This window comes from Oenanthe melanoleuca, chromosome 2 (genome assembly GCF_029582105.1).
Source record: "Oenanthe melanoleuca isolate GR-GAL-2019-014 chromosome 2, OMel1.0, whole genome shotgun sequence".
NCBI lineage: Eukaryota > Metazoa > Chordata > Aves > Passeriformes > Muscicapidae > Oenanthe > Oenanthe melanoleuca.
The window spans coordinates 84,853,304-84,997,482 of record NC_079335.1 but is presented as its reverse complement, the minus strand read 5'-3'; the positions used below and the strand labels follow the sequence as shown (position 1 = coordinate 84,997,482).

General features: G+C 38.8%; 2 protein-coding genes across 2 annotated transcripts in view; both read left to right on the top strand.

Moving 5' to 3' along the window:
• Positions 1 to 8,601, top strand: part of LOC130248801 (orofacial cleft 1 candidate gene 1 protein homolog) — a 26,544-nt gene extending 17,943 nt beyond the window's left edge. The window contains exons 4-7 of the mRNA XM_056482821.1: positions 180 to 266; positions 3,393 to 3,476; positions 7,858 to 8,027; positions 8,527 to 8,601. Of these exons, the coding sequence (XP_056338796.1) occupies positions 180 to 266; positions 3,393 to 3,476; positions 7,858 to 8,027; positions 8,527 to 8,601 (416 nt within the window). The remainder of the gene's footprint in view (positions 1 to 179; positions 267 to 3,392; positions 3,477 to 7,857; positions 8,028 to 8,526) is intronic.
• Positions 8,602 to 26,640: 18,039 nt separating this feature from the next.
• On the top strand, positions 26,641 to 101,965 carry LOC130248800 (uncharacterized). The gene is made up of 12 exons (XM_056482819.1): positions 26,641 to 26,922; positions 39,232 to 39,495; positions 39,796 to 39,934; positions 44,229 to 44,390; positions 51,664 to 51,746; positions 55,526 to 55,665; positions 85,883 to 86,101; positions 87,861 to 88,113; positions 91,522 to 91,685; positions 96,799 to 96,958; positions 100,276 to 100,392; positions 101,795 to 101,965. The coding sequence occupies exons 1-12, from the start codon at positions 26,641 to 26,643 to the stop codon at positions 101,963 to 101,965; spliced, it is 2,154 nt and encodes a 717-aa protein (XP_056338794.1).
• The last annotated feature ends 42,214 nt before the right edge of the window (positions 101,966 to 144,179 follow it).

The following is a 144,179-nucleotide window of genomic DNA, read 5'->3' as shown; positions in this document are numbered from 1 at the left end:
TCTGACCTTTCACAAGATGATAATTGCAGTACCAGTAGGCTTAGAGGACTTGTTAAAAAAATTAAGCTTGTAAAGTAGCAAAAAATGCCCCTTTGCTTGCTGGTGTCGATTTCAAAATTAACATTTTAGTTCATGTGCTTCTAATAATCGCTGACCCTTACTTCATGTGCTTTCCACAGGAAATGAATACAGCAGAAATTACTTTGACCCATTGATGGGTGAGGAAATAAACCCAAGGCAGTGTGGGATGGAGGTCAGTGAGGAAGGTGAGGCAGAATTAAGTATGTAATTTTGGTGTCAGAATATTCTTTTCCATTCATGAAAATGAGGTGTCAGAGATCACATATGCAGTTCTATTTAAATATTGAGGTTTACAATTTAAATTCTAAGCCTTAACTGCTTTGAACAGGATAGGCAGCATACATAGACTTTGATCAAGGACAGTGAGTTAATGGGCAGGTAAAAATGAGGCTGTTCTCTATTCACTCTGCTACTGTAGCAAAATGAAGCACATTTGGACAGCATTGTCTACACCATATTCTGTTTAATTAATGAAGTTAGTCCAGGATTGAGTGCAAAGCTGTAGCTTTTTCACAATCCTGCTCCCGAAGTCCGTCTTAGACGGCAATCTTATTATGGAGTTGAATGTGTGTTTGCCTAACAGGAAGAAACCACAAAGTGTGTAAAAGTGCATGAGGAGACTTTTTAAAATTTATTTATTTATTTATTTAGCCAGTTTAGCTGGAGATATTTAACTTTGCTCTCTGTGGGCGATAGCAACCAGTGGGAGGGTGTGACTCCGCAGAGCTGGAAGAACAGAAGTTATGCATAGGTATGAGGGAGATTAACCAGGAGGTATTGTCTGGCAGAGGAAATTCTCCTTTGCTGTCATGGCTTTTAGATAAAAAAGGGTGGGAACGGGCCTGCCTGAATTTGCATGGGCTTAAGTAAGAGCATCATCATGGTAATGAAGTGCTTAGCTATGCACTGAGTGCTTTGGCCCGGCTCCTGCTGTTGAGCACCAACAAGCTGGTAGCACGCAAGGGCCAGCTCTCCTGAGTGAGTTATCTTGCTAGCCCTTTGCTTTTCTAAAACCTCTGCTTGTACTGCAGAGACTCCCTAGATGCACAGCTACAGCCAAATCTAAAAAAAGTTATCTGCTCACTTCTGAAAGTCATGAGAAACTTTGTGCACATACGGAGGTTTTAAACTTTTGAGACAAAAACTTGTGTGACTGAAAAAAACAGGCTCTGTTGCTTATAACTAACTTGAATTTCTGTGTTCTGGTGAAAAAAAAAATCAAGGTTGATCAAGGTCGAATTACATCTAATCCCAATAATTTCCTCATTCATTGTATAGGATAGCAGTGTAATAACTTGGAAGTCAACTTCTGGCTCAGAGTTTTTAAAGGAAATATTTTTTTCCTGTTGGTCCTGCCTTGGTTCATCTTATGAAAAGGCTTTATGAGTCATAATCTGCTTCATAACCAGAGAATGAAAAGCAGATTAGATTTATGTATCTGTGCATGTATGCCTGAAATCATGTACGGACAGAGTGGTGACATAAGGGATATAGGGACATACAGTTCTCATTGGGAGGAAATGTTCTCTTGACTGTGTTGAAGAGGCTGAGTGATGTACTTAACCATAAATGCTGATTTTGTATTGTGTGGTAAAATATATTTATTTATTTTAGAATTTGGAACAGGCTCTTAGTCCAGGGTTTGGAGTGGAGAGGTGGTTTTAGTCCATTGAATATCATGCTAAGCCTGAGATCCGTGTGTAAAGAGCTGTCTTTTGCTGCACCTCCTTTATCTCCCTGGCAAAAAATATTACTCAAAGTTTGGGATTATGCTTATTGAAAGTCAGATAGCTACTGCTTCTTTTCTTTGTCTGCCTTCTTTTTCCTTGAAGAAGTGGTAAATTAGTGGAAGTACATTTGTATGTAGTGGTTGGATTTTAAAAAAAATGGTCAGAACTAAAGCTTGGTCCTGCATGGTCATCCCCTGTTTGGAAACCATTCTGGCTTACCTCTTCTTTCCAGCTAGCAGCTTGTCATGAGCAAGAGTCAAAACCAGAAAAACATGAGGAAATCAGGGCACACTTTGAAGTTACACTCTTTTTAGAACTTTAGAAAGCCAGGATCAATGCCCAAAGAGAATATCTGGAGAAAAGCAAATCTTCAGCCACTAACTATTATTTAATAATTTATTCTGTCAAATAGGAAGATATTGGCAATTATCTTTTCTATATTTGATGAATTAGATTTGTTCTGGAAATTTGTATGAGTTCATAATGCCCTGAGAGCAAGCAGCATCCCACAATGGATTTGCTTGCCCCCCTTGCCAAGGGAACACTTCAATGTTGTAAGCTAAAAGAAATGCAAAAGATTCTACACTTTCAGAAGAGGTTTGCAGATGTCACTACCTTTTTTTGAAAGATCGGTGTAACTGAAAAACTTGACTCTGAAATTTCATGGTAAAAATAATTTATTCTTTGAGATTCTATTGAGAACTTAAAATGACCCACCCAAGCTTGCATGCAGTTGTATTTAATCCACCTGCCTTGTATGCATTTCTTTGGTCTTCTATCTGCCTGTATTCACTAACAACTTAGAGAAGTCAGGGTCTGAGAGAAAATGTCCTAGTTCTCATTTCTCCCTTGAATATAGAACCTTTAAATATTTTTCTTTCTTTTAAGTTTCATGGAAAAAGGTAAGTGTGCATATCCTTTGCTGCTTTTTAAAATCTGCAGTTATTACTGAGAATTTGAATGACTAACCAGTCACAAATTCAAAATTTATAGAGTGTTGTAATGACTATTCATACTAATGTGTTAGTATTATGGATAGCAAGGCAAAATTTCTAATGAAGATCTAAAATCACGTTAGAATAAATTGGGTATTTTGGTTTTTATTAAGAGTCAAATAGAATTTTGGCAATTTGAATACAAACAGTCATTTCAGCTACTCTATTAGCAGAATTTATAAACCAGTTTCATTACAGATCAACATATAATATTGCCCATTTAAAAATATATTTATAAATATAAATATATATATTTATTATATATGAATATATAAAAATATATAAAATATAAATATATATATAATATATAAACATATATATTATATAAAGATAAATATATTTAAAATATATGACTATATTTTTTATTTTTAATTGTCTTGCATCAAGTGACTGTATTTTTATTCTAAGCTATGAAACTAGCACTGTAAAAACTATCTTTAAGTGTCAAAGGTCTTCCTAACTTTTGCATTTTTATATCTTATACTTTATAACTTTACTTTTAATTTAAAATAGTATTTAAATTTAATTTAAAATAGTATTTCCTGAAATACTACTGGAAGAAACTATAGTTGTTTGCTTCTTTAAGATCCTGTGAAATTTGATGAGCAAATCCTGTACTCTAAACTGATGAAGCTTCTAGATGAAGAAAACAAGATGCTGGACTTCCAAGGTAAATAACAAAGCCAATTGCATAAAGAAAAATAAAACTCTTTTGAGTCTGCATGTGGGGAGGAGAGAGGGTAATCCATCCCCTTGAACTCAGAAGTCAAAGGGATGATGATTTTAATGCAATTCTGTAAGGTCTTTTTCTCCAAATGTTTTTGTTTTGTGTCATGTTTATGTGGTTTTAACTGTAACTTTAGTGGCGTGCTTTCTCTCTAGATTGCTTCACTGCATGTTGAATTCCACACTTAGGAAAGAAGACTGGGAATATCATTGCTTATTTGCTCAAATATAGAAGTAAAAATCCTTGTTTAAGCTGGTAAATGAGTGGGCAATTTGCTTGATGCACAGGTCATCTGGCACTGAGGTTATCTGTGCAAAGGTTTGCACTAACAGAAGAGTAAGAAAGTGTTTTCCATGGCTCTGTTAGAAAATACAAATTGATGTTCCACCTACAGTAAAAACAAAGGAGTTTTTGAGAAGAATTTCTTCACCTCAAGTGAACAGCCCTACTTTGGTTTCACTTGTTTTTACGGGCATTACTTCAAACGTGGTGGATTCAGGAGACCTTGGCCATCACAGCCTCCACACGAGGCCCATGTCTGCTGCTCTCCAGCTCATCCCAGGAGAAGTGGCATTTGTACAAACCCAGCTCAGGACTGCCCCTGTATTTTTTACCTATCCACCCTCTCCCTTTTCAGCAGCTGTCTTCTGTGTGAAATTATTTTGTGTCCTTTGTATGTGTGAGGCTTCCTGCTGTATTTCAGCAATGCATGGGCTCACTCTGTCAGAGACAGGGCAGGTGGTTGCCTGTGGCACTGGAGCTCCAGGAGCTGCAGCTTGTTTTATGACTATTTCATTTATAAGCAACTTTGCTCTAGAAGAAGCGTTTTCATTTGCCTAGGGTTGCAGAATCTCTTGAACTGGCACTTGTCTTATCAGTAACATCTTTGAAACCCATTTTATCTCATTTTAAATGCAAAGGGGAGAAAAAGTGCAACCATCGCAACTAAATTCATGGAGATAGTTTAAGCAGAAACCTTTAACACGTTGCTAGCAAGATTTCTGTTGTTCTATGTCAATTTTGGGGCAACCAAATTCATCAGCATGTGTGTCTCACGCTGCATGTGCACATCAGAGCCCCCAGTGTAGGCTTGAGGGCAGAAATGGACACACTGCAGGCCACTCAAGACTCTCAAGCTGTGCCTTGGTGCTTTTCTTTCTGAAAAGTCCCATGATGGGTATCAGGGCTGGTCCTGTGGGTGAGGCTGCACACCGTTCCAGCTGAATTCATTACTTTTCTTTGCTTGGGTTGAGCAAATCCAGCAAAGAGGGATTTTCCTGGGGAGGTGAAGCTTGTGCTGTTTCCACCTCTGTGAATATATCAGGGTGTATGTATTTCTGCCTGTGTTTTTCCCTCTCAGTATTTGAACTAGTTGGTCACTTCCAACCTATTTTTTTTTTAACAGGGAACAAATCTCACAGGTATGACTTCCCTACCAGCTTTATGGAAGTGGGCAGTTGAGCAGAGCAGACAAGCATTATTAATGTCTCCACCGAGGGAAAAGCTAATATGGGAGTTTGACCCTTATTAGCATCAGAAAAACCATAGAAAACTAGGATTCATTTGGTTCCACTCTTACAGAACTGCTTCGTTTCTTCATTTGGCCACTGAGCTGAAAAATCACGTAGTCATACAGTCCTAATTAATAGATGATCCCCAAAGGAAAGGAAAGAACATGGCTCAGAATTTATATAATTGTATATTTAAAGCATTTTGTCACTGAGTTACCTGTTGGCCACTCTTATATTATGTTATTTCATATTATAAGGCAACTTAAAAGGCAACATTGGTTGTTTGTTTTTAAAGATATAGACTACATATTTTTGCCTTTCATTTTGTCAATATAAGATTGTGATCCATGAACATTTTAGATGATTATATGTGATTGCCTAAGAAGTAATTTCTATTATATTGTTCTTTGGCAAGAACCAAAAAATTGAAGTGCCAAGTTTTGCAGAAGTTTAGTTGTCTGAAACTGGTGCATGAGCCTTCAGCACTGAACTCTTTTAGATACAATTTGCAAATGGTTTTCTAGACCAGGTCACCAAAATTATTTTTCCTTTTGGAGTTTATTGCAGCTTTTTGCATCAAACCCATTCTGAGGTGTAATATGCTGCTGAATATATCCTTTAAATTGTCATCTCAGTGTATAAACTGCTGCTATCTGATGGATAAATACAGAAGTAAATGAAGTCACAAGCTAATACCATAGAGATTGTTTTAATTACAGCCCAGCAGTAGCAAATACAGCCTGTGCTGAAGTGATTTAAGCTACAAGGAAAGCATGACTCACAGGGTTAGGTACATCCAAAGCAATGAAAACTTCTGAAGCTCATGCTAACAACTTCAAGCAGCAAGTTTTTAATTAGTTTATCAGTCCACTAATGAATTTTCAGCCATTTTATCCTCTGTGTGCAAAGTAGTAGAATTTTTAGCAGAGAGGATTTGGTTGCTTTTCTTTTGGTCAAGTGTTGCTCTGGGGCACCACCTCAATCCTCCGACCTGTGGGTCAGCTCAAGCAAGGAACAACCTGACGCTGACCAAGTTTGAGAAGTTTTTTTCCAAAGCCACAGCAGAAGGAATAGATCAGTTTAACTTATCCTGTTCTCTCCTTGTTTCCAATTCAGGCAAATGAATGTTTAAATGAGCATATGTATCTTTTAATCAAATACTTTTAAAATCTAAATTGTAATTTATTGTTTTATTTTTCAGAGTTGCTTCCCTTGAAAAAGCTTTTGAAAATGCTCTCTCTTCTTTTGCTCTTTTTTGACAAAACTTGTGCTAATGAGTCCAATATCTTCCACCAAAATTGAGTTCACTCAATACTATTCCTCATAAAAATAAGAAACACAAAATATAAAAGTATATGTTGATGAACTGCTTCATGCTTATCTTTCTGAACCAAATGGTTTTATTCCCTTTTTGACTATTGCTCTACCCTGAGACAGGAATCTGCTGACGTCCCAGGATGTAAGCCTGCAGTGCTCCTGTGGAAGCAGTAAAGCAGCTGATTTATACCAGCTGAGCATATGGCCCATTGTGTACAGCACAGCATCAAGGGGAGCAAGCAATGCTCCATCTTCTGCTTTTGGCAATGTTTCTTTTTCCTGTGCTTCCTGGGTTTTCTCTCTCCTAGCCAAACCCTGATGTTACAGTAAATTTAAATGTAAATATTGTTTTGGTTTTGCAGTTAATAGTTGTAGGTCAAATCACTTTTCATTAGGTTTGTAAAGTGCTACATGAAGAGATGTGTACCCTAAGGTAATGGTTTGAGTTGTTTATATCTACTGTACATTTCCCCCAACATGATTTTGAATTGTATCCTGTTGTAATTAAATGGAAAACCCACCCTGCTTCCTGTGTGTTGGTGGCACCGAGGTGATTTAAGTACTCGGGAGGCTCAACAATTAAAGTCATTAAACAATGAGCAGTGAGCAAAACTGGAAATGTTAATAGCCTTAGTTTTATCTTTCCTTTTCTGGTCTTCATTAGAGAATGAAAGACTTCAAAGGAGAGTGAGGGAAAAAACCTCTCTTTTAACTGCTTTCATGTCGTAGGATGGACAAAGAGAAGCAAATAACTAGATATGGCAATTTCTTTAAGAGATAGGCACAGAGAACTATAAAAGCTTACACACAGAAATATGAAGCAAAACAGATAGATGTGGGCAATCTGATATCTGTTTTTTTTAGTGATCTTAAAGGGGAGACATGAGAAAAAATAGTTGTCATTCTTTATGATCCAAACTAGTATTAGTATTGTAGCAGATATCAATGAGCAGATTTTTTTTTTTAAACATAGAATGATCAATTAAATTGAAAAAATATGAACTTTAGTTTAAGGCTGACTTTATGAGTGAGATTTATTTTTATTTATGTGGTGCATGTACCCTTTGGTTCTGCATATGTCGCTGCAGTGAAATCAGGGGAATCCTGTGGGTGAGAGCAGACCTTGATGCAATTAATTAGGCAGGAGATGCACACATACACCTAGGGGATGGAATCCAATCATTTGGGGTGAGTTGAAAGGAAGATGAAATCCTTGATGTGACTTCTCCTAAAACTCCCATTTAATTGCAGTTATTGCTCCTCTTCTCAGGAAGGAATGGCAAAGATGTTCCAAATCCCAGTCCCTTTAACAGGCGAGCGAAGTGCCAGTGGAAATGTAGATCATGCCTTTTAAAAGTACTTTCCTTGCACTTGGCACCTGTCAGTTGTGTTACTGATGCTGTTCCATAATTAAAGTGTTGGTGGGCCATATTAACTGAGAAGGTGGAAAGCAGTGGATGAACTGGGAGCTAATCTGCCACTTTTGTTTCAAGCAGCCCGTGTCGCCAGCGAAGATTTTCCGGACGCTGTAATGCCTGTCAGCTCCAGTAAGGCATGTGACCTTCACAGGGAGCTTGAGGATGAAGAGATTCCTTCATATATCCAGCAGTTTGAGAGAGATGTTCAGGATGACATAATTCTGCTTGGCAGCTTTTCACTGGAACAGGTCAGAGTTAAGAACTATAAGACAGTTTTATCACTTGCTTCATAACATGATGCTGGCTTGTTAACCTTGTACACCCCAATTCTATTTCTCTGCCTGGCAATACTTACACTGAGAGAGGAAATGATAACCATTGTCGTTGGCATGCTTTATGTGACTGGCACTTTGCTAAGCTAACAGCAGGACCTTTATCTCTGTCTCCATTTCAATGTGAATAAAAATAGATTGCCTTCATGGCTTCTTTCCTAAATAGTGGAGGATCTCTGACTGCTATGTAGTAATATTGCAATTGAGTTTCAATCAAGAGACTAAGTCTAGGACATCTCTCTCTGCCACATTTAACAGAGGCTTATTCATCAGTGAGCAAGTTCAGATTGGAGCCCAGGGAGGATTTATGTAGCAATGTTCATTGTACAGAGGATAAAATTATTTCCCCATTATAAATCTGTTATGTTTGTCAGGGTGGCAAAGCTTTCTAAGGTTTTCTTTTTGTCATTTGTAGCATAAAGAGACATTCTGGTTCATGTTGACAAAGGCACAAGTTTGCAGGGCTGAAATGATACTTGTGGACACCTAATGACCATTTGTCCCTTTGAAAAATCTCATACTAAGACTAGAGGACAGGAAGAGAGATTAATTGATGAATCTATCATTTTTAATTAGCAACATGAGAACAGCGCACTGGCTCTGATGGGCTTAAAATAGGTTATCCAGTGACTGATGGTGATCTAAGCTTTCTTGTATTTTCAGGGGAAGTTTTTAGATTTTTTTTTTTCCCACTGCAGGACTAAACCATATCATTGCCTTCTGCATAATGGTGAGGGGCACAATTCTCTGCCTTACTGCTTTTCTCTAAATCCTGTAGCTGTATTTCATTCCTTGTGACTTTTTTTATAGCTGTATGCATCACACATGGGAGGTGGTATGGGTAATACTGTTCAGAGAATGTGAAATGGAAGGGAACTGTGAGGGAAAAGGACTCAGATGGTACTAAAACTTCATCTGACTCAAGGAGCTGATGGAGAATGAACCTGGGAATAGGTGAACAGAAAGTGCTACACCTTTCTAAAAAGTTATAATGTATTGAGTGTTTGTACTTTAACTATGTTTTGGCTACTCAGATGCCCCCAAAGCTTCATGAGGCTCTGTGGCACCTGAAGGAGCACAATAGATGTGTGAAAACTTTGTTTACCCTCCCTCTAAACATGGCCACATGGCTGATCACCTTACTTGGAATCTTTTTGGAGGTTCAGCAGAGTTTGTTTCCTTGACAGAAGCAATATATCTGGTCACCCTAAAAATACATTCTGCTTTTTAAGCTACAACTACATATGTGAATTTACATATAATACAATACAATAGTGCTTTTCTTCCTTATATTAGTCCAAAAGAAAGGAAATCCTTATTTAATGTGATTTATTGAGCTGGTCTACCCTGAGTTTTCAGAGAGAGACTCATTCTTTACTTTGCAACAGAGGTCTTGAGTGCCTGTGTTTTCTGTCCATTCCTCTCACACATCTCTAACTTCAATTTTTCATGCCCTGCTAAGGAATTTAGTCCCACTGACATGGTATTAGCTGTCACATCTGCATTCTGCAATACAGAGAAGAAGAGGAGCCCTTTAAAATCTTTATTGGCTTCTAGATCAGTGATCTGTACATCCATCCCTTCCTTGAAAACCTACAGAAATGGTGTACTCAGTCCCTTTGAACAGAAAATAGAAGAGCTGACACCATGTCATTGTATTGGGTTTGTGTGGACAGGTTTTGGTAGTGGTGGGGATGGCCACAGGGGTGGCTTCTGTGAGAAGCTGCCAGAAACTTTCCCCATGTCCAGCAGAGCCAATCTCTGGTGGCTTCAAGATGGACCAAACACTGGCCAAGGCTGGGCCAATTAGAAAGGGTGGTAACACCCCTGTGCTAACATATTTAAATAGGGAAAAAAAAAAAAAAAAAAAAAAAAAGAAAAAGGTATTTCGCAGTTGTAATTGTGGCCAAAGAAAAACAGAGTGAGACTATGTGAGAGGAACAGCCCTGCAGACTCCAGCCAAGATCAGTGGAGAAGGAAGGGAAGGAGGGGCTCCTGATGGAAGAACAGACCATGGTGAAGCAGCTGTGTCCCCATGGAGGACCATGGGGATGCAGAGATCCACTGCAGCCCATGGGATCCATGGGGATGCAGAGATCCACCCACAGCCCATGGGGATCCAGGGGGATGCAGAGATCCACCCACAGCCCATGGGATCCAGGGGGATGCAGAGATCCACCCACAGCCCCTGGGGATCCAGGGGGATGCAGAGATCCACCCACAGCCCATGGGGATCTAGGGGGATGCAGAGATCCACCCACAGCCCATGGGGATCCATGTCCAAGCTTGTCCTGGAAGGACTGCCTTGTGTGAAAGAGTGATGCTGGTGCAGTTTGTGGAGAACTGTTGCTGTGGGATGGACTCATGCTGAAGAAGTTCATGGAGAATTGTCTCCCATGGGAGGGACCCCAAGCTGGAGCAGGGGAAAGACTCCTCTCCCTGAGCAGTGGCAGGAACAACCTGTAGTGGTCTGACAGTAACCCCCATTCCCAGTCTCCCTGGGCTGATGTAGGGGAGAGATAGAGCTGAGAAGGAGGGAGGGCTTGAATGAATATTTCTCATTATCCTGCCCTGATTTTGCTAGTAATAAATTCGATCAACATTTCTAATTCTAGCCAGTTTTGCCAGTGATGGTCCTTAGTGAGCAATCTCTCCCAGCCCTTACCTCAACCCATGCACCCTTCATTACATTTTCCCTCCCCTGTCCTCCTGCAAAGGGGAGGGACAGAAGGCCAATACAGTCATATTGTCCTTCAAAGACCTCTAGCAATAATGTGAGCATGCTAATTCTTGTTTAATTGATCTTCTTATTCTCTGATGGACATCTTTACTCTTTGGTCCATGGGTATAACCCTGAAGCATTGCACTGTTGATGCTTTTCCACAACAGCTACAGGTTCATTGCTAGACTGCTGCCATGGTCCTCAGAATCTGTTGCTGCTGACTTTGGGATGCTTCTAGCTTGAATGTATGTTTATTGGTTTGTAAAAGTCTTTAATTTTGTGCATGCCATTTACTTCTTATTCAGTAGAAAAAAACCTTTCCTTTTCTCTGCAGGTTAAGTGAGTAGCAGATGTACTTTAGCCAGCATAATTTATGATTAGTTAATTTATTCTGCCATAATGACATAAAGTGAGCCTGAAACAAGCTTCTATCAATTTTGCCATTAGAGGTAGCATAATATTTTCAAATGTCTACAAAACTGAATAATTAACCCTTGGGCTGAGTAAAGGAGTCTAACAGACCTCTCTCTCACATTCCTTTGTTTTGACTAAATGGAAAAAAAAATATGGGAACCCAAGGGTTAAAAATACCAGGTGAGAGTTTACAGTATGTGAGCCTGGTTTTATAAGTGAGGTTCAGAAACACACTTGGGTTGCTGCTGTTTCTTTTTAGGCTGCCAAAAATTCTCTCCAATGAGGCACCTGATTTACACTGGAGCTTTGCTGGAGGCATTGGCATGAAAAGGATAGCTATGTATCATCTATCTCTCCCTTATTTGTTGTTTTTCTTTGCTTTGTAGGATCACAAAAAATGGGTGGCTTTTGTTTAAACAGCAGCTTAGCATGTTAGATGACCATGATTCAAAGCTTTTGAAAGGGCAGATGCATTTCTCAAAATAATATTTTTTTGGAAGCAGGGTTTATGTTAGATTTTAGCTCTGGATCTTTAAGCTGCATTGTTTCTTACTGCATGTCCTGCTTTGTAAATGTGAAAATGGAGAGCTGAGGCTGGCAAGAAATGCATAAGGGGAGATCTGGTAGGTTCTTGTAAAGAAAGCATTAAGCAGATGTCCATGTTCTGTTAACAAATACATTAAAGAATATTAAATTTAGAAAGCAGTGCTGTTTTGTGTGACCTGCCATGTAGACATAAGGATTTCAAAGGCCCCAATGACATTTGCTTTCAATAAAGAAAAATAAACTCTGTTGCAAGTAAATCAAAACTTGGGACTGTATTGTGGTACGAACTGAGGAGGTACAACCAAGGCTGGATATTCAGAGCACCACAGAAAACTATTTGTCATGAGACAATGCAGGGACACATGCTTATGGTTGGAACTTGATCTTACAGGGCAGAGAAATATGCAAGGAAATACCTGAAATAATGCTGACTTCTAGTGTTTTCTTAAAGGTGGGGTGCTCTCAAAACATAACAGACTGCTGAAGATGGAGCAAACAGTGGTGACTGGAGTGAGACTGCACTTGATGGGCTTTTGGCAATGTAATCTTGCTATGGACTAATTTAAATTCCATGGAAAAATGCAAACTAGAATTTTTAGCTGTTTCTGAACTTAGAATGAATGAACTTAGAACAAAATGGCTACTCAGTTTTACGTAGTTTTTCTCAGAAAAGAATTAATAATGGGGTGACTGAAAGGATCAGTACTGCCCCACAAGCCAAGAACATCTTTCCTGTTTCACCTTCCTCTTTCAACTTAGTTAGTACTCCTTACCAGGGGTAATTTGTTCACAGCCTCTATCTCTCTGTACCCGTTTCAGCTGCTACATTTACCCCTCTGTGCAGGGCATAGCACTTGCAGGACTTGATCATCTTCAGTATATAATCCGTTTTCATCCATGACCTCAATGTGAATTAGTCAAGATCCTCTGAATGTAAAGTGCAAGTTTTGCTCTTCAGTATGAGCAGCTGAGTTATAGTAGTAAGAAATGAGCTATTTGTTGCAGGTGGATAGTAATAAAATGTTGTCTTTCATCAAAAGATTTACCTTTTGGTTAAACAAAGGTTAATGCCTCAGGGTATTAGATCTAATACTCTTACAGGGTCATTATCATCACTGCTCTGACTCCTTGCCAAGTCACAGAGATCAATTTATATGATGATGGAGAGATCAGTTTTCCTTTCATTAATAGTGGATAGAACATGGGTGAAATTTGGTGCTATGTAAGATGGTAAATTTACTCTCCAATCATGAATTTAACCAGTGGGATCAGACCTCAGTGATATAAAATACCAATGCACATTTGCTTGCATGTTCTACCCTGTTGGATAACACTGTCATAGAGTCATATCACAGAATGGTTTGGGTTGGAAGGGACCTGAAAGCTGTTTATATCCTGATGGTACCTGCAGACCTCCCCTCATCAAAGCTTTAGCCTGCTAAGCTTTGTGCAGTCTGTTCTGAGTATAACCCTGGTGGGAATATACACCCCTAAGAGCAATGCAGGGTTGGATGTGACTTTTCCTCAGCAGAAACTTACTTTTTGACGTTTACCAAGAATTTAAATGAGGATCATGTGCAAATCAGTTGGGGTGGGGATTTTTTTCCTTTTTTCCTTTTTTCCTTTTTTTCCTTTTCCCCTTTTTTCCTTTTTTCCCTTTTCCTTTTCCTTTTCCTTTTCCTTTTCCTTTTCCTTTTCCTTTTCCTTTTCCTTTTCCTTTTCCTTTTCCTTTTCCTTTTCCTTTTCCTTTTCCTTTTCCTTTTCCTTTTCCTTTTCCTTTTCCTTTTCCTTTTCCTTTTCCTTTTCCTTTTCCTTTTCCTTCCTGAGAATTACAGGTCAAGAGTACAAAAGCTGACAATGTTTAATTTTCACTGTCTTAAAAGTGGGTGACTTCATTTTACTACCTATATGCTACACTTATTATTTGACTGTCAAAGCATTTCTACAGTCAGTTAGTATAATGGTTTCTATTTCATTTGCATTATATAGTAGGAATTATGGCTATCTTCTTTAGCACATAATTTTCTTTTGAAATCCATCATTAGGCTGAGCTCATTGAATTCATTATAATTCTGCCAGGTAGCCTGCTCTTGGACTTGTGAAAAAAAAAAAAAAAAAAAAAAAATCACAGAAACCTATGTTTGAGGGCAAAAAGCAAAAGGTGAACTTCCCAATGTTTGTGATATTTGGCTTCTGTCCCTTGGGCTTCTGATTTCCTGCTTAGTGAGAGGTCTGTGGCCCTCAGATGTGTGTCAGCACCCCCTGGGCAGACCCAGAGTCTGATGCAGAAGCCACATATGTAGCTAGGGGACTTCTCCAATCTGTAGGTTGGCAATCTGAGATTTCTAAATATCTTTATTCTATTAGGCTTTCTCCTGTGTCCTCAGTTGGAAGCCTGGGAAGCTTCCAAATTTTTAAGGGTCCTACCTTATTACTTCTGGGCACTCAAATAGATTTTTTTGGTTTTGTTTTTTTAAAGGAGCAGGGGGGATTGAAGAGGGAGCATGGAAATTAACATAAACATGAGCAGAATTGTGGAGATGTTCTATATGTTTGTATCTAGTCTGTCGCTGTGCTGTCACAATACCCCCAGCAGCTATAAACAGCTATAGCTGTTCTTTTAAATTGTGACACTTTTTGGATTTTTTTTGTCCAGGGATTATGAAAGTTTCATTTAAGTAAATATTTAAATGGAAGTAATGAAAATCTTCTGTATTTCCTATGTTTTACACTAAAAATGAATTCACTCAGTTTTTACTGTGTTCTTTCACACTTTAAGATCAGAAGGGCAATTAAAGAACTGAAGTAATTCTTGATATTCTATTGAACTGGAACAATGATTCCTGCAGCTGCTGTAAATGATGATACTGCATTTGCTGCTGCTTAAGGTAATCTGACTGGTCAGCTCTCTGGCTCATTATCCTACTATAAACTCCAGTAAGGAAGTCCATTTCTATGGTTCAATAAACAGAGGCAATTGGCAAGATCCTTCAAAGAGAATTAGTGATTTCCAAGTCTTGATGAAGTTTAAGAGACTTCATCAAGTACTGACCACCTGTTAAAAAGCAGAACTCAGATGAGGATTGTAAGGAAAGCATCAGCATTACAATGAATAGAGGCACAAACCTGAAAAAAATAAGTAAAATAAAACCAAGTTTTTAATTGCTCATATATTCTCCAGAATGAATTTTTCCCCAGGGTTGTTTTATTTGTATTTTTAATGCATTTTGAGCCAAACTGTAGTCACAGGTCTAAATCACTAATTCTACCTTTGGTTAGCTTTTATGACAGGAGTACTCTTTAGCAGCATTAATAGACTACACAAATTTTGAGCTGCAGATAAAGGAATTGCTTTATATGCTGGAAAGTTGTGCTTCTGCAGTCTTGCAGTAGAGCTGAATTTGTTGTGCAGAACCTGTGCTCTATGGCACATCTGACCTTTACTTCATAGAGCAGATTAATTCAAGTGGAGAAGAGCCAGACCTCTGGAATCTGTCTAGTCCAACCTCCTGCTCTTGAGGTATATTGGGTTTCTCATGTGTAACCTGACTTTTTGAGGGCTTTGGAGTTCACATCAGTTTATTATTGGAGAATACAATCAGATAGTCTGTAAGTTGAGAGATGTTAAAATACTGTGAAACAGAGTCCAGTTGCATTACATGCCTGCTTATTTATTTAGTACAAAGCTGAAAAATCATCACTGTTGTTCATCCTTCTGGCAAACTGTTAGCACAGTTGGTTTCTCTCATTACTGTGCCAGACCCTTAGACAAGATGCAGTTTTCAGGACTAGGTGGTTATGAGGAGAATATATAATAAAGTCAATGTGTACACTCAAAGACATGTCAGCACAATATGATGTTGTTATACAGTTGCTCATATCAGCTTTCAAATCAGAGAAGGATCTCAGCTGATTATGTGAAATAATTTCCTTTCCTTTCAGCAGAGACTTGGAGCAGGATGTGGGCTTGCAGGAAGAGGTCTGTTCTTGGCAGAGAAAAATTATTAGGCATGGCAACTGATCATTGCCACTGTTATGTTTAGGACAATCATACAGTAAACTTCACTTAAAGTGTGTTTTCCATCACTGTAATTTTCATATACTATTTGTAAGTGAACGTCTCTCTTAATTACAAAGTGTTCAAATGTGTCTGCACACTTGAAACAGAAGATGATGGGGAAGGGAGTACAAATGGAAATTGTTGGATAAAGGAAAAGTCTATACTTTTTGATTACAATTACAATGGAGGCAGATTTGTGAGGCTTTACTGACAGTCAGAAAAAAGAAAGGAAACTAAGAAAGATGGAATAGATTGTAACCTCTGACCTGAACATAATTTTTTTGGGCAGCTGTAACAAGCAAATTTGTTGCCATGACTCAAGTTTTCCCTATCTACAAAACAGACCTAAAATTAGATACCTGCTTTGTGGAAGAGTAAGAGGATTAAAGGAGTAAAGTTTCATGAGGGACTTTGAAAAGGCTTTACAAATAATAAAAACATTCTGTGCTGAAATTGACAAACATTTTTAAATTGAAGAAGAATGAGGGAAAACCACAAAAAAATTTTTCAGTGTTTCCGATTGGTATTTCCTTTCAGTTTCCCCTCAGTTGTGTCCTGATTTGCTGTCAGTATCCAGAAAGTAGAAAAAGTTTGTAAAATGGTGAAGTTCATTACATGGCTTATGAACACTTTTTCATTGTTAATGTAAACTATTCATTTTAGATCTATAAATAGGCAGAGTTCACTTTGGTTTTCACTGACATCACTCATGCTGCATGGCTTTATAAAAGAGGGAATGTATTCCCTAATAAAATTTGGTTAGTGTTTTCCATCATATCTTAATAGCATATTCTGCTGTTTCTTACTGTTTAGGCTAAAAGTGTCTGCATCTTCTTAGTAGCTGGTGATTTTTGGGCTAATCTGGAGACATCTGAACTTGTGGAACTTTGGTAGGCTAAGGTGTTTCTGCCTAAAGTCTCTTAATCAGAGGCAAAAAAACTTTTCAGCATCACATATTTTCAGTGCTCAGCTGTGGTAGTCAGATGTTCTCATAAAGGGCCTTGCATTCATTTACAGCACTCTAGATTTTGATGAGGATACCAAAGGTTTATGATCTTGAAGTTACATCTTCTCAAGCGTGAAGTAGGAAGCATCTGAAGGGGTGCAGGTGATCTCTCTGTGAGCAGCAAGACAGAAATGAGAAGAATGAATTCTCTGTTTTGAGTCTGGAGGAGCAAAATCTTTGTTTTGCAGAGGTTGGGTGGCTCTGCAGCAGTCGTTCCTCCAGAGTTTTCTCAATGCATCTTATGCAAAGTTATTCAAGTTCTTTCAATTTTTTAGTCCTCTCATCTTGGATCAAAATCCTGAATGAAAACATCTCTAAGTTTTGAGGAAATTAAGGTCCTTTTTTTCACACCTACTTTACAGCTGGATCTAGTTTCTATATCTTTCAAAGTTAGTGTCTTCGATATATATTCTTATAAAAGCATTCACCTTGATAACAGAATACTACTTTCCTCTGTTGACTGGTACCTCAGTCTTCACTGTATTGTTAGAGAAAATTTAGTGCTTTACAGATTTATCAAAATAATCAGCCTATAATGTTGTCACTAAATGTATCTGTATCACTCTGTGTAATAAAGCTGTAGCATGACTAAAGTAAATCTCACTTTGTGTTCTGCAGTATCAGTTTTAAAAAAGAGTTCGAGTTCTGTCACAAAATACTCCATTATCTAAGTTTTTAATTTGATTTCTGTGAACAGTAAATTAATTTTCTATTTGAAAGGGAAGTCAGGGAAGATTTGCTTTGTTGCGTTTTCTCTTTCTCTTTGAAAAAGTCTAGGAGTTTTTTGTCAGAGTGCACCATCAATAATACTTCCACATGTCCAGGGTTTGGCATAACTTTACTTTCTGGTTTGTGGCTATCTCCTTGAAAAATTCACCAAAATTCCAGCAGGTAGTACAATTTTCAGAGCAGGTTTTATCCAGCTCCTTTAGTCTTTGCTTCCAATGAAGGGCACTCATTTAACTCACCTCTCCATGCCTCCCTTCCCTCTCTGCAGTTAACATGGAGCAGATAAACCTCTCAGAATTTCAATTTTCCTGGAAAGAATATTAACTTTTCACTTTTCTTGTAATGCTTTTTTTTTCATCTCAAATGTTTCTTCGTTTTTTTAACTTGTTTTGTGGTGTATAGTGCATTAGATATTGAAGTCACTGGGAATGAATCTCCACACAGCAGCCAGACTGTAAAGCAGGAGAACTAGGTGGCACCAGTGGGACCAGAAATCTGAGGTTTGTTTCTAGTCCTGCTGACATTTTGCTTGGTGAGCTTTCCCTTCTCCCATTCATAAAAATAGCGTGGGCAGGATTTCCATCACTGAAAAACATTTTAGGATGCAGAGATGGAAACACTAAGTAAAATATTTTTTGGACATCTGTTTAAACCTAAAAAAAGATAGCACTACCTGCACGGTGATGTGCCAACATGATGTTTCAAGGCATGGAATGAAGGGGAAGCACAAAGTGGGATTGCTGTGGGCAGTGGGAGGCTGCTGGAGACCCCACAGGCTGTGTCTCCATGCTGCCTCTGCTGCACCCTGACCTGGTGAGGAAGATGTGCAGGAAGGTGCACCTACACAGCATGGGATATGATTTTCACCCAGGCCAGTGCTTCTCTGTTTTATTTTGCAATGGGGAGAGCACCTCAGCAGAAGTCTGTAATACCACTGCTAGGACTGACCAAAAAGGGTGTGTGTGTACAAGTCTTCCCTAAATGGTCCATTTTTGATGAACAATAAAATCCAAGTTGATTTTGCTTCAAAGCTTTGCTGAATTTTGTGGGCTTGCTTTCAAGAGGAAAGGATATGTTCAGGTGAGGTTTTATTTAATTTTTTAAATTTTTTGGATAGTTCTATATGGCCACATCCTGCCATTTGTGAAGTAGTTTGACTGAAAATAACCAGTCAGCACAGATTAGCAGCGTTGAGTCAGGTTCTTGTCTTTGTAGAAACAATGTGCACCATTGTGTGTGCCTAGGCTGAGCCCAGACTGAAAGACCTTTTCAAGCCCTGGTCTTGAGGACAGGCTCTGAAATCAGTAGATGGGCCACTTGTGTAATTAGACCTCATTAGATGGAGAAACCAAGAAGGATGTATGAAGGAGCTGGCTCACAGCTACAGCAGAGCCTGGTATGGACAAAGTGGTGTTGTGATTGAGCCCTTCTGCCCCCACACAACTCCCTGCTTTTCCCAGCACCTCCCAGACCAGCAGTTAGCAGATTTTAGCCTCTCATTTTCTGTTGGGGCCTGCAATAATGTCTAAACAGCCTTGAAGCTAAACCACATTTCATGCCTCCTGGTTGGGAACGCCCGTTGTCAACAATGGGTCGCTTCACAGTCTAGACAATGCTGGGGTCGTGATGAGAAACAAGAGCCTTGCTATGCCATGGTACATGCCATTGAGAAAAAGCACTTGCTTTATTCCAGTTAAGCTCTGATTCAAGGGACATTGCAGAAATGACTATTCCACATAAAAAATATATATATATATATGTGGGCTGTTCTGTTTTTGAAAACTTGCACATTTTTTTCCTCTATTAAATTGCTTCCTGGTGATGGAAATGTCTGGGATTTTTTTTTTCTTTCTACTGCATCTACTTTCCTTTAGCTTGCACACCCCTGAGGTAATTAGTGTAGGTTAAAATTTACATAACTGACTTTGGGGTTTTGCAAATAGGAAAGATGGAAATTTATTCAAGGTGGTGAATAATTCATTTTAAAGCAAGTTTCCTGTTTTTTTAATCATGTGGAAGATGTATTACAGACTCATAGAGATTTTCTGAATAGGACCTTAAGCGCTGAATTTTTGATATATTTTTTTTTCTTAGTATAGGTAAAGAAATATTAACCATGACTCATTGCACTTTTCCTGTTCAATAAGATTTGAATAAACTTAACAAATTTATTAGGTAGATGATAGAGCTTTTTAAAAATTATCATGACACACTGTGACAAATATTTTACTAGGCTCCAGAAGAAATAGTTTTAAATCATATTCCCATTGCCACTTCAGAGGCAGAGATGGAAAACAGTGCAGTTCATACAGAGAAGCCTGATTCATATTTTCTTTTGAATATTCATTATTTAATTAAGATTAGGAAGATAAACAAGGAGATTGGACAGCTGTGGGAGTCTGGTAATAAAATTATATTTTTTTAAAGAAAAGTGGTTTTTTTACTTCTGGCTCAGTGTAAACCTTGAGTGGTAATGTCTGAATGTTGTTACAATGTTATGGCTACTTGATATTTTACATGAAGTGAGTTTACTATTTCATCTTATTTCTTAATCAAAGTGGTCACCTCAAAAATAGCTTTCACAGACATCACCAAGAGCTGCATCCAGGAGAAAAGATTTGAACCAAACACTGCTCTGACTTTGTGAGTTTAGCTTTGACTGCCTCTGCCCAAAACTTGAACCCTCTTGCCACGCTCCCTGGTGCTGCAGCCCTCTGGGCTGTGGGCAGTGTCACAGGGTGGCTCTGACAGCCCTATGCAGGCTGAGCAGAACCCAGAGCAGAGCAGAGCCAGCTCCCAGCCCTTCCTGGGGAAGTGGTGTGGTGGTGATTTACCAGCCTGGAGAGAGAAAATCTCTGCCAGTAGGGGCGGGAGAGAAACACATCCTGCTCGAGAGAGTCCTAGTAAATTATAACCTAAAGCTGTCCAGGAGCAGGAGGGCTTGGTTCTCACCAGGGGAGGGGCAGTGGTGAAGGAAGCATTGCCCATGACTTAGTAGTGATATGGAAAACTGGAAGGTCTCCTTTTGAGCTAGCTCAGTCATGCCACCTTTGTAATCGTTTATGTGTGATGCTTGACCTGGAGGATTTATTGCATCCATCTGAGGATAGCTGCTGGGACTGCCAACAAATCACACCATTCCTTAAGGCAACCATGTTGTCTCTGCTTTAATTTTATAGGGTTAAAAAAGTTACATTAAAAGCTACATGCACAGGCTTTTGTTGTTTTTGTCTGTTTTTACGCTCTGACAACTTTCATTTTGGAATGTAGGATGTAGGATGTTTAGTCTTCAACAAGCTTCCTTGAAAACAGCTAGAAATTTGTCAAAAAATTAAGAGATTTGGAAGAAAGGAAAGACTTTAACAGCCAGATATGGAGCCCTGATGGGAAATTTTTCTCCATTGACTGTTGCATTGTCTCCCTACCAAATGAATTTTTGCCTTTGAGGCTTGATGAGAGTAGAAGTGGAGCATAGTTTCACACTGTTTAGATGACAGTATAGGATACATAGTAGAATGCTTTCTTCTGTATTGGTAGTGTTGTATTCACATTTTATGTTGGTCTCAGGGACACCAGTAGAAGATCCAGACATGTGAAATGCCCTTGAATGCTCAGCAAGATCTCTGAACAGTGCAGGTCAGGAGGAAGAATTTTGTTTTCATGAGTGTACAGCCCTCAGCAGTTATTATTATGAGTTTTTGCACAGAGAACACAGCCTAATAGATGCTGATGCTAGCTTCTAGATGGAAAGACTTTTTCAGCTTGCTGTGCAAGAGAAAAATAACTTCAAGCCCTCCAGCTTCATGCTGGAGAGCTGCAGAACTGTTGGGGGAGAGGGTTGCTCGTGTGGGTTAACCTCCCACACTCTGTAACCTCCAAAAATTCCAGTCCTTCTCACCAAGCATTTAAAAACATTTGTGGTGAGACAAGAAAGACATCATGATTTGGAGCAGATTTAGAGCAAGGCTTTAAGATGTGAGTTCTCTGGTCTATGCCTAGCTGCTTTGTGTGCTGTTTTGTTGTGGGTGTGCAAACACACTTGCACACACACAAATGTACATATGCTTACATATGACTGTGTGGTTAGGTCTTGTAATAATGAAGACTGTAGGACACTACCATGTACAATATACATTGTACAAAAAAAAAAAAGCTTTTAAAACAAGATGAAAGCTCTTTTTCTCTTGGAAATAATGCAGTAAACATGGGAAAACACAAAAAAAAAGTTATGGAAAAAAAATAAAAGAAAGTAATAGTGGCTAAAGTTCCTCATTGCTTCTGAAAAGATTCAACCAGAAGACCTAAGGCAAACCTTTGGAAAATTACACATTTATGGCTTTTATTTCCATGTTCTTTCTGTACATTTGAAAATGAATTTGAATTCTGATTTTTCTTTTTCTTCTTGGCATGTGGGACTCAAAGCACAGGGGAACTTCTCACCACAAGAAACAAAAGTGGAGAGCCAGGATTCATGAATTCTTTCAAAGGTATGTCAGAAATGGGCTACTTTGTAATTCCATCCAGTGTACTTTCCTTCTAAAGATCTTTCAGTTCTTTACAGATATTAATGAATGGAACTTCTCCCAAACAAGGGACCTCAGACCTAGAAAAATTAAGCCTTTGCATTTGAAAGAGGTCTCTGTTTTGGATTACCTCTGTTTTCAGACACCCAGCTTGGACTATAGATTTAAGTGTTATACACAGTGCACTTCAAAAGGTGACCAAATGACTTCTCCCAGCATCCTTCATCCTTGCCTCTGAATTAGTCTTAGAGACTGAAGGAAATATGTATTGGGGCAAAGTTTTTGTGATCAATGACCTTCAGATAAATACATGCATCAAATTACCTGTAGAGAAATGAACAGACAAAATAAATAGCCCTCATGAATAGAGCAAAGGAAGCCATGTTCTGCTGTGACAGCTGATGAGCATTCTGCTGAGCATAAAAGAGGCCTAACTTCACTGAATAAATTATTGTCTTCTATCTAGTACCCAGTGAAAGGAGAAAAAATGTGCAGCTACGAAAGAGATCAAATGTGGTTATTTAAATGTTTGATGTTCAGTAATGAAAACTGTTTACCTTCATAATTGTGTATTAGCAGCTAATAAAGGCAATAGATACAGTAGTTTAAAAGTAATAACATCAACAACAAAGTGTATTTAATTTTAAATTGAATTGCAAGCAAATGGGCGTCCTAATGAACCCCTGTGTCAATGCAACTCTAACCAAATTAAGTGAAATAATTTCCATCATGAGAAGCTAAGTAAGTACAAAGTTCCAAACAACTTATCTCCTTGAGAAGAATGCTTTAACTTCTCAGATGTTTTGGATCTATGAATTAGAGCCATTCAAGAATCATCTTTTGTTATACTTCTGTTTAAAACAGCTGGACCCAAGTTGATGTGATTAAAGCTCAGGGATAAAACCTCATAGGTGATTGACCCTGTTCTTCATGTGTTCACTTCTTAGCACTTGAATCTTGTCCTTATTTCTCATCAGTCCTGGCTTGGGCAAAATTTCCATGTACTTCATTTCCATTAGCATCCACACAGACCTTCCAACTGATTCAGTTATTGCTTAGGAATTTATGTGATACAATTCTACTGTAGAGGAATCTGGAAAACAGTTTTGCAATGAGGCAGTGGTAATTTTACTGGTGCAAATGTGTACATATTCAAAAGAAGAAATAGGCAAGGTCTGAATAGAAACTCCACCTTCTGAGAGCCACCATGTTTTTGTCTGTGACTGACCCTCCTAAAGCCCATTGTGGAAGCAAGGGCTGACGTGTTTCGAAGCCAGCAGAGCATCTACAGATGTTTTTACTTAGGGCTGATAATATTTAGATGCTGATGGCACTTAGGAACAGAGGAATTACTCATGGTTCTGTGTCTGTTGAAAGATGGGATGGGATTGCCAAAGCATGCAGCTTTATAGTGCTCATTGTAAATGACTTAGTTTTGCATTTGCTCCTGCTGTGTTCCAGGAATGAAGTTTTCTCCATAGGGTACTGTGCCTTTTGTGCACCCTGTGCAGAAGGGCAGCATTGTGTTGTCCAGTGTTGGGCTATTCTTGCACTATTTGCTGGTATTCTGTATTTCTATAGTGACCTTTCTCCAAAAACAAAACCCAACAACTTTGAGTTGATGTAATTAACCCCCAAATCACTTAAATACAAAAGAAGTTAACTTGTGAATAACAAGGAAGTTTCTGTGGTTCACATATACCTGAAAATGTGTGTATGTGTATGTATATAATTTATATATATAGCTCTTCTCCTATATATATTCTGAAGATTTATAAATTATGTCAGATTTACGTGTAAGATTTACATATAAAATTACAAGAATTTTTTTGGGAAAAAACAACAAAAAGTAAGATTTTTGTTTTTTTAAACAGAATTAATTTTTTTAGTGGTTTAGAGCAACCTAGGCCCCAAAGAATCATTGTTTTCCAAAAACCTGTCAAAATTTATTAGAGCTGTCAGTCAGTTCTCAAAGTGACAGAGGCAATGGCTTCCTACTGAAATATTCTTAACCTAGATCCTAAGCCCCAATGCCAGACAGAGCTGATTACAGACAGGCAGTGGAAGCTGGGGTTCCTTATGTCAACCTGTGGCACAGACTGACAAATACTGGTCTTGTTTTTTTTTTTTTTAATGCTGCATTTTGAAGTGTAGCTATTTCTCTTCTTTGGCACACTCTTGTTTCTCCTGGGTGCCCTGCAAGTCTTATGATATGTTCAAGGAAAACATGAATCTGTGTATTTCCAACAGCGAGTGCTTTCTGTATATGCACTGTAGTTCATTTCTTTTCCATTCTTCTTCCCATTCTAACCTCTGCAGGGTGGGAAGTCAGATACTGAAAACAGAGGAGGGTGGAATGGAAGAAGAAAAGGTGGCCAGCTTTGGTAACCTTGCAGATGTGAATACTGGATTAAATGGAACAGCAGGACCTTGTGGGAAGGTGAGATTCACCATGAGTGCTCTTTTCCCTGATATGAACTGCTAAATCATGAGATCAATTGCATTTTTGTTTTGTTTTTTGTTTTTTTTTTTCTCTTTTCATAGTTTAAGAGGATAGAATTTAACAGGTTTCAAAATATGCTTTCCAGCACAAGTTACCATATGCTTAAAGAGAATGTCTGAAGCTATTAATGATGAATCATTTGGGCATGGCAAGAGTTCTTCAAAACAGTTTGTCAGCGCTGGCCAAGCAGAGTCTTTCAGCAGGAGATGAGACAGCTATGCCACCATGCAAATGAGACAGGCTTGAAATATGATGAATCTTCTATCTCCTTTTCCTACTCGACTGACACTCGCTTTGAGGAAGGTTGTAAATGCAAGAGAGATTGTGGTATAATTCCTCAGACTGGCGTTTCTGCCCCCCAGTCACTATTCGATTATCTTCCAAATTGCTGTGTTTCAGAGAGATAAAGATTTTTTATGGCTTGCTGACTTGAAACAACCAGAAGAGCCAGAAAAGAGATGGCTAACCGGCCATGCATAGTAATTCCATTGGTAAATGACAAAATCTTTGTTTGTATGACATTTCCAAAGTTACTACAGAAGATGAATCTAAAATACAAAATGTCACATTTGGCATGCAAAACTATCACAATATATTTCAGTATAAAATTCATAGAGGCGTTTAATTTAGAATGTGTTTAATAACGAAGGCTGCCTGCATCAGTAATCCTGCCTTGAGGTTTAAAAAGATTGTCTTATTTATTCATATAATGTTAATTTTTTTATATATGATTCAGAAACCAAAAATATTAAGGTTAAATCTTCATTGTTAATTAAGATTTTCTAATTAAGCTGAAAATAATTGTCATTCAGATTAGTTGTTAAGTACGGTTTGTGTTGAGAAACAAAAGAAGTTTAACAAATTCAGCTGTTTATTTAACTGCTTAATTTAATTCCAGAAGCTTTCTATCTATATGGAAATATGCTATCTCTTCCAAAATAAATCCAAGACAGGATTAAAGAAGAGATTATTAGCTACTGTAGGCTTAAACAGTGAGGCCACTAAACCTAGTAGTCAAGGTAGCCATGTGATTCCTAAGTGTGGCATGGGCTCTGATATCCAGTTGCATTAAAAGAAGACCTAGCACTCATCTTTTCTCAAAATGAAAGAAATTGATTTTTTGGGGAAAAGAGAAACAATACTGCTGATTTTAAGCACTACACAGTTAGTTGTGGCAGAAAGAATTTTGTCCATTCAAATCAACACTGGCCTAACTGGGACTCCCTGTTGTGTGCCTGACCCTGAACATTGCATTTGGGCAGCACCAAAATATCTTCTGGTGCAGTGGGACAGACCCTATGCCATTATTCAGGCAAAGCTGGGTAAAGATTATGCCACTGTGGCTGTTCCCCTCCACAAACCTACACACTGGGAAGCTGAGCATACAAGGGAAGCACCAGAAAAGCATTTCTGGTATGCAGCATCTATTCCATGCTAAATATTCTGTAACTCAGACAACATCTTGTCAACAGCAAGTGGCAGATGTTTCCTTTTGTCTGGACTTGGAATAAAGGTGCCTTTAGGGAGTTGTTATTAAACTCTACACGTGTTGCACTTTGATTACTATTTTTAAGAGAATCTGATTATGATAATCAGAAGGTGAAAGGATAGTCTGCATGTTACACAGCACTAATAGCTTTGGCAAGGCTAACAATTAGTATAAAAACATGGCCTGCCCTGTCTTTCTCTCTGTGCCTGCAGCCTGCTCAGCACATCATGCATTGTGCCTGTCCTGAGAAGCATGCTGCATTTTTGAAGGTATTGTTTTCCAGTTAATTCTGCCTCATTATTGTAGGGTAGTGTCTTCTGGTGTCATACTTCACCAGCTCCACCTTCCCCCCAAGGATGCCAAACATTTTATTAGTAGTATTTGTATTGTTTTTTCTTTTATCTGTCATCTCCATGACTTTTGACCTCCCTAATTGCAGATCCTTGGTAAGCAGTGGGTAATTGCAGGTTGAACAAGAAGCGTGTTGTCTGCTTTTCAGTAGTTATTTTCTGGAAGAAATTTGTCCTTGCTAATTGTATGGTTAAAGCCAGCCCAGCCCAGATCAGTAACTCCGAGCCTTCTCCCCAGGTTGACTGTTCCAGGATGCTGCAGCCACTAGAAATTCACCTCAGATGCCTGAGGGGAGTCAAAGATAAGGTCCCCAAAGGCCTCTATACTCTCAAAGTTTCTGTCCTCAGCCGCTTAGGAGGTGCCTTGGTGGAGCTGGAGGAGCAGCCTCAGGCCAGGACGACGCGGGCTGTTAGTCACGGTGGAAACTTCTACAACACTGAAATCTGCTTTGGACAAAGCATCCAGACAGTAAGCAACACTTCATAAATATGCTGGCTTTGCTTTGAAAGTTAAAACACATCCGCCCTTTCTGCTTTAGGCTTATATATTTAATGCATTCCGTCATGTTAATAATTTATTTAATAATTTAAGGTGCAATTTAGGAAGGTGCAATTTTTTTCCCCCTAGGTTAACCCTCATCACTCACTTTAAAGGTGCCAAACATATGCTACATCATATAGTGTTGTCAGCTAATTTTGAATTTTACTTTTATTCTCTCTTATCTATGCAGCTTGTCAGCTATGTAATTTGATTTCTGTAAAGTAGCTTTAGAATAATAAATGAACGAGTGGGTGTATATAAACACATGAATGCCCAAATCCTTCTGAGAGTTTTTAGCTCCATTGACCCCCATTTGCCAAAAAAGCAGCGTTTGGATTATTTTGGAAGGAGCCCAAACACTTGAGGCTCTATTCTGTCTTCTGCAACTGAGGCACACATATTTTCCTGCCTAAGCATGCTGTGCATGGCAGGATTGTTGTGTGTCAGTTGCTCACTGTTGTAGCTAATGCCTAGTGCTGGTTGGAACACTGGTCTCAGATAAACTCTCTGGCACGTGAAAGCTTCTTTACAGTTTGAAAAACAATCTTCCTCTAACTCAGTGTGGGTGGTGTTTTAATATTTTTTTTTTTTTTTTTCTTTTGGTGCTTGCTATGAGGCATTGGTAGAATGAGGAGTCTTTTCCGTTTTCAGTCAATTATTTTGGGATGTGACCTGAATGGTAGAGTTCCTCCTCCACCTGTTCTGTTGTGTAGATACAAAACAGACAGACAGCCCCTATCTTAAAGAGCTTTTAGGCAAAGGAACTTTTATGTGTGGCACTGATACCTTCAGTTACTTGCAGATAGACAATTTCAGATGTTAGGTTTGTTATACATAAAGTGCTGCTAAGTCACATTTTCTGCTTTTTAATTGTTTATCACCTGTAATGGATAAACGAACAGTGTCTGTAAATACAACTGTCAGTTCAGAAGGAATTGCATGTATAGAGAGGGAAACTGAGAATGGACTTTGACATGATATTAGAACCAATCCATGCATCTGTCAGAAAAATCACTGAGGTGTGATTCCTTCCTAGGCAGGGTGCACCCATTGGGTTACTTGTCTTGAAGTATTGTCTTGAAAGGAGAAGACTGGGCACTAGGACTGAATGTCTGGCATGTCCTGCTTCTTACTTTCAGCATCACATTTCTCCTAGGTCTTTGCAGATTTTGCACTTTCAAATGAGCTTCAAAGCTCTCTTGGAGCTTCACAGGGGATATTTAATTAGCATCTTCACCAAACTTCATTTTTAGTCTAGTGAACTGGGGTGCAGGAATTGGGCAAATTCCCTTAAAATGCAGGAGAAGCTGGATTCATTGACTTTCTGGTAATTCCCTATCTTCATTACTCAGTGATGTACAGCAAAAGCTTAATGCCATAATTTTAGAGAACCCTCTCCACCAGGGAGAGGAGACATAGGGTATGTTGTACCCTGGATGATTCTACCTTTCTGTTCTTCCACCTTGCTAGTGGTGCACAACCTTAAGGTATGTTTGAAAAGAAACCCTTAGGGTGTGTGCTGAGAGATGAGGCAAATTTTAGGCTTCATGTGGGTAGCACCTACCACAAGACTTAGGGTAAGTAGTGAGGTCTTAGTGAGCATTTGGGTTTGAGCAGGATCTTACACACAGCACTGCTGCCTTGGGATATATTAAATGGCATGAGAAATAGAAGTGCTCACAAATGAAGAATATGCTTTTGTTTCCACTGGCCAGAATAATAATAGGAGCTAAGTGTAAACATGGTGAAAATGAAGACATGCATGCTTGATATTGAAGGAAAGCCTAATTTTAACTAATATATTAGAGAAATTGTTCCAGAACACTACATCCTTCCAAAAATAATAACCCTGTCATGTCGGCAAAGTTGGTGTCAGCGTGGGTTACCTGCTGCGTGCAGAAAGTGCTGGTCATGTAAGTTAGATCTGCCTCAGGGCTAGTCTGACTTGCACACCCGACCTTTCAAAAATGTTTTTTGTTCATTAATCAATGTTCTTTGCTCCAGCTTGCCAGCTTCCCCTCTTTCTGCTCCTTCATTGTCCTCCTTTTTAGTTTGTCAACCTACCTCCCCCGGTAACCTCTGACTACATACTAGACAGAGGCTCCTAATAGCTCCAGTTGAATTTTATTTATCCTTCAGTAAGGCCAGACAGTCACACAAGTCATTTATCTTCCCTAAATTATGCTGAAAGAAACATGTATGAATGTTTTGGATGTGGTAAAACACGACTGCTGTTTCAAATGACTTTTTACAGTTTTGCGAATAACAACGAACTGCATGATCTGAAGGAGAGGTGTTTTGGACTCAGCATTTCTAGGATATTTTCATGCTTTTAGTTTATGCAAGTGGGCTTTAGGCTTTGATAGATTAAGTCTGTATGGTTTAGGCAAAATGAGAGCTATTCTGAACTTTCACCTACATTCTAAATCTAGCTCAATGTGAATTTGAGATTAAAAATTGCAGTATATGTTAAGTAGTGGTGAAGAAGCTTTGTTTCTAAAATTCAGATGTATTTTTGTGCTGCCAGGTTTTTCTCAGGTCTAGAATGAAAGTTGAGTGAGGGAAAGGGGATGAGAAGCTTACTGTGCATAGAGTAAGGCGGTTATGCAACTAGGTTACCTTGGCAGCACCTGTACAGATGTGACTGCATCATCTTTACACTAGAACAAGGATTATACAAGTATAACTTCCTTATTGCAGTCTCATGGTTGCTAAGATCCTACTATAGATAAGACCTAGGCAGTCAGTAATTCTTTTTTATCATGGTGTATTTAAAGCAGTGCTTTACTCCACAGGATTATGTCCCAGTTTTAGCAAGTCCAGATTACATTTTTCACCTTAATGGTGACTTGAAGAGCACAAATGAGTTGCAGTATGCAAAGTTTAATTTCTCACAGAAAAACAAAGTGCTTGGCTTGTTTTTTTAATTTAATTTTTTTTTTTTTTTTTTATCCCCCTAGCCATCTTTTCTTAAATTCTGTAGACATTAAAATAATTGTGTGGAACAATTACAACAATAAGAACAAATCTTCACTTTTCAGTATGAAAATATTAATTGTTTTCAATGGAATAAAAGTTGGAGTGTAGTTAAAAATGCTTCTATTTTTTAAAAATCTATTTTTAGCTATAATTTCAATTATCAGGACCAAAATATTTTGTTGAAAATTGCAGATTTTGCCTACAGGGTTGGAACCTTTAAGGAACATGTTCCTATTTCAAGTATTTGAGATTTCTGAAACACTTTTCTACAAAAAGGTATTGCCTGTTAAGAGGAGTTTCTATTCAGAATGGGAAGTTCAGATAGGAAATTTTCAGCTGTTTTGGAGGGCCCTTCCATAATCCAATGACGCTGCCTGCAAGTGACATTTAAAAAAAACATTCATTACACTGTCCAGTCACCTGGGAAGTCAGTCTAGCACTGCTGAACAGAAACAGGGGCAATTGCATCCCTCTCCTGAGCTCCCCAATCTGGTTTTTAACCCTGGTCTTGCTGCATCCATTTGTCATCAATCCTTATTCTGTGAGAGCCTTTCAAAACTGGCACTTGGGCAAAAGAGGTGTGAGCTCCACAGGTGTGTAAGCTCTGGTGCTGCACATTTTCTCCAGCACACCTGGAACTTGGGATAATACTGAATCTGTTCATATGCATGAAAAGATACCATTGCTGGCAGAACAGTTCACAGAACTGAGGATTTTTAAAGACTATATCAACTGGTTAATATTTATGTATCAGCATGGTGAGGTACTTGCAATATTATAACAGTAGCTGGGTACCATTTTGTTTTACTTGAGGGAAATTCAATATGAATAAAACAGCAACTTTTCAAACATGACATTTAATCCACTCATGTAAATCATACCAGGAGATCTATTATTCATTATTAAAAGGGCACCATATTTTTATTATACTGAAAATGAAACACAAATGCTGTGAAAAATTTAGTGCCTTTTCCTGAAGTTTCAGGACACTTATCATGCAGTCATCTAGCAGGAGCTGACACTCATTTTAAAATATAGCTACAAAATTAATAAATTTGAACTCTTTTGCTTGGAAAAAGAGGATGTTCTATTTCACTGAATGAGGGATATATTATTTATTTAAACCTTCCTAAATACTTCAGATGGCAAAGTACTTTGATACTGTTCACATTTGGAGTTAGATATGTAACAAATAAAGTTCATATCTTTGTTGGTATTAGTCATTTCCAGCATTTTCTTCCCTGAAGTGCATTTTGAAAACTACATATATCAGAAACTGATTAACATGACCTAAGGTATTAATTCTTAAAATATGATGAAACAAACAGTTTCAAGGACATTATTTTCTGTGCGTCAGCAGCTGTCTAAGGGCTGTGATGCTTTTAATAATTACAAAACAAAGTATCATTAGGAAAAGTAGACCACAAACTTCTCTCTCCCCCCTCCTCCTCCCCTCCTGCTTTATTTTATTCTTGAGTGAAATTCTGGCATAAGTGAAGAACATGTAGCTCTAGGATACTTTATAGGACATAATATAAGAATTTGATACAATATGAAAAAAAGATAGTGCTTGGCAGTGCCAGAGGACTTTCAAAATGAGAGCCACTTAAATTTTCTCTGGATGCAATTATTTGTAGTTGGGATGAAAAGGTGCTACGTGAACCTTTTGGTAAATTCAAGAACTTAGCTTATACAGATGCTGGTATTTATTTGAAGACTGCAGTTCTAATGCTTTTTTTTCACAGAGAAGGGATCTCATACTTTTTACTGCTTTTATTTTGTTTATCTGAGTTTGTTTGGGGGTCTGGTCTTTGACATTTGCTAGATATCTCTGCAACAACTCTTCAAAATGCACATTTTCAGAGCAATTCTTACGAAGCTATTGCATATTAGACTTGGTTGTGTCTACTTTATTTAGCACTGTGCAATTTATTTATGTATCTAAAATGTTGCTTTTCATCCCAAGTTTTCTTTTTGATGATTAATTTGAGTTACTTTTCCATGTCTGGTCATTGTGCTCCAGTGGAGGTTGTTCTTGGAAACACCTGCTGGAATGCAGTATGTATGCAGGATCGCCTTAAAGCAATGCATGCTGCCCAAAAAACGTCAGAAATGTGACCTATGTTACAATGCATCATATCTGACTAGAGGAAAATATGTAGCCTGCTTTGGTAAATCTAGCAGACATATGTTAAACATCAAAAGTGTCTGGGGACAGCATTTTATTTTGGACCACTCCATGGTTTATTCCCTATTTAATTGGGAATTATATCTGTAAGTGAGCTTGACGTGAGACATGGGATACAATAGTTGTAAAAAAGTCATATATTATCTGGGGCAAACCAGCAGGAAGGCAGAACCCAACCTCTGCCTATCCTTTAGCTCCAAGTGAATCCCAAACAACAGAGAGCATCAAGAACAACAAAATGCCAGCCCCAACAAAAAATTCTGTGATTGGAAAAAAAGACATCTCTATGACTTACCAGAGCTGACTGTCTGTGAAAAGGGGTCTAAAAAAGGGGTCTAAACTGTGTTTTGGTCAAGATTTGCAAGCCATGGGAGCCAGCAAAACGCCCTCAGAAAATGCTTTCAATTTTGCCTTAACATACCTGGTTTTAAAGCATTTTGCATTTTAAATAATTATCTGTGAGCTCAGGATGAGCAGAGTAGTTGCAAAACTGTACTACAGAAATGGGAAGCGTGCTTTATGCAACCAAAGAACAAAAAGGTGTTCTTGCTTAATCATGCAGAGCACACAGGGAAAAAAGATTTTCTTCTCAGAGTTTGGTCTTCCTCTGTTGGGAAAGATGAAACAGGAAAATCTTACAAATATGAATGCTCAGATTCTGGGAATATAGAAACCATGAACGAAATTGAAATGAAAGCCACATTTGAGATGCCAAGCCTTAGTTACTGAGTAACTATGAGACAATAGGATGGCCCCTGAAGGTGATCCCCTCTTGGTAGAACAATGCCCTCTGCCAGAGAGCAAGCCCAAAGGTCCAAAGAGCAGCTTTTAGAGTTTAAAGTGTAAGACACTGTGGTAATATAAGGATTCCTATAGGCTCTATGTAAATGCTATAGAATTTGTATCTTGTATTACATTGGTTAGCGGAAATTAGAATATTCATCATGGAAGAAGATTTATTGTATTATAAACTGGAAATCACTTTCTTTTCTCTTCTCCTTACTCTCTCTCTTTACTCTCTCTTCTTGCCTTTGCTCTCTCTCCCTCTCTCCCTCCCTCTTACCTCTCTCTTACTCTCTTTACTCTCTCTTTTTACCCCTCTCTTACCTCCCTCCTATGAACCCACCACCCTTTTATCCCATTGCTCTTTCTCTTTCCCCTATTATCTCTGTCCCTCTCTGGCAGCTCTTAGCAGGGCAACTCTAACTTTTAGCGTATACAGACTGAATGAGTTCTGTCCCTGGCGACCATCTATCCCAACACAAAGACTCCTGCATTCCTCTCCTCGTGTGGAAGGAGAGCAGAGCCTAACTGAGTCTGGAGTATCCAGGAAATGCTGAAGGAGCATGAACTCTGGATTGTCACTGCTTCCCTTGCAGAGTGAGTGTTGCTGCATCCCTGGCTGGGCTGAAGCCTGTGGTTGAACAGGCTGCTGTCTGAGGTGTGATGAGGAATCCAGGACAGCATCAGGGAAGGGACACGAGATGGAGCAGCTGCTGGACCAAGAAAGAGAGGAGAGCTGCCTGCTGTGCTCTGGAGCCCGGGGCAGGCAGAGCAGCTCTGCTGCGTGACTCAGCCCTGCGTGCCGAACGAGCCACGGCTCCATCAGGCTCCATGAGACTCCTCGGCTCCAAGTGGTTTCTGGGGCGTCCTCCTGACACAAAAGAAATAAACTCCGCTGTATCGTGTCTGTAGTCCGTGTTATCCTGGGAAACTCGTGCTCTGAGCGTGCTGAAATCAGTCTCAGGGATAAATAAGTGAAGTGGCAGAGTCAGGAGAATGAGCTGGGGTTCCTGCTTTCCTCTCTCAAAGGCGGCTTCTCCCTCACAAGATGAGGTCAGAATCCACCCAGGCCAGTATATCACCAGAAGTGCTCGGGGAGGCAGGAGCTGGATGTACCATACATTACTACTCCCTGCTGGTCCAAGAGCAGAAGAGAATTAGCAGCAGATGTGCCAGGACAATTAGCAACAGATGCAGAGGCTAAAGCTCACAGAATGCAAACATTCCTCTATATTAGGGAAGATAAAAGGCCGGATTCTGGTCCTCTGGTGTAAGGTACTTGTGCATGAGATGCTGCTGGAGTTAAATGGGCTGAGTTGTCAGTCCTGGAGGAGAGGCAGGCAGTGGGGAATGGTCAGTGCTCTGGTAGCATGGGAGAGGGCAGGTGTTTGTGTTGGGGCACTCAGTGTGGCTCTGGGAAGATGCTGGGGTGATTTGGCACAGCATGCCAGGAGGAATCCTGCTCTCTGCCACCACTGAAAGCAGTGAATGAATTGCCTGCTTACAAATACTGCTGTCCTGTGCTCTTGGCAGATCATGAGCCTGAGTACTGCTCTCAGGGAAGCCAGGTGCCAGGAGAGGTGGTGGTGCTGCTCAAAGGCTTAAGGAGATCTGCAAGCTGCAGGGAGGGGAGTCAGGGAGTCATTTCACCTGTGCCAGGCCCTATTCTCTTAGAGAACAGGGAACAAAAAAATTTGTGGGGAATTGATTGATATGTCACTGTATGGTCGTCCTCTGATTTGTGTGTTATTTTGTATTCAGATACCTGTTTGAAGACAGGCAGTGATGGAAAGCTGGGGAAATAAGTTTTCAGCTATTCCAAAACATTCTGGTGATAGATAGGGACTTTTGGAAAAACTCTAATAACATGATATTTTATTTTTACTTCAGTCTATGTTTCTATTTCCTCCCCTCTGGCCTTGTATAAATTTCAGAGTTACACAAACATTTCCTAAGAATGCCCTTCTCTCTGCCTGTATGCTGGCCTTGCACAAAAACAGGGAGAGTTTGAAATCTGGTTGTGAAAGCTCCCCTGTAATTGGGCAATAACAGCCTCATCTCCAGCTCTATTCATTTGACATAGTAAAATAATTTTTATTTGTTTGTGATGGGAACTGTTTCCTATTTAAAAGATTTTCTACCTGTGTTTTACACCAGTGACATTCACGTGCTGTAGTTTTCATAATCAGAAATGATGGTCTGTTAGTTTATATGGCATTTTTCAGGATTCTTCTCTATAATAAGTAAATATTGAATTGCCTTTGCGTATTTTAATTCACCTTAATCTGTTTGAGTTGTATTGGTCAAATTATTGTGTGATTTTAATTAAGTAGTTTGACTTCTGTCCACTTTTTTTCCTAAATTTAAAACATTTGAAGGTGCAGAGGAAAGAGGAAAAAGTTTATTTCTTCTCTGACAAGGTTAAATCCCAAGAGTAAGTCAGACAAAAACCCCCAAAAGCTCACACTGGATATGTTTATTGAAATATTCAAATAGAATTCATTCTTTCTATTGAGTGAAACTGTGGTGGCATATGGGGAAGTAAGATATATTACAATAAAACTGATATAAAACAGTTGAATTCAGAAATAGTGGCAGGAGATAATTTTAGTTCATTATGATTTAATTCAATTAAATGCAACACTGTTAACTGCAGACTAAGAAGTATTACTTGTGCCTGTGCAGGCACACACAAGCATTATTTATTCTCTGCCACATCTTTCTTTGCAGAAGAAATTACACCAGTAAAAGGGAGGGTGCTTGATGCTTTCATAGCACTGTAAAAGTCTCTATACCTCACAGACTCAGTGGAAATTTGACCTGAGCAAGGAGGAACATTGAGGTAAGGTCTTGGAGAGCAGACCTCTCAAAACCCAAGAAGCTGTCTTCAGGTACTATATGCTTTTTGAACAACAGTGTTGGTGCAGGCTTGTGCATTAATTTACCAGACAGTGCCTCAAATGAGGTTGGCACCAGCAGGGAAAAGTAACTGCTGGTTTTATTTTTTTCCTTCAGAAACAAAACAATCCATCAGAACAAACTGCTCAGTTTGAACAGCCTGTGCCCTGCCTATCCCAGGCAGTGCTCTGAGTCTCCTGAAAGGGAGCAATAAGTGATCCCCATCCTCCTCCTCTGCTTACCTGAGCTCTTCCCTGCTCTGTGCCTGAGCAGCTCAGACCCACAGAGGCACACAGGTCTGTGGATTTCCATCTGAGCTATCTGACTAAATGCCTTTGTGCATCCATGCCTAAGGGCTATGCTGCCCCAAATCCCAACTCATGCTCGAGCCTAGGAGGAGGCTAATGAAGGGCAGGTGGCAGAGATCCGAGCTCTCTCCTCTCTCCCAGAGTTCCTGTGACAGTGAGCTGTGACAGAGAGTCTGTTTGTTGTGGCAATGGGAAAGGTTTAGCATGGACCCAAAGGCACCTTCCTGAATGCTTGGGATGATGGTATAGAGTTACAGGCAGAGGCTGGGCTGGGATTTTTGTATGGATTCAACAGAAAGAAATTTCTTATTTGTCAGGTGTGTTTTATTTGACTGTGTAAGCTGAGATGTCCTACCTGGGTCAGGCACCTAGTATTCATGCTTAAGGGCTCCCAACAGTCTTTACAACCTCAGATCTTGTAGCAGATGGGTGTATTATAAAGTCCTTGCTTATATTTTGTGTATTATAAAGTTTTTGCTTATATTTTGTGATTAGGTGTTTTCATCATGGTGTGGTTTAAACACCCAGCTCCTGTAAGTGTTATCAAAAGGATGCTTCCAGTCCCAAAGAGTCAGTCTGCAGTCTAGGTCCAGGATAAAATCTTACAGCAAATGAAGAATAACTGTGAACTAGAAACAAAGAAGTAAAATTCTAATTGTGACAGTGATTACCCTTACACCAGCTGCTTGACCACTGTTGATTTATATGTAAGCTAGCAGAAGAGCATATACTGTTGAATTATTCTTAAGAAAAGAGTGAGCCTGAAAGCAAGAGAGAAACTGAAAAGGGTGCTGTGGTACAGTGGTGATTTCATCTGCAAATGCTTTGGGATTGTTCGATACTGCAGGTAACTGTCTTTGATCACAGCCTTGTAACCATCACCTTTAATTTGTAGCACAGGGGTTACTATCTAGCACCCAGCTAGCCAAATGAAATGTATGGCTTGATTAAGGATCTCTTTTGTCAGTAATTTGTGCCTAATGTTTTTAGCTTTCCCACGGGCTGTTACAGAAAATGGTAAATCTGGTTTAAATGAAACCTGATACTGTTAATGGTTTAATAGCAGCTGCCACAGGGTTATGGCATTTTTCAACAGATGCTTCTGTTTCATTTTAAGCCTATACTAAGTCTTAGAATATATTTACATAATTAATATAAAGTACATGTACATAATAATGATAATATTTATAATTTTAAAATATTTCCTTAAATGACTTTGCTATTATCTAATCAAGATACAAAACTTGAAAAAGGAAGGCATATTATTAAAAGTAATAATTTATATCCACCTCTTCAGAATAAGTTGTAGAATGCAGCACAACTGTGAGCACTTGTCATCTCCTAACCTGGCAGTTATTGGTGTAGGCAAATCCTTTGCTGCCTCAGAAAAAGAGACAAAAAAGCTTGGCTGCACCTGAGTTCTGCTTGTTCTCTTACCTACTGTTCAGTAAAAGAAGTGGTGCTTGTATTCAAGTATACACATCAAGAAAGAGCTGTGTTGAGGTCGGTACCTACACGCAGAAGTATTTGAAGCACTAAAGAGTTGTAGATGATTATTGCCTGCACAATGTTGTTTGATTGAGGAAATCCCTGCTAATTTAAGAAGACTTTGGAATTTTAGGCTGTTTATAGGGTGATTGGTTTGAATGGATTTCTTCTATTTGGAGGTCTTATTCTTGACTTCCAAGAAGTGCTGAGTATCCTACAGGATATTCAGAGTGAGAGGATGCTCCTGAGTATTGTAGCCTTGTGGAAGTCTGTTCACAGTGAGGAGAGGAGAAAAGGCTCTTCTTTGACTTGGCTGGAAGGCAAGGTAGAGTGGAGCAGGCAAGTGTACCAGGGCATTTGCTGCTATGAACTGTGAGGACTGAAATGGGAGCAATGAAACATGAAAAACATGCAAATAACAGAAAATGGTCTCTATTAAAGAAGCATCCAGGACTGTTTATTTAAGAGATTAGGCAGTCAGAGTTCTCTCAGGAGAATGTGTAGGAGCAATGGTGAAGCAGATGTTTCACTGTGTGAGGGGTGTGGCTGGTGTATTTGCTTCCCTTGTCCCCAGGGTGACCACCCCTCATAGCTGCTAGCCTGGGTATGATGGTAGTCACTTTCTGTGTTCTTGCCTTTGTGTGGATTTTGTTCTGTTTGTCCTTCTGAATGTATTAGAATTGTTCAACAGGACCTGGGTGAATGCCCTCCTTAATTAAAGAAAACAGTTAAAAATGTGGCATAGGACCAGATTTCCTTTTCTTTGTGTTTACCTTTCTTTCTTCTGTACCCACCAAAACCTTACAGAGGGATTTACATAAGTTCATTACTTCAGGGTGTTTCTTCACCACTGGATTTCAAGTCTTTGCCATGGGAACACAATGGCTTCAGGCCCCAAGGCATTGGTAACCTTCTTCCACACCTCCAAGCTGCTCAGAAGAACATCTATACCTATCTTATGGAAAGTGTAAACTGTGTCTGCCAGTTCTCTCTGAGAACCTTTTACCTCAAAATCCTTTTACACCCTGCACTGAAGTTCACATACTTTTCACTAAGTGCTTTAATTTAAAGGAAGAAGGCTGTTAAGAACCAACATAATTCCCACAACTGGGTGGAGAAGAGTTTGTGACTCAGTGAGGAGCAAGTTTGCAAGTGTTCTTATTGGATGTTTGGATGAACTTTTCAAAGTGGCAGCAAGATGAATCCAATGGTGAATCTCAGCAAGCCCTCACAGGGACACCTCAGATTTCCAAGCTGGTTTGTTACTCTGTCTTAAAGATTTCTAGTGGCAATGTTTTTCTACCACTGGTAAAAAAAGACAGAAAATGAATGCTTTCTGAAAGAAGAAAAGGGAAAAAAAAAAAAAAAAGAAGAAGAAATAATAAAATAACCATACAAGAAAAAGCACAGCATTCTTTGTAGGAGTGGAAAATTGTTCAAATATGTGATTTTTGGGAAGAGTTGCTAATTGGTTTAGCGTGCAAAATTGGACCAAAGGTATGAAGTTTCTAGAGCTTTATATGATAAAAGAAAGTCAGTTCCCTTGTGATGTTTTTATAACAAATAAATAAATCTTTTTTCCTCCTTTGCTAGGTTCTACCACATAGAAAAGCTGTGAAACCAGGCATGGTACTCCTCTTTGAACTCTTCCTTCTTCGTGGCACCTATACCTGGATTGATCAAGAAGTGGGATGGGGAGCTTTTCCCTTATGTGATAACAATTTTAATGTTTTGGAGGGAAAATTTAAATGTCCCTTCCTTAGAGGCCATTATGACTCCAAAATTGACCGATTCAAAAAAATTGAAAATTTTATTTCTCAGGACTTGGATCATTGGTTATGCAATCTCTACTTCCAGGTTTGTATTTTTAAAAACTGTTTAATTTTCTCTATATTTTTCTTTTTGATTCTGAAATTAGATTGTGGCTCATCTCCTATTTACTGGAATGTCTGCTTCAATCACTAAGCATGGGAAAGACATTCATGGGAAAATTATATGGGAAAAAACTATAATAAATGTAGTACAGAAGAGCAAGAACTTCCTAAAATTCTTATAGCAACATCTCGAGCTGCTAGGCTTCACAAACAGTGTACAACAAACATGTTTTGGCTCTGTGGAATTCCTAACTGCCTTTTTTTTTTTTTTTCCTCTTCATAGGTAATTAAACTACCACAGGATTCAGATAAGCCAAATAAGTGTGGTGTGCATGTTCATCTGCCACCTGAACTTCCCATGTATTCAAGCACTGCAGAAAAGAATGGTGTCTCAGAAAAGGTTGTACAGTCTGGACCACAAGGTGATGGATTCAAACTTTGATGTTTGCATTCAGGTTTTCACTGGATCAACCCATAGTTTCATTTCCATGTTGGCTAGTCATTATTGTTCTTGTCAAGCTAGATTTTCTTCATTTGGATGTGCATCCAACATTCCATAGCGGGAATACTTTTTATAAACCTGGTTTAACTTTGTTTTCAGGTGTGAGCAGTTCAAACCAGCCTCACTGCTGAGGATGGAATGGCCATGCTTGGGTGTGCTTAAGGCTGAATAATGCTTGGAATGTCACAGCAATAACAGTTCAGCTGTTTATGGCACCAAGCTCACAGGAAGAGAAAAGAAAAAAATGCTTTTTTGTGTACTTCTGGAAGAACTTTAGCACCTCCCTGGGCAGCAACAAGGACTTTAGATTTGGCAGGGAGATAGTTCTGGCATCAGAAGCATGCCTTATGCTACTCCTCTGAAATTCTGTTAAGATTCAATCAAGTGATAACCCATAGGAAGGGCAATTATCATTTGCTTGTGTAGAGCAGACTCTACAGAAGCTTTCTTAAAATCTCTGAGTGTTCCTTTTAGACTGATCCTCCCCGGCCTCTGTGAACGTTCTGATGTAGCTGCACTGAAGACATAACTGACCACATTGCAATGGACTCACAAATTGCTCCTTCACTGGTAGAAATCCAGTAATGAGAAGAATGGCAGGGCACTACTGTAATTCTTTTCTTTTTTCAGCATGTGGGGTCAGACTGACATGAAAAAAAATTCATTTTTGCTATATAGATATTTCTATATTACCTCTTGTTTAATGGACTGAAGCCAATCCATAGACTGTAGTGTATGTGTGAATATTATGTTCAGATCTGAAACAGAGAATTAGTTCTTCAGGACACAGGTTCCTTGGGCATTTGAGAATGGCAGTGGTGATGCACTGTAGGTGGCACAGGGGGAGAAAGGAGAGGCTATGGAAAGGAAAGGAAGAGAACACATAAACAATAATCATTTAGCATGGTAAATGGGCAGGTCAAGTTGGAAGCATAACTTGAAAAGAGTCCAGGAGGAGTATTTTTCAGACAGTTAGTGGTGATTTAAGAGATAAAGAAAATGAGGTTTGCCCTGAGATGCTTTTAGGCTAAGCAGCAACTACACTGTAATCAAAAGGCTTTTATATAACCACCCTGATAAGAGAAGCATGGAGGTGTAAACATGCACTATACTGAGGATTAAGGTCTTTTTTGTTGTCATATATCTTCTACATATCTGCCAAGTTGCTTTGAGATGCAGCAAACCATGAATAGCAGATCCAAAAGGTAGAACTCTTACCAGCAGTGAAGAATTATGGACAAACTCCTATTGGATCAAACCTGTTTGGTCCTACCATCAATCTTCACATGCATTTGGAAATGCACATAGAGGGTGCAGCTAAATAGGTCATGCTTTCTGGAAACACTTGGAAAAGTGCTCAGTTTGAAAATTCAAGAAAGACATGCTTTTAAGAACTGAAAAAGAGCAGTAGTGTATGTCCTATTTTGCATATAGACCTCTGAAATTTGCCAATAAGGCAAGCATGGAAGATCTGTAATTTTCCTGCCCAACAGATTTGCACAAACAAAATTTGTGGGAGTAATTTTTATATTGCTAGTATTCATTTATTTTTCTTGGAGCGTTCTTTAAAGATATTATTAGCTGCCAATATCCCCCATGGGTTTGTTTTTTAATGTATCTATGCAGTGCTACAGTATGCTGTTTCTGCTGGTGATATGTTGCTAAGAGATTTAATAATGGGTAAACAAACACAACATGTGGTAATCCATTTCAAATTAAAAGTTTATTAAATGCTAGCTTGATGACTTTCTGGCTATTTACAATTAAAGGAACAAACCTTAGAGAACTGGAGATCACGTGTTGAAAATCACAACTTCAATGTTTCCCACAGAAAAATGTGTTTATGATCTGTGGCAAGCTGTCACACATTGATATGCCCTATAAATGCAGTATTATATCTGTTAAACCACCAAAAACTGGGGTGGGGAGGGGAAAGCTCTTTTAGAGTGACATTAGGGTTGAGACACAAACCAGAGAGAATGAAGACGGGTGCTCTGTAACTCACTCTACTGCAGTAGTCTAAATAGTGAGTGATCTTATATATCAATACCATATGTGGTGCTGCAACATATAAGCAAAATAAAGCAGGTTAGGAGATGGTGTTTTAGCCTTCACTTCAAGTTTGTCTTGGTTTTAGAAGTTTAAAACCTTCATATTATTTCCATTAACTCCAGGCTACATTATTCTTTTAAGCCACAGCTCCATGTAGGTAAAGCTCTTCCCTGCTGCACAGGCTCTCTGGTCTAGAGCACAGTGCAGGGAAATGCAACATAATGCCTCTCATTCTACCTCCTTTGCAGATCACAGATGCACATTATCAGATCTGGCTTAGTCCAAACTATATTTTCTCTCCATGTTCTGCCACCACCATCCTTTCCTTTTTTTTAGGAAAATATTCTGCTCTTGATTTGTTGCCCCTTACAGGATCAACAGTTCCTGTCAGAGAATAAATGAAAATTTCAGAATAGAATTCATTATCTACTGTTGTGTGAAAGGTGGTAACAGCTCTAGTAAAAGAGATTAGGTAAGAAAGTTTGATGCAACTGCCAGGAATGTTGCCTTGGTAGGCTTGGATCTAAGTAACAAGGGCTTCTAAAATTCATGAAAACTTCACAACTGTGAGTCTCCATATTAACACTGAATAGACAAATCCATCAAGAAAACATTCTCACAGTGAAATCCAGCAAGACCACTTTGACTTTAGCATCCACAGGAAGAGGGGATTCACATGTGCAAAATGTCAGCATAGCAGTATTTTTTGGAATTGGCAGCCCTTTCATCCTCAGAAAAGTGGATGGACAGCACTCATATATTAGTTCTACAGCTCAAACACTTTTGGGTCAGACACAGGCTCATTTGGAAAGTGTTGCTCCTTCATCCAAATGCTTGCTTTTGCAGCTGTGCTGTTGATCAATTGGACACCAATTGTGTCCATCTGAACTTGAGATCAGATAAAACGGGCAAGTGGAAAGTTAGGTATGGTTTTATCCACTGTAGTTTTTAGAACCAAAGGAAAACCTTTCTCATTCCAGTTGATTTGTTCATACCAATTAAAGATTGGCCATTTTGAAGTCCTGAAGTTATGGTCAGCACTGTCCCAGCAAATATAGATGTGCACTCAAGACCTAAAAAGGGTCCCTATAAAGTAGAAGGTGGAACAGTCCCTGGGGATTAGGATACTGAAGCAGGAATTTTTAATTTTTTAGTGCTAACTTTTGACTATTTTTGGTGAACCTAAAGAGTCATGACCGATGGTGCAAATTTTTTTAAGCAGTAATTATCCCAGGCTTTGGAGTGTGAAATCAAGAAAGGAGTTCTATTTAGCCTGACCATGCTGGGGGAGAGGTGTTATCAGGCAAGACTTTGAGGGACAGTATTTAAAGGTAGCCAGGTTTGTTTGGTACCAGCAGCAGGATGATCTTGCTCTAATAGTGTCTGACACTGGCACAGTGTCACATTAGCATGAATGTTCTGCTCCCAACATCTGGGCTGGCAGAAATCTTTGTTGCTATTGCTTGGATGTGTAGATTTGTCACATAGAAAGACTTCTACAACCTCAGCAGTTTTTCGACTAAACACCTACATACAGATTTTCTGGCGCTAAAATTTTCTTTCCAGAAAGTCTGCTTGTCCCTTATACCCCACTACTCTACTATTGGAGAAAAAAAAAAAAAAAAAAAAAGCAGCTGTTTGAGAATGGTTTTAAGGACACTCTTTTCTTTACAATGAACAAATATCTCATTTTTTCCTTGCACTGTATTTTTCCTTTCACCTCAAGGTTTGCTGTCTAACAGCAGTGCATGTGGCTCCTATGCATCGTGTGCCCTATGCATCAACCAGAAGAAAAGTTAGAACCACTGAAATGTCTTTAGTTCTCAGACTATGACCTTATAACAGAAATAAGTATTATATAGAGAGATCATTTTCAAGGTACAGTTTTTCTGGTCACTGTACAATTTAGAGTATATTTTGATCTGTCTTCCTTCTGTCTGTCTGCCTGGGCTTCAGCAGTCCTTGAAACTCGCCAGGGTTGTAAAGCTTTAACCAGTTGTGCAAGTCTTTAATTGTAAATTGGTTTTGACAGGACTGCTAGGACAAAGGCCTGGCCCATCCCATGGTGATGCTCGCCGACAGCCCCTTACTGCTTCTGCAGCAAGGAAACATGTGGAAGGAATTGTTCTTCTACATTTCACAGCTTGTCATTTCCTCTGCAGGGCAACCTCTGACCTCCCTGAAAGATCCTGACACCCAAAAGGGAAGTATTCCCACTGTTGTAAAGGAAGTGGGAAAGCAGTTTAATGCCGCGAAAGGAGGAGAAGCGTGTGCGTCAGAAGGAGCTGTGAGGAAAAGAGAAGAGCTTAAAATGCTTCCAGCAGGTTAGGACTTTTATTGCATTGCTTAATTTACTGAAAGTTTGCAAGTAGATCTGCCTGGCATGTGTGTAAATACCCCCATTTGCCTTCCCCCTTCACCCTGTGATATCATTTCATCATTATTTCACTGGGCAAAGGAAGTGATGGAAGAGTTTAAATCAATTGTTGGGGATCAAAAGCAGCTTAGGCAAAAAGGTACAGAAGCAGTGGACTCCCCTGCCTAAAATATATTTGTAGGCCAAATGTGTTAGTAATTACAAGGTGTGTGTGCAGTGCACTGACAACATTAGATTACGGCTGGTGTTTCCGTGACATTTTTACATCCTTTCATTTTATTTGGTCATTTATATCCATGGATCACAACATGTTGCTCTTAGGTGCTTGGGAAGTACTTTTTCTTCCTGCAGCACATTAATAGCAATATCCTTTGTTAATTGTGCTGAGCTAAATTACATAAAAGTGCCTGTCTGTATTTACTTCAGCTAACTTTTTTTTTCTGGGGCATGGGATTTCTTCTGAAAGCAAAGACTTGCAAGTTGCTATGGTGGCATTTTTTTTTCTTGATTTTGTTTATTTGTTTTTATTGGTTGTTTTGAGGATTTTTTTTTTGTTAGTTTGCTTTTGTTTTGTTTTTAAGTCCCAGGTAAATAGTATTTGTCTGAGAATTGAGTAATGCAACCCCTAGGTCCTCTGCTAAGCACAAAGACCACCATGACTTACCATGGGGCAGGGATTTGAAGGTACCAAGGATATATCCATATCTATTCCCCCTTCATGGACCAGGCTAGTGTGTAGAGATGAAAGTGCAAATGGGAATAAATTAATCACACCTTTTGAAGGGAGAGGGTGACTTTCCTTCTGTACCAGGAAGCTGTAATAGGTCATGGTTAGACACTTAACTATTAGGTAATATTAGGTAAGAGAGAGCTGTCTGAGGTCTGACAGCTGCCTCTTATCTGTGTAAACAGCAGCTTGTTGTCTTCTTCAAGTCTATGGGCTCCCTGAAGTGATGCAGTAGAATTTTGGATGAATGTCAGTTTGAAGCCAATGCCAACTTCCCTTTTGCAGCAACCCGTGGAATGTCATTCAAAAATAATTTCTTTGGAGCCCTCTTTCTCTGTTGACTAGGAAGGTTAGAACTATGCATCTTCTACTATAGGTGCATGTGCTGAATATCTTGTGTGAAGAGGGCACAAATAGAGGTAGGAGTAGTATAGCATTGCCAAGTCAGGATTGTAAATGCTGAATATTGATATTGACTATCTCAGACACGTGAGCAGTAGAACACAGAGCTGGTGTCAGTTTTTGTTTAAAGGGTGTCTGCGACAAAATGTTAAAAAAACAGAAAAAAGTAATAAAAATATTTCAGTCTTTCAAGTATTCTCATTACATGTCCTGATAAGATCAACATCTAACATGTCTTTTCTGGATGTTGGTTCTTCTAAGAATATGAAGAGCCCTAGTTTAGAAAATTTTTTCAACTTCTACATTAGTAGAATCTACTTTGAAATTTATTTTGTTCGTTTGTCCAACATTAGTTGTGCAAAGCAGCTTAAAATACTCAAAATAGTAAAAACATTAGTAACCTATATGAACAAAAGGGTTTTAAAAAATGTTTTGTGGTGTTTGACATTTGTTTTTGTCTGCTTTATTTTTATCTCTCTGATTTCTCTTCCTTGCCAACATTTGGATCTTTCCACCTTTAGAATGTCTCTCAAAACCCAATATTAAGTTGTGCAGGTAGACAGGTATTCCTTCTCCCCTCTTCCCATCACTAATGTTTATCTAGATCTAAAACTAGCACAGAATTTTTATTCAAAATATTTATGTGGAGTCTGGCAGAGACCCAGTGGCAAACACAGCATTTTAGAACCCACATTTTCAGTTCAAGACATCCTCTTAAAAATACCCTGAAGTGATGCAGCTACAGAAGTGGCCTGATTTGGAGAGGTACTGAATTACCACAACATTTATCAAAGCAAGGTTCAAGCAGCAATATTTTGCATCATCATCATATCTGACCAGGTATATTTAAGAGATAATACAGTAATAAAAAAAAAATCTGAGTTTATCTGAACTATAAGCAGATCTCCAAAATATCCATGGACTTTGAATTATGTGAAAAAAAGTTTTTGCTTATTCATGAAACACCAGAAATTTTCCTTGATGAGCTCAGTTTCTTATTCTGCATCTATTGCATATTGTTTTAATGAAAAACTTGTTTCAAAAGTCACATCACTAAAGCATAGACTTTCTGTGATGGAACACTGTCAGTAATGTCACCACTAAACTCCTTATCTGCACTCAGAAAGATGGAGAGAAAAAAAGCTTCATTTTGAAATCCCCAGATACTTTCTGCAGGATGGCATATAAACTGGGATTTATACTGTACCTGATGTTTAATTTGAAGCTTCAACAGTGCCTGAATTTTTTCTCCATCAATTCTCATCCCAGCAGGGACCTTATCCCGAGCCTTTGTCTCATATGAAGCCTAATTTCTTTTTTCAAGGCCCCCAATTATGCACATACCACAGGTAAAACCCCTGGAAACACATGAAATATTTCTCATAAATATTGTTAGTCAAACTGTTACAAGCAACTGGCATTCTGCTCTTTTTGGGTTTGACAGAACCTCTGTGATTTCTTCAGCTCTCTACTCTATCACCTTTCTAGGGCATACCCAGGACAAAGTTTTTACCTCCTATTTTCAGATCTTCTACCTCAGAAGGAATCTTTTGCTTGATGTCTGTCTTCTAAAACAAACTGAGTATTGAAAATATTTTCAATATTGTTCATATTTAAGTTTCCAAATTCAACACCCTTCCTGCATTTGTGGAGAAATGTTGGGAAGTGAATTGTGTCCTTTTGTGCCATCAAAAGACATTTCTGCCAGAGTAAAGCTCCAGAGTAACATCTAAGAAAAGATGGCATCAGGCTAACCAAGGGGCTTATTACAGTAGCAGCAGATAACACTCAGAACTGTATCCAGAATTTATTAAGATGTTCCTTCCATATCAAAATACCAAACACAAAACCAGCTTCATTCTAATTTTATCATTGCCTTTGGAGAAGAAGCTTTACATTCGTTAAATTTTGTTATATAAGTGAGAAATAGTTTTGCTGAGACAATTGTATTTATGCTCACAAGCATTTTAGAAACAATTTTATGAAAACCAGTGAATCTTCATTGTAATATTTCTTCTTACACTGCAATGATGCTCTTTCCCTACTGAGGTGCTGTTTGCTTCCACATAAAATTTGTATGCAGATGCAAAAATAATTTCCTAAATAAAAAAAACCCAAAAAATCTGTTCTCATTGGTAATTCCTCATAGGTGCTACTTTAAAGGAAGCAAAGTGGTATTTTAAAATGAAGATTGCTTACACCTCTTTCATAAATACAGGTAGGGCCCCAGAGGCAGAGCCTCATATGGCTGAACCTTCTTTCTCTGCTTGTCTTTTCCTTCTCTGAGCAGGGCTGCATAAATTTGATTGAATTGATTTTTCCAGTTAGGATCAAATTCAGATCCTGCTTATGGTTCTGAAATCCACAAATCCAAACTCTCCAATTTTCCAGCTCTTGCTGTGCTATTTGATTTCCCATAGACAAGTGCATTCCTAGGAAGGAGGTCTAAATAGGATCTTCATCTTGGATTGCACCACTCTAAAAGTCTTTCTTTCTGACTTGAAGAGAGGTTGCAGCTCTCAGAAGGGATTGCACCTTCCTTCTCTTCTTTGGCCCCATATAAATCAGAAGTAGTTCCCATTAAACTTGTATAAGTTAATTTCCTAGCTATGCTATTTCTTTTTGTCCCTGTTTAAAAAAAATATTTTAGACTTCCCATGCCCCCCATATATAAATGATAAATAAATATTTATTATTTCACAGTATCAGCCCTGTGTGTGTTTAGAGTGAAGCTGAGCAAGGGGATGTACTTTAGATGTGCCTATCAGGTATGTATGGTCCATCAGTTACTAGGACCAGACTAAAAAGCTGGTCTGACATGAAATATTCAACACACAGTGGGGTCCCCACTGTTCAGTGGTGTCACCCCAAACCTTGGTTTCATTCTACAGGTTCACTCCTGTTGCACCACAATACTTTTTACAGAAGACATAACCAAAGATGATAACTTCCAGACTGAATACAGAGGGTAAAACATGATTAAGTTTTATTCTGCAAGGGGTGGGAAGCAGTAAGACACCCTATAAAGGGTGATTTTAAAGATCATGCTATTATGCTCTGCTATTGCCTTGAGAAGGCTGATATGGAGAAGGGTAACAGAGTAGGAGTAATGTTTTTTTTCCAACCTCTTTCCATGGTATTTTGAAAGCTAAGGTCCAGGCAGAGCTCAGGGATTTTATATGGATAACCCTTTCTTTGAATCCCTTATCAGGCATGATCTGTGTGGCATCTATTGGCTGGGACTTAATATGACCCAGAAATGACTGCTCTCAGCATTGTCAAGGTCTGCAAATGACCTTCATACCATCGTGATTTTCCAAATCCAGACATGAGTATCGTCATGCCCATTCCACAATGGTGGGAAAGAATGCCACCCTGTTTTTCCTATTTGTCTTGCACTAACGTAGACATTTAAATTATTCTGCTGGACTTATTAATAGCTGATCACAGACTCATGACTTTGGATTAAGAATCTTATTGTCTTTTCCATGCTCTGGTGTAATCATATTTTCCTGCTTTTATGGATATGTTTCTTGACTTCCAAATAAACCTATTAACAGGGAATTTACATCTGCCACTGTGTCTTTGTCACAGCTATGATACCTGTCTTTGATCATTCTTTCTTGGTGCTGTTTTCTCCTCCTCAAATTGTTCATTTTTATCATGAATGATATTATGTTCCCCTGTCAGGGAACAAAATGTATTTTGAGTCAATTTACTAAAATAGTCACTGCTAAGTGTTATATCTGGACAAAGTTGACACCTTTGACATTTTCTAAAATGGGAAAAATAACTGTATTTAAGGTATGATTTATGGGTACTCTACGTCAAAGGAATTTCTATGCTATTACAGTTTCTGATGCAGCAGTCACAACTCCTTCAATGAACAAATTGCTGATAGTACAGCTAATTAATGCTTTATTAGTTTTCTGTGGTCAATTATAAAAAGTTATAAAAAAGTAAAATGCAATTTAATAATAAAGAGCTGTGTGGTTCTTGTTTCTCTCTCAGAACTGGTTTGTTTTTTGCATGTGAAAGAAACAATTTCTACACAGCTCAGTTTTATAAGACACATTCCCTCCCCCACACCCACTAAGTAGGAGCAACTCCTATGATTAAAAAGTAGACTGGAGTCTTTAAATGTCTTTCTGATTGCTGGCCTCTATTAAAAACTTCTTAAAATAATAGATAGGTTTAATTCCTCAAGCCAAAGAAAAATTGTATCATCTTAAGTATTTTCCATATTTATTATATTGATGAGATTTGGCTACTGAGAAAAAAAAAAGGAAGTAAAAATCTCTTGTATTGCAAGTTTTAAATGTACCAGGCTAAGGTTTACTTAATTAGAACCTCCAGGCAATAAAGGAGCCCTTTTTTAAATTCTGTGAATCTTAATATGCTAAATAATGCAAAGCTTCAGCTCTTCAAGCATGAGACACACATCTGGCAGCTTAACATTTAAATTACAGAAAAAAAACACTTCAGTAGTAATTTTCATGAAGAAAAGAATGGGAAATGTATTACAAGTAAATTTAATTTCTTTTTAGATTTTTCATCCTGTCTAATTGCAGGCATTTCCCATCTCCTCTTTTATTTATTTATTTTCATACAGATTTTTTCTGTACTTTTTATTGATCTTTAATTTGAGCAGCTTCTTACTGTTGCAGCCATTGAAGAATTACATTGTGTTTTTACTTAGCAAAAATTGTTCGGAGAAATCTATGAAGAATTAAAGTAATGAGCTCACTAGTATAGAAAGAAAAGAGCATTCAGAGCCTTACAAATAAAATATAAAAAGAGCATGCCATGATTAAATAACAGACTTGAGTTCCTTCTCCCTCCCATTTCTTAAATGTAGAATATTATTGTTTTCTTTATTATTTTTATTGTCCTTTTTTTTTTTCTTGCCAAGATAATTACTGCTTTATTCATTTGACTCCAAAAACATTGTTAAAGTATTCATCATTTCAGCTGCTTGAAACCCCATTTTTATGTACTGGGGAAAAAAAAAAAAAAAAAAAGAAGACAAAAAATTAAACAAAGAAAACCACAGGAACCCTCTTTACAAAGGTATACTTATATTTTAATGTGCATTTATGGGTCCATACATGTATCCCTTATACAAAATACGTAGAGACAGTTTGAACAAGTTATACTGCATGTGTGCACACGTGACATAGCCAGCAGCTGTATTTTTATGCTGTCTTGCTGTTTTCTGTAGACCTCCTTTTTCACCCTAGATGATGTAAATATCTGTAAATTCCTCATTCACTATGAGTGTACATGTGTGTATATATATGTAGAAAGTAAGAAATGTTTTCAGAGGTGTGTACACAGACACAGGGATTAAAACTGTGGCATTGCATGTGCATGTACTGTGTCTCAACCACTGTAACACCTAAGAGCAGATCCTTCCTGTACTGTGATTTTAAATACACTTGACTTTTACTGTGTGGAACTTAAAAAGAAAAAAAAATGGAAATACTTGTTAAGTATGTTTTTGGCTTGTTCTCCATGTGCCATACATTGAAATGTGTAATACAGACCTTTGTTTTTGCCACACCACTGCTAACTACAATGTGGGAGTACATTTTTGTTCATTCACAGGTCAGGAGCTTGAGGGACACGTGATTTCTTGTGTTTTCTAAGAAAAGTTTATTCAAGTATTTCTGTGCCTTATTCTTGATCCACAAATATGCCCATACAAGAAAATTAATCTCCTTCTGTCTCCTCAAGAGCACTTCCTGGGGCATTTAAAATACCCTCCCACGTCATTCTTCTTGTGTCTATTATTTCTTTATTTCTACTTTTCTCCCCATTTTTCATCTATGCAATTGTTATTTCCAACACCATCAGCATCTGAAGTCTTCTCTGCATTATCATACACTTTCAGAATGAAGGAGAGAAATAACCACCTATTTATAACTCAGATGGAGGGAGAAAAATTATCAGCCTCAAGTCAGACATCATCTTGTTGGGAGAGGGACCAAAGCCCAGCTGCTTGCTTTCCAGAGATTTACCTTGTGCACAAATCTAAAAATAATTTATGTTGTGGGGTTTTTTTTTTGTTGTTTGTTTTTTCCCCTTACAGAGGATTACCAAGATTGCCATGGCAATGCAGACAAGCACTGTGGCTCGTTTTGTCTGAAGGAAGTCCAAGGAGGACATCACAAGGTACTGGGCTTGATATGAGCATCACCATCTCCCTTAAAGCTCACAGAGAAGCTCCTGGAGCTCCTACATATGCCATTTGAGAATGATTTGTGGTCTTGCTTGCTCTGGTTGTTGTGTTTCTTTAATCTATCCCTGTGAATTTTTTTATAGTCACCATAAGGCTTCACAAGTCCAGGTGTATTGCTGTCTCCTGTACAGCTAATGTCTCCAGCAATGAAACTTCAAAGGAGGAGTAGGAAAGACCACCAAGCAATCAAACAACAGAAGATTGATCAAGCTGCAGGATATTATTTCAGTACTATGTAAACACAAGATAGGTTTTGTATGCATCCATAAGCTTCAAGGTCTCATGTACCTTTGCAGGAGACCCTCAGAAAATTTAAGAATATATATTTGTAGTATCTTTGCCAAGGACATCATTAACTGGTGGACAAATATGGTGTCCTCAGTGCAAGTTACCATGGAATTTTATCTGCAACATGATAACACTTTCAGGGTGAGATGCTATTGAAACTTTCAGATTTAATGTAAATCCTGAGAACTAAGACACAAAGAAGACTTTGTATTCCTGAAAATTGCTTCTCCCTGCACTGTATTATTTAATTAGGTATTTTCCAATGATAGTTGCAGTTTTTTCTCAGTAAGCATTGCCCCATTTCTATCCTGAAATCAGTATGGCTGCAGTGAATGAACTGCAAACATGAACATTCAAATTAATCGTTCTGGTAATTTGTCTCACCCTGTTCTAGACAAACTCTGAAACATTTTTAATGCTTTTAATTTCCCATAGGAAAAAGTCACCACAGTACTCAGAGTACCCAAAAACTTGTGTAGTGTAGCACAAATACTCCATGGCTGGGGGTCATAGTTGCAACTTTGAGCTTCAGTAGAGTGGTGATCTACATTTCTGAGCAGAACCACATTGACCAATTGGATATTCCCTTGCTTTTCAATGTCTGAGCTTCCAAGTGATTTATTTCTTCAGGAGGATAAGGATAACTTGAAGAGAACAGGGTTTCATATAAATTTAGCTGCAGACTGAGGTGTGCATGTGTGTTTAGCCTTACATCTAGAGGAGGGACAATTTAAGGACCTGTGGAGTGGGTGTAATGGGCAAAGCAGCCCAGCCCAACCCATGGGAGTGGCAGAGTGAAATTCATTTCCTACAATCCCATAATAGCACCGTGCCTTTGAACAAAATGCCATGGTCTTATAGGAACCTCAGTTGTGGGTGGCTCCCAAAGCCACATTAAAGTGACCTGGTTTCAGTGAGGTGTGTAAACCCAGGGGTAATTCAGCCCTGTCTGGTCCCTTTGGTCTCACTGGAATGACTCACAAGCTTACAGTTATTGACATGTTTGAATAGATTCCTGAGATGAGCCTCTTACCAGAATCCTTCTGCACAAAAGAAAAGTGAGCATGGGAAATCTCCTTTCAGAAGTTCTGAGAGCCCCTCATTTTTAATGGGATTGAGTGAATCCTAATGTTCAGAAAGAACCTTGTTTTAGCATGTTCAAGATTTAGGTATGTGGCCTGATTTATATGATTTGGGCCTAATTGTATCTCTGGATAGTATCTTCTAAAACAATTTTACCTAACAATTTTATATAGGAAACAATGACAAACTAATGTAAAGAACAGACTTAAGGAAAAAGACACAAGTTCATGTAGTGGTTTATTCTCCTCCACAGTCCCTTTTCTTTTTGTAAACAGATATTTTATCTTATTTTGTTTATTTTACTTTATATTATTTTATATTATTTTATTTTAATAACAAAATGAATGAGAAAGGTCTTTCAATATGACCTGAACTTTTTGGGGAATATAGATTTCTCTGCCTTGCCCTCCCTGCCCCCAAATTCATCTATGCTGGAGAGTAGCAATGAGTCATGGGCATTTCCAACAAGTCAGCTTTTGTCACAATGGGTGTGCAAACCACTGCATGTATTAAGATATTGAATGGCAGCAATAAAAGAGAGAATGCTCACAGGCAGTGATTTCTGAGAGAAGTAAAACATTTGCTGTGGTTATAATGCCAACCTCATGCAGATGACTGAGTTTCTGCCTTTTGTGCCTCAGACAAGAGCAAACACAGTCTCAGAGAAATTAACTCATGATACTCTTTAACACCTTTGGGATTTGTGTCTTAAATAATGCCTTTGCATCTACTTTGCACAGTAATAGTTTAATGGAGACAATGTCAGTACAAGCAAGGTACCTTGCACACCCTACCCATTCTGAAACCTTGACTTTAGGGGAATAAAGTTGGGCAGTCCTGTGACTAAAATTCAAAATGTGCATGAGATCTATGTAATCCAAGATTCAGAATACAAATTCACCTTTTAAAGTAAAATGGTTTGCAGAGTAAAAAAAAAAACAAACAAAAAACCAAAAACCAACCAAAAAAACCCCAAACAAACAAAAAACTGTGTAGCTTTCATAATTAGCAAAGTGTAAAGTGACATGGCTGCAACAATGCATCCATCTCCTTGTCGTGTCTGGACTTGTTCAGTAAATGTTAGCAAACCCTTTGCTGAGTTTGGTGCTGTGCCTGGGAAGGTATTAATAGATATTGTCATGGAAGCCACCTGCAGTTGTTTTTTTGGTAAATAATGACCTCATCATGTCTCTTGGTGGAAGTGATGTTTGGCTCTGCATCCAGGGGCAAAAATGCCAAACATCCAGGGAATCTGGCAGTCAATTCAGAGGTGATGCCAGTGCTGAATCAGACCCTGTGCATGCATGTTATTCCAGGGATGAGCACAGATGAGGATCCTCTACTTTGTAGCTCAAGGAGTAGTTTAAATGAACACAAGCTGGCACCAGCACTGAAAGATGTGATACTGTCCCTCTCCTTTGTGCTGGCAACTGGGACAGGGTGGCCTGGATCAGAATGGGTCCAGCTGAGAGCTAACCCAGATTGAAAAGGAATTCCCAGATCATTTCCCCTCCACATGGCTTACCATGGGCTTGTCCAGATTTTTGCACTGACAGTGTGGTATGCAACACTGGAAAAAAGCAAGTGGGTGGAGGAAGAGTGGCTGTCTGCTGGTGTCACCATGAGCTTGCACCTCCTTGAGAGGGTTTGTCACAGCCTTACAGGAACATAAATCAATTCACAAAAAAATATTCCGTGTGCAGCTCCAGGCCCCAAGATTTTAAAAGGTTGAAAAGGTCCTTAGATGTGTCCAGAGGAGGTGGAAATAAGGGGCTTTTCAACCTTCTAAAATTGTCAGGAGTGGCTGAGGCTTTGTCTAGCTTGGAGAAAAGCAGGCTCAGGGGAATCTTGTTGTTCCCTGGGGAGGGAAAGTGGAAAGGGAAGTGCTGAGGTGTTCTCTTTGTATCCAGTGATAGGACAGGTGTGAATGTTTCAAAGATGCACCAGGGGAGGCTCAGAGTGGACAGCAGGAAGCAATTCTTTACTGAGAGGGTGGCCAAAAGCCTGGAGCAGGCTTCCTAGGGAGGTGGTTGATGCCCCCAGCCTGTCAGTGTTTATTTGAACAGTGCCATTAACAGCATGCTTTAACTTTTGGTCACCCTGAACTTTTGGTCACCCTGAACTGGGCCACAGGTACTTGTTGTAGGTCCCTTCCAACTGAAATAGGCTAGTCTGTTCAAAGTGTTTTGAATACATATCCAAGGCAGCTTTGCCACTGCTGTTTCTCATGTTTGTTATAGAATGAAAACAGAGCTAGAATTCAAAGCAGAGAGAGTGGCACCTCTTCTTTGTCCAGCTAATTACCTTAGTATTCTAACTTGTTTCTTATTTTCATTTAAAGGTCAGCTGGAATAACCCACCTGACCAATGTTATGAAGAAAAATCAGGTCCCAAGAACAATGCAAGCCAAGAAGAAGGGAAAACATCTGCAGAGAGCAATTTTTATTTGGAAGACTTGGAGAAATATACCTTTTCTGTGTGGTAAGTGATCTCAGAATCAAACAGTTTCACAACTGGAAAATTTGCCTTGCTATATGTGTATTATAGAGGCATCTACCTTTAGATAAAAGTTATTTGGCTAAAAAAACCCCCCAGAATGCAAAAAATACAAAACCCATTGGATTTGCTTGGACTTCTTAGTATTGTTTATGAATGACGTTGAATTTAAAAAATTGGAAGCGCTTTTTGTCTGAGAATGCAATTTTGACATTGCTGCATTGTTTTGAGAAGCTGTGTCAGGGGAAAGGCAAAAAGATTTCCATAATAATCTTTTCAGCATTTTAGGAGCAATACACTATGTTTTTTGGATGTTACTTTAAATATTATTACTCTTCTCTGTTATAAAATTCACATATGGGGAATGACTTAAAATGAATAGATAAAGTGAAATTGAACAGGCTACATCAAATTGAAATCTTTTCATTTACTTATAATTATATTTCCTGGAATTTCATCTTTTAGGTAATTGCCAAAGTTGGACAGTCATTTGTAATTAGTAAAAAACAATGAAAACCCAATCCTTTACTAAATAAAATGATCTGATAATCTTTTGTGTAGCTCCCTACTGTGCTTTGAATATTCAAAACCCAGCTGTAATGTACATTTCTGGAAGCCATGATCTTCTCCAAATCAGCCCCCAGAGTTTCAAATAAAGCATCTAGAAAACAATCATAATAGGGTGTATATCTGTGAAAAATTATTTTTAAATTACTTCCCTATCAAAACACGAGACAGGATTATCTCACAGGCAAGCCAAGCAGCTTTTGACATCTCTAGTGCTGTCTATGCCCTGCTCTCATTTGCCTTGGTACCTTTAAAATTGGCAGGAAGTCAGGTAAAGACCTTACAGACACCAAGTGCATTTTCACTGTGAACTGCCCTGGAGGTGATTAACCCTGAGTACTGGAGAAGGCAGAAATCAGCTGGAAGAATAGCACACATTCTTATAATTAAGCTTTCATAATTCTACTGGATTAATTATGGTTATTTTGAACAATTAAGGACTCCCCCATCCTGGCCATAATATAAGAATAGATTTTAGAGTAGCAGTGCTCATCCAAATATCCTTGCCAGCTCCCACTGTTTCATTTCACCTACCTCAATTTTCAAATTAAATTAACCAAATTATCATCAATTATCTGTCTCAAGGTGCTTGCTTTTCTGTAGTGGTGAACTTCACTTTCTCTCTTCCGTGCCTTGCAGAGTTTACAGTGATAGAATTAATATTTAATTGTATATGCCCCATTCCTGGAAGCCTTCAAGGCCAGGTTGGATGGAGCCCTGGATCACCTGGTCTGGTGGAAAATGTCCCTGCCCATGGCAGAGGGTTTGGAACCAGATGGTTTTTGGGGTCCCTCCTAACCCAAACCATTCTGTGGTCTGTCTACCTTTAAATTCAGCAGCCTTCATCCTTTATTCTTTTCAAAATTAAAAGTTAAAAGTGTTGGGAAAGGGGCTCCACCCTTATCAGCCTGGCCCCAGGCTTTGAACTCCATTGGTCAATTAAGGTATTACACATAGCATGCCATGTAAAGAATGTATAATACTACAATATAATAATGTAAATAATCAATTTTTAAAATATAGGGTTAATTCAGGTAATTTACTTGGGAATCTGATATCTTGTGAGTTGTTAATTCCATTTGTTACTGTACCAGCATGATGTTTCAATTTTTACTCACTGCTGTCTGTCTCCTCCTTTCCTTCTCTCCTACTTTCTCCATCAAAGGCCATCAACTCCTCTTAGTCTGTTTCCAGACCTTCCTCTCTACTACAATTGCTACCTTTTAAAAAATGCAATGCAAGATAATTAGCTACTACAAAAATTTTTAATAGCACTGTAGATCTGGGGGCAGCTTAGATCTCCACAAACTTCAGAGTTTTAGATGCTCCAAGATGCAATCTGAGCAATTTCCTTGATCTTTTATTGCAGCTGGTAAATCATTTATTGGGCTAGGTTATTTTACAAAATCCTCTTTAAAAACAAAATCCCATAAAATGTATTTATCATAAAGTACTGCACAACCAACAGTCTTCAAAGTTGTGCATTATTAATTAAAAGCTAGTGTTGTACAGTGACAAGTTAAAAGTATCCATTGTCTCATTCTCTTTCTTCCCCCCCACTCCCTGCCTCTCCCCATGACTTTTTTCTCTCTTCTTTTCATTCTCTCATATTCTCTTCTCTTTTAAGGCTTGCCAAAGGGGAGATTGGCGAGTACAAACAAGATATTCTTTTGCGATCACAAATATTTTTCTGATAATTGTGATTTTTTTTTTTGCTTCCATTGCTGTAGCATGTTTGTCCTTTTCCATTCATATTAATCTGACAGTGGTGTCTCACATCCGTAGGCCATAGTCAAACCTCCTTACAGTGGGCATTATGCACACATGCAATAAAAAGATCATTTTGGCTGCAGGAGCCCACAGGCTTCAGCTTGGATCTCGCAGCCTGCATGAGTGCCTTTCCCACTGTGCCTTGGGTCAGAGAGATGAGGGTGAGAGGGGTGAGTGCAGAAGGTGAGGTGAGAGTGAAAATTGTAAATTTGGTCTCCTATTGCAGGGCCATCCCTGCTGCTGAGGTGGTCAGCTGCAGTCAGAGCCTGGTAGGTGCTCACTGGCTGCTTTGCTGACCTTCCTGGAGAGCCCACCCCAGGAGCCTTGCCTTGCACCTCAGCATGGCTGAACCTCCCTTCTCTGAGATTTGTGTTCCTGGAGCCAAAAGCCTGTGTAATCTGCAGCAGAATATCAATATTATTAGTGACTATTGTCGGAACAATGGGGGTGAGAGCTGAGAGAAAAGGAAGAAAATTTGGAGGAATTTTTACCTTACAGCCCAGAACCTGCTGTCAGAAGCTCTCTAGCTCTCTTCTTCTGTTGTCTGAAACAAGCAAAATTTGAGGAAAAATGTTCTTCGTGACTATTTGTCACTATAAAGCCAGATTTCCTGAACATGTATAAAAAACCAGATGTGAGCAATAATTTCAACACTTTAGTGCTTTAACATTGCTTTTTATGCATAGTTCAAGAGGAGATGTGAAAAAGTCCCCAATTTCAAAAGCCTTCATTTGTCTTAATACAAAAAAAAAAAAAAAAAAAAAAAAAAGATAATGACATATACATTTTTTGTGACTTTAGGAATCTTCAGACTTGAGTTTAAATATAACAACTAACAGTTTCAATTGCCAACAACATGTCATCAAGCACAGCTCTCAAGGGTTAATATTGCACACTAATATAAAAGTAACGATGATCCTTTGTCTCCATGCAATTAGCTTTTTAACAACGTGCCTGTAGCTCCTACCCAGGCTAAATGCTGCTTTGAAATATTTTCTCCTCAACTCCAAATGTGTTAAGCTGACTCTGGCCAGCTTCTATAAAACCAATTAATTGCAGGGCACTGCCTTTTGTGGGGGAGCACCCAGTGCCCCACGCAGCAGTGCCACGTGCTGCCCACGGTGGCTGGGATGCAGGCTGGTCAGGGCAGCACCAGTGCAGGACCAGACAGCATCCTGATGCAGGAGACAAGCTGGCAAATCCTATCTGGAGTCATATTCCTGCATTTCTGGAATCCAGGGCATTGGATCAGGCTTTGGTTTTCCCTTGCACCCGTCAGGGACAGATGCTCGAGAGAGGCAGCAGGGGAATGGTGTGGATGAAATAGGCTCTTGGCAGCATGTGACAGCCTGGGTAGGGTGAAGACCCCTTTACAAGCCTCTCTCTGCACCTGTAGACTTATGACTTTTATTAATTTTTTTTTTTCCAAGTTGAGGAGGATGCTGAGGGGCAGGAAGAGTTAACCGTAAAGAGCACAAAACAGTAAACTTGTTTTTTATATAAAGACAATAAAATTTCCCTTTATAATACACATGTGATTTGACATTGAAATAAATGCAGATGCTTCTTTGCTTGGTGTATTCCCTGTTGTGCTTTCTAAAACACCTTCACATATGGTTTACCTCATTCCTGTGAAACTGCTTGTTGTTTATGTCATACAAACAGAGCAGATTGAATTTATACCAGGGTAGGAGGGTGATGAATCTTATGTTAGAGGAAAATCCTTGCCTGAGTGTTTTGAATTTGTTCAAAATTAGCATTGCCTGTTAAAAATTGTCTTGGATTGTTCCTTGAGCTTTCCTAAACATTTCATTAAAAAAATAAAAAATTCTGTGGCTGCCTATAAATGCAACCTTTTATTCAAATATGTAACATTTACTTAAAATCAAAGGTCAGATTTTAGCAGTTTTTATAGCTGTCCTAGTAGGATCTGTTTCATCATTATATATAAAATCCTGCCATTAAGAGCAGACATTCAGCTTCCATTGTGAAAAGCAGAATAACCCTTTATTGCTTGCTTTAAAAAGTCCTAATCTTTTAAAAATTTCTCAGTAACTTCTGATAGTCCACCCAAACCCTGTTTCATTGTTCCTAATTCCATTTTGAAAGGTAATTAAATCCAGGCCAATCTTGAACTCTTAGGAGAAATCAGAAGTCACACTATTTTCTTTGAATGCTTTCAAATCTTTCATATGGTGTTCTTAAAAATGCTTAGGCTTTAGTTGTGTGACCACAATCCCCTGATTCTGAAGTCTTTGTGGGACTTTTTTTTTGCAGGCAAGTCTCAGCAGGACACAAGGCATGTTTATGTTTGTTTTGGTTTTTTAACATATTCAGGTATTAGATGGTGTTAACTTTGGTGCATGTTCTTAAATCTTTGAGGATTGAATTTTTACAGCAGACCAGTACATATTTCTGTGGAGTTTTTCTTAATTTTAGTCTCATGGGCGATTTTTCTGCTACAGAAAAAAGCTACCTTTTTGAAAATTATTCTATGGACAAATCATTAAATATGACAATGGCATCTTTCCTATGCACTCCAATTTTTCTGTCAGTTTCTTCTTTTATTGTATAATTTAATTCATATTTGGGCAAATTCCAATGAACTGCACACATTCAGAGATTTTATTTCTTTTCTCTCTTGTGCAGTGAAACATTTATTTCACTGTTCTGGTGCATTATGCTAAAATTTTGCCAATGAAAATTGAATGAGAAATAAAATGTTTGGAAAAAAAATTGAAATCAACAAAAAGCATTATTTCAAAATTAATCTAAACAGCTGAGGAAAAAAATAGTAAACAAACTTTTAAGGATTGAAAATACATGAAGCATGAGTCTTTGCTAAGAACTGTTTTCTCTGGGAGTGTTTTGCAAAGCCCTCTAATATGCATTCACACTCTTAATTTTGCCAGGATTTGATATTGTTATGGTGATGTGAAACATGTACTCTTGTCTATGGACTTCAGGGCAATTATATTTAATGATAATTTTATTTATGTGTTCAGGATGATGGAAAGAGTTGGCAGCCAATGCTCTTCCTCCTGCAGGTTCCAGAGCTGCAGAACTCCACCAGCTGAGAGCTGGCCTCTAGCAATAGAGAAGGGAAATTACTGATACAAAGAATTAGTTGAGAGTGTCATTTGAGAGTTGTCAGTGGCTGATCAGTCACAATTACTAGTGAGATGTTTGTCTGTTTGGTTGGTGTTCTTTTTTTTTCTTTTCTATTGGCTTTAATGTTCTTGAGCAGAAAGGAGTAGTGAGCTCAATCATGGAGCAACTTCAGTACAGATCCAAAGTTTTCCTAGAGATCTTGTCAAGGGAATTGTGTGGTTGACATCTGATTATGAGTAATGGAGCTGGAAGAGCAGGAGAAATGCTGCCCAGTGCTGGAGCAGTTCACAGTTTGACCTGGACCTCTCCAGGATTGCCTGTTTATAATTCCTCACCAAAATGCTCTTTCTGCTCTCTTCCTTCATCTTAGAGAATTCTTATCTGGTAAAAGTGAAAGAATATGGTTCAAATTTGATAATAATCGAGGCAAAACTGGGTATGACTACCATGCAGCTCTTTGACAATAAATTGCTAATTTCTCTTCTTAAATATGGGGAATGTTGAGTCTCCAGTTACCGAGAAATGTAGGCTCACAAAGTTGTTGGAGCCTTTGCTATGAGTGCAGACAAAATATCTTCAAGACAGCACTGCCAGCTTTTCTCCCTCCCAGGCATTTCACACAATTCATCTTGGCTTCCTGCTCAGCACAAAAGCACTTTCTGACTTAGCTGAATTGCCCTTTGGTTTGTTCAGACTCATAGGAGAGTAGAAGACTTGGGAAACTGGCTGTGAAACGTGGAGTTGAGAGAGATGTGGTTGTTGTTTGTCATTTAATAAACATTTTGTTTTCATGAGCTAGAAAAGATGACATTACTGATGACTAGTGGAGAAAAGCGAAGCTATAAGTGTGCCATACATGGTCATCTCTAATGAATAGAATGAATAAAAATAATAAGTGCATTACATAGCTAACTGTCACATCTTCAGGGCACTACAGTAAATAAGTGGGAGTTATACATGTGCATTAGTAGCAAAATGGGTACCACACTTTGGATCCTATTGAGTACAGTGTGGAGAGAAAAATATGATAGATTGCTGCTTTTTATCTGTCACTGCTGTGGCACAGAAGCATAGACCATATGTATGTAAAATGACTTTGTTATTTCAGTAAATTCTCTAACTCTTTCTGTTGTAGCCTGTAGCAAAATGAATAAGTAGCTGAAGATCCTGGTGGGATAGTTCTGATTTTATCAGAATAAAATACCTCTGCAGAGGCATAATTATTATTAAATATACAGTGATGTGTGACAAAACAACCAGAGAAGTTAGCAGGGTCTCTGCTTTTCCAGGTTTTCAGCACAAACTGAGATGCTTCACAAAGGGTGGGAAGAAGAAGCTGTGATGGTGAAGCTGAAAAGAGCAGGAAAGTTTGGGCAAATGTGGGTCTTGTGAACTGTGGCTCTTGTTTCCTGTTTCAGAGGTGATGATGAAACTGTGGATGACAGTCAAAATGCTCCTCCTCAATCACCTAGTGGAACAAATATTTCTTATCTTCTATTTTGTCCTTCTTTAGGTAGAATACATATTTCCTTCTCTGGCAAAGTCAGATTTGGGCAGGGTGTAGATGAGGATGGTGACTGGGAGAGAACAGAGAGGATCTGCCATTTGCCTGGCCTTGGATCTGAACATTCAAACCAAACTGCCAGGTTTGGGAGTCTGGTTACAAAATTCTGAATAAAATGCAGTCTGTCTGCCCTTTGATTTAAGAGGAAGTCCAACCAGTGAGGAATTTACAGTCATCATGTTTAATTCTTATGATGGTGTGAATCACTGTCTTGAGCTTAGTTTTTAAACAGCTCAGTAACCCTCCAGTGTACTTTGTCTTCATAAGATTTTCAGCCTGGCATCTAAATCTATCCCAGTTTTTGGTTTAGGTATCTGCTGAAGCCTAATGACTGAAAACACACCAGACAGTTTAATGGAATTAACCATGGTGAAACTCCTGGTTCAGCTGTTCTTTCTTGCAGCTGTACTGAAGGCTATGTCTCTCTCACAATGTGAAGAGATGCTCTTCCTGGCTGTTAATTCTCCAGTTTAAACCACTGCAGGGGAAGAGAGCTGGGGATGGAAAAAAAATCCCATTCCTTCATCAGTCCCATTACTCGGAAATAGAGGGCAAGCTATTTTACAGAGCTTTTAACTAACTACTAATGTAATTTGTTCTGCATTGTTTGCCCATTAATCCAAAAATTACTTTTCCCTTTGAAGCTTGCTTTATGTAGAGGAAACAATGCCACCCTTAACCATAATGTGTATAATTTTATGCAGGATAACTCTTTTTATTTGTCTTGCATTTTGGTTAAATACAGGGGCCTTTGAGCATCTTTGGTTGCTTGCTAAGTTATAATATTTCAAAGTTGGAATAATTTCCATTTCAAAACATTGTATCGTGATCCTCATCTTCTAAAAGACACTTGGATCTATGTTCATACCACAAGTATTCAGTTTAGCCTTAGATGTGCCAGGAATTTTGAGGAATGAAAGGATTCTCTTGACTCTTGGACTATGCCTTTCTTTCTCTTATTTAAAATACATACATCTGATGTAGAGTTTGACCTACAAAATGTCAGAAGGTGAAAATATGTATTCAGTCTGGTTTATCACACATTCCACTGTCCTGCACAGTGCATCTGGAGAAATTCTTCCTGATCTGCATGTGCCTTATATACATAAGCACATAAAAAGACTTTTCCTTGAGATAGTTATTAGAACCAGCATCTCCACAGTGGGAGTGTCTTTCTTATGCCTCAACTTTCAGAAAAAAAACTGATATAATAAATTAAAGGTTTTAAATCTATAATTCTTATTTTTTCCCTGAAGATTAACACTGAATAAACACTGGATTTCCAGATTTGAGGTCCCGAAAGAAAGTCAGTCACTGATCCTAAAAGTTAAATTGTCTTCTAGTGGCTTTAGATGGAAATATGCTTCCTTGGTATTTTTAATCAGTCTCTGAGACTGATACTATGATTATAGCAGGACTGTCCAAACAGTGGCCCAAGGAGTGACTACACCCAGCATGTCAGTGCCTTCCAGCAATTCCTTTTGATTGTTTATCCCCAAAAGCTTAGTGCCAGCTGTGCGGCAGTCACAGAGATGTGACTCTGCAGTGTGCTGCCACCGATCTGGGGAGTCATGGGAGATTAAAAAGCCTACTCTAGTTCATTTGTAAATTGGCTATTATTTTTAGTTAGTTCCCCAGGTGAAGGCATCCATGCTATGCTAATCAGCCTGAATTAATTCTAGGAGACAGTTTCAAAGCAGGCTGGTGTCCCAGTGGTGGGTTCTCTCCTGTGTATTAGCGTGGAAACGTCTTACATTAAAAGCTCTGTTTATTAGACAGTCCTGTTTCTCTGAAACACTGAGTCTGTTTAACCTACTGTGCTACTTATTTTCCTAAAGATTTTCAGACCTGCATTTTTCTAATAAAAATTAACTCTAGGAGAAAAGATGAGTGGGTAGCAAATTCAATGAGGTATGACTTGGACAACGTGAGAAATTCTGAACTATGAAACCAAGTGACAAGAGAAGTAATATTTTAAGCCTGGCCCACACAAAACTGTGGCCATGTGGAATTTTCCCATTTGCCTTCACTGGGCTTTGGATCAGGCCCTGGAGATACCAACAATATTTCAAGGGTTTATGATCATTGCTAACTTTGGAAGCAGTGCCAGGCTTCAAGAATAGGGACTGCATTCCACATGCAGCAGGAATAGCCTTTTCCCTACTTTGAGTAATGTTACAGGAACAATAAAAAATTCTTGCTACTGGGAATGCCAGGCTCTGTGGGACTTGGATGGGACCTGACATTTATACAGTTCATCACTACTGTAGATCAAGGAATGCTACTTTTAGCAAAGAATGCATATTCATTCTTTTTTTTTAACCTTTGCTTCAGTGCATTCATGACAAGATTGTATGGGTATGTAGCTGTGTTTTAACAGTTTTTTAATTTCAGTTGTTGCTTGAAGCACTACTCTGGAAATTAGACACTTTTAGTAGTTCAATTATTGTTGATTTATTCATCCCTCTTGTAGATACAGTGAATGTAGTTACTATAGTAAGGTTATCTAGTTCTGAATGCCAAATGCCAAGTTTCAGAGCTTACATCTTGGCAACTGCAAGACTTATTGGCTTGGAATTTGTCATGCCAGCAGTACTGCCTTGTAGCATTTATTTCACAGATTTTCATTAAATGGGGGAAGACAAGAGAGAATAGTGCTACTAGTGACATGATGCATCAAACTGTTTACTAACATTACAGGGAAATCAGTTCAAAATAACCTAACTCCAGGCTTCATTCTGCCATTTTCCTAGACTTCATTGGAAGAATAGCAACAATACACTAAATATAAAACATGTAAAAGTGCTAATTGGGAAAAATGTTTTATTTAATATTACCCTCTTGGAAAAAAATCAGAATGTATAGAATAGCAAAATAATCTAAAAATACTGAACAGTGCTTTGAAGTTTCATTAACTTTGTTGCGATTTCTCTTTTGGGGGCAATGAGTCAGCAGAAACTTGCTTAAGTTCCCCCACCTTTAGCATCTGCTCTGATTCTGCTGCTAGACAGCAAATGCTTCAGGAGCACAGAGGGGCAGATCCTCAGCTGAGGTAAGCTGTTGAGGTGCCTTTTCCAGAGGAGTGATAGCAGTTTGCTTTGTCTGAAGCATAAACTTTCATGCTAACCTGCTGTAACGCTTTCCATCACCCTGTAGACTGTCTGCATGTGAAATATAATGCACCTAATGGCATTTAAATTAGCTATCACTGGAGGCATCTGTCATGCTATAATCTTCCCCAGTCATTTGTAGGGCCCTCCATCTACCACTTAGCCTCCCTCCACTTTTCAGTGGCATCTCTTCTGCTGTTACCCTACTAAAACAGGTATCAGCTCTCACCTCCCCTTCCATGTGCAGCATTAACCCATGGCTTTTACTCAGAGATAACTCCTTAGGATATCTGTGAAGTTTTTCCTCTAAACCCATCCTCCCCAAAAAGGCAGGTACAAATCATTAACATCTAGCTCTGTTTGGAGTGGTGATAACCTGGATCTGCTGAGACTAACATGCTGCTGTACAAAAACAGCCCCCATGCACAGCTTTCAGCTTAGGTTTGTGCTTAATCCTCCACCGTGCAGCTTCGGTGCTGCAGGACAATCTCTCTGAAGCATGACTTGACAATTTTATTGGTTCGACCAGTGCCTTAGATGCTCACAGAATAACAAAACAAAGAATTTGGGTTCACCATTTAGCAACCACAGAACTTCAGCTGAAGGTCAGTGTTATTGCACAGATCTGATTCTAATAACTCAGACAAAATCTGCAGTAGGTGTCTGAGTAGAGCTGATACAGTCTAATACAGTGATCCATAATGAGTTTTCAGCTTTCCTTTTTTCACTGGGACTGCTTTTTTTCTCTGGATTAATATAAGTTTGTTTGTTTGTTTGTTTGTTTGTTTGTTTGTTTGTTTGTTTGTTTGTTTGTTTTTAGGAAATACAAAACTTAAAAATATAAGATAGTAATATTCTTTTGATCCATATTTGCATTTCTTATTGTCTTTGAATCTCTGACCCACTTAATAAGTCTCTCTTATTTACCTGCCTAATTTGTGTGTATGAAATATTTTTGGTTTCAGTGCTGTCCCCTTTCCTTGTTAGTGGTTCACAGTTTTTCTCAGGCAGTTGGAAAACACATGCTGCTGCAGGATACTTTCTGATCCATGTTTGCCACTAACTGAATTATACATGGGTGGCATAGCACATATTCAGTCTTTCATCCTTATCAGTTGCTTCATCATTACTTTCAATCTTCAGTGAAAAATGTGACTAACATGTTGTGTGGTATAAATAGACACTGCAGTTTGAGATCATTTATGCATGGTTTGAATTTTGATGAAATTTTATACTGCCCCCTGGGCTAAACACTTAACCTAAGTGATTGTCCCAATAATTTTGTTGAATCAAACCTCTTCAGATGGAAGTTTTACCTTTCATTATCTTCTAAACTGTTTACTATAAAGCTTTCCAGGAGTGTTAGGATGGAAATAAAAAGGACACAGTTGCTGTTTATCAGTGATTCTGTGAATCATTACCTTGTCATTGTAAATGAATGGAAATAGGAAAATAAAATACTTCAACTCAAAAGACTTTTTTTAGGTGATCCCAGGTCATCCTCAATTTTTTTTTTTTTTACACCTACAAAATTGGGTGTTATAAAAAATGTGAAAGCATAAATGTAGATTAATATATTTATAAGTATTTGTGTATAAATATATTTGCATTTGCACTGGTCAATGTGCCAATTTATGTGATTCTTTATTTTAATTTCTTTGGTTTCTAATTAGAAACTTTTAGTTGCCACAGTTTCATGATCTTTGCATATTTATTTATTTGCTATTAAAATGACTCACCAATATTTCTGTTATTTTTAAAAATGTTGCTCTAGCTCTATATTTGAGATAATTTTTATTTCAATGACAAACATTTTCTCCATGTAGCTGTATTGGTTTGGATGTTTAAAGGTCTGAAATTAATTTTTATAAGCTGAAAGCAATCACTGAACACTGACACTTTAAGCATTACAATAATGCAGAAAATCATAATTGACTCAGTTAAGATGTTCCTATTTCTTACAAGAGCCAATTACAATGCAGTGGTCTTGTTTTTCAACCAGAAAAGGGTCTTCTTTGGTTTTCATCTGGGTATTTTGTAGAGGTTTTCACTGTTTATAAGCATCACGAGTTGTTGCTCAACCACTTCCTTCCTTCTCTTAGCCAGTCTTAGCAGTTCTAATTTGCTAATGAAGTTTAGGCATTTCCCCACTCCCTAGAAAACAATATCTTTTAAGAAAGCTGAAACAGGCAGTCCAGAAGAATTAAGTGACTTAGCTCAGAGGAGCTGTCCCTGGGTTGCATGCCCACTGTGACAGAGGCAGGTCCTGTGACACTTCTGTGCCCCTGTCTCCTGATCCCCTTGGACATGAGGGGGTCTCCTACCCTCCCCATCCTCCTGGGTTTCTTTGGAGCAGCACTGGGTGCAGCTGGAGAGGGTGGAGGGGATGTCACTCAGGTCTGGTCTCCCCCTATTCCCTGGAATCCCTGCTCCTGGGGCAGGATCTCTGCCTGTCCATGTCCATGTGGTCTGTCAGCCCTTGCATGGCACCTTGGTGCATTGGACTCTGCTGTACCCAAATGAGGGGATCTGGCAAGAATGCCTCACACAGCACGTGGGCTTGTGCAGATGAACAGCTGGGTACTGATTCTGCTGGGGGGAAAACAAGTTCTATTTTTCCAGCACCAAAATCTGAACATTTTAGCAAGATAAAAATTCCCACAGAAAGGCAGCTTTCTGGCAAGCTCTGCCAGTCAGAAGTCTCAGCTCCCCTTCACACAGGAGTCTCAATGGAAAATTTTATAGCTAGCCCTAGTGCAGAGTCTTTCAGAGGTGTTGAGCACCCACTGTGACCATTAATTTAAATAAGCCCATAATGTGGTTTGCATTTAATAAAGTTGCAGCCTCCACATGAACCAGGTTTACTGAGTGTTGCCTTCTTTCCTGCTGGGTCTGAGTCTGCTGGTCTGGATAGTGTAAGAGCCTTGAGCTCAGAGCACACCTTCACTCCATTTCATTAGAAATGTCTAAGAAAAGACTACAGACTGTGTGATTTCACCCAGGAGAGATGACTTTTATCCAGGGATAAGGATGCACACAAGAAAAGTGGCAAATAAATAGGTTTGTACTTGAGAGAGGCCTTTCGTTGTTTGCCCTACTACTGACATATCAGAATTGATAATTCTAATAAAAGCAATATATTGCTTTAGGACTTACACAGCACTAGAAAGATAGCATACTATTAATTCTAAAATCTTCAGAAGTAGTGGTAGAATAGAAAGGATCAAGTGCTTATGATGAAAATAAGCAAAAATGAAAACAGATCAGATGCTTTGGCAGTGTGATTTAGCTTTCAAGTGGCTTCAGCAGGGCAGTAATGTCAGATAAGAAACTGAAGTTTAGTTGCACTATTTACAAGAGGAAGTATGTGCTGCTTACAGAAAGGAAGTGTGAAAAGCAATGTGTGTCAGATTTGTTCATATTTACAGTGAGAGCCCAAGTAGCTGTAGCTCACAGCAAGTGCTCCTTACCTTTGGCATTCTGAATTTAAATGGACTGGTGGTGGAGGCTTTTGCAGCCAAGCTGGTCTCACAGGCTGACTGCTTGTGTTTCCAGTGTTGTGTCATTTCACTCTGCTCCTAATGGATCTAACCGGTTTATTGTTCAAGTCTCTGCACCAAGCCCTTGTCTACAATTGGGTCCCAGCTTATTTGCTACTAAGGAGGAAAGGAAGATTTGTGGGAAAAATAGTTCCAAAACCCACTGAAGACAGCTGACCAGGTTTTTAGTAGACACTTTTAACTAATTACACAGATCCACTATCACCTTTTAGCTGCTGTATTTGTGTAGTGAAAACTTGGGTTTGCCTTTCAGTGGCATACTGGGGTAATTTGCTCAGTGTAGAGCTGTCCTCTGTCTCTGCCAGGGTTTTGCCAAGCATTTCCCTGTCTTCCCACACAGCTTCTGGCAGCCCTCTGTCCAGGCACAGTGTCTTACAGTCCCCACATCCTTTGGGTCACACACAATGGAAGATGTATTTTCAGTTTGCACTCCTCACAATGAGTGCAATCTCAGTGATCTGCCACAGCACCTGGCAGAGCAGTGCCAGAATGGGTGACACACCAGTATTTTACAGCCTGTCCCAAGCTGCCCACTGAAATGGAGGAATCATATGATCCCATAAGAATCAAAAATACCTGGTATTACTTCTGTGGTTGAGAGTATTTTTTGACAAAGTGCTTTGCAGTTGAAAGCTGTGACTTTCAAAAAATGAAATTGTGGGAAAGAATAATTGAAACAAAATTTGGACACCCTTGAAATATTCCATATTGATATTTTAAAAAGAACTTTTGTTTGAAATGGCCACATTTTAATGTATAAGATGGGTAAATTTTCTATTGGAAAGGTCAAAATAATTTCAAGCCACCTTAAATTAACAAAACAGGTCCATTCACTATCCAAAATGTCCATACATAAATTTTTTTGTTTTCACCATTTTCATCTCAATTTTGGATCAGAGTTGTCTTTTGAAAACCTTCATATGAAGGGGAAACTACTTCTCATGCTTCTCTATTCTGCAATTAAAAACTTCTAAGAGACCTTCATGTATTAGCTAAGGTGAGGTCTCACATAGCATGAAGTAAGTAAGGTTTTCTTTGTCTGCATTGGCCATTACCTTGTGTAAGTCCCACATCTCAGCAAAAAAATTATTAGATTTTGCATGAAATAAGAACAAATGGACAATAAGGACATTTCCACAGATTGCTACTGGCTTTATCTTGGAAAATATTCTTGCTGAATTTGCCTCAGCATCCTTATTGTATTCTTGTTACAATGTGTATCATGGAAAATGTTATAGATACAGACCTTCACACTCCTTCTGCATCGTATGAGTGGCTTCTACACATCTTTATTCATACTTGCAAACTCCCTCTCTGCCATTTCTGCCCATTCTCCTGTGTTCTCCCTGCTTTCTTGTCTCAGTTTCTGTCAAAATCAGTAGTGTCCAGGACAATGATGGCTATGGTATTCCCTGGATTTTTAGTGCTGATTGGTTGGATTATTCAAAAATTATCACATAATAGAAAGACATTCAGAGAAATATTACCGAATTTTATGTTCGTTTCTCACCCAGCTTCACAGAACCTGGCTTTTCCCAGATTCTTCCTTTTGGGCCTGGGTGAAAGCTGAAGACTTCCAGCATTTGTTCAAGATGTCTGGATCTCTGACAGCCCATGTGGCAGTTCCAGATGCATCCATTCAGCTGTACAGTCTTGCTCTACAGCACATGAGAAGAGACTCTTCTGTGCCTGAGACATGCTAAATCTATTGTGTGGGGACTAATAGCCTTCAAATGTGCAAGGAATCTGTTGCTCTTGGACTTACTGCACACTTGCAGCTCTGTGGAACTCTAGTTCTCTAGTACTTCCTTTACTTTTGGGTCAAGTGTGTTTATGCTCTGCAGCATGTGCAAATCTGTTTCCTATCAAAAAGCCCAATGATATGAATACTCCAAGCAGAATGGCAAAGATTACTTATTACAAATGAAAAATATCAAATATCTTAATGATTCTTTTTTCCAAAATCATAAAGATCTGATATACTGTTTTACAGTGATTTTCATTCTGCACAAAGAGCAGAATTTTCCAGTATGGCTTTGTATTAGGGGATTTATTATTGCTAGGGGGCAGTTAATCTACATATAAAACAACAGCCCCAAACAAATCACATGAAGTCAAGATTTCTTCAGTTTCTGGAACTATGGCTAAGAGAATTTGCCAATATGAAGTTCTCATATGCTGTTCAGTTTTGGGAATCCCGTGGATTTTTGCCCTGGACTACAAACAGCAGATGCAATACATGACCCATATGCCTTCTCTTTGTTTCCTTTTATTCCCAGCTTCATGTAGGACAGAAACACCAACTGATGAAATAGCAGTGGCAATTGTAATGTTCCATTACATAAATTTAGATGAGCTTAATATACACTGTATAACATTCTTGATCAAAGGATTTGCTGTCAGGCAGAGAGTTGACTAACAGGCAAATGATTGGAAACAGCTTTTTTTCCAGCCTGGATTGGGTGATAATAATGTGAAAAGAATGGAAGCTCTACAAGGAATGCTCTTTCACTGCCTGTGTTGGAGCACATGAAAGCCTGTTGTAGGGTGGTAGAGGCTTTCTCTTTCTGAGGCTAGACCTTCTGGGGAAGCAGAGGCAGAGAGGGTCCTGGCTCACTGAAAGGAACTCCAACCAAGCCAAAGCAGTGCACAAGAGTGGCAAGAATATGCAGAAAGGATGATACATTAATGCTTTTTAAAGCTTGTACATTTTTTGACCCCTATATGCCCCAGCAAAGATGCATCACTGACACAGAGCCATCACAATGCTGCAGGTTACACCTGATTTGGAGAGAGATTAAGGCAGCTGGGGTGCATGCAGCTCATTTTTCTGGAGGTCTAACACACTTGGCCAGAAAGTATGCTGAGAGAGGCCAAAGAAAGTACTGTCAATTTTCTCTCCTAGAAATGCGACACAAGATCACTGAGACGAAGAAAGTGTGCCAGGGGTAATTTGACAATTGACACATCAAGGCTTAGAGGCTATATTAAAAGAACTATTAGACATGTCAATTAATTTTCCTTTGCCTCATTAATGAGCATCTGAGCTATGCATCTTCTGTTTGAAGCAGCAAGTAATCATTTTTCTAGGTTCCTTCATGCTACGACAAGTCACAGCCCTCTTGAGACCCACATCAGACAGGGCATAATAGAGTATGATTATTGTTCCTAATTTCATGAGTGACTCTCAACTTTCAAACTGAAGGGAAATTTAATATTTATTTTCAATGTTAAATTATGTCTCTGAAAAAAGGAAATCTATACAATTCAATGTTTTTCAAAGCACCAGCTCGTTCCATACTTTTAATTTGATTCTTTAGCAGTAACTGAGTTTATCCACTAACTCCAATCCCAGATTCCAATGAAAGCTCCAAAAGAAAAAAGGGGGAAAAAATCCCCCCAGCGTCCCATGCCCCAAAACCAAAGCCAGAGCACACTCTTTCTTTTGCTATGGGAACTATGAAGTTGCTGACAACCTTCATTAAATGCCACAGCCAACTTCTGACATGCTCAGCAGTGAGTCTCATGACCCACAAACAGAAAGCCAATCTAAATCATGGAGTGGTTGTATTTGTCTTTTTTGTCTAGAAACCCGCTGCTGGAATTTGCTGAGTGCTTCTAAAAATGTAGCAGAAGGTTCACTGTCAAAAAGCATTGTCTTTATAAATTTTACCTTCAAACCTTGAGCACAGCAAGCAAAAACTATTTAACAAGCAGATAAAAAACCCCACACAACACAACAACTAAACCACCAAAGCCTTCTGTCTCTTTTTTTGGTGATGATTCAGTGTCTTTAAGCTGAAAGAATGACATCAAATATGACCTGAACAAATATGCCTTCAGGTTAAAACAGAAGCAAAATAAAAAAAAAAAAAAAAAAAAGTGTTTTTAAAAAATGATAAGGCTACACAACTAAAACAGCCCTATCATGATCCTAGATTTGAAAAATCAAAATTTTAATGCAAATATAAGTTCGAATGCGTTGTGGCTCACCTAGGTTTTAGGTTGATCCTTAAGGAAATAAAGGTGATTAAAGCTACATACTAAGCATGAAAAAGAGGTTGTGAAATGCAGAGAACCTGAGAGAGCATTATTGCCTGAACTGAGGAAGAGGTTTTCAGAGTAATCTGTGTTCTGTAACCATAGTACTCTTTCTAGTTCTAGCTTTAGTTTTAGCTAGACTAGTAAGTTTCGTTTTTTAGCTAGTTAGTTTTTTAGCTAGTTTAGGTTTCATCAGCTAAATTCTTTTGGTATCTTTATAAATCTCACCTTGACTGCCCCCTGACTTCTCGAGACTTTTGCATCCATATGTTGCTACCAAACTTATGGGAATTCATAGAAAGGTGAGCAGGCTACTTTGCTGGACAAAATTAAGTCTGTATGAATGCATTTAAAATAAATTAAATAAAAAACTCTAGATAGGAAGGAAGGAGCAATAAGGATCCTGCTACAAACATCCAATCAAGAGCTGTAGGCGTGGGAAAGAGCATCAGACCCAGAGCACTGTTTGTCACACTGAGTTTTGACAAGGGTAGGCTTTCCATCTGAGAAAAATATGACTATTTTGTAGGTGCTTCTATTTGAATGACTTATGGATGACATGGAGTCAAAGGAGCAGAGTGTAGTACAGGGGAAATCCTGTCTGAATTCAGACCAGTAGTGGGAAACCTTATGGGTCAAAGGGAACTTTGTCCTCTAGGGCTGTGATTGTGATTGTTTCTATTGTAGGTAGTAAATTAATAAGCTTTAGGGATGATTGGCAAACTGATTGCCCCTTCCAGTTCTTCCCCCAATAATCCAGTCTTTCAGCACAGGAAACTAAAGCCTAAATTCAGAATCACCTCTGTGGTGACTCCTGAAGGTTATTTAAGTGTTTCTTGTGTTTATTGTCTCAATGAACCTGGCTCTTCAAAAAACTGCAGAATGTCTTTCAGATATTTGGAGTTCTTGGATGAAAATTCTAAGGGTTCCAAGAAAAAGCAGAATCATATCTTTGTAAAAAGTTAAAAATAATATTTTCCATCTGCTTAAGAAACAATAAATCTTTCAACAAAGAGTATTATTTACAAATACACTTTCAGACAAATATACACAAGGGGAAAAAAAAGCCCAAAACAAACAGAAGTTAATTTGCATGAGAAGTTCAATACCTGCCAACTGTTGTTTATCAGAGACAGCAAAATAACAATCTTTTGTTCTGCCCAAATGCATTAATCTTCTGTTTTGGAAGCTTTGGTCTAATGTCTCCTGAACACTGGAGTTTATTTCTTAGCCAGGTATCTTAGGAAGGCAAAGTATATGTAGTAAGGCTGGCTGTCAGTCTTCCCTAGGAATTTCTGAACCTGCTGGCCAAGAGGGATAGAAGGGAAGTATCTCAGTTTCTACCTCCACAGAGAGAAACCCTCAGTCCCAACCTATTAGAAAGTCAGCTCCCTTCTTCCTGAAAATCCTTATTTTATGGGTGAAGTCTCAGAACTGAGTCTCTTTTAGATGTTTTTAGAAATTGTGCATAAGTGGTGTGGTACTTTATGTTTGAACTGAAGGAATGAGCTTACTGACATCTCTAAAGTGTGTGCCCCTTCTTTCCTCTTGAGCAAATCTTCTGGTTGGGGGTGTCAAGTCCAAAATATTCTACTGTCCGTGAAATATTTGATTATTTTCTCTTTTAAATGCTTCTCTTGGTTGTTCCTTATCATTATGATGAAATTACAGTTACCTAGGAGCCGTATCAAGACTGCTTCAAAACTGCAAACATCCACATGGATGTTGATTAGGTATCCATTTTTACAATTAAAGGAATGTATCTTTTTTACATAATAATTTTAGAGTAAGCTTTTCCTGGTGATGCTGATGTCTTAGGCCTGCACACTATGCTATCTCTCTTCTCTCTGTAGAGGCACAAATATAGCTAATTTTTTTCTGGGATTATTTTTGTAGGCCTAGTGTCCTTTCAGTACCCCAACATCCTTTACTTACCTCTCTGCTTCTTGTTGTTCTCTGATACTGTGGTTTCTCATGGTGTCACTGTTTTGTGTTCTGGCACAAGCTGGAGTCACTTAGTCACATCTCGGATAGGAAATGCACCCAGAGGAAAACACAGACCCAGAGCACATTTTTATCTAAAGCACACAGAAAAATCATATAGAGCTTATTATATTGCATTTTTGTTATTGAAAAACAACATTTCCAACTGGAAAAGGATGGTATCTGTCTCATTTGAGCTTGATTTGTTGGGGTTTTTTTAATGTTTTTAGAGATATGGTCCTGTGCAGTAATTAGCAGAAAGTTTCAGGATTTCTTAGCATCAGGCAGAAAGCTTTGCTTCTCATAGCAAATGTCCCCTTTGGGAAGGAAGTTTCAGATGAAGAGCATTTCTCTGGATCAATAGATGACACCAACAGAAAAGGAAGCTGGCATTTGTCTTGCTGTGTCTTACATGCAGCTATGGGCTATAGAGGAAAGTATGTTATCTAGAGATTGCCTCTGATAAGGGGATATCCCTCAAACTCCCAGTGCAGCTAGCAATCACACATTGATTTTTTGAGAAACAAGCTGTAGCAATTTTTAAATTTCTGTTTTGTACAGTGGAACCAGAGGAATAAAGCTATGTCTTCACACTGGAGGAAAATTCGTGAAATTTCTTTCCAAAGGCAGCCAGGCAGCCAGTTATAACACTACCTGAACAGCTTAAACACAGCTAGGATCCATTGTGTCATAGAACAAGTGGGAAGGAGAGCACTGCACAAGGAATTACACAGTTTCCTTCTTTCTTTTTCTCTCTTTCTTTTTCTTTCTCTATTTTTTCTTAAAGGCAGAAGACCTGATTTCTGTAAACAACCCCCTGAAGGTACTCCCCCACCAATAGCAGCCCACTGTAAAATGGATAAGGTTCTCATTATGTATCCTCCATGTCTTGATCATAATTTCTTATCATGGTTGACATTCTGGTCCAGTTATATCAGGTACATTCTGTGTAAGTCCTTTAGAAGACTGGGATAAAACCCTGCTGAATGCAGGATCATTTTGCCTTGGGCAGAGAGTTAGTCAAAGTGCACATAGTTCAAGGTGGATTTCTAGTCAGATTCTGCAGTACTGGGACATTCTGAAAGAAGTATTTTTGAATTGAACGTAGCTCAGAAGGAATTAAATTAGTTCTTTAATGCTTGGTTTTTCTCCAGAGCCATCAACACAAATTACTTTCTAAAATAGGCAGCAAATATAATAACACAGCATTAAACTGGAAAGAAAAAGTTAATACCATTATTACGTGATGCATTTTGTTTCACTAAATTGTATGGATAATTTCCACCATAATTTCAGTGGTGTTTACAAAGATCTTTTAAAAATATTTCAGTTTAACATTTCCTATAACTGTGTTTTTCATAATGTAATTGAATTTAAGATATCTGTACAGTATCTCAGTTTTCTGAGATAACTGTTTAATGATGTTTTTTCTGAGATTACTGGTAAATGGTGTTTTAAATATAATAGTGTCCTAGAGTATTCTGCACATGTACATAAGTCCTTTCTTTTTAAGGCTCTTAAAGATTTAATTAAGCTGGCCTAACATAAATTAACTTCTTTGAGAAAACATGTTGTATTAAAGCAAAAATGTTTTTTTTTTTATTTTGAAGTGTAATAGCTTCAGTCATCTGCTTATACCTGAGTATATTCTCTTTTATCAAACTGTGAAGAAGAGTTCTTCCAAAATTGTTATAGCTATATTTGGAAAATGTATGCCTCATAAATACCCTAAACATTGCAAGCAATTTTCTGTTTGTGAGATTTCTCTTTTTAATATATTACATTTTGTTGTAGTTTCATGAATTGCCTTGTCTGGCCATGTTTAAATCTACAGGGATTCATTTTTAACTGTATTCTAATTGGTGTTACCTGGGTCACGTCATACTTCATTGTCTTCATGGAGGCTATTCCTGAGTCAAACACTTCTGTTCAGGGACATGTTGCTGTATAAAATAATAAAAATCAAAAGATCTAATTGATATAGAGCAAAAAAAAAAATAATTTCCAACATAAAAATTTCTCTATACATGTTCCATTGTTCCCACAGACTCCAGACTTTTTTTTTCTGCCTAGTTCGTCCTTGTAAATTTGCTATGAAAAAGAAAAGGTCATTTTTGTCAGGTCAGTATAGAAGCTTCTGGAGAACTGACTGGAATAACACTGATAGTGTTTTAGAAGCATTTTTATGCACAAATTTACACCTATACATTAACTTTTCTTTCTATGTATCTTAACACCCACCTATTCCCAAGGTGCATAAGTATTGTAAATCTGCACAATAACTAAATTATACATTTTGTTTAACAACTGACATCCTAACTCCAGCACTTACGGTCAATTTAATTGTGGCAAGGGAAGTAATGCATGCAGGAATTCAGTTTTTGTTTCATCCTGTAGCTGTAAACACCAGACAGGAGTCAGAAGGCTTTGACTCGTGGCTTGTCTGTGTTTGTGTAAGAGGAAGTTTCATTGCTGCATGGCCAAACCTTCAGAAAGAAGGTTTTTTTGAAATGGAGGATCATGGTGTGCTGGGTGTCTTCTGCCTGCTCTGCACACAGCAGCTACGAGTCTGTTGATCCTTACTGAAGGAATCAACAGATTCTCCACTGAAGGAAGTTTTGTGTCCAGCTGTACAGACCCATGCTCCTAGCATGATGCTGCTGCTAATTAAGTACAGGATGGAAAAGATCAAAGCTGTGCCTTTTCTTCCCCACCACCTCTCTTTTTTATTTTTTTTTTTTTTTAAATCCACTCCACAAGGCTGTTTCTCTTTTTTTTTTGACATTTCATCTCTCTCTGCTACAGTGTTTTTTGGTAATCTCACCTGCTTGCTTGGTGGAGTTTCAACTGGTGCTGGATTGCCATTTTAATTTGGCAACTTCAGAGTCTTGTTTCCCAATGGCCTGCCAGCTAAATTGGTGTGTTACAGATGAATGCACAGCTCACAGATGGTGTTTGAGTGTTTAGTGGCTCTCAGAAGTAGATATGTATTTGGTCAGGAGGAAGATTGCATTTTTCCTCCAGACAGAGCAAATGTCCTTGGGGAGGTTTTCTGTGTCAAGGTAGAAAACAGTTCCACACATCAGGTACAGGGGTCTCTCCTAACTTAGGCACAAGAACTACCTACAAATATATATACATTTCTTTTCCTCTGGATAGGGTACAATGCTCCTATTAACATAAACAAGAAGTTCTAAATCTTGATTCCCCTGAATGTCTATAGATGTTTTAACATTTCACTTTCTGTAGTTTTCCATTCCTTTTTAAACTGAGATAAGCTTGGATGTGACCCTGTAAACTTCTTCTCCAGCTCCTAAACACTGTTTTATTGCTCATTCACTAGGTTGAGCATTCAGCATTGCTTACTGGGTGAACAGCTTTACAGATAGTGCTCTTTTTTTTCAAGATCTATACCTCCTCTGACATTTTGCATCCTCCCTTGTGTGGTTTGTGCCTTTTTCTCATTCATTCATTGTCATCTTATTTACTTAAAGCAGTCAGAGGGCAATAAGTAGGGGAGGAGTTACATGCTTTCTTTTGCTTCTTGACTGGCCTAGTCATGTCATGAGGATGAATAACAGAGGCTGTCTACTGCCTTTTGTTCCTTTCTAGAATGAAATAAAAACCAGAGCTGCTTAAAAGTTCTGAGAGCTGCATTTGAGTTTCCTCACTTCATGTTTGTACCCATCCAGAGCTGGAAGCAGCCAGACTGGAATATTTTAACAAAGTCTGTTCTTGTAAGATTTCCAGACTGTTTTGCCAAGCCACTAAGCTCTTGAAAATGCAGTTAAGCATGAAATAGGCAAAGTTTTAGTTGCTTACCTAAACTGCAACCATGATGATAATAATTTGGTTTTTTTTCATTTTTGCTTTGTCATTGTCAGATGCTGCTCAAAGCTGAAATGTGCAAGGCTTTGCCAGCTCTCTACAAGGAGACAGGCTGTTCTCTAGCACTATTGCCACTCTGCTTAAATTTTGTGATTCTTTCTTCCTCCAATGCTTTCTTCCCCAGCTGAGTAAGAAATCTCTTCTTGTGAATGTCTCAGTTAATTCCCTTAGGATATTCTTAGTTAGCTAAAGTCAGGAGATGGGCTCCTCTGCCAGCCTAACACTGTTGGGTAAAGGGACTGCTGAGGACATGAATCTGCTGCTCTTTGCCAATTTTCTGTTGTCATAGGCTCTTTCATAGTGAAAGCTGACTGTCCACCATCTTCAGGCTAGCACAGTTATATCCAGAGGAATATGAAGTTGTCAGCACTTCCTTCCCATCCTCTTTAATGAGTATTTCTTGGCCCACTGACCCAGAGTGTCCCCCCACCCACTATAGATTAGCATAGTGGTTCCTCCAAGGCTACAGCTGTGACAGCACATAACCCCATGAGTGTGTTGTGGGAAAAATTCAGCTGCTGTGTTTGTCCTGGCTCTTGGCTGTGCATGTAATGCAAACACACCTAAGCTGTGGCTGATCCAGAGCTTGCTGCTTGCTGGATGTCTCCCATGAGCTGGCACAGCCTGGCCTTTGGAAGGAGAGCAGCCACCATCAGCCTCCTCCTCCCCAGCTTGGTGGGGCAGCATGGGTGTTTACAGGTGTGGTCATGTACCTGTGTCATACTCTTTGCAATAAACAAAAACAACTATTGCAGTTATTGGATTACTCTTTCTTCCTGTTTCACACTAATGTTTAATTCCTAAAAGCCCTGATTTTGGATTTTGGATTTTGCTTCTGGCAGTTTCTTTTCCCACCACAGCTGCACCTGAAAAATAAAAATGCCATGATGTCCAGCATTTCTTCTGCATCACAACTTTGGGTTTTTCAGTAAGCAGTGGGTCAAATTCTGCTAGGAGCCTTTGTATGTTGAGGAACTACCTAATGTCCCCTCAGGTCTTTTGTCACCCCTGTCACAGCAGATTGCCCCTAGGTAGCCCTTGTAACTGTTTGTGATACCTGCTTTCTTGGCTGCAAACTGGAGTATGAAACATAGGTGTGTCCTGGAAAGAGCTAGGAAAAAACAGTGCCTCCATCCTTGGCAAATGCTCTCTCTGGTTATACTCACTTTGCATACAAATAAAGAAAAAAGTAATATTTTGTAAGGAATCCAGTGGATAGAATAATGGACTGTAACTCAGCAGAGCTCGGTTCGCAGCTCTGCCGTTGGCTTATTGGGCAAAGTCATTTGTGTCATCACCATACAGCCTGGGATAAAGACAATTTCTTCTTAATGCAGTATGAGCCTTGAAAAGGAAAAATATTATGCAGAGGGAATAATAATAAAATCCTTCTAACAATAATAAAATTATGTGTTTTATATATATGGTTATATTGTGCGCAGTGGAACAAGCCATGTTCTCTTCTGCCTCAAGCTTCATCAGTGGTGCTTTGAACTGGTTTCCATTTGAAGGGTTACATGTATTAGTGTACTAATTTTACATGTGCCGTCAGATACAGGTGTGATTTTACCCTGAAAGTGATAACATTTCATTGTAGCAACACTGGGCAGCATTTCCTGCATCTTCATTTCTGATGATAACCATACAGGACTTAGCACTAAGTGTAAATACCTACCATTTAGGGTGGTGCTAGGGATGGGTCTTTTTTATTTGTGAACTGGGTAAATAAATGTTTTACACTGACTCTTGGGCTGTAAGGACTGTGTATGATTCCCTGACGGTAATTTGCATAAAACAATTCATGTCTGCATTTGCTCTTTAAATCTTCTCTGTCTGTCTGGGTGACAAAGGAGCATTTATTTTGCCTTATTTTACGCAATGTAAATAATAGATACATTCAGGATAGATCCTGAACACCTCAGCTGGTGAGCACCAGTGTAGCTCTGGAGTAAGCAGGGTTGCATCAGCTGAGGATCTACACCACCATCAGTTCTAAGTGCAGTGCATTATACAAATGTTCACTGTAGTTTGTCAGCAACAAAGCTGTCACCCAACAGTACACACTGCCTTCTATCAGCCATTACTTTTCTGTCATCATCATCAAGTGCAGCTTAAGAGAATCTGTGCATCGTTTCTTTCCTTCTGAACAATTTCCATGGAAATAATTGACCTGCTTTTATGGTAATTCGGTCTCTGCTGTTTGTTACTGCAGCATTTCCCAAGGAAAAATGCAAAACTAATGCCCTAGAACAAAAACATTCAGCCAAATTACTCACTAGTAATCCAAGGAATCATGGATAAATCCATTGCTCAAGTGGCTTCTCATTTGGAACTTTATATAGTTTTCACCCAAGGGTTAAGGTTTTGGTTTTTTTTTTCCTTGTGTGTGGAGGGGTTATTTTGTTTTTGAAAGGTACTACTCATGCTCTCTGCCCTACAGCAACTTTAATATAAATCTCTTCTGAAAACTATCTGCCAGCACTGTCACTCCACCCCCAAGCTTTTAATACAACACCAGATAAAAATATTTAAAGAGACTGTTTCCACTGGTTTGGTGCATTTAGTTTCATGTTTCTGCCTCTTCCTTTCTTCATTTTTCAAAAAAGTCAATAAGAGAGGTCATTTAAGCCTAGTGTTTTGAAGTGGCAACCAGTAAACAGCCTTACAGCATGATTAATGAGTACTCAGGAGCAGTTTCCTGAAACTCACGAGTAACTTGAGGCCAACTGAATTTGTTTTAAAGTAAATGAAGATATTCCAGTTATGGGCTGGGACTTTCACTGCATCACTGTGAAGGCTATATTTTCTACCATATAGTTTCTACCACTGGCTGATGGTGTGAGTGTCAAGGTGTCACACAGTCACAGGGAAGTATAACCTAGCACAGAAGTGACATTCAGAATCTGGACTTCAACAAGTTAAACAATAAAGTGCTTAATTTCCCTTTAAGAGCAGGAAATTGTGATCAAGGCATTTGATGAAAGTCATGAAGGATTAAAAAGGATAATTGCTGTTACAAAAATAAAAAGTAATGTTGTTTGATTCTACCCAATATATTTTTTTGTTTCGCTGACTTCCGACAAGCTTGTGTTTCTGTGGAGTTTCTGAGCTGCTCTTGCTTTTGTCAGAAGGAAGATGCAGCTAAGGAAAGGCATCATAGGTGCTGCTCTGCTGGTTTAAGCAGGGTCATTCTTTGGAAGAGTTTTGGGTTTGATAAGTGAGCACATTCTGAATTTCTCTACTTTCATCTATAAGTTTGTTTAGCAGATTCATTCCCATGGCTGACAGAGCTGGCACCTCGGCAGGGATGACACAGCTCACAGGGGAAGGCATCAGCTCCCTTTTGACCTCTTGAAAGTGGGAGCAGTCTGTGGAGCAATGGAAGCATTGGATAGAAGCTCATATTGAATATTTTCTTTGCTGCCTAAACCTCAGGGAAGTTCCATAGCCAGACTTTGTATGCTCACACTGAGTGCAGAAGCAGCTTCCACACAGTGAGTGACAGGGCTGCAGTGAGTGTGTTCATGGAGCTCCTGTGGAAGTGCTGGTTGCTGTTTGAGGTCCTGCTGCAGTGAGCAAGGGCTTGACTCACCTGCCCAACACAGTGTTTTGGTCACCAAGGTTTTTCATTATTTCTCGTGCTCCAGGACTGCTGTGAGTGAAAAAAGATTGAGTACTTTCAGTTGACTGAGTATTTTTCAGCTCTGAGCTGTGTGCTCTCCTCCTGCATTTGTGTTGGGTTGGAGAAAGGATTTATGTTCTTGAAATGTTTTGCAGGTGGTCCATTGAATATTTCACTCTGGTGCTGTTTATTTGGAGGTAGCTTCAATTAGTAAATTGAGATTAAATGACCTAGTAGTAGATGATTCTTACATAAAATGAAGTGTTGAGCTAAATCCAGATTTTTTTTTTTTTTTTATTTTAAATATACATGATTACTTGTTCTCTTGGCACAGAGATAAAGATTGGCAGTGATCCCTGTAGGATGTGGATTTCTGACATGGGTGAGGCTGGGTGGAACATCTGTGTAATTCTGCTTGTCTGATGAAGGATGAGATGAGTATTATGAGCTAAGATAGTATTATTTTTTCTTTCTTTCTTTTTTGTACAAATAAACTATTTGGTCTAAGTAAAATACAGTGTGGTTAATCCTGCCCTATTAACTTTTGTCAAAGAGTGAATGCTTTAAGAGTAAATTTTGATGGAAGCTATTAAGGTTGACAAAAATTTCTTTGAATGAAAGGAAGTGTAGTGCAATCTAGCTGCAGAGTTCAGAACATTTAGAATTCTGTGGTTATTGTAGTATAATACCACAGTCAATTATATTTCTTATTTTGCATTTTTCTTTGTCTCTTTCTCACACAAGCCTAGACTATGAATTCATAATGTTAATGAAATGTGTTGTGATGTTCCTGTAGGCTGCTGTGGGAAAATAATTACAACATGAGGAAGGTCATTCATGATGTGGCCCTGTCTCTAAAGTAGGACTTTTTGACTGATTAGGACATAAGCAAAATTGACTACACTAACTTGAAAAAACCTTCAAAAGCCTGACAGATCAACCTACAGTCACTGCAAGAATCTGCTTTCTCAGCTGATCTTTCTGTGAGAAGTTTTAGTTATTTGTACTTGAGGACTTCAGTGACCCAAACCCTATTTTTTGGTGCTGTGCCCCTGACAGCTTATTGTCCTCTCCTTCTCCAGCCATGTCACTAAAGCATGAGCCTTCTCATGAACAAAGGGGCTGGCTAACAGTGTGACAGCCCTTCACATGTGTCCTGCTCAACACTGAGGATCAGGAATAACATGGTGCCCAGGCTGGTCTCAAAATCCAGCCTTATGACTGCCGAGTTTGGGGGGTTTGTTTTTCCTTCTCATTCAAACCTAGACTAAATGCAGAAACCTTTTAAGTTTCTTCACTATTGCTAATCACAGTTCTCTTCGTGGCTGCTGGAGAAAGAAATGCACACAGCTACTTAAGAAATATGTGTAGACAGGAAAGTTCTTTAACAGAGCACAAGATACAGTGCAAGTATATCTGTCACTTCTTCTTCAGTCACATGCTGCACTTTAAAAAGCCAGCATGTTTTCTTCCACAAAAAGACCTTTATATTTCAGAACTTTCAGAAGCCTTTATCAATATAAATAACAGTTTGAGCACGGTGACATCATATTCAGTCCTAGAGTTGTGTGTCTCAGCTGCTTAGTCATTTAAATCAGTGGAAATAATCATAGCAGTTAGAAGTCTCAAAAGGTCAAAGAAGCTACTGTCTTTTCAGCTTTGAATCAGCTGAGAGACTCCAGTTTCTGGGAAACATAATGCCAAGGCTGCATTTTGGCATTTCCTCCCCCCACCTCCTTTGAAGCACTATAGTAGCTAGCTTAAAGGGAAAATCACACCACACTCAGTAGCAGAATCCTCTACAGTGCAAGTTCCTTTCTATTTTGTCTTTTACTTGAAACTGAAGAGGAGCTTTAGCCTACATTGTGTCCTGAAATATTTGACTGAAGCGCTCTTATCCGAATGCCAAAAAGCTGTTTGCAGGTTTTCAGTAAAATTAATACTTTTCAATACAAATATGACAAGTTCTTTTACCATTTTCTCAGAAGGAAAATAAGTGATAAAGTGTTCCTCAGAGAACAATTTGTGAGAAAAATTAAAATAAAAATGAAAGCAAAAGGCTTTTAAAAGCTTAGTTTTAAATGTGATTTGTTGTCTTTATAAAAGCGGCGGCATGATTTCTGGGAGGAAGCCACCTCTCACCTAGGCTGCCATGGATAAACACTTCTTTTTTTTTTTTTTTTTTTTTTTTTTAATGTCAGATGCATTGTTTAATCAAAAGTTTTGATCCGAACCTGTGCTACTTTTGTGGGAGCCCAGAGTATTCCTCTGGCTTCCCTGGGAGGTTTAAGACCCCCCTGGCGGGGTCCCCAAAGACCCTCAAATGAGACCCACGTGTTTCAGGGGCTGGATTTACCTCCTTGGAACAATTTACCAACATTGGGAGAAGAAATGCAAGCTGCAAAAATAAACAGAGTGTAAATTAGACTGTTAGAATGTAGAATAAGTAGATTTCTAGAATGTTTATATTAAGGGACAGATGGCCAAGATGGAGAATTTGGGGGTGTGGATACCTCTTCCTCCTTCTTCTCTGTGTCATCTATGTTGGGTGACATGCTGGCACTTTCAGATTGGATGGGGACAAAGCTGGACTGTTTAACAAAGTTGTATTGTATTGGAAAATAATTGTAAATACCTAGTAGGTAATTTAGACTATAAAAGATAAGTCCTGCCTCTGCCAGGCAGATTCTGCCCTGGACGTCTGGCGAGCAGACTGCTGTTCGCTGGACAAAGCATTCCTGAGATAAGGAAGAATAAACAACCATGAAAACCTCTAAGAACAGCCTCCTGCAGTCTCTCATCGGTGGGCATTGGAAAGAGCTGGGTTCCAGACCACCTGCATGTCCTCCAGAGGTGATCTCAGGTCTAAGGAGACACCTCGGGATGTGACAACTTCATCTATACAGCAGGACTCTGCAGTCTATTAGCAGCTGCTGCTTCCTACATGCTTTTGTGAATGACTCTGTTGTGTTTGCCTCCGTTCCAGCTGCCGTTCTGCTGCTGATGGGAAGCTGTCCAGGCAGGTTGTCCAGCGTTTCCATTTCGTGGTGTACACGGCCTTTTCAGAGCTGGGAGCCGCGCGCTGGCGCTCCAGGGATTTCTGGCTGCTCGCACTGCTGGTCGTTTTGCTTTGGTTCCTGAGACTTTACCTGCATTATTTGAGCCAGTGGCTCTTTCTTCAGACCATCTCAGTTCCTGTTGAAAAGTAAGTCCTGCTTTGTACTGTGAGGAGAATTGGTGGCCAAGACTCATGCTGAGAGCTCAACATGCAAGCTCTGAGAGAAGCCCCTGCAGAAACCAAGACAACAAGGACTGCATCCAGAATCCAGTGATCTGATATGCAAAAATGTGCATGTCAGATGAAGTTAGTAATGCAAACTTTAAACCCAGAACGTGACATGTCCATTTGTGTGTCTTGTGTCATGCCTACCTCTCTCCCATCTGAGATACTCAGCAGGCTTTGTGTCTCCCAGAAGAATAATTTTTCACTTTGGATAAAGTATTTCAAAATGCCTAAGGAGTGCACAAAACTGAAGAAGCATTTAAATCATATTTCATGCTACCAAAGTGATCTATGAGTAAAATACTTGTAAGAATTTAACTTTGATATATCAGTTTTACTGTGAGTACTGCAATGCGTTGACATATTTTAACTGTACGATACATTGACTTTAGCTCAGGAATTAGACCTCTCTAGAGTGTTGCAGGAAAATCATTGCTTGTCATTACCTGGTGTGAAAAACCCAAAGATGGAGTACAAGTCCTCTAGGTGACATATACCTGACTATTCACGTTTCTGTGTGGTAGAGAAGGGTTTACAGAGCAAAAAGATTCCATCATGCTTAGGAAAGGAAATATTTCTCCAATAGAAATTTTTTTTCCTTTTATTCACCTTAAAGCATCACACAAACCTGAATTAGTCAGTATGAGCCAGAAATATTCAACTCTCTGACCTATGTCTGGTGTGGCAGTGGCATTGATTATTGTCTGAAATTTGAACAGAGTGTATGAGCAGACTCTGGACAGTGCTGGGTATTGTTAAGGTGGTCTTCTAGATCTTAATGCAAAGCCATCCATCCCTCACTTCTGGCCTTGCAAAGCCCCTGTAAACTTAGCCAGCTGGCTCTAAAACTTCTGGGAGGCCAAGCAGCAAGAGTCTGGGAAAACAAAGGAAACTCAACAGAAGGAAGCAATGCATGAGAGAGTGGTGGTCATGTTCAAAGCCACTAGTCACAGCTGTCCCAGGCCGCCAGCTAGATAAAGGATGATGGTCTCAAGCCAAAATGCCCTGGATCAGCATCCCAGTCTGTAACTGTGTGCCTGAACAATGAGACTGAGCTGAGCACTCTCTGGTCCTACCAAATGTGGTGGTAGCACTCACAAGTAGGGAACAGAGGGAGACTCAAACCACTTTAGTTAGGAGCAGAATTTAAGCCATTTCAATAGGATTGAAATTTTTGCCTCAAATTTCATCATCTGCGTGTAGCTCACAATGCCATGCTGCTCCTGTCTCTTACAGTGCCAGAAAACTTGCTCAAGGCATGAGCTTTGCAAATCCCACCATCTCATGGTGGTGAGAAGGACATTGCCAATCACTGTAACTGTTTAGGTGCTAACAGCTCTGTCTTCCATAGCACATTTTCTGCTTTGTGCAGTGACCAAAGGTGCTGCTGTGCAGAGATGGGTGAGCTCCTGGGGCTCATGTGGGTGTGTTCAGCCTTTCCTGAACAATCCCTAGAGCCTGGATGTGTACCCAGAGAACTGAGAGGCAGAGGGGTAGGATACAGAGACAGGAGGAGGAGAAAGTTTCGGGTTTTTTTCTGATTAGCTTGATACAACTTTTGGTCAGAGTGTTGTGACCCAGACAGGGATGCAACTTTACAATGCAACATGCATGATTCTACCTTCTTTCAATGGCTTGCTCAGGAGCACAGGAAAAATGCTCTCCTTTTGCTTGTTTACAGATTCCAGCTCTTCCCTCACACTGTGGAGCTGTGCTACCAGAACTCCTTGCTGCACACCAGTGAAGAGCTGGCCATGGTTGTGGTGGGACCCCTAACCTTGAACGCAGGGCTGCTTCTCATGGTCCTGATCAGATGGGGCTGTCAGCAGCTGTTTGACTCATTCCCTTCCTTCTTGTCAAAGTTTATCATAGCTATGGGACTATGGACAGTGCTAGACCCCTTGGCAGTGTTTGTAGTGGATTCGTTCCTGGGGGTGAGTCACTTAAAATAACTTGGACATGAAAACTTGACGTAGAAGTTTGTTTTATTCAGTGAATCACTGAAAGATATGAAATTCCACCCCTGGCAGTGGAACATGAAAGTTAAAAAGAAATTAAATAATAATGTTATACATTACCTTTTTATTAACAAAATTCCCATCTAATGGAGTCACTGTGTTTCTGCATAAAATTAAGAGCACTGTACAACCCATATTTGGAGATAAGAAAGTAAATCCACTGCTGGAGTGATTGCATCTGCTTTGAAAAGAATTACTGCAATTTTGGATGTTAATAGAGATGGTTTAATGAGCAATCCTGATTATTAACGCTTCAGATTTTTCTAAGCATCGAAACAGACAAAATGGAAAAAAAAAAATAGAGGTTATCATGCACTTCTCTGACATGCAAGGTAGTTAATATAATTTACTGGCACACCTAAAAAGACTTGTGAGATTGTAAGACAGACATCTTTCAGGAGAGAGTTTCATCATACATGAAAACAGGAGAGCAAAGTTCCCAACTCTGTCTGTGCCTGAGTATGGGCTGTGTAGCCCAGCTCTACTTGGGTGGTTGCAGGCTTTTTTCACATCTGAGACAGTGCACAGTATCCCAGAGCACACATTTAGAATTTGGGTCTCACTGTGTGTGTGACACAGGCTCCTTTCAGTGGCTGCAGGAGCACTGAGAGCTTTCCTGGGGTTGTGGCATTGCTGCTCTTCTGCCCTTGCTGGTCTTTCAAAGCCATCCATGTTTCCCTTACTCACTCCAGATCAGCACTAATCTACAGGTCTTGTTGTGGATCAGGCTTTTCTCAGGTCTCTTGGTTCTTCATCATCTAGCCTGTGCTCTTGATTTTTCACTCTTTACGCATTGTTTTCCATTTCAGTAGTTTTGCAAATTAAAATTGAGCTCAATTCTATTCTTCAAGAATTTAGTTGGAGCTCACTTGAGAAGTAATTGCAGTACTTTAAGCATGTGGCAACATTCTCTAGTTTTCACTTGGGCAGCCTGCATTTATTTATTTATTTTTAAATTTAAAGATGTACAATATGGACAGAATTGAATTTTAATTGTAATTATTTTGATTAAGATTTTTTTTCCCTAAAAGATAAAGGTGTATTCCCTCAATAACCGAGGAAGGAATACTGAGATATTTAACTAGATTTTTTTCTCCCCTCTAATACTGGTGTATTCATAAAAACTGAAAGAGAGGATGAAGTCTGCCTTATCTTTCCCACACTTGCATTGAGAAAATCGTTGCCATTGACTTCAGTGGAATTGTGCTCAGTTCTACACGGACTGGATTACTTATCAATTTCAAATAGCACTTGGTCAGGGGGAAACGTGAGATACAAGTAAAACAGCCCAGTTTTTCATTAAAGTGTTAAAAATGTACACACTTCTCTGTACTTCATATTGAAAATTTGGCAGTCTTACCCACCAAGATTATCTTTGGTAGAAACTCATTTGTTCAAATATTACACAATATACTGTATGTATCCTTTCCAAAATGAAACTATATCTCTTACATGTGTTTTCATTATTGCATTTGTAATTTTTTTTTCTCTTGGCATTCTTTCAGCAGCTATTTCAGATTTGCTTGCCAATCTATTTTAGATCAGGCCTTTTAAAAATATTGTGTTGTGGTAATGTGAGTTATTTCAGTGCTAGAATGTATTTTAGTATTCAAAATGGCCTTAATACTTATGAAAGATGACAGATAGCCCTGGAGACAAAGGTTTCTGTGTTCACTAACTAATGTTTTTTATTGTTAAGGAAAGGCTAGAGAGCAGTTGCATATTTGGGAGGGTTTCAAGTCATAGTCCAAAATGCTGTGTCAAATGTGTTATTTCAGATTTAATTTACTGTCAGCTTGTAGAAGGATGTTCCAGGGATAAGAAACATTCCTATGCAGTTCAAGTTCCAGTTCTGTCAGAGCTTTCCTGGGACCTCGCTCACTTTGTCTGTCTGTGGCTTCCAAAATGCAGAAAATAGTAACACCTCTTTGGCCACATGGATGCCTGTCATTATGAAAAGCAGGGAACACAAAAGGCTCACATGACCACTGCTTGTGGTGGTGTGATAAGTACCTGAGAGAGATGTTGAAAAATGTCATTCAAGCTATTTAAAATGAAGTCATCTTTATTGGATCATGTCTTTGAGGACAACAAAAGGTGTGCAGATTGACAGAATACCTTTGTTAAAAAAAAAAAATAGAAAAATAAAGTTCTCCCACAGCACTTTTGCTTTGCCAGAGAGAATTGCTTGGCTAAGAGAGAAATTTATTCTTATTTGCCATTCAGACTTTTGTCTCTCTGGAGGAATGTCAGGACGTGACTGCTGTGCAGAGGATTTTCCTTGGTAGATATTAGCTTCAGTTAGAAAGCAGTGGCAGCAGGAAATATATATATTTTTTTTTCCAAGAAGAGAAGATGGGACAGGGAGATAGAAGAGAACCAGAGTATTAAATTGTTTTTGTAATAAATATGGATAGATCAGAATTAGTGGCTAGTCTTTTTAGGTCATTACCAATCTCCTGGGACCTTCAATTTCCATGACAGGAACCTAGCAGTGCTGCAAATGGTCAAGAGAGAACAAAAATGTTCTCAAGAACCACAGTCCTTCTATAGCTGGACTTGTTGCTGTCATTCCTTTACAGTGCACATCATTGCAAAGGTAGCCAGAAATGTGCAGAAAGTTTTGACACTTCCCAAGGGTTAATCTAGGCAAGCTGCTTAGAAAGGTGCAGGTTTTTTGAAGCCTAAAGGTCACAGATCCTCTCTGAATGATGGACACTGGATGCTTTGGTGGTGCAGTTTCAAATGTGTCAACACAACCTGATATGAATCTGGCTGTCACTGTGTGACTTTAAAAAAGCAAAAGTGGAGAGAGGAATTTCTTTTAGTTCTGAGCAGTAGAAGACACATGATATGTAGTTGAATTCTTCTAAATTGATCCAGCAGAGGGCAATAATATGTCAATACAGTAGCTAGCTCTTAAGAACTAGATATGAAGAAAAAAAGATAAAAAAGGAAAAGAAATAATTCAATATTACGACTCCTTGGTCATTGTATAAAGGCAAATTTCAGCCTTCTTTCCCTGCCACTTGTCCTGAAATACACAAAGAGATTTCACTTCGAGTATTTTCACTGTGATATGGTTTTTGTTCAATAAACCACCTCTATATGGTAGATTTAGATTGTACTAAAATGAGCCAGAAAATAGTTTATTTCACATGTTGTGCTTAATTTCAAATTCTGTCTAGCAGACTCCTAAGTTTCAGACTGTGTGCCCCACAAATTACATTAAAATCCTAATTGTACAGAGATTCATGTTCTTTTGTCTTTATAGTCTAATCAGGTGTGGCATTTTCTTATGTTGATTTTTTTTCTCCATGACAGCGATTTGGGAACAGTGTAGAGAAACCCATTGCTGATGCTGCAAAACTCTCCTGGGTGTTTCTAAGAGCAGGGGAGTCGGGAGTTCCTGGTGCCTTAATCACCGTGATGCTTTACACCATCCTGTTCATGATCTCATCAACAGTGCTTTACCTGTATTTTTTAAGGTATGTCTCTTAATCTCATTATTCCCTTAGGAGCTTAGGTTGGTGCCTCTTCTCCTGTTAGATAAATTAAGGTGACATCAGAAAAGATGTATCAGGGTCACACCCCCAGAGCTCAGAACAGCAGATAATCAAGGAGGAGTTTGCTTCTGTTTGACTTTTAATGCACTGGAATTGCTGGGCACAGGAAGTCAGAGACAGAGTCTTTTATTTCCTCAACAGGAGCACAATTGGTATCATGATTTTTCATAGATTCTAAGAAGCCTCTGCTTCTTTGGCTTCAGGCAACTGTGCCTGTGAAAGGGCTTAAGCTGTAAAGTGTGTGTACCTTTCATTCAGGTACTTTGGAAGATGTTGTCTTTAGCCTTACAAGATGGGTTTTTGCGAGAAATAGGAAGAGTTTCAGACAGCCACATATGAAATGAAGTGCAAAACCTCTGAATCTGCAGTGGCTTCCAGAACCTTACAGCCTTTTGATACAGGATTTTTGACTTGCTGTGACTGAGTCATCATGACAAGATTTAACCCAGATAATGTTTTCATGACGTTAGCCCATTTTCTAAACTCTGTTCCTCATGAAATTTGTCCATCTACCTTTCTTGCCAGCTTTCTAGTAGACACCATTAGCTGTGCAGTCAATAGGGACAGGTGTGGGACATTGAAAATTAATTAGATAAATTGTCTAATATATTGAATGAAAGAGAGTATGTTTTTTCCTCAGCTGAGTTGTTTATAATGCAGTAGGAATTTTGTGCTGGCCCTCGATTCACCCAGTGATGAATATTGGCAAGCACCCATAAAAAGCCACATGCAAAGGCAAGATGCAGGCAGGCAGGTGTAAGAAGAGAAAAGCTCAGCATACACCCTCCACCTGACTGTATCATCCCTCAGTCACCCTTCCACAAACTCTGCTGCAGCAGGCAGAAAAAGATAAATGGCAATCTAAATTTCTGCAAAGTATTTCAGAGCTCCTACATTCCTGGGAGCTGTACACAACTCCAATGTACTGGTAGTCTAGTTAATTAGTTTTTGAGACGTTAATGCCTTCTTAATCATTGACTTAATAGTTTTGAATAGCTTCATAAGTTTTAGCTGTTGTCGTTTATTACTCAGGAAAATTAATTTAAATTAAAACATTTGTAAGGCAGGTTTTTATGAGAATATTACCAACAACTTCATTGTCTGGGGAACAGGTGCAAGATCATCAAAGGTATCTTTCCTTCTGGATCAATTTTCCTGTAATGTTTTCCAATAAAGGGGTGGGGGAATAATGTTACTTGGGGGAAAAAAAGTTGTCTTACCACGACACATTTTAAAAATGATTCATAGCAAAATACAAAAGCAAAGGGAAGATAACAAAATCTGTTACAGTGCATAAGGTCTTTGAAGTTCTTTGCTTGATAACAAAAGGAAACATTTTGAATACTGGAGTCAGTGAGGAGTAAAGCTGTATAATGATACAATCTGCAATTCTATCAACTTTCTCTTCCTTGAACGTCTACAGCCATGGGAAACTCGGACATAGATAGGACTCTTGAGCAGCACACTGTCAGCCCAATAATGATTGGATTAAAACCTTTTAGAATGTTTTTAAGGACAACATCTCTGCATTTCTTACCACTGTTTCCTCAATATTGGCATAACAGCATTTGTTTTCAAGAGAGAATAGTATTGCTGCCAAGCCAGTAGCATCCCTTTGTGTGAATATTTCTCAAATGCCATATCTCAAATATATTCAAGTGGAATGTTGCTCAGCACGGAAAACATATATTGTCAAATAAGAATCCACCACATTTTTCTCTTGTAAAGTAAACCAATATAAATATTGAGGGGTATGTTCTGCATCTTAAGACTCCAATCCACGGGAGACTTTGGCTGTTGGATGGAGGAGGTGGTGCTGTTTGTTGGAATTGCTCAGCAGTTTGCCATTAAACTGAAGTATTTGACAGTGTGTAAAAGAAGGGATAAGAACACTGAACCCACAGGGCCACCAATGCAAGCAGGGAAAGTGTGTTTCTGCCCCAGCTGGAAAGCTTCATGGCAGCACTGGTGAGCAGCCAGGAAGATAATGAAATAATGGGCAGGGATTAAATTGCAGTAGACATCTATTTGTGTCTTTATAAACCAAAATGTATCAATAAATCTGGTTACCCTTGCATGTCTTGGGAGTCTCTAGTACGACAACCGTGGAGAGATATTCTAATTGCTATTTGGAACAATGAAGACTAGACACTAGAAACAGACAGGAGTGTGTTGGTGAAATGTTTTCTGCACTGTGAGAAAATACAGACCTGTCTGAACAAAAAGTGTCTGGTGGAAAGCATCTGAATTTCCTGGTTTTGAAGCATTTTTCAGGGAAAAGCTTCAAAAATCTACTTTTTTCATTGTTAACAGCAAAATTTGTTTTTGTATTTTCAATGGTGATTTTCCAAAAAAGGATGAGAAAGGCTCATGCTAAGATGTAATAAATTGTTTTAAACCACTAAAACTACTTTTTAAATTTAGCTTTGGTGTAGTTCTTTGTAAAGCGCATTTTAAAATCAGATTCTGGGTAGGAAATAATTTCAGTGTTTTCTGCTCTTTCTGATAGGTGAATAAATGAACTTATATAGAGTATTATACTGGTTCTCATATGTCTAGAAAACATAATCTGTGGGTTTTTTTTTTTTATTGTATTAGCAATAAAAATAACTACTCTTATGCTTAGAACAAGGTATGTTAAAGTATAAGAAGTGTTTTATTAGTTTTCGTGCCAAAGAAAAGAAATTAAAGCAGGTAACAGAAGCAGGCTGAGTATTTCTGGACAAAAGGAACAAAGCTTGAAAGACAGGCTTCATGATTCTTAATTAATTCAAAGTTAATTATATTGTTTATAACCCTGTGCTTAAAATCTTCATATAGAAAATGTTTATGGCAGCAAATAGACAGTAATTTAACTGCATTAAATTTTACTTAATTTGAAATAAGAATGTTGCATTAAGTGAGCTTAAATAAATGGCAAGGTCTTTCTCTTGTTTAGCAAGACAAGTGGCAAACCATTTAAATTGCTGACCTGGAATGTCAAACACAAACACAATGGAATGATATTGCTTCAGCATGTACAGGAGGTCAGAAAGTCCACCAGCTTAATTGCTAGTATTGCAACCAAGCACAAGATAATTCTAAATTATGAGTCAATTCTTGCAAAAATATATCTATTGAGTTGAAAGAACATCTGATGTAGATCCAGAGATGAAGAGAAAATCTTATTCTTTAAATATACCATGGAGTATGGTAAATTAATACATAAAGGGTTCTAGTTATTTATAAAAAGAAGCTCTTCTGTTGTGTGTTTTATGGTTCTTTATTATCCTACTCTGCTTTAGCACTAATTTGCATTTCACACTTTAGAGTATTTTCTATTATTTCTGGATAGCCAGTTTGTTTATATTCCCAGACTACCTACATCTTGATTAGATGATCTTCCACCTGCTCTCTCCTTTTGATAAGAGAATCCCAAAATGACATCTTGCAAACTATAGCAAATTTAGGGCTGCAGCTTCAAAAAGGAATGTTTCAAATAAGAAGGATGGGGGAAAAAGTACAGAGAGAACCTTTGCAGCAAAGCCTGAGATATAAATTCCTAATCTGATGTTGAGTCAGGCTGCCAGATTTTGGGATCAGAATCGCTACTTCATCACAGAAGCTCTTGGATATGGTGCTTGACCCTAAGGTGCACATTCCCCTTTGAAGGGAGAGCTAAAGCTCCTCCCGAGATCAAGTTGAAAAATTGTCTGTGGGTGCATCTCCTTATTTCTGTTCCATGTTAAATCTCAGTTGTGGGCAAAATTGTACCGAGCAACTTACTGAGTGGGCTGCTCTGCACTTTCTGTGAGCACTGTAGGGTGTGATGCAGAGCTGGTGTAAATGAGGATTTCACTCTGGTTTAGCTGAACAACCTCCTGCCTTTCCCAGGCACACATTGCTCACCACACACAGGCCAATACCAGACCCAAGGGTAGGGACAAGAGCTGTCACTGGTGCTGCTGTACGTGAGAAGGGTGAGAGTTCAGAGGGTCTAAGGAGTTATGCCTGTGCTTCATCTCCCACCTGCCTAGAAATGAAGGACCTAAACAGCCCCACACAAATCCAGGCACATTATTGGTTGCAGTGCCACAGCAATCCATGCACTTCTCATGATTACACAGCCCGTCTCTGGAAGGGATGAAAGTATTGAAAGTGGCACCAAGAAAGAGCTGAATTTGAGTAAAGTACTGTCTTTGGAAAAGATACAAAAGAAAACACCTCGGTTCAGTATCCAAAACTTAGATTTTTTGATTTCTACTTTCTGAACCCCTGTTTTTAGAATAGAAATAGAACGAGAGATTAATTGAAGAGGATCCATTTGAATGAAACAGCAGTATTGTGTTGTTTTAAAGTTCATTTTAGGCCAAAAATGTGACACAAGGCTTTTCCAAAAGCCCTACAATATTTCTTGGTTTCACCTACATCAAGAAATGCCACACAGCAAGCCTTTCTTGTGGTAGAAAATTTTACTGTGTAGTGCTCAGTCAATTCCTTACCACAGAGCAGAAATGTCATAGAAAAACAAAGCCAACAAATGAAATGAACTTTTCTAGCATCAAGAGAAGTTTAGATTGTATAGGCTTCAGGCTTGGGCTTGGAAAAAAGGGTGAGTGGTTCCCTTCTATATGATGTGGTTTGCCCATTATTGAACCCTGGCACAGCAGGACTTCCCTTCATGTCTAATAGTGCTACTGGAACTAGTTACCCAGCCCAGTGCTAAGGACAGACATTAGACATTTCTGAAGGGGAGGAAGATCAGGATCTTTTTGGGAATTCAATATCTTTAAATAATTAAATTAAATTGCTGCTTACATTTATGTGGTTTGATTCAGGTTCTGTAAATTCTCCAGAAGGCTGGGGAGGGCTGTGTGTTGGAGAACTTGTGGGAAAGAAGCTTCTTACTCATGGGCAGAGACCATGGTCATGAAGGGAATACCAAACCATAAGTCTACAAAAGAATTATTTTTTTCTTTCTTTTTTTTTTTTTTTTTTTTTTTTTTTCATTAAGAGTCTTTTCAAACATGAACAAAAATGTGATTTCTATCCTTAGGCTCCACAGCGAAGGTTGGCTGTTGGATGTACTTCGACGTATTCATGGTGAGGAAGGCACATTCTTTGTTCCACTGGACTTGGAGATTTCCAGTCAGGAGCTGAGCTACATTATGAAGAGGGCTGAGCAGTGGAGAGGAATCAATGGTGAAAGACGGATGGTGAGTGATCAGCAGAGTTTCCAAGAAGAGTCTGTGGTCCAAATGAATGCTTTGAATTTCTTAGTGTTATTTAAGAGGCTCTAGATATTAGAAAATTATTCTTAGGGTGCTTCATTGAATGGGGAAGCTAAGAAGCAGCATGTTCAGGAGAATTTTGTGACATTGCATGTGCATTGCCTGAACATCCTCAGGGGTTACAATCTGCTTAGTAACCAAAGGCTTAGAGGCATCACTGATGTCAAAAATTATCTGTACCATCTGATGGTTCTTGACTGGGTTTTAGAGACTTACTACTGATTTAAATGTCAGTATCAGCCCAGATAATTTCTCAGCCAGTTCAGCAAACTGGATTTCCATGAGTAAGTAGAATTCATTCCTTAGGAGGGCACAGGTGAGGCTGCCCTGAGAAAGGGGTGTGAGTTTGATCAGTCAGATATGAGAGCCATGCTCTTCTCCCTGGCCCTTTTTTTCCAGGATTGCCCAGAAGAATGGGCTAAGTTGGAAAAAGGCAGGAAAGGTACTCTACTTCCATTATCAAAATAATTCCTCTTTCTTTTCCATTGAGCCCCTAGCCTCTAGTCCCCATATTAAGCTGTGGTGTATAGGAGATACATTCTGTGTTTGCAAAGGGTCCAGGGGTGGGGGCATCATGCACAGATGAGGCTTCTGGTCATAATTCCTTTCAGAGAATTGAAAATAGAAGAAGTGATGTGGTCAATATTCTCTGAGGGACATTGTCTTCCTTCTGGGAAGGACTTATTCTTCCTTGCTTTCTAGCTTTGCATCAGTGTTATTAATTCCCATAGGACTAATTTACAAACCAGCTCTTGGACAACTGGTAAAGTGCTCATCACTTTGATTTATGCATCTATGAATGCCTCTGTGTACAATGCCTTGTTTGGTGACTCCTGCTTCAATGTAGAAAAGAACAGATTCCTGATAGGAAGGAAATTGGTCCTCTTAAGCATGTATGAGTGGTTTTGTTTTTCTTTTCTAACCCTCTGGAACAAGGGACTTAAGATTAGGGTCTGCAGGTTTTTCAAATCTCTATAACTACCTCTGAAAGATCAGCAGTTTATATAAATATATAGCCTCAGTTGTCACTGTTATAAACATCTGCCACAGCTGTAATTATTTTCCACTTTTTTTTCCCCCTGTGATGACAGTTTGGACCCTGAAAGGAAAAACTGAATGAAAAAGCAGATACTCAGTAGGCTTAATTTTTGTGGGAAAGTGTAGAGCACCACATGGCATTTCAGGAGAGGGGAGGGAAAAGTTTTGAAAGAGTGAATGTGCTTCCACAGCCACCTGCTTATTTTCCCACTTTTTGTACAGATAGAACTTATTTTGGTTTTCCAAATGAGTAAAATAACTTTTTTTTTTTTTTTTTCACTTCAAAACTTTCTGCAGTAAGTTAAAGTAAAACCACTGACAATTCATTTCTATTATCTTTTTTACAAAGATAATAAGTAAGGTCAAACAAAGAGTACATGTAGTGGACCTCATTTTACATGCCAGGACCAGCAATGGCAATTGGAAAAAGTGGCAGATAAGGAAAACAACTACATTTCTATTTTGAGTACTGAATAAATTTCTAATGATATTTCCAGCATTTCATTTCTTGCAGCAGAACAGGAAGTGCTAAATAAGGTGGAAAAAAAAAAAAAAAAGAAAAACAAAAAAAAAAGAAGGGTGGGAAGAAAAGAAGGAAGTGTGGGAGCTAAAGACAAATAGAAAAGAATGGAAAGAAAAATTACTTCTCTATATACAAATAGTCTGTACCTGAATGGAGGTAACCTGAGTGGGCTGTCCACTGCTACAATAAGATATACTTCAAGGGACAGAACACTGAAAGACATGACCCATAGCTATAGACAAGCGTAAGTGCCTAGTTTTTCTCCCAGTTTGAAGCCTAGCATGCATTAAAGGCCACTCTGAACTGTGAAACCTTAGTCTGAGATCCTTTAAAATGGACCCAGCCTCAGCTGGACCCAGCACCTCAGAGGGTGCAGTCAGAATAGAGGGAAGGTTCCCAAATTCAATCCTGAATTATTGGCACAAAATACAAATACTGTGAAAAAAGAAGCAATCTTCAAAAAAACCAAAATCTTCCTTTTTTTTTTTTTCCTGTACTATTTTGATGAAAAAGGGAAACATCAAAAGAAATGTTGCTAGCTCTTTGGCAAATCTAATTCTGTAATAAAAACTTGCCCCATTCTAGAAATATGTTCTGCACATGGAACATCTCCCTGCAAGACTGGGAGCTGTATTTGCAGGTCTTTTTGTGCTCCTAGGCATTGCAGATACTTAAAGACCCTTTTCTCTGCCACAGATTTGCATAAGGTATTTATCTTGTCCCTTTCTTTTTGTATGTCTAATTGTACTAAGTAATCAGTATGGAAGACACATCACTAGGTCTTATTGCGTGCATTATTAATGTGTTAATTTTTAAATAAAATACGAAATTAACTGTGAACAATTTTTATAAAGGGAAGCATGAGACTGCCATATCTTACATCATTCCGTATAAAAAATATATTTTAAATGGAGGTCATTCAAGTAAATAGTCAGTCAAACCTTCTGGAAAAAATAGGCCTACATTTTTGCAATATTTTCTTGCTATTAACCATGTGCTTCTCATTTTTATTCGCTGGATTAAAAATTGCCCCATAAATGGGTATTTTATAATATGCTTAATTTCCTTTTATTAAATTGATAAATGCAGCAGCAGAGGACACATTTACAATATGATGAGAATTTAAGGTTATTGCATTTTATAATTTTTATATTGTTCAGAGCAGTGATTTGTCATTTGTGGAATGACATCCATGCCATCATTTCAAAGTATTTTCAGCCTTTCTTTTGATAGGAAAAAGGTCACTTTCTGTAGACCAGGAAGACATCAGTCTATTAAACTAATTTGCCTACATGCAAATTTTGTCATTTTTACCTCATTAACTATTTATCATAGAGTAAAAAAATATATATATTCATGAAGGGGCAGCTAACAGCCTGATGGAGCTGGAACTAATATTTTGCAACTCTAATGATTTTTTGCATCCTTAATTAGATAGCATAAGGTTGATATGATTAGGTCAGGATGTAGTGTTTTTCATTAAAATACATTTTAGAAGCTGTATTCATAATCTGCCCTTGCAATTAAATAATGAGCCTATGAGTTTAATATTATCGACCCAATTATTATCCCACGGAAAAGTATACCTTTAATAAATTTGTGCCGTAGGACCTTCATTAGCAACAAAACGAATTATATTTCCAGGTACACAGATTACACGGCCACAATCACGTTTATGTAGTGGTTTGGAAGGCAGTGTGCAGGGAGAGCCACTGTAGCCCTGCACCTTACAGAAAGGCCCTTGATTATTCTGGAAGAAGACATTTACAACGCCCTTAACGAGGAAAGCTGCAAAGAGGTAAAAATGACACCTACAGGGGCAGGCAGAAACATTTCTAGAAACAAAGGTGTGCTGGAGCAGTGCTGAGCCCCCATTCCTCCATTCCTGTTACAAACATGGAGGCAGAGCTGAATATTTGCTGATCTTTTATTAGAGGCACTCACGTGTTAAATGTGTGCCAGATTCCAGAATCGGTAAAATCAGGACTGGTGGCAGACTGGAATATTTTAATCTGCTATTGTTAGCAGATCAGTGATGAGGTCAGGACCCTGGATTTTTGCTGAGATTTTTCCTTTTTTTTTTTTTTTCTAGAACTGATAAAAGTGACAATGTCTTTCTGTCCTCACTGAGTAATCACCTTTCCAATGCTAAGTAATAGTTTAGAGCCAAAGTATGAGGTGGGTTTTCTTTTGTCTAAACAAACAAGAATAAAAAAAACAAAACAAAAAAAACCCCAAAAAACAAAAAACAAACAAACAAACAAAACCCAAAAAACAAAACAAACAAAAACAACCCAAAAAAACAAAAACAAAAACAAAAAAATCCCCCCAAAAGGCAGGGGAAGCATTTCTAGTAAAAACAGGTGACCAGAGAGGGTCTTTTAAGTGGGATCTGTTATGACTGGATTGGTTGTTAGGTGAGAGTCAGTTTGGTCATGTCTAAAGCCTCTGAACTGTTTATCAGGTTAATTGCTATTATCAGGAGTAAAATGAAATAAATATGGCCCTTAGGTATTTTTAATGGACTTAGCCCTCAAAGCACCACACCTGCTTGCAGCTGGACTTTTTATGTAGTGATATTAACAATAAGAAAAGTTGTGCAAGTAGTAAGCTAAAACAAAACTGTTTGCATACCAAACATAGGCCCAAAATATTGGCACATGAGGAGGTTTTCTGGAAAAAAAAAAAAACACAAGGTCTGTAGGCAAGAAGATAATGTGAAACCTACACTTGAAATAAAGCCTGATGCACTGCAAAATTATTTTAATGAGACTAGGGCTAATTTTCTAATTTTAAAATGATATTATAGCAAACCATAAAAAATTACCCGGCAGTAGATTTTTGAAAGGAAAATATATTTGTAATTATCTTGAACACACAAGATTACTTCAGGGCCTATTATCGACACAATTTTTGGTACCACTTTACACTAATTTGCATTTATTACTCTCAGGCCAACTATTAATATGTTAATAAATAAGTCATTAATACTTGTTATTTAATTGCTATCTATTTATTCCTGTTCAATAATGCATTAATTACTTGTGAATAGTTGAGGGCAAAATCCTGCCCTTGCTTGTGGAATCAGCACTGGCAGGAGAGGAAACTGATGTTGGAATTGGCAGCATTGCAAGGGCTGCTGGAAAGCAAGTCTTTTAACTCATTTAGCACAAGGGGGTTAACTTTTGATTTTGTCTTAGAGGAGGCTTCATGAGCCTCCAGTTTGTGCTGCAGCAAAGCTGCTGGACCACAGGTGGAAGCTGATGAAGGCAGGTGCTACCACACCTGAGATTGCTGCAATTTGTCTCTTCTTATGGTCCTGGTCCTACTCCAACACTGGAATTTGGAGCTTGCTTGCACATAGAGGATGATGGATAAAGGGAAATGAAGTCATCTGAAAGCCAGCTCTAGACTGAGGAATGGGTGGCACACAGTGTGTAGTGAGAAATGGAAATAGGTACATTGCTTTCTTGCTGTTGGATATTGGAAAGAGAAAAAGTAGAATCCCCAGCCATGCTCTAATTCAAAATCCCAGATTGAGGCTCTCCACATCCCTTTGTGAAAGTTGACTGTAGTGTAGATCAAAAAAGGCTGAAAAATATACTGACATCACAGTTGGTATATTTTGTGTTTGAAGGTTTAACACTATTCTGAGCGTGATTTCTTGCCTCTTTTTGTTGAAAAAAATGGTGAAACCAGGTCAAATTTTGAACAAGAACACCAGCTTTTTTCTGTGAATCTAATAGATCAGATCATCTTAAATTTTATGTTTTTGGAGCTGTAGAGTGAATTTTCCCCATGGACACAAACAGAAATTTTACTGCTGCCTTTCTCAAATTTCTTATTTAGCTACCATTAATCGGCAAATGGAGGCAGGCAAACATGTTGAGAAAGCAAAAGTATGCAAAATGTAAATTTATTTTTTACTCATTCACTCTTCTGTTCGCAGACTTTTTCTGACTTTAAGGTATACCTTATAAACAAATACCTCATGTACACTGTATCATATTTTTAAGAAATAATAAATGGCTGACATCACTCAAGTTGCTGCTTATAAGGTCTTATGATTTTGATCTGTGGTGTCCTTTCCCTAAACTAGTTTCAGTGATCTTTTAGAAATCTTGTGTTTTGCAAGTTTACAATTTAATTTCTTTTTCCTAACCTTAAAACAAATTGCAAAAATCTTTGGTGCTGGTCACTGGAACTCTCAGTACAATGTCTCCTGAAATTTAGATTGTATGAAGAATCAAAACTTGTATGCTGCATAGCATAGGAGGTTAGAAAGCAGTAGCAAAGCTGACTGTGAGCCTATCTAGAAAAATTATCAGTAACATAGAATTTAATTCCTCACATGCCACTATAAATAAATCACTGTGTTGGTCTGCAGTAATGCACAATTGTTTCAGCCAGTACAAGCAAACTACCCTGCTAGTCCAGAACAATTTAGCTCAGCATGTTAAGGTGACATGTAATCACCTATCTGCTACAGAAACTGTAGGAGGAGAACCTCCACCCCTTGCAGGCAACAGCAAAACTGGCACTGACTTTGTAAGGGCCAGAATTTCCATCTATCTGTGTAAGCAAAAGGGAGGGGAGGAAACAGGGCCATGTCTCACTGAACTTCTTCATGATCTGTGTGTATAAGGTCAGATTCTCATCTGGGATAAATTCTTGAAGGCAGAGTCTGTATTTTTTTTTTTTAAGATTAAATAGAGATTGAAAATTAGAGATGAGCAGAGGGAAGGCTCAGCCCAGTAATGGGATGTTACAGAAAACAGAGCAAAATGAGGGTAGCACTCTGTTGCCTCTTTAAACTAAAATTATTTCTATATGAACAGACAAGGCCTTGAACTGTGTAGGATTAAATTTGCCATGTGGTTCTGAAACACTTTGTTTTTTATTCCTGTAGAGTATTTAGTCCACAGGGAGTGGTGGGTGAAAAGAAGAAAGGGGGGGAAATGTGGATGTTTGGAGGCATCTGGAATAGCCAAATATGCTGACCATACCCAGGCATGCCATTAAACCTCACAACTGTGATTAGTAATTCAGAAAGTGTGCAAGTGCAAGCTGTGGAAAACAAGGTAATGCAGTCTAGGTAAAGGAAAACTTTCTTTTGCCTGTGTGGGTAGGTCTAACGAGTGGAACTGCTTAAACAGATGTGCACACAAAAAGGGGCCTTGCAATAAATTATAACAATGGTAGAATGGATATAATCAACAAGTAAACTAATGGAAAGAGCATTAGAAATTAAGCTGGTAGAGTAACACTGCACAGGACTCGCTTGATTCCTGTTGCATCCCATCTTAAAGAGAAAAAGTAACCGAAAAAAGGGAGAAAACAGGGTTTAAAACCACCACATCTATGCAAGTTTCTCTGAAAGGTGCATGACAATAAGTTAATAGAATAAAAAGAGATAAAAAGAAAAGCAAACTATACAAGCTATGTGGATGCAAGTACTATGAGCTACTTACATTATTTATTTATTTGGTTGGCATATTCATGGTAAGTCTATAAATTGAAAAAAAAATTTCCATGGAATTTACTTAGAGAGATAGTAAACACTATTTTGTGTTTTGGAAACATGTATTTTATTTCCCCTTTCAATATGTATTTAGTTTCCTTTTTAATGAGAACTGTTTTATTCAAGCTTCCTTTACTATCCCCATTATATGCACAATATATTATTTCCAGAGTAAATGGTAATAAATCATTTTAATCCCATAATCAATAAATTAATTATATAAAGGCTTTAGTGAAGATGGACCAAACTAATAGTCTGCTGACATCCTTCTGATTATACACTGGCAGAAAGGTGCTAATTTCTCTAATACTTCAGCAGACATCCAAACTGTTTTGTCAGAGATGTTGGACAGTGATGAAGGAGGAGTACACTTAACTGTAATTTTTGTAGTAATTCATGGGAAGCCTCATTGACATGTGCTAATGGCACTTGATTGCCCTCAAGATGTTTTCACAACAGAACTCTGCAAGTGCCACATCAAGGTTTGCTCAGTCAAATAGTTTTTTCTCCTTGCATCTAGATAATTTGTGACCACAGGCAAACTTTTGAGAATCCAAGGTGGTTTGCAACACTCTGTTGGGGTGAATCTGTCATCAGCTGGCTGGTTCAGATTGGTGCACTAATGAAGAGCAAGCTCTTTGGGCTTTTTGTCATTTCTCTGCAAGCAATCCATTTTGTTTCTCCTCAGTGGCAGGGTATGTTATACATCTCATCCTGTATAATCTGACTTACATTATAATTTGATTCATACACAGCCTTTCCACAGAGATTAATTAGCATCAGGCTTGAAGTTTGCAAGTGAAAATATGATAATTAGTTTTCTTGGAACGTTAACATTTCAACACTTCAGGTTCTCTCCGTCTTTGTCTTCAATGAAGCTGCAGTAAACGAGCACTATTTCTCTTCTAAATCAGACTCTTGTGAGGTTTGAAATACAGACATTTTCATCAAGCTGGATAATTTCCATAGAAAATTTACTAGCTCATGAAATATTGCAGGAGTAATTCATACAATGACTCCCTCCTCCCCTTGGTAGGTTGAAGTATGATGTGAGCAGTTCTGAAAACCCCCAGGACAGTCACTTATTTAACAGCGATGATTCCTACTCTTTGTAACAAAAATCAGCTGACTCTTCATGTTTTGCACAAAACAGAATTAGCCAGTGGGTCTCTCATATGGTTGTCAGGTAGTGCTGTAAACAAGGTTACATCAGTTCTGTAAACAAGGTTACATCAGTTCTGTAAACAAGGTTAATCCCTGCATTTGTTTGTTCTTTGGAGTTTTTAATACAGGTAATTCATTTGACATATGCAACATCTCAGGAACAGTAACTTAGCAGAATTCTGAAAAAATTTAGCAATGTATATGAATAATGAGAACATTCAATGTTACAATAGTGAACTAAAATGTTTTATGAAATATCAACCCTAATGATTTAAAGACATAATGTAATCGCTAACATATGGAGCCTAAGAAGGAACTCACATTATGGAAAAGTGTTTTTGTCCATTATGGGTGTGTGTAGCTGTTTAAAAACTAGTATTTGTTTTATAATTTCTGATTTATACTCCTCAGTGTTAAACAAATTTCCTTTTTTCCAAGGATATGGTTTTAAAAGATCTGTCTTCTCTAATTGCTAAATTATCTCTTTAAGTTGTAATTCAACTTATTACAACTCTGGCATCAGACATCCTCTGATCTTAGGCAGGGTACTCTTGATGCTCATTGATTTAGTCAGGTTAGGGATGAGTGAAACTCTTAACCAAGGTAGAATCTAAATTACCATGTGATTGTGAGGTTGCATATGCAAAAGCATGAAGCTCATGTGTCAATTGTGTATGTCACTGCAAGAATGGTTTTGCACATCAGGCTCTTTATTTCTTCTTTTAAAGGAAATTAAATTTACTACCACTTTGTCACACATAAGGCTGCTGACAAAGACTTTAGATGCATTAGAGAACACTTAAAAATGCTACAAAACTGAAGCCTTAGTAGCTTGCTTTGTAGCAATGACCTTTAAATATTCTGGGAACTAATGGTATTTAAATGTAAAATTCCACACACTGATAGCAGAGGCTACTGAAGACACTTGCACAGGGCAGAGTGAAATCTCTTTGCCCACTGAATGGGGCTGGTGGCATATAGAAAGCCCTGGCCTGGCTGTGTATAACAGTTCAGGAGACTTAGTGAGATGGCTGAGGTTTTGCCTATGCAGTGAGTTTTGCAAAAATACACACTTTAGCTCAAGCCCAAGCAGGTCCATTCTGTTTTCTGTCATTACCTGAGCTCCTAAGGCAAAGTAAATTGTGCCTGAGCCTTCAGGTGAGCTCTGTCATAGCTAAAACCCAGTTCAGGCAGAATGTAGGTCATCAGGCTCAGTGAGGACACCTGTCCTTCCTGCTGTAGATATGCTAAAACCTGTGGTCTCAGTGGGCTACAAATCCCAGCCTGTGGATCTGAAGTAGCTGCCCTTGGAAGCTTAGAAAGAGGGGATGGATTATCCTTCCTCTGCTAAAGCCTGAAAGCAGCGTCCAGAGTTTATATGCTGAAGTTTCCTGAAGGGGTCACGATTTTCACCCTGGCATGTTTGTCAGGGCAGAAATGTGCTCTCACCGTGCTTCCATCTACATCATTTTTCCTATCTTAGCAATAATCAGGGCATCTAAACCAACAGTAATTTCCTGGGTCTGTCTGAAACCTGGTGTGAGCGTCTCTGAGGCCAGCCAGCGAGACTTTGTTGTTGAACAGAGCCTTGTTTTCTCCTGATCGACAAAGGGGGAGAGGAAGACATGCCCCAGGGAGGTGAGGTTGTAAGGAATTCCTTCCAACAACAAAAAAGAGAAGGAGGCAAATTGACTGTTTTATTAGGAACATGATCTGCAGTGTTTTTCATCTGGAGAGGGGATTGTTGCATGCTGATGAATAACGGGTATCGTATCACAAGAGTGCTAAAATGCCCCTGAGCAAGTTTGTTCCTTCAGCTCTCCTTCAGCAGCTCCTGCTATCCCAGCCACTGACCTGTGAAATGTGGTCGCGTGCTCTGGATTTTTTCCTCTATTTTGAGAGCTGTTCTTTTCATCTTGCAAAATATTAGGCTAAACAGTTAAATGGGAGTTGCATTTGCAAGGGTTTGTGTATTAATATTAATGGAAAATCTGACAGGTCGGGTGGCGAGAGAGGAATAATCATGCCATTCAGGTGGCATGTGAGTACAGCAGGTTATATGGATTTATTGTTTTGAAACTTAGTTTAGTCAAAAACAGAATGGCCTTTTAAAAATCCACGTTTTTGGAACAAAATACTGCAGTTCTAGAGAGGAATTTCTAGAAATGATCAAGGGAAAAGGTTGGCAGCTTCTAACTTTGGCATGCTCTGACCAAGATGGAGACAAACTTTGAGCCTCACAACACCTCGATCGAAATGGGCGCTGTTCAGACAATCTACTTTCCACGTGGATCCTAGGGCAATCCTAGGGAATCCTCTCCTGTTGGCTCTGAATACCTCTCACTGTCCCTGACATAAGGCTTTGGGTTCACCTCAACAGTTCTTCTGAGGTGTTTATATCCTCAGCTGAATGGGTGTAGGGACTTACTTGCACATCAGGCTCACTAAAGTATATAATTTACCCAGTGACACCAGGATCAGCATACTGATGTAACATTTCAGTGCTATCATCAGGCACTAAGACTGAATTCCTGTTTCCCCAGAATGAGAGTGGAAAAGGGAAAGGGCAAAGCTAGGCAGTGCCTTAGGGAGCTATGCTCCTCCTGCACCTCGTCTGGGCTGCAGCAGTGGGAGCAGCTCATCTGGTTTTGCAGGTCATTTGTCTGGCTAGAGTAACCATGAAAGGTTATTTAAAAATAGGGAAATTGCACCTGGTCATTTAAAACATTTCAGAAGGGGTTGTTGCTCCTGTCAGATGAACGGCCATTGAAATTGGCACGCTGGCCATGACATGAGTAATTCTTCAATGAATCAGTCTTTTTGCATAGAAAATTATCCCATCAGAAACACTCTGAGTAGTGCTAGCCTGCAGGCTTGAAGCTTAAGCTCAGTCACGGCATAAAAACCTCCCCAGCCTTGTTTTCTTTTGCAGCTGAGATTACCCATTTAGAACTCGTAATTTAGACTTTTCTAAGATAAACCCCCTTTTGTATTAATGAGTCTTGCCTGAGAGAGTAAGACTGCCAACTGCATCCTTACTTCACTAGTTCACAAAGAAGGATGCTTTTTTTAGCCTTATGAAACACACTCGGGCTCTGCATTGCCATTTCACAAGTGGGAAATAATGCAGTAAAGGCAGCAGGCTGGTTTCTGTCTCTTTCAAAGTCAATATAGGCAGAGAAAAAAACATGCACGATAGTGCCTTGTTAAGCTTTTTAGGATTATTCTTCTCTTTACCTTGATTGTTTCCTCTTTGCTGAAGTCTGATGGGCTTCAAATAAACTGAGGGCTTGTGAACCTGGGAACCTAAGCCCTCCTGCTGCTGGGGAAAGGTTTATAGACTAGTTCCTTTCATTATCGCTTTATAAATGGCATTGTTTGAAGCAGCGTGTACTGCAGCTTGAGCAACAACTTGGAGGATGTTAGTTAATTTGCTGTTTGCTAACTAGTGTCTTTTGAAGTGGTTTTTGTGGGGTTCAGGTAATTGTTAGTGTTTGGGACAGATGGGAAATATTTTATCGGCAAAAGTTATCCCACCTCATGCTTAAGTCTGGGCAGCACCTGTTGGATGTCTGCAGGCCTTCAGGGATGGGTAGGTAGGTGTGACACTGACATAAGCCCTGCATATTTCACCAGGCCCTTGCACAGGATGAGGGGGCCAGAACCCCCATCAGCATGCAGGAGACCCCTGTGGATCACTCCTCCCTTCAGACAGCAGTGCCAGGATTGGAGCAAAGTATTTGGATGCAGCGTGGTTCAGCCTCAATGCCCTCCTGGATGGGGTGATCTTCTATTGTTTGACATCATCAGGGTCCCCCATTTCAGAATATCTGAGTCTGTGGTGTCCACAGCACCACATTGCTTGCCCCAGTGACAGAGAAAATGATCTTTGGAATGGGAAAAGATCTGGGATGTCTGACTTTAAGCGTGCCTTCTCAAAAGCCCTGCTCTTTCTGTCATAGCCCCATCCATTCTTGCTTTCTTCCTCTCCAAACTTCACAGAACCATAGAATCAAAGCATATGCTGATTTGGAAGTAACCCACAAGGACCATTGAGTCCAATTCCTGACCCTGCACAGAGCAACCCCAAGAGTCACACTGTGTGCCCAAGAGCACTGTCCAAAATCTTCAACTCTACCAGGCATGGTGCTGTGATCACTGCCCTGGGGAGCCTGTTCCAGTGCCCAACCACCCTCTGTGTGAAGAACCTTTTTCTAATATCCAAACTAAACTTCTCCTGACACAACTTCAGGCCATTCCTTCAGGTCCTGTAACTGATCACCAGAGAGAAGAGATCAGTGCCTGCCCCTCCTCTTCCCCTCAGAAGGAAACTGTAGACCACAATGGGTTCTTCACTCAGTCTTGTCTAGGCTGAACAGACCAAGTGACCTCAGCCACCCCCTCATATGGCTTTCCCTCAAGACTCTTCATCATCTTCCTCACCCTCCTTTGGATGCTCTTTAAGAGCCTAATATCCTTCTTTTATTGCAGCATCCCTTGGTCCCCCACCTCTGAGACAAGAAAGGGCCAGGGTAACCTTTTTGTCCTGTACCTGAACAAGTGAATCCTGACCACTGTGTTGGTGCCAGCTCAGCATGGGTGTGCAGAGGAGGGCAATTTTAGGGCAATTCTTCAAAGAGAGTAGGTGTGCAAATATCTGAAGGGTGTTGAGCACCCACAGTGGCACAGGCATATACTGCTCATCAGAAAATCCCTGCAAGTTTTTGTGATGTCTTTAAACTGACCAGATGTCCTGCCAGAAGGTGCTATAGCCTGCATGGGGAGAGCAGAAACCTGTTGCAGAGATTCCTAGCAGGTCGAAATGGCCCCTTTTCATCACTTTTCACCACTTTTCATCTAAGGACAGAGATCCTTAGCTGTGCAGGGTCAGGGACCAAGGTGCCATGGCTCCTGTACAGGATGCTTTATGGCTTCTCCATGGAGAGCCCTGGACCATGGAGGTGCTTGCAAAGAAACTCGGGGCACGCAGTTAGCTGTTGTACAGAGTGGATAAAAGAAAAGGAGGCCCAGCAATAGCAAAGTGTCCAAAATATTTTCTTGATCAGTTTTTGCAAGTAGAAGTATAAACATATGTGCATGAGTGAGAATGATATGACAATGGATTATGACTGGTTTTGAGTCTTTACCCTCAATTTCCTCTTGCTTACACTCTGAAAAGTATGCATGTGGATTGATGTCACTCATATACATCCAGCTTGAGAAGCTATAAACAGCTTTTTGACATTACAAAAGCAGTTTTTACATTGATTTCAATGTCTTATTGGTGTTAATTTATTTGTATGTGATACTAAATACTTGAAATCGACCCTTTGGGTAGCTTCCATGTGAGTACTTTGTGCTGAAAATGAAAGGCAAATGGAATGGGCTTATGGGGGAACAGGGAGGGAGAAAACCACCAAAAATGGCAAATAACAAACAAAAAGCCTCAAAACCAAAACAAAATACTGGCATCTTTTAGTAAATACGAAATTCTTTTGCACTCTTTCCTCTCTGAATGCTGGGGTACTGGAGAGGGTAAGCAATCAGGAGTGAGACAGTACTTCCATCATTATTATTTACTATAAATGCCTGTTAAATTTTTATTTATTGTCAAGCTGAATGTAAAACACCATGAAAATAAGTGAGTCAAATTTGCCAGAAAATAAAAACACCTTTGATTTTGCACTGATGATGGTGCAAGTAGTGGTCCTGTTGTGTCTGGGGTCTGACTCTCATTTATGCTGCTCTGACATCTCAACAAAGCTCTAGCTTGGGCATAAATGTGTGCCAGAGCTGTGTGAAAAGGCCTGAGTAATGTACAAAGAGACTGGGATTTATGATTTTCGAACCTGACAGTGCCCTTTAGGCTAACCATGAAGGAACTCTGCTTGGTCTGCCATCTCTGGTTAGTAAGGGTTACTTTTGTCACTTATTGAATGTATAATAGGATTTAGAGATGGATTAAGCTAAATGTTTTGGCTTTAAAAGACTGTTTTGTTTTGTTTTTCTTTAGTTTCATGGAACAAACCTCTTTTCTGCCTGCACAAGAAAGGTTGAACTGTTTAAACAAAACCTAATGAAAATTCTTGAATAAGGCAAAGATACTGCAGTTCAAATACGCTCATTCTGTTTTTGTGGTGATGTGGCATCATCATGACTAGAGTTTGTTGTTTGTTTTTCTGACTGATGTGCAGCCAGGCAGAGATTCTAACTTAGAAGCTTAAGATTTAGACTCTTAGCCCAGGCTTTTTTGGAGAATCATTATCACTGCAATTCAGCAAGGAGATGTTTTATGGATTAAATAAACCAACAAAAATAAACAGAGAGCTCACAGTATTTTTTTGTGTTTGCAAACCCGTGACATTTTGTTTTTCATATCTATATTAAGCATGTGATGTTGAAAGTTACCATAGGTCAAAGACTTTTTCTTATTTCCTGAAGGATTCTAATACTGCATTTCCTTTATTTTTTTTTTTGTAAGGGAGTAAAAGCTGCTTCAGACAGAGCACAAACAACCATTTTCATAACTTTTCTAAATTCAGAGAAATAATGATACAATCAACTAGGATATGTCTTCAGTGAATTACTGAAGCATATTTACTATGACAGTAATCCTGTTCTAGTACAGTGCTTTCAACTGAAAGTTTTTTTCTCTAGTTGGGACTGAATTAGTCTGGGCTGAATTTTGCTTACTCTAGAACTTGACTGTGTCTGTAGAAGAGAGAGAAGGGACACTTCTTCATTTGGAAGATCATGTCCATGCACATAACTCACTTGTGCCAGGAAGCTGATCCCTCTGCTCTGAGTTCCTGCTGCCTTGCCATCACCCACAGCACCTTTTCTGATCCTTTCAGTGCCTAGCAGGTATGGCAAGACTGGCAAGGTGCTGTGACCAGTGCCTGCCACAAGATTTGTCAGATCAGGCAAATAATTCCTGTATCTGTGCCTCTGTTACCTCTGGAAGGCATTTTCCTGTTGTACACAATCCGGGGAGTTGTTGCATTTAGACTGAAACAATCACAGAAAATACAAACCAGAGCCAGTGTGTTATTCAAATGAGAGGTCAAATTACCCCCACTGATGTAAGCAGGGTTGCCAAGGTCTAAACGAAGACACAACTTGGCCAGAGGTCTGTTTCTAATGTGAGGTTTGAAGGCTGGTAGGTCTCGTGTCTAATATCAAACAGCTGTAAGTCAGTACCAGCTCCATTGAAAAATACACACACATTTCCAAAAAAACCCTCCCCAAACAAAAACACAGAACCCAACAACCCTGAATCTTGATATATTATCTAAACTTTGCCAGCCTTCAACTATGATTGCTCATTGTTGCCTACTATTTTACTTTGAGTTCCCTGTATGAGACTACTTAGGTGCATTAAAGCATGCTAAAGTATTTCAGTATAATGCCCATACTGCTTCTCCTCCCTGCTCTCTCTCTCACACACACACAAAGCCCTTTACTAAAGTGCAAGCCCAGTTCTTGTATCATTTGTACCCCTGTAGATCTGTGGCAGCTTCTCTTCATTTGCATTTAATAGCAGAAAGCAAACTCTGGATGTGAGTTTAGTGAACTGTTAGCATGAGCAAGGAGGGAGGTCATTTATTAATCCTTACTTTCATTTTGCTGTGCAGCTTTTGGTGTCCTAAGATTACATGAGAAGACACTGTTATAACTATAATCACTCAGGAACTCAACTACAGACATATATAATAAATGAATGCATGGCTCAGAAATTGTTAATGGCCAGCAAAGTATTCTTTTTCTGAATTACTGCCAAGTTTCAAAACTGCATGTGTCATCTTATCACGTACTATACATTAAGTGTTGGTCATGTAAGTCAGATATGCCCTATGGGTATTTTAAATTGCAAACATAACTTTTTGAAACTCTATTGTAATGGTTTTTATTTGGCTTGGTTTCTAAATCAACATAGTTTGTTCATACCACTTCTATTGCTTTTTCCTTATCCTTTGCCACTTCTAAATCCTTTATCTGAACAAGATACAAAGATCAAGTAATTTGTTAGGTAGCTGAGCATCTAATTCTGTCTAAACTCTATAAAATCTGTAGTAAATTTATGGTATGTACCTTTTCTCTTTTTTTCATGTATAATCAGTATGGAAGTGGAGCTTAAAACAGCATAGAAGTTAGTCACGAAAGAAGCATGTTGTTTTTTTTTTCATCAGGTATTGGCAATAATAAACTTAAACCATTAAAGATAATAATGGCCTAATAAATAATAAAACATTTGAGTTTAGGCATCTTTCTTCTTCTGTACATTTGTAGTTTTACAATTCAGCTGATACGGTTCTATAACACAGCTCTTAGTTTGGATGCAGTCTCTTGTACAACATCTTTGAGGTTTCAACCCACTGCAGATCTTCCCTCCTGCTAGAGACCAACTGGACTGTAACAATGCCCAATGACTGTTTTGGTTTCTCTTTTCTTCCCACATAGTGGCTGCCTCTATAAACAGTTACTCTTGGAATTCCCAAATCACCAACAAGAATGTGAGGACATCAGGTTGCATGGTGCACCAGAACCTAATTGGGCTGCTTCTACCTTGGATGCTATCTGTTCAGGAACTTTTGAGAACATTTTGGGAAGAAATTATCTACTGTGGGAATTATTTATGGAAATATTTACTGTGAGGGTGGTGGATGCCTCACCCCTGAAACTGCTCACAGCCAGGTTGGATGGAGCTTTAAGAAATCTGCTCTGGTGGAAGGTGTCCCTGCCCATGGAAGGGATTAAATAATCTTTGAGGTCACTTCCAAACCATTATATGATTCCATAACTCTATGGTTTTTCTTCTGTGATCTGAGTATAAAAAGCAGAAGATACTGATGTGCAGATGAAAACTTTGAAGGGAAATAGGTAGAATTATCTCTGAGAGCTACAGGTGGATAAATGGGCCAGTGAAGACATATATTTACGTGCTAATATTTCTGTGAAGTATAAACAAACTGTGAGGAAAACACAAGTCTAGAAAATAGAACTGCAGCATCTCAAGGCAGAGATGATTCAAGTAGTTCTTCCAGCCATTCTATTTCAGTGAATTGTTGTATATATAAACCTATTTATGCTGGAAATTGGAGAGGCGATTTTTTTCACAAATAATAGTGTTATCCCAGGAAATAGAAATGAGATTATAAAACCAGTTATTAAAGATCATGTTTTAGGGTTTAAGATAGCTTGAGTTCCAAGGGGCCACACACGACCTAATTCTGGGAGTCAAATTATCATTCTGTTGAAATGGCTTTTGCCAGACAGGACACTACAGCACTTGTCTGCTTTTAGCTGAATCCAGAACAAACCCTATTGTCATCAGTCCTTGTCCACAGCACCTTAGATTCAAGATTTCTTTGCAGCACAGGTAAAATGGGTTGCTGCAACCACAGGGACAGGGTGGGTTTGGCTTCTACATCACAGTTATGATGGAGACTCCCAAGATACCTGTGGTCTTGCTGTCTCTAGAGGAGCAGCCCAGTGTGGGGATCTTCCCTGGCTGCAGGAGCAGACATCAGTCTGGCTGCTGGGGCACTGCTGCAGGCAAAAGAGATGGAGAAGAAAAACTCATGTCCCAGGCATCTGCCTGCTTTAGGTATGCCTGGAGTGCTCCTGCTTCAAGAAAGCAGATAGTCTGGGCAAACAGAAGAGTGCTTTTGATGGGTGATTGCATACTAACACAGCCTGGTCTTTAATTTGTAATCTTAACCAGAAATTCAAATTACAATTACAAACTGCTTACTTAAGAGAAGAGTCAAGCAAGACTCATGATCCTCTTGCAATGATGGGAAATGTGTCCTTAATATGAAAGAAAAAAAGAGTTCATAAGTACCCTTTCCCAGCTTAACTCCCAGTAAAGATCTCAAAATATTTTTCTCATTATTTTTTCTCAAAATATATTTTAACTTAAGACAAAGATGAAGCATCCCCATTTCCTATGTGATAAGACTTTGAAAGCCTTTTGGAAGTATTTCCCCAAAACCAAACCATCAAAATGTGCTTGAAGTAAGAGGTATGCTGAGTGTTTTCTGATTTACTTTGAATGGGATTCACTCTTTCCCACAAGAGATCCCCATCCCACATAATGACAAAAGGAACCAGCAAAGAACTGAGAAATTGTGTCCTGATTGGAAACTCACACTTCTACATGCACCAAAAAACTGGGTGAACATTAAATCAATCTAAAGTAATGTCAGTGCCCAGAAACCAGCTCTTGGTGTTTTTGATCCTTGGAAAATATCAGCCAAGTTTTTGTTAACTCTGCCAACTTCAGAAGGCCTGACACTACTCTTGGGTATACTTGCCCCTCTTCTTCTTGAATAATACACTCATTTGATTGATTTCTTCTATGCTTAGCCTTCTGTGGATTGATATGTTTTTTCTGTGACAATGGGCAAACGTTCTGGTTACAGTTAAAAAACATAAAACATATGGGTGTGATACATTCCTGTGCTGTTGTCCCTTACTCTAATTTTACTTGGGCATAGTAGCTACAACAGCATAAAAGCACCAGAGATCAGTGAATCAAGCACACATGCAAAGCAGAAAATGTATTTTTAAAGGAAATATGGAATTACTTCAGTGTATTATCTAAACCATGATATAGTAGTTTTCCACTGAAATTAAAGATTTGTACAATGTGATACAAATCCCACTGTAAGAGGCATAAAATTTACTTAGATCACATGGTGAAAAGACATTAGATCTATATTTTTTAATATCTGTTGTTAATTCTACAAATAATTTTCTCAAAATTTGCCCTTTTGAAAGAAAATGTGCCAGTTATAGGTGCTATTTTTTGTATTCCATGCAGCATAAGCTCAGTCAGCTTTACTCAGACTGAAGTAATTTACAATGTTCACTTTTTTTTAATATCTTTATTACATAACAAAAATCTAGTATAAAATAGGAACGTGTATCATTAATTCTGTGAGTGGATAAGAAACCTGTCCTATATTAAGCTATCAGAATTGAAGCAAAATCATCAGGGAGTAAACAGTCATCTTCCTGCTGAGTATCCAGTGTCTGATGTAATGAGGATGGGGAGCTGACATTCTGCTTACATTCCTTACATGACTTGTGGAAGGAGTTGCTATCCAAGCAGAGCAAGAAATAGGTACTGGTATAAAACTTTGTTAAAATTTAGACTTCCAGGTGTGTTAGTTTTGCCAACCCAGCATCCTGCAGTTTTGTCTCTTTGCTATTACAGTCTTCCACGCAGACTTGGCTGCCTTTTAATTTATCAGCTGAGTCTAACTTAATTTATTTGGGTTTCTTATCCACACTTTACCATTTGTAACTTGTGATATACCTCTTGTGGTAATGTATATGTGAACTATAAGGTGGTTTCACACAGGAAAGAGATATTACCTCCTCCTGTTGTGGGCTCAAGTTATGCTGTCCCAGACTGTGCCTTTCCCAGGGCTCCCTTCCCCTGTGCCAGTGTAAGCACTGCTTGACACTGGCCCCAAGAATTTCATCTGGCCTCCAACATCACTGCTGTGAGTGCCTCAGTGACCCCCAGGAGAGAGGACAGTGTGCAGTCCTCTGCAAGTGGCAGAAGTGGCATTGTCCTCCTACCAGAAAACACGGTCACCAAGCAAGAAAATGGGGGAATGACTGTTTCTGAAACTTATTAAGATGCTATGTTTGGGCAACATACATTTTATTATAACTGGATCTTACTATGAGTAATATTTCCTAATTAACCACAGGGATTCATGAGCTTTGCAGACTGAAAGACTGAGCATAGGAAATGTCCCAGGTCTGGTTCTAATCAAATTTATGTCCTTATGAATTGCTTGCTTTTGCAAAAAGTTTCAGGAGCAGCTAGTCTGAGGAATTACCCAGGGGGTGTAAAGATACTTCCAGTTACATACTTGAAACATCTCTGGAGCTGTACCTGTCTTAGTTAGAAAAGAATTATCTCCACTGAAATGGAGCACACTTCTGAGTGGACATGGGAGTGGTGGATGATCTCATTACCTCTATCCTCCTTAGATCCAAAGCTTTTCAAACTCACTGGGGACTGTCTTCCAGTCCATGTAGACCCTGGTGGGTCATGAATCTGGAAACTGAACTTTTGCACACAGATGAGGATGGACTTGCAATAATGGAAACCTTCAGCTCCCAAAAAATAGTTGTTGTGTTTTTTGTTTTTTTTTTAAGGATTCCTTAATGGAAAATACTTTTTTTTTCTGGTGTGGATCAAGCTGATTATGACTGTACACACACACAGACACACACACACATCCCAGTGAAGGTCTGGGGGGCTACCAGCACATGCTGTGTGTTAAAAATGTGGCAGCAATAGCTGTGTGGGTAAGTACAGGGGGAACCTGTGTGTACAGATGACAGTATCAAGGAGGGAAGAGGAAGAAGAAATTGGAGCATGGCTACCAAATGTACCCTGGGGTGTCACAATGGGGCTGTGTGTCACTCAACATCACAGCCCTATACAGTACAAAAGAAGGCAGCTTTAAGCAGAGATAATGCACAAGAAGGTGTGACTGGAGTACACATTTTGGCACTTTTCTTTCTCATGGCAAGTTTGTGTAAAGAAACATGTCATAGCTAGGAGGTGTACAATGTTTTTCTGGCTTGTGGCTATTCTCCAGCCAGGAATATACTGTTTGTGAATATCAGGGAGTGGCTACTTCAGATAAAATTATAGTAATCTGAAACTTTAAAAAATTTGTGATGGATTTTTTTTTCTTCTCAAAACCAAACAAAAACAAGAAAGAAATAAAAAAAAAAGCCCTAGAGAAAAGATTTTTTTTTTTTTTGCTTACTTCTATGTGGGGGTAAACTAGAGATGCAAGTGCACTGTTGTGATGCTGGAGTCACTGATGGCACCAGAAGACAAACTGTCTGTGTTTATGTGGCTGTGCCAGGGCACCAGTGCTGTGAGGAGCTCTGTGTAGTGGGCACCTGCTGAGCCAAAGATTTGAGATGAATAGCACCCATATTGATTTGCCTATAATGGAGTGGAAAAGAAAAATGTCCAGGTTTTGTTGCAGGTATTTTCATGGGGTATTAAATTGGTGGATTAGTTGCAAACAGCAGTACTGATAAAGTCTCCTGTCCATCTTGATGGTTGGGCCTTTCTATTAAAATGACACATAAATAACCTATTATGTCCCCCACCCATGGAAATTCAAATGCACCTGTCAAGTTGATAAAGCACTTGCCTGGAGGGAAGCATTGTTTACATTTTCACTCCATTCTTCAGAAAAAGTGAGATTCTAATTATTTTTCCCACTGTAAATTAATGCTGACTATGATGGTTAGCATATCTCTGGATTGTTATATCTATGCAAAAGTTAAATAATAGAACTGATCCATCATGTATTATGCAATGTGCATTTTTATGACAGGCTTCCCTCTGATCTTATTATGCCTTTCTTCACAAATACTTACTTTTATTTTTTTTCCTAGCAGCTGGGGGAATCTTTGTTGACTGCTGGTTCAGAAGTTGAAATCTGTCCGGTGTGAAAAGAAAAATGCAATTTACATGTTTATCGGATGCTGAACTCTGCTATATTCCAAGAAGGAAAAAATAAGGATATAAGGCTATACTCCATTAATAGTAAGCTTTTTTAAAATAGTCAATTGGTCACAGTAGACTAAACCATTTTTTCTAAAAACCAAGCACACCAAGTTCAGTAATGTAATGCAATTATTTCTGGATATCTTAGACAGTAACTTTTAATTCAGGAAAAGTAAACCCGTTAAGGTAAAATCAAATGAGAACAGAATCTTTCTTGCATGCATAAAATCACAGCACACCTCTGCACTAAACTTTAAGCTGCACCATAAACAATTTCTTAGAGTTCCAAGCAGTCATTTTTGCTTTGTAAATATTTTTTTGTATGTTTCATGGTTCCTGCTTGAACTGAAGACAAAACTGCTGAAATACCACAAAGGGACTGGTTTTGCAATAGTGTGCTACAAGTGGAAAATATTATTGTGAGAAGAATTCTTGCTATCTTGTTTCTTAACTGAAGCAGGGAAGAAGACATTGCTGAGACACTCAGAGAGCTTTGGGAGACAGCCTGATCCTGCAAGTGACTTTTGCAAGTGTGGCAACTGGTTTGCATACCCTGTTGAAGGCTCATGCAAAACTTCCCTGAACCTTTAACTCTGCCTCTACTTGCTACAGTGGATTTCCATTCCTAGATTTCTGGAGAAGCATGAATTCCAGGCATGGTTAAACTGTTTGCAAAAGCCAAAAATAAAAAACCCTGGCACAGGAAAAAGAAGGAGTAAAGTGACAGGGAAATACCTTAGTGATTGAGGCACTTCTGGTTTAATTTCTGATGAGCTTGCAATTGGGATATTAGCCCTGTGGAGGCAGAAAAAACATCCTTGGGGTGAAGAAGGTAGAGGGGATGAGATGAGAATGGGAAATGTCAGCCTTAATCACAAAGGAATACTCAAATCTCTGCTGTCTTCATTTTCATCTTTCCTTTCTTTTCTGTAACAAAACCAGCATTTGCTTTAACACCATGGCTTACAAAATTATGTCAGGCCCTTCCACTCTCTACTGCCAGGGAGGTGTTTGTGAAACCTTTTTCTGTCAGTTCTTCCTTCATGGCCCATTTCTGCAGTGTTCTGCAAGAAAGCATCTGATTGCTGGTGATTATTTGGAAAATCAGATGAGATAATTTATGGACAGCTAAAGCTAGTAGCCACATAAATGTCCTCTGATCTCAACACAGGCTGGTAACTCTTTATTTGAGAGCAGCCGATTTCCACCTGTCTCTACAGTGCTGAAACAATGAGAATGCAGTGTGATTCTAGATACTTCTATGGTAAATGTTTGCTAATAATTAACATCTGTGTTGGAGTAGTCAGTGTACTTATTAGGGTTACTGAATAAGTAACCCTAATCAGAGAAAAATTACAGTATTCCTAAAAGAGGATGACCACCATTCATGGATGTTCACATATTTTTTATTAAAAGTGCTTAAATTTGCTTTTCTCTTTCATTTTCCTAGCCCCTCTTCTATCTGCTTCTAAAGAAAACTGGATCTAAACAGGCAAACTAGGAATATTTTGCTATTGTTTGAATTTAAAAAAGGAAAATAAAAATTAAAATTCAAAAGACACTTTCCACAGGAGTACCATTCACACTATGCTCAACCCCTCTAGCACAAGGACACACTATGCCACTGTCTGCACAGGAGGAAAACTTCTGAAACTGAAGAAGATGCAACCAGAAGCCACTAGTTCAATGTATTTTAGTTTAAAGTTCTCATCTGATTTACTGTCCATGTAATGATACAGATTTAAAATAATGTTATTTAGCTGCCAGGAAAAGATCTGTCCACCTGATGTAAGTCACAGGTGAATAAAAACCTGTCTCATTCCCAGACACACATCTTGAATGCACAAGATCTTGGACAAATTGACTGAAATCTGTGAACAGGGACTTGTTTCTTTTAACTATCTTTTCTCTACATTTAATCAGTTCCAAACAGTAAAAATAAAATGCTCATTGCCAATAAATTAATTGACAAACTTACCTCATTTGTTTTCTGTTTACATACTGCATTGTTGCTTACAGATTGGTCAGGGTTATTTTCACAAATTTTTCACAGAATGTCTTCTGTGGGCAAACTTTATCCCATAAGATGAACTGCTCCATGGATCTATTTACTGTTTGTTGTTTCTGGTGTATTTTTGGTCACCAAAGTCATATAGTATTATTCCTGCTTTCTGACTGCATTACATTTGTAAACACATGAGTAATGAATAACAAATGTTGATGAGCAGATAATGAATAGCAGACACTCTTATTTACACAGATATGCCCTTGTATGCATTAAATTCCTGACATCCATAGGGAAAATAACTTCTCCTAAACACTTTTGTATATAAAATCCTGTGTTTATGAAGTTACTGAAGATGCTTTCTTAAGTAACTGATTCCAGCATCCCTTATAAAATCTGGGAAATGAGGCATGGAGAGAGAGTCCTCTTGCCCATCTGAACGAAACCCACTCTAGGCTTGGGATATAGCAGGATTCTCTGGAATAGGAAGGGAATGTATTTTATCTCCTTTCCTTAGGGCAAATCAATGGACAAAGACACAGCTATGCACAAGGAAATGCAAGAAAGCTGTGGCCTTTAATTTTTACTCACTAAGGTTTTTGCTGCATTGAATACCAGTTTTCCCTGACTTAATTCTTGAGATGACTTTTTTTTTCCCCAGATTTATTATAGTTTGGATGAGAGTATTTCTTCAGTTGTATTTTTTTTATGGGTGACTGAAGTGTGGACACTAAAAACCACAAAAGATTTAGATCTGAAAAAATGGGATGGTGAGCAGCAGATTACTCAAGCAGTGTGTGCAGTGTAGCTAAAGAATATGTGGCTGCACTTTGTAATATCTAAAAGCAGGAGATGAAAATCATCCCCTAGAAAAGATCTGCATTGCTGCTCACTGGACATATCCATAAATAGGATGCTATTTGCAAATCAGAAACAAAAAGACCTGCTGCTGTTTCCTAGTGCTATGATGGTAAGCAGCTTTCCATAAATCTATTCTGGGATTTCTCCCTAGTAATTTACAAAGAGGTTATTCTCTGTATATGCCTTTTTTCACTGTCTAGTCTGTCCATGTCTTTTTGTTAAATAAATCAGGAAAGACTGTAACAGCAATGCTTTAGGCATTCATAATCTGACTGAAAGAAACAATTCCTGGATACTACTGGTCTCTTATGTTCTTAAATAGGATGATCTAGAAATTAGTTACCTCTCTGCAGAGTTACCAGGAGCCCACAAAGGCCTTTGCTAACCTGAGACACTCATGTTCTTCATTATTGCCCCAGGAGTGAGAGCACACACTGCTGTGCCACCAAAGCTGCACTTGCATGAATGTGTGTGAGTGCTTTGTGTGTGTAAGGGTTAAATATGAGGAGCTTTGGTGTGGCTTTCTCGTGGTGGTATGATTTTTGGTAATCCTAATAGCCTTTCTTGTTCCTGCCTTTGCTTGCCATGTCTCCAGTTTTATGATTTATTCATTTTCACGACTTGTCAAGTGCCCCATCCTTCCTACAGTGGATTGGAGACTTTCCCTGCTGTCACTGAGGTCCAGTGATACCCTCACTGGAACCTGGACATCACCAAGGTGCCTTGGACACGGACAGGAAGGATGTTTTTTATGTATTTCCATGTAAATTCCTTTATTCATTTTACCAGAGCTGCTGGCAATGTTTTTAGCAACAGTTTGTCAGAAATGGGGTTTGTAATGCTTGAGGGGTGCTGTGCTTCCCTCAGAGGTTAGCACTAGCCAGCTTTTGTTCTTTTAATTGTAAAGCTACCCTGGTTTAACAAAGATTGCCTCCAGGACAGTAATTCCCATATTTACAACTCTTACCACAGAAAATGCACTTCCCATGTTTATGAAAGTTACTTGAAGTAAATACAGCATCCTCGACTTTTGATTCTATTTTGGTTTTTTTCTTATAATTTCAACACTTTTTTGCTCTTTTGACTGATGTATATAGCTTGTAACTTTTGGTAATTATTTATCATGACCAGCGTTCAATTCCATGCATTCTAACCTTGTTGATTTGGTCCCTTTTACTAATTTTATGCATATTTTTAAAATTCTATTTTCAAACAGGTTTTTTTATACATTTTGCAATGCATGAGCCTGGAATTGATTCACATGACATTGCTAATAATAACGCTGCTGCAGTTAAGAATCAGTACCAATCGTTTAGGCACATATATATATTTCTCAACTTTTTAAAAATAATTTTTTCATGCTGATGTCTTTTTTTAAAATCACTAGAAGTCAGTCTTCCTCTCATTCCCATTGTAGCTCAGAAGATATGAGGAAATATTCTTTCTTCTTTCACAAAAGCTGTCAAACAATAGAAAACATCATAGTACCTTTACACACAAGCATGGCATTTTCTGTACCCTGACCTAGGAAATATTGGTAATATTAATTGGCTGTGCTTCAGTTGTGTAATATATTTACAAATATGCATTTATCAATATATTAGTGTTTGAAATGTGTTCTACTTCAATAACATTCTCTACACTTGGTGTGGCATAGTACATTTATACAACAAAATACATTTGTATTTGTACTTACAAATGTATTCTTGTCTTTTTTTCTGAGTTATGCACTGTAATTTCCGAAGTGTTGACATAATTTACTTTTTTTGTAGGAGAAATGTGTTCCACTCTTTTAAAAACCTGTGTATTTTTACGTCACAGTGCACGTTAAAAGGAGCCGTGATTGAAATAATTGTTGTCAAGGAAGAATGTATTAAAATTATTAATAAGACTTAAACCCACATGAGAGTTACTGAATCATCTGATCTGACCTAAATTCATGACCCTTCCTCCCAGTTCTTCCCTTCTCGTACTCACACGAAAATAGGAGGGCCAAAAAGAAAAAAACCTGCCAGCATAATAAAGGCCAGTGCAAACTGTACATTTGCATTAGGTCTATGTAACATTTTATGATTATAATAATATAAACAAATAAACTATAAGGGCACTCACATCAGACCTCATTTCAAGCTGAACTATTATAAAGCGATTAACAGCCTCACAGTCCCGCTTTAATTAAGTTATGTTGTGAAATATTCAGCATTTGAACCTGTTCTGGCCTGCCTCTTTTATCATTGAATTACCATCCTTAATGTGTTTTTCTGCTGAAAGATGAATTTCATTTAAGGATTGCTGTGCACTGCTCTGGCATTTTGTGGTTTCTTGTCAGCCGTTGTGAATCTAGATCATTGCTACCTTCAGTTCCTCTGACATGTCCTATATGCACAGTCTCTTGACTGGCCTGTCTCGGTGGATTTACTGACTCATATTGTATTCCTGAATGGACATTTTTGATTAACTTAATGATAGAAATTTCAGATGACAGTAGAGTTTACTTTTGGAGCTTACTTCAGGTTATGTAGGCCACAGCAGCTCCCTAGTGACCTATCACTTCACAGAAATGTGTTTTGAGAGTTTCAAGGCAGTGGACATCTGTCTGCCAAACACTTTCAGATGGTGCCAGCAAGGAGAGAATGGAAAGATCCTTCTGTGCTGGAGTCTCTAAATCCACAGCCACAAACAGAGCTGCTCCCCCTTCCTGGAAGTGGTATTCAAATGTTTTATCCCTCACATATTGAAGAGCCTGCCTTCAGGCAAACTCTCACTACCAGGTGACTTTGAGGAAGAGTTAAGGAGCTCCAGAGAAGGGTCCTGTTTCCTTCCTTTCTAGTGCCTACCCCAGACCAAGGCTATGCAACACACTACAGCACCATCAGTGTTGGTGGTGCCTTTTCTCTTAGTTGTCAGATGATAAATCTGTGCTTTTTTTTCTTGTTTTTTTTTTGTTGTTGTTTTTTTTTTGGTGTGGAGGGGTGTGTGCAGGGGGGACGTGAGGAGGACACGTAGAACAATGTCATCATGTTTCATGTTCTCTTGGCTAGTCACACTAATGTCCTCATAGGGGGTTCACCAGATCTTGAAATGTGACAACAGACCAGATGGGTTTGTGCACTCTTACAATCCTGCAGAACTGTCTGCTCTAGGGGGGGGAAGACAGAGGCTTCTGATGCCATACCTGATCCCATATGGTGCCCTGGGATGGCACCCAGAGTTAAGAACTTCCAAAGAAGGTCTTTGCCCTGGCAAAGTGAAGGCTTGCTCAGCCACAAAGTTTTGAGTAACATGGCTTTGGCTTCCTCACAGTAATTGTATTTTGTAAATTACACTCAGATCTAGCACTGATTGAAAAAATTGAAGTACAGAATGCATATTTTTTGTTCCCAGAGCTCACAGCTCAAATGGACAAAACAGAGCTGCAAAGAAGGTTTTGTGTTTCATATCCATGGCTTGCAAAACACACAGGAAATAAGCCCCTTGGTAGCTGATAAGGACAAACACAAGAGAAGACCAAAACGATTCAGTGAAAGTGAGGTAAGATAAAAGTCAGACAGGAAGCAGGAGAAAGCATGGGACTGATGCAGGAGGGAAGAAAACACTTTCAATAAAGGAAGCTAGCAATGCAGGGAAAAATGAATCTCGCACAAAAGGAGGATTGAGACAGAGATCATCCTGTTTCTGTGTTTCCTGAAGACTGAGATTCTAAGCTGGTTCTCTCAACCATTTATCTTTCCTGAAGCCATAGATCAGGGAGGAGACACGAGGCCAGGAAAGCCTTGGTGCTCTTGAACTGGAGAGGTTAGAAGTTCTGGTAGTGAGACATTGGGATGAGAGAGGAGGGTAACCCCTGCAGGGCTGTGGTGTTGCAGCTCCTGCAGCAGCTCCTCTGTGCTCAAGCCAACACTGGAAGTTGATGGAAGCTGCCTTCCTGCTTTCTTGAAGCCACTGGCCACCTTACTTCTTATGGAGCACAGTGTAATGCAGGCATGTGCCTTGTGTGATAGACAGAAGAAAATACAGGGCTTGTCTTGTCCTTAGGGCTGCTGTATGTTCCTAACATGCTGTCCTGAATATGAGCCTTTGAACCCCAGGGACTCTGGTGTGGAAAAGTCAGACTGTCCTTATTTTACATTAAATTTCAGATGACCTTTTCTTTTTTTAAAAAACTAAAAAAGAATTGATTAGGGCTGAAGTAAATGGAAGGTGAGGCTAAAATGAAGTATCCTATTGTTCTGTAGTTCCTGGAAAAGAGTTGGAGATAATTTCCTATATGTGTTCTTGCTCTCTTAATTCACCTAAACCAAATCCTCTCCTAAGGCAGTGGCTCATAATAGCAGCATGCACGTCAGGATGGTGGCGTTGGCACACTGTGCTAGTTATGGGATTCCTTGTAGTGCGTAAGAACAGCTGAGGAAACGGGAACTGGAACACAAGCAAACTGAGCTAAATCTGACTTTTCCCAAGTGAGGGGGGAAAATTTGTATCTGACTTTTGAGAAATCTTGTAAGAATCTGAGCTCTTCATTTCAGCCAAAAGTAAAAGTAAAGCTATGCAGAAGAAGGTTTTGATGTACCTATCTTAAATGAGAGCTTTCCTTTAGCTCTCTTTGTGAGTAAATTCCAGTAATTTCTGCCAGTCTAATACACATTCTTGAAAGAAAAAGCACGTGCTTGGCCAGCAAAAGTGGTATTTTATCTACTTTAAATAGAAGTGTATTGTAAGGTTGTACCAATATCACCAATTCCTTCCTTCCACAAACAGGAATAGCATCTCATGGGAGACAATGAGTGACGAAAAAGTCTTGCAAAAGTGGAGGGTTAAAAAGCTTATGCTTGCACTTCAGGGCCAGTATAAAAATAATACTCTTCATCATCATTTCTGGTTAGGATAAAGAGTGCTTAAGCCTTGTGCCATGATCGGTCTGAAGTCTTGAAATCTGCTCAGCCTGTGTAAATAATTAACATGAAAAAGGGTAAATGGCAATTCTGAATGATGTAGGGGGACATAAAACCTACCAAACCAGACATGTTTAGAGCAAACTAAGAAGCTAGGTAACTGTTAATAGACTAGGTGTACACAATGCCCTAAAAATACATCTTATTTACCCTGCCTCATCTGCAATTCAGTTAGCAGTACAAGGTTATTTTAATATTTTACAGAGATCAGAGCCTAAAAAGTGCTTGTGGGTACAGGAGCAAAGACTTCTCAAAGAGAGAGAAATACAAATACTCGCTCACAAAATTCTTGGGAAGCTTTTCTTTTTTTCCCTAATCAGCATTGCCATTTTATTGTTTAACCTACCCTGCTTGATCTCCCTACTTTTGGTTAATACAGGAGTCAATTACAGCTTCATCTGCGCAGAATTAACTTTATAGAATATACACCAGGGATTTGCCTATCTCCTCTATTTAGATCTATGTCATAAAAAAATATGTAGTAGAGAACCGCGCGCAAGCGCTGCATATGGCACAGGCTTTGCAGATTTATTGTAAAATCATTTTAAATCGGTTAAGCTCTCGCCAGCAGTTAATTAAACGTGTTCTGCGGTGGGGGGCGGGGGTCTGTGTGTGTGTGTGTGTCCGGGGGGGGCTGTGTTTCACTAGGTGGCAGTGTCTGATTACATCTGGAAGGACCACGCCGGCCGGCCGGGTGTCTCCAGCCGTGACCCCCGGCAGCGGGACGGGATCCCCGGCTGCGCAGGCGGCACCACTGCCCACGTCCGCGTCTGCACGGTCCACCCCAGCGGCGCCCAGCAGCTCTACAGGCGCTTCCTCAGGCTGCCCGACGGGGCTATCATCGAGGTAGGTGCGGGCAGCCAGCCTTTGGAGGCAAAGGGATGCATCCCAGAGCCAGGTGACAGCCACAAGGGCAAAACAGGCCGTGCCTGACCCTGCCCGAAACACGCGCTTGGAGCTGCCGTAGGAAACCCTCTCTATACACCCAGCAGTGTATAATCGATGAGTTAATGCTTCTGCAGTGCAAAGTAGCAATTTCGCATTGTTTATAGAGCCATTTAGAGGCAATTATGTAAGATATACGTTGAAACGACACACATAGAGATTATTTATAAATATATATCCCTTAGAACCACATAAGGTCATTCTGTACAGGAATTATGTTTATATAAATATACAAGGTAAGTAGTGTGCACATTTAATGGACAGCTATTACTACAAGTATGGTCATTCACTTGGTTTGTACTCAGATACACAGAGCTAAGGCACAGTTACATTACCTACTGGCATCTTGCATGTTTTAGATTGAATCTTGGATGTTGTCAGCATTTCAGCAGCTTGTGCACTAAAATACAATACAGGATGATATTAAAGAGGCGTATCACCCATTACTGGTTTCATGGGCTGCATTTTGTTCATTGCTTTGCCATTTTTGTTCTAAGTGCTTTGAAGAGGAACATTTCCTTTTTGCCTTTGGTCTTGTGTTGAGAGACTCTTAAAAAAAAGATTGGCATTTAAGAGAAAGTAGAGTCAAAGAATATTACTTTGCCTTCCCAGATAAGAAGTGGGAGCATCATTATGGTGATCTTTTTACCAAAACTGGCACAAGGGGTGATGAAACACGTTTTCATCTGTATACTTCTAAGGTGAAGGTTCAAGTACATCTTTCCAGCATGAGGCAAACATTGCTTTTGCTCCTTTGTTTAATGTTTCAAAGCTGTTTTCTCATTAAAGATTTTATTCTTAATGTCTTTGCCCTACTTGGCTTTTTAAAGAAAATTTAATTTAAAGGAAACTGTCCTCAAGGATTTAAAACATTACTTTCTGCCCGGGGAACTTGTGATTCACCAGAGTGAAGACACTGGAGTCTTCAAGCTGGCCAAAGAAAACAAGAGAAGGCATGTGGCCTACATGAAGTAGAACTTAATTACTGCAACAAAGAAACTGGCAAATCCAGGTCCATGCCCGAGTCTGTTGAAGAAACTCCTCATGTGAATAATTGCCTAGACTTTGGCTAAAACACCTTTTCCATATTGGAGGTCGACCAGGCAGCCCAGCTCCTACTTTCTGCCTGTCACAAATGTAGCTTTTTGCAGAATGTTTTTTCCCAATTAGGTTCTTCTCAGCTTTTCAGTGGTGAGGTTTCATTCAGCTTCCACCAGGCATTAGAAGGAGGGTCTTTGAACACCCCAGGCAATCTTAACCCAGTGCACTGTTTCAGCTCATTAATCTGTTCTGTACTTCTGAGAGAGAAGAAATGTGTGCTCATACGATGTAGTTTTGTCTTCCCAGGTGAGTTTTTGAGAAGCTTCCAACATCCACAAAGTAAGCAATATGTAATGTGGATGGCTTAAGCCACTTCTTCATAGTTTCCCACACCAGATCATAACATAGCCTATGCCTAAAATCCATGACTGAGTCTTACCTCATTGTCTTGAAAGCTGCACATCTAATTTAGGAGATCAATGTGTGCTTTACAGCGTTTTTACTTGCAGATCTAAATGCAATTACATGTAAGAAATGTGCTTAACTAATAATTGCAGTAAAGCCCATATACAGATCTTACATTTAGTTGATAACAGATGTAATTATACATTTGTGTGTTTTATAGGTCAAGGCTTTCTACTTCAGTTCCAAATTAGGAATATGTAATGAATTTTAAAACTATACACTGACAAGTGAGAAGTTTGCTGCCATGGGGAAAAATACACCTGAGCTTTACCACTTGCTGCTGTTGCCACTTCTCAGGAACAATTATAACAGGGGTATTTGAGTGAGGGTAGAAAATTATTTTGGAGCTGAAGAGTGCATTGCAATGTTATGTATAGTTTTTAAGAGTGTAGGAGATGAAAGGCTCCTGGGCTTCTTGGAATAATCTTTTCAGTTTACTCCCTCTGTTGACAACTTGTTGTGTATAAGCATTTTCAGTTTGACTATCTAGAGCTGCTCCAAAGACTCAAGTAATTAGTTCACCTAACCCTAGTCTATCTTAGGTATTTTGCTCCCAGTGACTCAATGGAAAGATTTTTCTGGATCCTTATAGTCTATCTGGTCAGAAGCCTCCTGTTAATCTAAATTTAACCAGCTTCCATTGGTCACCCATTGATGTAAATAAGATTTCTCTTTACCAGAAGTTTACCTACATAATATAATTACATAGTCTTACCTTTTTTATTCTAGAATGGTACAACATCTCACCAAAAGAAGCAAGATGAGTTCACATTTTGCTTTTCATTCCTCTCCTCACCTTTCCAACAGTGCTGAAGGAGGGAAGGGGTTTTTTCCACATTGGTAAGGGCAGAGAGTGCTTTCTGTTCTCTCTCCCTATCATAGAAACAACAGCTGCCTTTCTTCTGTCTTCATGATCAGCAAGCCTCTTTCTCCTCACCAGAGACAAGATGTTTGTATGAAATGTTGTGTTAGGACTGTAGAACACGACCTGTAGGAACAGAGGTGGTTTGTGGCAATTGTGACATATCCTACCTTTGTATATACATCTACTTGGTCTGCAGCATACACTGGGTAGGAAAACAATCAATTTTCACTTATTTTGTTCTTCTGGATGGGCTAGTGCTCTTGTACAACTGCACAATGCAAGGAGTAATTCAACAACATCTAGGAACTGGGGGTTACATGCACCTTCTTCCTGTGAAACAATCCTCCTTTTTATTACACTAACATACCAAAGGTGAAAAAGTAGTTATTTCAGTGTAAATTTTTGTTTGTTTGTTTGCTTTTATTAAGAAACTCTGAAGGCATTTAACCCTCGAGATAGCAAAATGAAAAGACTTTGAATTTTGATTTCTGTAAGTTTCAGGAATCATGCCTGAAAGGGCCATAACACTTAAATACTACAGTGGAACCTCATGAATTCAGGCATTTGGGGACTAGGATATGTCCATCAGATATTTAATGCTTTGTGACATTTTCAGTATGATGGGTGTTCTTCAAAAATAATATGTTTAATAGGAGTAAATGAGCAGTTTGGCAGAAGACAACACAGGAATTATAATAACTTTGAAAAAATATGTGCAAATATAGGCATTGTTCAGCACAAGCAGTAGATTCTTAGCATTCAGCTAACTGAGGAATGTGTGCAGGCTGGTGAGATCTGGGGCAGTGTTTCTCTTGCCAAACCAGGAACATAAGAACAGCACTGGAAACACCAGGCCAAATTCTACCTCAGATTCATGTGTTCAGCTCTTGGTGACTTTAACTTCAGATATGTTTCTGTATCTGCAGATATCCTTTGACAGGCATAAGAGGAATTTTGCATAATCTTGCTGTGAAGTCCTTGGATGCTCGTAAGGAATTCATTCCATATTTACAGCCTCATCCTACTCTTTTATATTTCAGTGAAAGAAAGATTTTCTCAGAGACCTCATTCAGCAAATCACTTCAATGTGAACCTAATTTTATCCAAGGAGTTACCTTTTTTTTTTTTTCTTTTTTTTCCCCCCAGTAGAGCAAAACCAGTTTGTAAGAGCTGTGTGCAGAAGCACACTAGCTAGAAATAAATGTCCTCTAAGTAATAGCTTCTTTAAAATTCTTATTTCTTAGTGTGTGGTATTCCCATTAGAGGTCCGGATCTCCTGGTGTAACTAGAAATTTCATGTCTGGTGTGAAAAGTGGCTTTATAGGTTTCATAGGGATGAGGTAAAACTAAGTGTTTTAAAAGGAACATTAAGTACAAGGTGACATGTATAAATTGCCCTAGAAATGTTAAATAAAAAGATTTTTTTTAAAAAATGTGCAATATAAAAATTATAGAGGTTAAACTTGTAGGTGCAGTCTTTTTATCATAAGCATTGTAAAACTCAGAGAATTCACATGCAGTAAAAACCATTTTCCTTTTTACCTATAATATATTTCCCCTTTACAGTAATTCAGTTTAACTGTTGGATAACCAAGAAATGACCTTCCCAAAATAAATCACTTTTCATGCTTTTTGGTATTCATTAATCTGATATTATTGTAATATAAAGGAAAGTATTGAATTTTAGCATTTTAAATGTATTTGAAATCCATGCACAGAAAAGTTAATGATAGTGGTACGTGTTTGCTGCCTACATGGTGATAACACCAACTTGGTGATTTTTATCTCGACTTTTGCTGACTGGAGTTGATTTCTTATTAAAAGGGCAAAGATAAGTCACTTTAACTCAACAAAAAATCAGTTTCTTATTATGAGCCTAGTAAACCTCAGCATTGTAGAGAAAGTTTTTGTATAGTACGATTTTATCTATCAAATAAGCCTTCACAAATGTCAAGGACTCATCCAATTTAAACTTACTGGATAAAAGAGATCTGTTTTCCCTAATTACTTGAAAAGTACCTAGCAGTAATAGGATAAGACAGCGTAGGTGGGTAGCCAATTACTTAGTTTAAGCTATTTACATCAATCCATATGCTATAAATTATGTCTAAACCCTCCTGCACTTCTGGAAAAGTGAATAAAATCATATAAGTTTATTTTGAATACGAGATCTGATATGGTATGCTGAGTGACACTTAAAAAGAATGAAACAGTAACCGTAGCTTATTTTCTGAAGCAATCTTGACACTAATGCTAAATTACAGCTTGGAAACATCTAGCATTTTTACCTTTATGAGAAAAGGCTTTTTACATATTTAACATAATTCTAGGGAAAATATACTGGAATTATGTATAAAGATATGTACACTGTAACCAAAGGGCATTTATAGTCCCCAGTAGAATACTTACAACAATTTTATTGCCATTTGGTGTCATTTTCTAACAGATATAAAATACAGCCAGTAAACAAACTAGAATTTAGATTTAAGCTGACAGCTGTTCCTTCAGAAGCAATATTCAGATATTTAATCTTAAGAATACTGAATATTTTACAATTGTTTGAGCAAACTCTACTTTCAGCATGTGAAGGACTGCATGCTTTTATATACAGCTCTTGGATCTGATAATGGCACTAAAAAAACAACCTTAGAATAATCTACACATTTGTTGCTCTCTTATATTCCCTGGGCAAATCAACAAATTGCCTCATGTTTTATTCTTAATTCCACAAATTCTTTTTATTTTTATACACAGTGTTGCTGTGAGTATTGGGCCCTATTTTTTTCCCTGTGTGTGCATAAGCCATGCAGTTGACTCCAGCACAGTTTATGCATGGATATGAGTGCAACTTTTTCTGGCCCTAATTTCCTTAAAGGAACAAATTGGCCAAGTTTACTGCAAAAGTCCCATGTGCTGTTTGCATGAAGAGTCTCACTTCAGTGGTCACCAAAGGAGGGAAAGAGGGAGGATTGCTCCAGCTGAGGAGCAGTCTGAGGTGCCTGAGACTGGCACCCTACCTCATGACTTCATCCTCATCTCACCAGACACTGGGAGGACACAGCACAGCTCTGGCTTTTCTGCCAGCTGGGTCAGCTGTGGGGAGTGGGTGAGGATGTTTTGGCTGGGCAGAGGTAATTACTTGGTGTAAACTGACCCACTTTGGCTGGCTTTGGCGGCATCACATCAGGTCATCCACAAACATGGCCAGCTCAAACCAACCATGAGCTGATTTCCTGGAAATCCCAATAAAAGCAGGGATTAACAGGAAAGGTTTGTCCCACAGAAGAGTGATTAATGCATGCAGGTGTGTACAGACTCGTGGGCTGAATAGGCTTTACCACATGCTGCCTGCCTAATTCTGAGATTTCATCTTGTCCCTTTGAAAACATAATATACTTTGCAACTACTTTCAGTAGGAGAATGATCTTCTCAACATGCATTGAGGTTCAGCTGGGAATCACACATTTTACCAACCAGCTGAGGGTTACTCCCATGGACACAGGCAATTGGATCAGTACAGCCTGCAAACTTACAGCCTTTTGTTGAGGGTCATGGCAAGTTTCATTTCAAATAAGAAGTAAGCCAGACTGTTTTAAGTTATTGTTACCAGTATACATTTCTCCTTTAATGTTATAATTTAATTAAAGATAATCAGTTTAAGAAAGGAATTCGTTGTCCAGGCAGTGCTTTCGGTCCCACTGAAAAGATGAGAGCAAGGAAAAGAGTTTTCCTGGAGAAAACTTGTGTTTGTGTGCTGTGTTCTTAGTTTGATCCAGCTCATCTCACATGTGATGTGAGATGTTTACATGTAAACCCTGTCCTGAAATGGACCCAGTCTTTCTCCTTGCCCTTGAGGTGGGTAAGCCAATGCCTCTGCTGTAGGTGAGGTGGATGAGCACAATGTGTCTCAGCTGAGCAGAAGTTATTCCTCCAGATCTTCTGTTTCACATTGTTTTCCCTGTCAAGTACAAGATTAGGTCCTTGCTTTCTTTTTCACTAAGTTGTGGTGAATCTATTAATTGTGAATCTATTATCAGTTGCAGTCAAGACTTTGTTGCAACAGGATGGAAATGCAGGAGGCAGCCTTGCAGCATGTGGCCATTTCCACCCTCCCTAGTGTTCTACAGATCTCAGATTTTATATACTCTGTATCTCAGAAATTCACAGAGTCATGTGGAAAAAGGTTTCTTTCCTCCAAGTGGCCATGTCCTGTTTATCTATGGTGTTGTCTGTGCTCTGATAGGAGGACCAGGAAAGGAATGAGACTGGACCTTTTCAGCAGGACTCACTGGGTTTCAGATAACCAAAAAATTACTGAAACACCAGAACAGCATTATAGCCTTGTTCTGTATACAAATATTTTTTTTTTTTTTTTTTTTTTTTTTTTTTTCTTGAGGAGAATGTGGGGTGAGGGGCAAGGGTTACCTGTCTAATCAACACATACACAAATATAATATGAACATGGAAATTTTAATTTCTTTTTTCTTGGACTCCTGAAGAGTTCAGTTGTTTGCAGAAGAAATGGAAGCAAGTTCAAGCACACCCATTCAATCTGAGCCAGTGCTCAAGGGGAAAGTGCTGCCAGTTGTATTATATAACAAACAGCAGTAATAACAATTAAGGGGTACTTTAAAAGCAGTATTTTGTATTAAAAATACATATTTTAGTTTAAACCCACTTTAAACACCAAGATTTGCTGTATTTTCAGTGATTTTTTAGAAAAAAAATACGCTGAAAGGGCAGAGCCACTGCTTGTTGCAGAAGGTATTTTGTACTTTTAAACACTTATAATCTTTATTCATCTCTCACAGTTTTACCTGAATCAGCAGTAAAATCTCTGAAGTCAAAGGATAATTGCCAAAACAGCATCAATTTGCTTTATCTGAATAAAAAAATAACCTTTGAAAAGGTACCTTGCAGCTACACAGATTGACAAAATGCATCAATTATATTTTTGCTCACTTTATAATTACACTGCAGTAAGTGCAGAGTGAACTTTACTACATGGTTGATTAACCATAAGGTTACTGCTATTAAGTCACTCTCAGAAACAACAACTTGTACTTTAATTTAAGAATGTAACTCTGCACAACATCTGATCAAGTTTAGAAAGCTGACATATCTATACAAGCTTCAATTTAAAGTACACAGGTAAATGATAGCACCTTAATTGTAGCAAAGGGTTCCTGTTGCTTCAGTCAGACATGCTGGCTATGTGAACCATCAGGTCTGGAAGAGCTCTTCGTATGTGTTAGCCAGCACCAAAGAAAAAGCTTTTCCAGTGAACTATAAATATCCCCTCTATCCTTTTTTTTTTTTTTTTTTTGTATAGAAACAAGTTTTATGAAGAACAAAGGAGGGAGCTGGGGTTGTGTAGCCTGGAGAAAAGGAGAAAAGGGATGATCTTATTATTCTATAACTGCTTGAAAGGAGGTTGTAGCCAGGTGGGGCTTGGTCTCCAGCCAGGCAACAAGCAACAGGACTAGAGCAAATGGATTGGATATTGGGAAAAATTTCTTGACATCCTGAAAAGGTTTTCAAGCACTGGAAAGGGCTAGTCATCATCCCTGGAGGCATTTGAAAAATATGTGGATGTGGCACTCAAGAGCATGGCTTAGTGGTGGACTTGGCAGTGTTAGGCTTATGGCTCTACTCATTGATCTTCAGGTCTTTTCCAAATCTACCTAAATAATTCTATAAAATGAAATTACTGTTCCAGCTTCTGGGGAATTAGGGTTCCAACTCCAGGTATAGCTGGCTGATGATATTTCCACATATTTTTTTCTTGGCTTTGTATAATGCAGAAGTGTTGCTATGAAATCCTACCATGATGTCGTATCTCTTTTTGATCTGCCCTAATGATTGTTTAGGCCATGAGAGAAACAGCTTTGGACAGCCTAAAACTGGGCTATCTCTTAGTTTGAAAGAGTAAAACTAAAAATAAAGTAGCAGCTGTTCTGTGTGAGTGGTATCTAGGTGAGAAGGAAGGACAGGCTGGTACAGAGAAACTTGCCTAGGATGTAGGATGCACAAGACTACTCCAGTATTTAATCTCAGCTCTTCATGTGAGGTGGGGAATATTTACTATGCTGCCTGTTTCCCTCTGTTCTTGAGACAGCAGCACTTCCTACCTTTGCAGCATATCAAAACCAGAAGTACAAGAAAGACTGTAAGATGCAAACATACAATAGAAATTGAAGATTATGCCCTTACATGTACTTGTGTTTGGAAAATTTATTGTAGCTGTGCTAAACTAGATTCAGAATAGCAAAGTTCTTTAAAATATTACTGTATTACTGGATCAACCTGCTTTTTCATGCTAACATTTGACTAACAGCAGCTAGACAGAGCTGAGCTCAGTTACTTCTTAGTATATGAAATTTGATTTCTGCTCAAACTCATCAGAGGAAAAATTCTCTTACATGGGCACTCCAAAACATGAAAACAATTGGAGTCAGGGCACTTTTGTGAAAAATGCCACCCCCATGACACAAGCTGAGGATCTGCCATGTGATGTAGTAACTACTAATGAACTGAGCTGAATCTCTTGCAGTGCCTTGGCTTTATAACCAATTTCCAGTCCTATAACATCTCCTCCTCATGGCCATGATTTCCTTCTTTGAGTGTATATTCTTTATTCACTCAAATCTTCTCCACGTGTCAAGAACATCATAAGAAGAAATTATAAAAAGCAATGGGTGTAAAAATCCCCATTCCATTGTTATACTGAGCATTTAGAGTGAGAAAAATTAGGTGAATTCACATTTCACATGTGTTTAAATTGTTAATCTCACTGTTCTATCTGTATTAGTGAATACACTTAACAGTAAGTTTTACTTTGTAATATTTTGGCAGAAATGTTAGAAAAATTTTCATAAGCTCAGGAGTGGAACTGAACCATGAAAACTAAACCATAAGCTGCTGCAAAGCTTGGTTATTAGTATGACAGAATAAAATTTCACACACACAAAAGCTTCTAGGCTGTGATATTTTGAAAGCAAGAAGAGAGGGGTGGGGAAGGGTAATCAAAGTCATCTATGTTCCCTCTGATATTTCACTGAATGCTGCCATAGTAATATGTTGGTTTTGTCTGTTCTGTTTTTCAGGCATTTGGTGACATTAGTGAGGAAAGTTTTTCGTGTAAAATGAACACAGACCAGGGACATCCAAGGGAAAAGGACACTGAGCTGTGTACTTCTACATGTATCAAGCTGAGGGAGAGGAAAAAGAGTACAGCAAGGTGGAAAGGTACTATTTTCAGTTTCTATACCTAGATGAAAAATAATCCTGATACCTAAGCATAAAATGATGGGAAGGATAGAAAAAAAAGTGAATTATTTTAAAACAGTTTATTTTGGGAAGGCCAGGGTGCCATCAGTGACTGCTGAAATTTCATAGTTGTGCTTCCATATGTGTCTTCATCCCTAGGTTGTTTCATCAACTGTTGCAAGAAATCTGAAGACTGAAGTGCTGTCCTTTACCCAAACACTGTCATGCTTTCCATTCAGCATCTCAATACAGTAACACAATCCAGAGCAATCTAATTTAAGCTTAAATCAGTATGTATTTTAGGTATGTGTCCAGACATACTGGTCTAAGTGCAAAAGTCCAAATCTCTCAGACTTGTTTTGTGTTTTTCACTGTGTACTGAGAGCCACTGGCCCCCTCACAGTGTCTAGAGGGGTACATGCAGAGTGGAACATCTGTGTCAAGTTCCCACTCAAGTTGCACCTGACCAAAGGTGGTATCAGGGTGTTTGATGACAGAGCACTACAGAACATGCTGGGTGTCCTTAGGCATCACTGTTATTATGAGATATCAATTTCCTCTTGTGGCTTATCAAGGCTCATTGTAGCTGGCTCCACAAGATCTCTGCTCTTAGCTGAGTCCCATCACTGTCAGTTTTCCAGTGCCCTCCAAGGATTAAAATTCAGTTAAAAGCACCTTGTGCTACTTTTAAATTCACAATAATCCTTGAGCACAAAAGACACATGTTTTTAAGGAAACCTGGTATATTTAGTGTATGGGCTGTTGCTGCTGTACCCCTTTTGCTGGCAGAGGGATGTCATACACTTTTGTTGGTGTATTTGCATCATGTCGTTCTCTACATATTTTTTTCTAATCTTCAGGAAATCACATTGTCTCTGACAAGAGCTAGCTCCTGCAGTAACACATGGCCCATGGAGTTGCTTACATCATGATTCACATCCATGGTATGGCTACTGTCTGATAGGATTTACATTTGATGGCCACATCTCTGCCCATGTGGTGTTGTCCTGCAAATGTTCCCTTTGTAGCTCTTCTGTGGCTTCAACAGGCTGTGCACTGTGGTGAACCTATGGGATCAGATCACAGATTGGATCGTGCAAACATCATTATTTCATGTGACTTTTTTCCCCCTTTACAACTGTGGGACATTCCTAGATTTCTCAGGTTTGCTTGCTCCTGCTTTGTCAGCTTTGCTTGCACCTGTTAGCTGTGGTGGGGAAAATGTTGCTGATTTGTCTTTCCAACAAGTTTCATGACTAAGACATTGACAGTGTTTTCAGTAATTGTTCAAAGCACAATGCTATTGTAATTGCAAGACTGAGAGAATGCCCAGAAGAGGAGCAATGATGGCTTCATCCACCAGCTCTGTAGCCAAGTCCCAACTTGCAAAATCTACAAGATCCGAGAAACCATTTTTTCTGAGGTTTTTGTGGTAGTCATTCCTGCTTCTCTGTGAGCTACAGCAGCTTAAAGCAACCTGGAGGTTATGTTCATGGTTTCTTAGAAGTATTACAGTTAGAATAGGTCAGTTCTCTTTAGTTAGAGCCAGTCAGTGCCTATTCTATTTGGCTCCATACAAATGTATCAGAAATTGTCCATGCCCCAAAGGCAAGAACTATAAGAGACAACAGAAGAAGGTGGAAAGGGGAACACAGGCAAGAAAAGTGAAATCCTTCATGCCAGGCCATCAAAGTCAGAGACAAATGGAGAAATACTGCCAGTGTCCTGATTCAGTCTTCTCTTGTCCTGAAAATGAAGCTGGAAACGGGAAGAAACTTACCTTACTGCAATTTGGAATCATATATGTAGAATTCTGTAGTCAATTAAGATAGGAATCAGTGACATTTTTCTAGCATGTCATGATTTTCTGGTGTCCCTTTGTTCACACTGCTATGGTAAAAGTTTTTCAGATGCATTTATCTTTGTAAGATCTTACCCAATATCTTTGAGCATTGTTGATTAATAACATTACTTAAATCAATAGTCCTCATCCACTTGAATAAACATTAAATTACATTAGGTAGTAATATAAAGATTTAAATGTCACTCCTGAGCAGTTGTAATTTGGATATGCGTAATAATGGTTTGGTTTCCACCTATTTTCTTGGTTTTGTTTCTTTTTTCCAGTTTATTTTTGTGTGTGTACATATGTCTGTGGTTATTTTATGACTTATGCCCAGACAGAAATAGTGTTAAGAAACTTCTGAGTATCTACAAGAATTGATGTGTTTTTTGTGGCTTTTATTGTGTAAGATTACTTGGATTAGTTCTCTCTGTCATAACAGAAATAAAATTGCCTTTTAATGTTTGCTCTGCCTGTTGACACTTTAAACTTTTCTACGTAACTTTGGGAAAGAAACTGAGGAGAAACCACCCAGTAACCTATTGCAATTTCTGGGTAACAGGACCAAGATGCTGTGGGCAGCATCTTACTACATGCATTGTCCTGGCCTCAGTTTTGCCTTTCAGGATGACTGACTATAACTTAAAAATCCCTTTGGGGAATATTATGCCCTGGGTTTCTCACCACTGAGTGATATCCCAGTCTGGTTCTGTGAGATTTTAAATTTGGCGTTGGTAATACAGTGTTGGAATTAAGTCTGGTGGTGGGACTGAAATTATGTGTGGAACCACCATAGCTTCAGTTCTGATAGGAACTTTTCTGACAAATTGCTGGCAATTTGCTGACAAATTTCTGACAAACTTTTTCTGACAAATGTGGATCTAGTACTGAAACTTTGATCAGCATGAAGGACTTGACTGACCACTTTTATTCCTACAGTTATATTGAAAAGTCTCCACTGATGTTCATTTGATCTAGGATGTACAATTCTGTACATTAAATAATTGTGAAAGCTGAATTTAAAGTATGTTTAAATATTAGGGAAATTTATCTTAATTTTTTAAATTGCAGCATCATATTAATTTTGATTACTTTCATCTTCTGAGTTTCCATGTTTGTTGGTCAATGTGCAGTCAGTGGCATTGGCTTTGAAATGGTTTTCTGAAGTGTTCTTATCAGCAGCATCATCCATAATGCTCAGTTATAGTTGGATAGTAATTGCCTGTCTATGCAGTGTTCCTTTGCAACAATTTTCTCCTGTGTAGCTATATATATGTAGTCATTACTGAAAAGTGTAAATAAAGAATCCTTTTAGTGGTGTAGTTTCCCTGGGTACCTACTGTGCTCTTATTATCTAAAACATACTCCCCATCTGTAGTTCTGTTCTATTAAAGGATAAAGACATAACTATGAATTAAAAATTAAAATGCTTGTTGTAGATTGGGGAGCAGGGTCTATTAGAATATATCTGGAGCTAGGCTACCAGTACAGTAGATAGATTACACTGAGCACCAGTTAAGCAAGGGGATGAAAAATGAGTGATTTTCATCATTCAGTTAAATATAGTGCTAAGTGGTATGTGCTAGCATTAAAAGCAAATTACTTAGCACTTCACCAATCACAGCATGAGAGAATTCCATTGGAAACAGTATTTTCAGTGATGCTCAGTCCTCAGTTTTATTAAATAAATCCACTCTTAATGCTTAAGGAAGCAGTAGAAGACATATTGCTATGATAATAAAAAGATTGGAAATGTAAAAATAAAGAGAAGCAGTACCTCATTTTAATAAATGTGCTAAGAAATCCTCCCTCTCTCTTAACAACAAAACTACAAAGTGCTGTTAGATCAATAATTTCCTATACTTTCTTAAGGTCTTCCTTCCTTCCTTCCTTCCTAATGAATATGACCTTTTTTTTTTTTTTCTTCTTTATAATGACATCTTTTTTTCTCATAAATCTGCTGCCATGTCACTGAACATTTTGATGAGCTTTTCTGATTCCCTCTTATATCTCCTTGATAGGATATTATTATCCAGTAATCTAAAGATGGGGAGCCTGATCCTCAGCAAAAGCACTTTTTGGCTGCTCAGTTAAAGACAATGGAGATGTAAGAGTTTACAGCACAAGAGGTTTTGACATTGAGGGCTGCCTTTATATCATGTAGCAACATTATTTCCTCCACTGCAATGGGCATTGGAAGACACTCAGATCTGTTGCCTGAATACACAGAAGATATGAATAGTCATAAACCTTTCTGAGTCTCACACCACTCCTAAGCCACTGCCACCTCCTAAACAAGAGTCAGGAGCTGCACAACAAAACTCTTGGGAATGACACATGCAGGAGATGGTCCAAGGTCTGAGCCATAGATTCATCTTCACCAGCCAGATCAAATGTTAGAAGGAGATAAAACTGCAGTCCAGATGTGAAAATTACAAGGTCAATGAGCCCATGCATGAAGCTGTTTTGAGTCCTTCATTTTCCCTGTAGTGTCATTCTTCGGGGAATCTCATTCTGGGTTTTCTCTTATGACTAGGTTTGAAGGCTGTTGTCTTTGTAAAGTGTGCTGTGTTTGGCTGGCATGGAGTCCATTTCCCATGCAGTCCTCACAGTGCTGTTCTTTGCCCTGGCAGCTGGAAAGGTGCTGCTGCCATGCCAGGGTTATGGCCATTGCTGGGGCACACTCACTCTTCCTCCAACATTCTCCTCCTCACCCCTAGGCTGGGGATGGGCAACAAGCTGGGCAGGGACACGGCCAAGACAGCTCAAAGAGACCAGAAGGGTATTCCACACCATATGGCACCTGCTCAGCACTGACAGCTAAGAGAAAGGAGGACAAAAGGGCAGCATTTGTTATTTATGATGTTTGTGTTCCGGAGCAACCGCTGCAAGTGCTGAAGCTCTGCTTCCTGAGAGGTGGCCAGATGTTACCTGCTGATGGGAATCAGGGAATAAAATCTATTGTTCTCCTTTGCTTCCAATTTATCAAGCTGCCTTTATCTTGACCCATGAGGATTTTTTCTGTCTTATCTTCTCCCTGCTATGGAGAAGAGTGATAGAGCAGCTTGGTGGGCGACTGGTGTCCAATCAAGGTTAACTCACCAATAAAGAGAAACATTTAGAGAGTGATGTAGTTAATCTATTAGTACAAATGTTGACTGGAGCTGTTTTGAGTTTTCTCGTGGCCCTAAATTTCTCAGGTTCTGTGGAAATTATGTGGTCTTGCCAAAACAGGTACTCTTTCCACTTTTGCTTAACATCTGCTTAACATTTTGGCAAAATCAGTGTAGTCTTATACAGCAGAAGTCTTTCCATTAATAGTGTAGGATAGTGATATTTGAGCTGAAAGAAATATTTTGCAAAATGCAGACAATTTAAAAAAGTTTCCTTGTGAAAAAGAAAATGTGTCTTTTAAAAAAAAATGTTAAAAAACAAGACATTTAAGCAATGTTTTCTTCTCTTCATGCAGTAGACTTTTCACTCTAATTTCCCTATCTTTTTCTGCTTAAATATACACTCCAAAATTGGCCTTTCCCCCCTGTTTTTTGAGAGCTTTATTCAAAGTACTTCCTTAAAGTGTAACAGATTAATTTTATTTTTTTTTTTACCAATAGAACATTTCCTTCTCAAAATATTTGAAAACATGATATTTAACATAGATTTCAAACCACAGAATTCCTTTTTCCATTTTCCTGGCTGGCACATAATGATTCTGATGCATCTTTCCTGGGTATGCCAATCCTGTCATATACACTAATGTGAAATAATGACACAAGGTTGACTTAACTAGACATAATAGGGCATATTTCTAAAACATTCTGTATGGGAGGTATATGCACAGATCTTGCTACTTGTTAATGAAATTGGAAAACTTCTTCATCTGCACTAAGACATACATTTATAATAGCCTCCTACTTCAAAGGGATGGAGTCCTTACACACAATAATAAAAATGAAAAAAATAAAGGATTTTTCCCCTCTTCATGTTTCAGATTACTTTTAGAACTTCACAATTCACAGAAAATTTGGAGCAGCAACAGCTATGATGGTGTCTAAAATCAGTGCAAGAATATGCATTGTATATGTATGCTCATGTGTACAGAATGAGAGCAGGACAGATTTCAGTGGCAAGGCTCTGTATTTAAAACCTTTCCAAAGTTTTCTTTTCTGTTGTTGAAGGTGTTTAAGTCTTTATTTTCTATCTTGGAATAAAAGGTCACTGTTGAAGGTTTTGGTGTTTTTTCTAAAGATATTGTCTGTGAATATATTAGAGAGGCTCTAAATATCCATCAGAGAACATGCTTTACTTATTTTTTTTATAATATCTTTCAAATAAGAGATGGAAAAGCCTAAATTCTTTTAATGGTCTCATCATATGATTTTTTTTCATTAAAAAGTGGTGGACAGGAATAGGTAGCAACCCCCAATTCTCCTCTGCTCCCCCTCCTACCCCCCACTCTTTTTTAAGCACTGAAAAATTTACCATGTTCATTGACCTACCACCAACTCTTAAATGCTGATTTTCCTTATGAACCAATGGCCTCATGCATATGTATCTGTCTTATCAGGGACACAACATTTTACCTGAGTCTGGGGCTGAGTGTATAAGCTAAGGGCTTGTCTCTGCCCCTCTGACAGCCTGAGGGATTTTAGTAGGGATGTCAAAAGAGCTGATACAGGCATGATTTGGTCCAAAAAGAAAATAGTGAGCACAGACTAAGAGATATTGCATTCAGGTTGCTAATTTCTAGCTTTCCTCTTCTACCCTTGTTGCTGTTGTGGTCACAGCACTCTCCTCTGAGCACAGCTGTGCCACCTGAAGAGATCATCTACAGCTGCTTTTTCATGCAGGAGAAGCTCCCACGGGAGCTTTCCCTCACCCATTTCAGATCGAGCACAAATACCTTCTGCTCCAGCTGCTCAAGCCTCACAGGGCCATGTTTAGCCAAAAAGAGGTGAGAAATCATTCACATGAGCAGCTCAGCTAGCAGTTCTGAGTGCAGTCATCTCTGGGAGAAAGGTGGTGAGGACAGGTGGGAGTGATGCTGTCATTCCCTCATGCAACACAGCTGCAACTGAAGTGGATTTCTGCCC

What these genes read in the sequence shown, in the direction of transcription:
- LOC130248800 (XM_056482819.1), top strand. Translation starts at nt 26,641, where the DNA reads ATGGTTAAAGCCAGCCCAGCCCAGATCAGTAACTCCGAGCCTTCTCCC. An exon ending in AAATATACCTTTTCTGTGTG is followed by an intron (nt 55,666 to 85,882) that starts GTAAGTGATCTC and finishes CCTCCGTTCCAG; the next exon opens with CTGCCGTTCTGCTGCTGATG. An exon ending in TAGTGGATTCGTTCCTGGGG is followed by an intron (nt 88,114 to 91,521) that starts GTGAGTCACTTA and finishes TCTCCATGACAG; the next exon opens with CGATTTGGGAACAGTGTAGA.